Source organism: Trachemys scripta, chromosome 5, assembly GCF_013100865.1.
Source record: "Trachemys scripta elegans isolate TJP31775 chromosome 5, CAS_Tse_1.0, whole genome shotgun sequence".
NCBI classification, from domain to species: domain Eukaryota; kingdom Metazoa; phylum Chordata; order Testudines; family Emydidae; genus Trachemys; species Trachemys scripta.
The window spans coordinates 21,999,538-22,143,716 of record NC_048302.1 but is presented as its reverse complement, the minus strand read 5'-3'; the positions used below and the strand labels follow the sequence as shown (position 1 = coordinate 22,143,716).

The following is a 144,179-nucleotide window of genomic DNA, read 5'->3' as shown; positions in this document are numbered from 1 at the left end:
CCGTGCCCACACCCCTATCAGAGAGATGAGGGAGAGGACTTAGGAGGGGCCAGAAGGGATGCACTTTCTTATCCGCCATGCCAATCAGGAAGGAAAGATAACACACAGGGCCGGCTCCAGGCACCAGCCGACCAAGCACGTGCTTGGGGTGGCACCTTGGGCCGGGGTAGCGCTCAGGTTTTTATTAATTTATTTATTGGGCGGGGGCTGGCACAGCGCGGCGCTGTGGGGGGGCTGGCGCAGCGCGGCGCTGGGGGGGCAGGGGCTGGCGCTCGGAGGAGGGGCGGGGGTTGGCGCGGTGCTCGGAGGGGGCGTGGCGTTCTGGGGGGCGAGGACACAGGCGGCATGGTAGTGTGGGGGCGGGGATTTCGGTGGCACTGGGGGGGGTACGGCAGCGCGGCGTGGCGCTCGCGGGGGGGGGGGGGGGGGGCCCCCTTCTTTTTTTTGTGGGGCGGCAAAAAAGTTAGAGCCGGCCCTGATAACACAACTCCTGACCACTTCTGTAATGAGGAAACCCCACATTAAAGTACTGCCAGGGAGGTGGGGCAAACCATTGGGACACAGAGTGGTCCTGGAGACATGGGCCTTTGTGCATGTATCCCCATGGATCCTTTGGGATACATACAGATCACCAGGTATTTGTAGAGATGGGGGCTGACCCACAACCTGTTCTGTGACAGTCAAACTCCATGCCTCCTATATGGGGACAAACGACTGAGAGGAGACCCTCACAGATGATATTTCCTCCCTGTTAGCTCCATCCCACAGGGTTTTACATGCGAAGGGGCAAGCAGCCATTTTCAACGGTTGACAAAACTCTTCTACATGTGGCAAAGCCTCATAGCGTACAGCACAGTACTGTAAGTGATGGGCCAGGGAAATGGAGTTACCCCTAATCTGTATTTAAAGTCACAGCGCTCTGGGAAGCTATGACAACAGTCTCCCCAGACAGAATCAGCACCAGCTGAGCTGCTCTAAGAAAATGAACAGCAATGTCAAAAATAGTCTTAGCCTATCTAAAGATGAGTGAAAGCTAAGTCTGCACCTATTAAGCATGAAGTTTGAACCATTAAAGTACAGAGGAAATAATGATTGTGTTGTCAAACAATCCATAATTCTTTAAATGGTAAAGCACTGGGTACAAGCGCCGTACTGTAATAGAGCCTGAACCGAAACTCTATGATCTGCAAAACTGTGCTGGGAATCATGTAAGAACAGGCTTTCTACAAGATATTGTCAACACTCATGGATTTGTGGTGACAATGTGATTTTGGCCCCTGCTGCAGAAGCTGTTGCTAGAGGACCCAACTAAGATCACATTACAAATATGTATAAAATTACACAAATGTGTACAAAGTGCTGCCTGGTGGTGCAGAGTTTTCAGCTTCTCCCCAGACCTCAAAATGCCAATTCATTCTGTGCCTTCCCAGCCGCACATCAACTAATTTTGTTCCTCCATAGCCCTCATCTGCTGCATGCCTATGTTACTTCTACCTCCTGAGCCATAGGTCACTTCTGCCTCCTTCCCCACCCTGCCTCATACCTGCCCCTCTCCCCCACAACTGCATCCCTCTGCAGTTTAAAATTTCTTCATTCCCACCACCTCAGACCTAGTGGGAGAGCAGCTTCCGGGGTTTTTTCTCTCCTTTTCCAGAAGGGGCAGCTCCAGCAGAAAGTCTCTTCTTCCCGTTCCTACACTTTGTATTTCAGGAATAGAGAGGAGAAGAAGTGGGAAAGGAGATGAAAGCTAGCTCAAGTAACAATAGCAGTGAAACTGTAGAAGTACAGGTGGCTGACACTCAAGTTTGTACCCAGGGTCCTGGGCAGGTAAGGGCAGAGAAAAAGCCCCTTCTGTTAACTTTGTTAGAGGTAGTGGATGGAAGTATGAGTCATTCTAAGGCTGGGCCTAAGCCACAAAACTCAGATTTCAAACTCGTTCTCTCACCCTCTTTCAAAAACCCCAAACGATGTTGAGGTTTTTGGAGCCAGGGTCTTCATTCAAACTATTCTAGAAATGGGGGCCAAACTGTGAAATTCAGAACCAGATTCCAAACCTCAAGTTTTGGGGGATGTTTGATTCTGTGATTTTGGTTTGGTCTCGTCTCTTGTCTATATACTGTGCTACTTCTTAGCATTCCTGCTGGCAATCATCCTGCTGTAGGTGACATAGATGGAAATCAGACTTCCAGTTCTCCCAGAGTGACATAATATGTTAATATGAATGTATAGGAAATATGAGCTGATGTAGCCTGGATTGGAATTAGACTATAAAGTGACCAAATGATAAGGTGGATTGGGTCTTTAGAAGGATTTGCATAATGTGATGGTAGTGTTTCAGGGCAGCTGGATATATTTAATGCATGCTGACTAATGCTGAATGCTGAGTAATGTTAATGGCTGATGGGGGGATTGTAAAGTGTTCAGGCTAAGTGTGTCTTCCTGAGCATTTCCTAATACTTTCTTTCTAATACCTTCATGATCATTATGTTGCTGAGACATTTGATATGGTGTGTTAAATCCTAAACCCAAAATTTGTGTATTATCCTCTGACCGTCGCCATAGTTCTTTTGTCAGAAAACACAGAACTGCTTTTGCATGCTTTCAGATTTCTCTAGTCTCCAAGAATCAGATTGGTCTATTCAATTGTGAATATTTGTACAGTAGCTAGAGATACCAACAGATATTGCCTAGAAATGGCAAAGATGTTCCACTGAACCTCATTTAGTGATGGTGGAATCTCACAACATTTGAAAGTTCCAGCTGGCTAAATATGCAAATATGTGAATACTTATCAAAACTCTGAACCTTTTAGGTCTAGAAGTTATGCTGGAAATGTCATGAGAATAGGCTCATGCACAGGCTTATTTGTTCTTCACAGTTCTAGTCAGATTGGAAATATAATAAGAAAAACCTCCGTGCACTAGAAAGGAACCAGATTTGCCCACTTGGGGACTGACACCCTCTACCCACAGAACAGGTAGTACATGTTCAGCATCCCTCCCCCGCCCCCACCAGTGTCCTTCTGAAGTGCTGCAAAACTGAATAAGAGAGACATAATTCACCTTTAGGCAATTCAGTTTCAATGCCTTTTAAACTGCTCAGCCTAACCAACTTGGGCGTCATTGGGAACAAGATGGTAATAAAAAAATGTATGTCCTATAGACCACCAAATAGTTATCACAGTAATGACTTTCTGTCCCTTTACTGACCAGGGTCACATCTGAGCTAGTGATCTAGCAATGAAAAGCCCTGCCCACTATGAATCTCCTGAGCTATGCAGTTCTCCATCAGTTAAACTTTAATCAAGTTAATATTAAATGTCATAATTGTATTGCATACTCTCACTCATCTCCTCCTCAAATATAAACAAACTCATTAGTAGAAATTAGATATAGTAATAAAAAAATAACAGAGACAAAAATAGGAAAATCAAAATTTTCAAGAGGGAACTATACAACCTTGGGAACAATCTAATGAGTTTTGTAGAAGTAGAGAAAATAAAGATAATTAAATAATGTGCAGACATGATACCGCTATTAATAGCTCCTCTTTAAGAAGATGCTGTGTTCAAGAGCTATAGTAATCTATCAACTTTAACATCTAATGTATGTGGCTGGTGGGAACACTGTTTTTTATGTCTCTACCAGCAAAAACAAAAATGCCAATGGGTTGCAGTTTAAGTTCTGATAAGCACCCAAGAGATAAGATGCAATATGTTCTGAATCTTTTGAATTTGCAAAACTGGTCTGAAAACCTTATACAGTTTGTGGTAACTCCTATTTTCACCTATTGAAGCACCGGGGATGGGAGGGCAGAAGCCCGCCCACATCTAAATGCCCATCCCCACAGCCTAAGGGGAGGAACCACCAGACCCAGGTGTTGAATGATTACAACGGACAACAAATGAAAAAACAGGGACAGGATTGGGGGTCACACTCAGGGATCCAGAGGGGGACACTGAGCAGAGAACCCTGGACAGCATCCGCTGCTCCTTGAAAGCGTCCAGGGAGCCAGTGGACACAGTCCGAAGGAAGGCTGTCTGGAGACATGATCTTGAGGGAGGATCGGAGGCAGGTCCTGCAGTCCAGTTTCCTTCACTTCCTGGTATGGTGGATGGCCCCCTTGGCAAGCTTCAGGGACGAGGTTGACGAGGAGGTCTCGCCGCTTAGTGGGGCCATGGATAGGGTGAGTGTAAATCAGGAAGTGAGGGGAAAGTGCAGTCAGAACCAGAGGGGGAGGTGGTCCTGGAGGAGCCAGAAGAAGGGCTGAAACCTGGTGCACTCGATGGAAATGTGCGCCAGGGTGTCTCTTTCGTGGCAGAAGGAGCAGGCGTCGGGTGAGGTCATAAACCACGCCAGGTACACACCTGAAAGAGCCACCAGCTGATATCCATGGTGGGCTGTGGGACCAGGGTGAAATATGGACTAGCCCACTGGAGTTCTCACCATCCTTGGGAGGCATGAGGTCCCACCACTTGTGTCGGGGCAGGACATGAAGGGTGTGGAGCATGAACACATACGGCTGTTTTCTGGGCACATTTCAGAAATGGACTTCCTGTACATCTCACAGCTGGCTCAGATAGTTCATGGGGAGCAGCCAGAGAGGCTCACAGGGCAGAGGCCAAATAGTAAGGTCTGTAGGGCCAGGAGTGAAGGGCTTGTGGGGAGGACTCACTTGAGGAAAGGTGTGGGAAGCAGGGGGTAAAGCTGCCCTCATCTCCTGGAGCACATGATGTGGGACATGAGGGGCAGATAGCCTTCTGTGCCAGCTGAGCACCAAGGGGTCCACCCAGTCCCTCCAATCACAGTCCAGGACTAGGGGCAGCAGGTTTGTATAATTTTTGGTGGTGCCCAGAATGGGTCCAAGTTCCACCCCCCAAACCTGCTTTGTAAGCCAATATATAGTTTTTAAAATAATGTAAAAATGAACTGGAAACAGTAGACATTTAACACTTTCCCTATATTGCACAATGTGTGGGGGATGAGGGCTCTGGCTGGGGGTGCAGGCTCTGGGGTGGGGCTGGGAATGAGGAGTTGGGGGGTACAGGCAGGCTGCCCCAGGGCTGGAGCCAGAGAGGACGACTCCGCAGTCCCCCAGCCCTCTCCCCCCCGGCAGCACACTCACCCGGCACCATTACTGCACATGCTCCTAGGGACTGGGCCCCTCTCAGGTCCAGGAAACCCCCTCACCTCCCCTGTGATGGGTGCTGGGGGCAGAGAGGGGGCTGCCATCACACGTGGCCTCCTCGCCTGCTGCAGCCTGCTCACCATAGCCTCATGGGGGATGGGGCTGCCCCTTGCCCAGTGTGGGGCAGGACTGGTGGCTGCTGGCAGGGGGATGCAGATCACGTGGTCGGACACTCACTGAAGTCCCAGCAGCTGCTCAGGTGAGGTCCAGACTCCGTCTCCCGGAAGCCCCTCGGCGTTGCCTCCTGGTGGATGCAGGGGAGGGGAGGGCTGCCAATCATGTGTGTGCCTCCTCCCCCCCCCACTGCAGGTTCAGCAGCCACCTCAGCCTGCCACCTGCGCCAGGCTGCCTGTGTTGTAGGCAGCAGCGGCCAGCGGTGACGGCGAGGGAGCGCAGCGCAGAGCAGTCGCCTGCTTGAGGCAGGGACGCTCTGGGGCCGGGGAAGGCGCACAGCGGTGGCAGGTGGGGGCTGAGAGACGCTCCCTGGGAGGCACACGGGGGCAGCAGGCAAGGCCAGGGGAGAGACCCAGCTCCAAAAATTGGTGCAGCCAGGCCTCCGGTCCCTGAATATTCCTGGAGCCTGGGCACCACGGGCCCATACAACTCGCCGTTCCTGTCCAGGATGTCTCCGATCCTGGTTGTAGCAGCGAGGATCAACCTCTGAGTGCACCAAGGGGAACTCTGCCACCTACATACAAAGATGGAGGTTGTGTAGCAGAGGCTCTGCGAGGAGATCCTCTCACTCAGTGGCCGCCGTGGAAGCTAGTCTTGGTGATGAGGTCCAGGTCCTGAGGAGGTCCTGGTAGAAGACCAGCAGCTCAAAGAAGTCTCAGGGAGACATTTTAGGTGGAGTTAAGAGCTTCAGGTCATATTGGAGCCCTTGGAGACGGCAGAGGCAAGCATCTGCCAGCATGCTCCATGCCTGACTACCTGCACTGTAAAGGAGTCTCTGCAGGGCCTGGACGCAGAAGACATGGACCTGACTGTGCGAGGCAGAGCAGGCCTGTCCCCCTCCTCCAAGGGGAGGCTCAGGACGCCTGCAGAGACCCAGTTCAGCCCTGACCTGACAAACTCCAGGATTTTCCTCTGGAGATGGGCCAGGTACCTGGAGGTAGGCTCAGGGTGTTAGTCCAGTGCCAAAGCATGGACAGGGCCTACTGCTTGAACACCAGCCTATCTAAGCAATCACAGTTAGAAAAGCCAGATATTTTCCATTCTGGAGAAATCTGTGTGTCACAGCAGACAAGCTTTTTGCAGGCAGTTTGTGGCAGCGTGTTGCATTCCAGGGGTAAACTCAAACGGTGCAATTCAACTGAATAGAAAGTTTGACAGTAAACGGAAAAAAAAAATCAGGCATAAGGAATTTACTACATTGCTTTCCAAATCTGCTGTGACAAGGGGTTCATCAGGGCTGCCTGCTCCCTGGCCAGCCCTATACCATTGCCAATGAGAACCTTCCTCTGTCTCCTCCACAAAAGGATGATAGGGTTGGGGTTCCAAAAGCCAGATTTGCAGGTGGGCCAGTTGGCATACTCTGACAACGTGCTCTTCCTGGTCCAGGCTTGCCTATTCGGTGGCCTCTTCTGCCCACATCAACTGGATCAAGAGCTCTGGCCTGATGGGCTTTACAGGTGGCAGGTGACCTTCCTCCCACCTGCGCTCAAGGCCATCCAGTGAAGCATGGGTCCACTGCTCTATCTGGGCATCTACCTTTCTGCCTCTGATCCATCCCCACTAGAGAATCGGTTAGATCAAGAGGCCAGGGTGGCTGACCTGTTACGGAGGTGGATGAGGCTGCTCCAGTGCCTTTCCCTGAAATGGAAAAAGTTTGTCTGCTGTGACACACAGATTTCTCCAGAATGGAAAATATCTGGCTTTGCTAACTGTGATTGCCTAGATAGGCTTATAGCTGTGTAAACTGAGCCTTATTTAATTAAACCTTTCCTACAGATGCATTTGATTAGGCAGACAAGTGGCTCATCTCATGGAGCAATTCTCTGTTCAGTGTGCAGGTCTCCAGCTCTTTTGTAATTCTTTCTCCAGCCCACACTACAACGCTCAGAACTCCCACGTATAGGGATATTAAATGAATGTTGCCATCACACCCAGTCACTGTGAGCTGTAGCACGTGTGAATAATTCAGCCCACTGGCTCTGTGACTTGAAAAGCAAATGATTATCCATATTCCTGCTTACACTATCGCTGTTCACCACTAGGTTTTATTTTCCAGTCTGCACCCTTCGCATTTTTTAAATTGGGACTTCAAGGGTCCTTTATAGTGCAGACTCCCCAAGCTCCACATGTTAGCTGCTGTGCTGGGAAATCCATTCCTTCCCCTGGATTGCTTAGTGGACAGGCAGAAAGTAGGAGCTGGCATCTCCACTCCCGCAGAGCCCTGTTTGGTTAGAGGGTTGGCAGGAAACTTCACCCCTGACTTCCTGTGGCCAGTTCCCCACCCAAGGAAGATGAAGAGGGAACGCACAGGTACATGCTGTTTCTGCCATGATGCAGGAAGCCCAGCTCTCAAGACTGGGAGACAGCCCTGGGGGAGGCTTGAGTGCATGGCCACTAGGAAGCTGCGTTGCACCATGTGCAAGAGTCAGCCACTGCCTGAAGGGCCTGACTGGCTATCAAGCACACAGCTGGGACATGGGCTGTCAGGCCTAATGGTCAGAGCAATAGAGATTACAGCGGAGCTGAGATGGAGTCAAGGATCTGGGCCATGGGACACCCAGGGGCATAGTCAAGAGCAGAGCTGAGATAGAGCCAGGGATCAGAAGCCAAATGCCAGAGCCAATGGGTGAGCCAGAGACTTGGTCAGGAAGCAGAGCCAGGAATTTTAAGGAGGGAGAAGTGGAAGGGTTGAAGTAGGCACAAGAGCAGGTGGGGCCGGAGCAGTCACAGGAAGCGGGACCATGCACAGCTGCAGGTAGGGAGCATGTTAAACAGCCAGCAAGGGATGGTGGCTGCTGCTGAGTTTATCAGAAGTTAGTTCCACCTCTCCATCAAACAGTCAGGGCAGTCATTTGGGCAGCCCCTGTTAGGGTCAGCTGTGTCTTTGATACGTTTTGTTATCCTTCCTTTAACTGTCCTGTTTCATGGTTCTGTCCTTGCTGAAAAAGGCGCTGAGGTAGATGTTTGCATTGGAGTGAGTTCTGGGTGAATTCCTGCCTAGCTTAAGGCTCTAGGAGGGTTCCCCATCATAAGGCAAGGGCTGGGAGTTTGGAACTAGCTACCAGAGAGGGGACAGTCTGGTTTGTAGGGCATGTAAATACTAAAAGAGAATCAGGCTTCAGCTTATTTGCTGCAACAGATAAACAGGTATTAGGAAAGAAGGTTGCTTTTTTTCTTGCTCGTGCACTCTTTCTGTGGGCCAGATTTTGACACCATTACTCACATTGAATATGATCTTACTCTGGGAGTAGTACCCTTGAAAGCAATGAAATGTGACAAAGCCAGACAGGATAGATATATCAGCCCTAGAATGGTGAAGGCCCTATTCCATATGAACTGAAACGAAGTTACCACAAGTTAACTAGAGACACCCGAGTCCAATTAAGGGCTGCTGGTGACTTTTGAAAACTCCTGTTTTGGGTGTGTGCCTGAGAGAGAGTGAGGGAGAGGAAAAACAAGCTGTAGTAGGTTAACAGCAGTAGGGAGAAATGTTTCCTCTCAGGTAGAAAGCGGTCATGCCTCCCTATAGGGCAGGTAACCAAGTTAACTGCTGTTTAGGGAAGAAGTGGTAACCAAGAGTTGTTGCAGACAGGCAACACACTGGAGAGGGAGCAGGAGTATACTTAAGAGTATTCTTGGGCCTTCCCTGACGCCCACCTTGTAAATATTGAAAACTAAACCAGAGTGAAGAATAAAAGCCCCTTGGACTAGGATTGATTCCCTCCAGGCCTCCCACCACCAGCAGGAGAAATGCTGAGGCTGACCAGGCAAAGGAGGTGCCTTGCCACAGAAACTACTAATGGAATAAGATACTATTCAATATGAGTAAGGCTGTGACAACCCAGCCTCTGTTTATTTTTACGAAGAGTGTAATTCAATATATATTCATGTGCATCTGCCAGGTCATATACTGTAAGCAATAGGAGGTTCCGTCACCGTTCACATTCTAAGAAATTCAATTAAGTTTTGGTGTCTTATGTGATATCAGTTGGTGCCTAGAAGACAGAGCCAATTCCCCCACTGCAGGATGGAAGTGTCTTACTGACATCCCATTTGGCACAAATGGTCACTATTGGCAGCAGTCTCTGCAAGAGGCATGGGCTTGAGTGGTCACGGAGGCTGCATTACACATTAGCTATGAGTGGGCCTGTCAGAATATATTTGAGGCCTCTTAGTGAGGCCAGGTCCATTGCTGCAGCCTGTGGTACAGTACCTATCCTGTGCAGAACATTGTCAGATAGAAAGCTAGGAAACCACCATGTTACTCCGTGGCCAGATTAAAATCTCTCAGCGCTCGGAACAGTTTGATTCTTTGAGCATTCCTCGATGGACAGGATCAGTTTCTAGCAAGCAGTCAGACATGTCTCTACTGGCCTATAGGGATCTCAGAAATGTAAGAATGTAAGACAACTGGAATATGACAATCTTCTTCTAAATCCAGGCAAGACCAGCTTGATAGCTCCACACTTCCACAGCAGCACATACTGCAGTTAGATTTTTAAGAACCCTACAGTGTCCTGCTGGCATTCTCAGTACAGAGGTAGAGACCACTCCATTTCCCATAGAAGTTAAGATACTTCCATGGGCTTCATTGGCAGTTCATCATGTCAACTGTCATGGGAGAATTTGTGCAGTGATGTATTTTGCCGACAGAGAACCTTGGGGCTTGTCTGCATGGGGAAACTGACTGGAACAGCTATTGTGGTATAGATCCCTATGTGGACACTTTGGAATAAAACTCACTTACCTCCAGAATAATCAGTGTGCTTTGGAAGCAGAGTAATTTTTCTGGAACAAAATATATTTAATTCCAGAATGGAATCTACATAGGAAGCTATTCCAAAATAGCGTATTCCCTTATAATTATGCCAGTCTTGTTTCTCCAGGTAGATAAGTCCTTAATTTCTATTGTTGTCAAGTTGGCACCTTAAACAGTAGTAAATTTATGCACTTGATACTAATACATTCAGGAATTCAGTTCTGTCAGTAAGAAATGTGACCACAACTGCCTTCTGCCCTTTGTTTTATGACTAAAAGGAAATTCAGGATGTGGTAGAAGCTTATCTTTACCAGGATGGGTGTGTTAGAACCCCATCCTGTGCCAGGGTACTTGTTTTTCTATCATCGCTTATTGTTCATTTATAATTCACCTCAGATGGAAAGGGGTCACGTGAAGTCTCGATTAAGCAGCAACGTTTTTAAAAACAATACTATTTAAAGTGGCTTGGTTAGCAGATGGTTCCCTTTTCGGTAGGCATGGTCTGAACAACTGGCTACAGATGTCAGAGTGAGCATCACCCTAAACAACCTTATCTCAGTAAAGAGAGGAAGGGTCGGCAACAGGACAAAGAATCTTGGAACATCTTTGGAGAGTCATTAATGGCATAACTTTGAGAAGCGATTAAGGTGACAGGCACTGCAGGGACTGAGCACTTTTGCACATGGGCCTTTATAATTAAGATCCAGATTTTGACATCCTTATCCACGTTCCATAATATCTTACACCATGAGTGGTCCCACCTTCGACCCTATTTGCCTCTTTACCATCCCATCTCCTTCTTCGTCTCTAAGATCATTAATGCACCATCTACCATCACCATTTGGCGTTCCTTTCCTTCTGTTCATTTCCTAGATTTTTTCCAATCTGGCTTTAATCCCTTGCATTCCACTTAAACGGCTCTCCCCAAAGTCTCTCATGACTTCTTCCTAGCCAAAGCTCAGAACCAATCTCTAGTCTCATCCTCCTTGGCCTGTCAGCCTTCTTTGATATCAGTCATGCTCTCTTTGAAATCTTGTCCTCCCTTGGCTTCCATGAGTCTGTCCTCTCCTAGTGCACCTTCCTCTCCAAGCTTTCCTTCAGAGTTTCATCAGGAGAATCCTCCTCAGCCCCCCTCCAGCTTTCTGTAGGAATCTCTCATGGCTCCATTCTTGGCTTCCACTTCTCCCTCTTTACCTTGTCCCTGGGTGATCTCATTCACAAACATTACTTCAGCTATTAGCTTTATGTTGGTCATTTGCAGATTTACCTTTCCACTGTAGTAGACCTCTCCCGTCCAAACTAAAATCTCAGGTCTCTCTTTCCGACATCACCTCGTGGATGGTATCACCAGTCACCGGGAGGTCTTTATGACCCAAAAAGAAACCTTAACCTTCCCTCCAAACTCTCCCCACCATCCTTTTTTCAATGACTGTGGACAACCATCTTTTCCCTGTCACTCAGGCCCATAACCCGCATGTCATCTTTGACTCTGCCCTCTCTGAAGGCTTACACCTCTAAATGTAGAAATCATGCCAATTTTCCTAAACAGCATAAGATCCAGCCTTCCCTTTCCATTGATACAGCTAAAATGCTCCTCCAAGCCCTTTTTCCATGTCACAACCACTGCAACATCCTCCTTTTGGGCCTGGAGGAATTCAATCTTGCCTGAGTTATGTCTGTTCAAAAGACTACTGCAATAATCATTTTTCTGGCTTGTTGCTTTGATCATATAATCCCTGTCTTTGCAACCCACCGATAGTTCTCACTTCTCTACCACAACAAACATAAATCTATTGGTCTTCACTTTTAAGGAACTGCATAGCCTATTCCTACACTACCTCTCCTACACAAACAAGATACCAAATTAGGCTTCTGTTTGGTCAGTAAGGCCAGTGTAACCCTTCTGCCCATCTAAGTTGGCAGCAACAAGGGCCGGGTTCTGTATCTAGGGGTTCTGTTTCAATAACAGAATGCAAAACCGGCTCGAGCCCCCACCCAATGACCTGGGACAATTACATACCACCCCCTGGGTGCCTCTAAGAGGCAATACTTCCCCTCTCGCAAGCACGGAGTTTGAGTGTAGCAGAAAATGTTTAATAACATGAGGTAAACGACATCAGCATTAAATTGGAAAACCACCACAAACAGGATTCATAACACAAACCATGAGCAAAAAAACCCACCCCAGCAAATTGGGCTGTGTCCTTTCCCTTTGTTCTTGAATCCAGCAACCCAAAAATCACCCAGAGTTCCCAAAGTCCAACACCCCAAAGTCCCTTGGGTCCAGCAACCACCCAAAAGTCCAACAAACCCCAAAGTCTCTGTCCCTGCTCAGTGCAGCCCCAGAGTAAAAGGAGGGCAAACAGGGTGTTAAAGGGCACCTTACGTGATCCAAGGCCGGCCGGCCGTCTCTCCGTGGCCTTCACCACGAGCCAGTCCACTTCCAGCCATCCCACGAACTGCTCCGCTCTACAAGCTGCGCCACTCCAGCCGTCCCTGCAAACAGCTCCGCTCGCCATTCCTTGGGGCGCTCCAACCGGCCCTGCAAAGCTCCGCACTGCTCACTGCCGCTCCAGTCATCCCCACAAATTGCTCCACCAGCTGCTTAGCAATATAGTTTCAGGCTCCCCCACTAGTTAACACAGCACTCAGTGATCTCAGCTCTTAATAACTTTAGCTCTTTTGTTATTTCAGCTCTTAGCAATTTCAGCTCATAGTAGGGGAGCCCCACTGCTGGTGCATCATTGTCCCTAAGTGAATTCAGCTCAGCAGCCTATAACTAGACTCCTAACAGAATCAAAGTTAGCTCTGACATTCAACAGTGGAGAGAGGAGATGGTGCAATTGGTATGTCAAGCCCTCAGATGGAGCCCATACTATCAGGTACAAATACCTGTCCCCATCCTCTCTCAATTCACTGGCAATTCACTGGATTTTGTAACCCATGCCCCTTGTCAAGCAAGTGCTACTTAGGTAATGATGAAGGACTCACTCAGTCCTTCTGTCATACAACAGTTCCACTGGCCTTGATTCACAGAATGAGGGTAACAAAACTTTATTCTTCCTGCCCCAATAACAGAGAAACTGGGGATCCCACACCAGCCAAAGTAACCACTTTGGGTTGCTGTTGTTTCATGCCACGCGGGTGGGTGTGCCTATGCAAACAAGATCAGCCCCTGGAGTTCTTTTCCACACTCGCCATAATTCACACCAGATGTCAGGGTAGAGCTCATCCTGACTCTGCTTACATCAGCTTCAATTATCTAGTTGTCAATATTTCCAACAAGCACCTTTGTGCTTTCTTCAGTGTCACCCCATGCATCAGAGGAGCTACTCAAAACAACTGCTAAGCTGCCTTATTGTCCTCCTCCAAATCTCTCCTTAAAATTTTACTTTGCTGTGATGCCAACAAGAAAAGTTACAATTCTTAGGTACCTGGTATGCTGTGGTCGCTTCTCACACTGCTGACCGGTATCGTCGCCTTGTTACCTGGTGCTTCTCTGTTTTTTGTATCCACTTTTTGCCTTTTCATCTTATCCTGGGATTATAAACTTGAGACACATATTTTGGTTCTCTATTTGTACAGCACCTGGCACAATAGGGCTCTGATCCTTGACTGTGGGCCCTAGATTCTAAAACAATACAAATAATAAAAGGTATCAAAATCTGGCCCTAAGGAATTAGTCACATATTGAATTGCAAAGAAATACTATACTTTCTAAAAAACTTTGCCAAGGAACCTGGTGACTGCATCTCTAATGCCAGTCAAGAGCTAAGGCTGCATCCATCACATATTCAGAGTTCACAACTTGTTTACTTCTTACTATTGGTCTTTTAAACCCCAACGTTTGGGCTAAGCAAAGTTAGTGCAAATTAATTTTTAGAGGAGAGGGGATTGGCTGGAATATCAACAAAGGATGTTAATGTGTAAAAATACTGTGCTATTCAGGATTCTGCTTCAGGAACCAAAGGTCACAGACAAAAGGCATTCAGCTATAGTTTTACAATGTTAGGTTTAGAAATATTTAACCTCCAATGTTTTTTTAAATTCATAAAAGCTGTAAAACATTTTTAAAAAAAAAAACAAGAGGCTGTGTGTGTAGACAATAGTGCTAAGTTGTGAAATTTTGACAAAATATCAGGGGGTAGCCGTGTTAGTCTGTATCTATAAAAACAACAAAGANTTAAATCTGTGATAGAATGACCAGGAAGATTGAAGTGTTCACTTACTGGCTTGTGTATGCTGCCATTCCTGATGAAAATGACGACAGCGCTAAGACAACGTTATAAAGGGATTCTTTGCCACCATGACCATCTACTTATTGTTTATGAACCACTTCCCAGAAGGTCATACTGAGATCCAGAACCATTTCACACATCAGGGTTGCTAATTAAGGCCAATCTGATTATCAAGCCTGTTCATCCACAAAAACAAGAGAGCCTGATGGATTAAAATTCATTTGCAAATTCAACACCATTAATCTGGGCTTGAATAGGGATTGGGAGTGGCTGGCTCACTACAGAAGCAGCTTTTCCTCTCCTGGAATTGACACCTCCTCATCTATTATTGGGAGTGGACTACATCCACCCTGATTGAATTGGCCTTGTCAACACTGGTTCGCCACTTGTGAAGTAACTCCCTGCTCTCCATGTGTCTGTATATAATGCCTGCATCTGTAGCTTTCACTCTATGCATCCGAAGAAGTGAGGTTTTTACTCACGAAAGCTTATGCCCAAATAAATCTGTTAGTCTTTAAGGTGCCACCAGACTCTTTGTTGTTTTGACAAAATAGTTTGTGATTTATTTTCAAAAAATAGTTTGGGGTTTTGATCAGCATGTAGAGCTGGCTGGAACTTTTTTTAAAATTTCAATGACAATTTTTGGCAAAAATTGTTATCATTTTTCATCCCAATCCAGTGCTCAGTTTTACGTGCAACACAGATGTGTCCATTTAGTAATACAGTAAAATGGATTTCAGAGACACTTAAAAGTTGCAGCTGAGTAACTGCGATTCATGAAGACCCAAATATAAACTCCAAAGTTTGGGTATGTACATGAAGCAGATTGTTATATCACAACTCAGCAGACTGTAATACCATAATGGTCACTCCTCAGGCCAATCAGACAGTGCTTCTACAGTTTCTTTTCCATAGCGTATATTATCATCAAGGTTTACATGATAGCTGGTAACTCTAAATAGCCTGTAAGCAGTTTATTATTATCCTTCTCTATTAAATCCATTAAACCACACTAACCTTTGCAAACAGCTCCTTTGATCACATTCCAGGAAGTGATAAGCTTAGTTTTGGCAAATTATTGAAGTTATCAGACAACAAACTCAAACAAACTGGTTTTCCCTGATTGTGTGGGTTTAAGTCCAATTCTTGATATTTTGTGTGTGTGGCTTAAAGTCTCATTTTGTTCTTAAAAAAAAAAAAAATGACGACAGGGCTAAGACAACGTTATAAAGGGATTCTTTGCCACCATGACCATCTACTTATTGCTTATGAACCACTTCCCAGAAGGTCATACTGAGATCCAGAACCATTTCACACATCAGGGTTGCTAATTAAGGCCAATCTGATTATCAAGCCTGTTCATCCACAAAAACAAGAGAGCCTGATGGATTAAAAATGCGAAATAAGTGGCTGTGTCAAGTATTCTATTTTAAAAAAGGGTGGGAGAAAAATTGGTGAATTTAGTACTATACTCTAGTTTCTACTGAATCTGTGCAGCAGCAGCAACAATCCCAGCTTCCCCGCTTTGCCTCATTACTGTTTCTCAGCCTTGACACGGAGGAACAACCATTGTGTATGTGAGAGGGTTAGTAATTCTCCTTGCCCATATAGCACCAGATTGTGCATCGCTTACTCCCATGGGTAAGCAGCTACAGACTTCAATATAACTGCTCACCCATGAGAGTAAGTGAAGCACAATCTGACCCTTAAAAGATTTGTTTTTAAGGTGCAGTCTCCAGGAAAATTGTACCTGGATTTGCTCTTTAACTCTAAATATTCATATCATGGTGCAGAACAAATAGTCAAACAGCTAAAATTTGTGGAACTAATTATCCTACAGGCCTCAAATGGCAGCCTCTTAGAAAAATCTTGGCCAATGCAATTGCTATTCTTCACATGCTGGTAGATATTAGCCTCCATACTACATCAAGCAGTCTCAAAATATGTGCTGTTAACATCCATCATCTTCTACCATTATCAAAGCATCACAAGAGAGACAAAGAGCCTTTCTGCACCCTCAGCAGATTTACAAACTGTGAAGTTTTAGATTTCTTTTCAGCAGCTCTTCTTGATAGGAAGAGACAGAAAATACTGAAGAAGCAACAGAGTTCTCCGTGCAGCTTTTAATAACAATTCCTTTGGAGGAGGAGGAGGTGGTGGAGACAAATGGAAAAAGTCTACAACCTCTACTAGATCAGCTGCATGTCAAAATCTGTAATCCACATGAGTCACTCAGATGGAATTCATTTCTGTTGTAACAAAGAGGCAATTATTGATTTCCCATGCTGAAATTTTATTCTCAATTGCTGTTTCATTACATCACAGCCCTGTACTGCCTTATGCTGAAGGTCATGTCCCAGGATGCCACCTGCAGTTCATTGTTAGCATTGTAACTTCATTTATTTTTGCTAATGTGAGCCACACCATTCCAGGAAATATAATGAGGGATGGGGGCGAAAAAAATCAGGTTGTAGATGGATTAGGAAACTAATATAGTGCTGTATCACCAGACAAGATATGGAGCCCTTTCCAATGCTAGGTTACCAGTCTGAATCCAACCCAATTTGTTGATGGCTGAAAGTTGTTGCCATTGAGAAAAGGTGGAGCATTCTCCACTCTCTCCTCTGTAACAATGCACCTTTCTCTGGCTCTTTTGCTCCCCTTTGGGTGGAGGGCTCATTGCAACTCCCCCTGCCCCCCCACACACACACATACACACACACTCAGAGGACCTACTACTTCCATTGCGGTACTGAGCCTCTGCCTTTCCCATGCTAATCTCTGAATGTTGGTTTCAAAGTCCAGTTGGCTGCATATTGGGCCCTAAGCCCAGTGGCAGTCAAACCTCCTGAGCTCTAGCAAACTCTGGGGGCTTCCCAAATGAGATACTCCTGAGACTGCTTTGTGCACCCAAGTGTATAAAACTTGAGCACAGCTGCTGGGAATCCAAGACAAGCAGCTCGATCCTGTAGTTAACTTTTAAAGGGAAAGGAAGAGATGAAAGAGAAATACTGGAGGACTGTTGTGCTGGGGTTAAGGGAAGGACAGGAGTCTATGAGCATAGGAGTTGGCCACAGGGTGGAGTGTTGGGAGGAGGATGGAGGAGATAAATGACCTGTGTAGGGTCACAAAGGGGTCATAAGAAGGTAACAGTCCAGTGGCAGAGTGGGGAAGGAGCGGACTAGAGGCCTCAAAGGAGAAAAAGGAATTTAAAGACTGGAGATCTTGCATTGTTGGCTATTGCTATGCTAACTTTCTTAGTCTGCTGGGAAGGAGAAAGCACCAATTTTGCCTTTCCCCTCTCTGCAGGTAACAGTACCAGGCTCTCTCTTTGCACCTTATCACGTCCTCTTTGAAAGTGGAAAAGATATGCTCTGGGTGAAGTTCAAATGTGTATTCACAACATGTTAGCAAATTGGAGTTCCATTTGCATGGAATTAAATCTGCTTTAAAATTACATTAAGGAGCCAGAGAGCTCCTGTTTCAAAGGGCCATGTGAACACTGTGTAATGGAAACTTGGTGACAGTCAGGAGCTGCTGCAAGAAATACTAATTCAGTAATGGGAAATAAATTCGTCTGATATATTCAGTGCGGAGTTAAATGTGGATTGTTAATAATGTTTAAGCAGAGCCCGTCTGCTTTTTCTATCTCAGCAGATGCTGTTTTCCATCTGAGCCACAGACTGTGCATGACAGAATGCTAGCACCTTCTAATAAACAGGAATTTAAAAAGCAAGAGTACACCCCTCAATGTGTGTGTGTGTTTTCAATCGGACTGAGTAGGAGTCCAGGGTAACCCTTGATGTATAAAGAAGATGCATCAAACAGCTGCATTAAAAGTTGTTATTACTGGCCGCTGCCCTGATCCCCTTGAAGCCAGAATTTGTGGGACTAGATTTTCAAACCAGCTCAGCTCCTCTTTAGGGACCAAACTAGGATGTCTGACACGGTACTGAACTGTCCCACAGAAAATGCTCAGACAAAAGATTATAGCTATAAAGGCACTGCTAGCTATTTGCATTTCTAATGTTGTCAGGAACTCATGCAGCCTGTGCAGAGCTTGTAATTAAACAGCATAGCTTACCTTGGTTGATTGCTGCCCACGCTGGCTCTGTAAAAGAGGTCACCCTGACTGGCACTTGTTTTGTCTACACCAGAAATGCTACCGTGACACAACTTCAGCTGTGACACCATAGTGTAGACACTAGCATAGTGATGGAAGAGGCTCTCCAAGAGGCAGGAGCTAGGTCAATGGAAGAATTCCTCCATTGACCTAGTACTGTCTACACTGGGGCTTAGGTCGGCTTAATTATGTCATAGTGATGGAGCGAGATTGATCTAACTTTTTAGCATAGACCAGCCTGCAGCATCTGCTCAGTGCTATGGTTGCCTTGCTCTTTACCCACCAGGTGCTGTGTTGTAGTGTAGGAATAATGCCTGATGCTGCTTCAGCTGAATCTGGGTCTGTTGTAAGTGTTCTTCTTCCAGGACATGTGTCCATCATCACGGTATCTACAGAACTTATTACATTCCTCAGACTTCACAGAGCTCTGTAACTACCTTGCACTTTACAACAGGTTTAATGTGACCAATAGAGCCCAGACTCCTGCTCTCCAACACTTAAGTGGAGGCATGAAATGGTACAATCCAGTGAACAAACTGATGCGTTTATCACTGATGGACTTCTCAGAACAGGCAGGCTTTAAGAAGTGATCTGAAGGATGAGCTAACTGGGAATCTATCAAGTTTATTTAAGTAGGCAGGAAATTTGGGGTAGGAGAAGCAGCAGCGGCAATGAGCAGAGAGAGAGACTGATGAGTAAATCGAGATCAAATGCAACATCTTGTTCCCAGCGAGGTCCTGATTTGTTTAGGAGCCAGTCAATCCAACTGTATTTAAATAAGGTATAAGGGCAATCTACTGAATCAGTGGTTAGATAAGCTTAGAACCTATGTAACCTGACTCACTCCCCCTCCACTTCTCAGCCACCATTGTACGTGGCCTTCCTCTGAATGCCAAATGATGGTAGAAAACAAGATATAAAGCATGAGCATAAGAACAGCCATACTGGGTCAGACCAAAGGTCCATCTAGCCCAGTATCCTGTCTTCCGACAATGGCCAAAAATGGTGATGGTGCAGAGCTTCAGCAGGAGCATTTTAAAAGAAAGGTTATTTTAAAAAAATAACCCATTCAGTAACTGAGTTTGTAGGGTAAATGGTTGCATGGTATACCACTTAATATGTTTCTTGTTGATGTGCATAGATTTTTAAAACACCTAAGAACATAAGAATGGCCATACTGGATCAGACCAAAGGTCCATCCACCCCAGTATCCTGTCTACCAACAGTGGCCAATGCCAGGTGCCCCAGAAGGAGTGAACCTAACAGGTAATGATCAAGTGATCTCTCTCCTGCTGTCCATCTCCACCCTCTGACAAACAGAGGCTAGGGACACCATTCCTTACCCATCCTGGCTAATAGCCATTAATGGACTTAACCTCCATGAATGTATCTAGTTCTCTGTTATAGTCCTGGCCTTCACAACCTCCTCAGGCAAGGAATTCCACAAGTTGACTGTGCGCTGTGTGAAGAACTTCCTTTTATTTGTTTTAAACCTGCTGCCCATTAATTTCATTTGGTAGCCCCTAGTTCTTATATTATGAGAACAAGTAAATAACCTACATCATGAGTGCTTGGCAGGTTGCCAAGGGATGCTATTACAAAGGTAGCACTTTCAGTACCAGATTGTAGAGAAGGAGTGTCCCACGTTGTTCAAGAGCAACCCCTGGGGACAATTAACTATCAGCAAGGAGAGGTTCCAAAAGAGTTTATTCTGGCTGAGATCAAGCATGAGATATTGCAGCTTACTGATTTAGAAAGGGATAAAAAAGTTTCAATTGGGAATTATAGTGAAAGAGTCTTAGCAGTGCCCTCTCTACTGGAACTGTTCAGAAAAATTCCAACAAAACCATTTTCTGTCAGAAAATGTATTTCCTTTGAGATGCTTCAACAAAAGCATGTCTATTTCACCAAAATTTTATGGTGGAGAAAAGCCCTTCGCCCAAAAGTTCTGACAACTTTGAAATGTCTGTTTCCACATTTTCAGAATGAAATGTTTCAATTTTTCATTTTGAGAGGACTTTTCTTTTTTCATTTTGTATAATGTAATAATAAAAACCAAAAGATTTAGATAAATATGAAACCTTTCAGAATTTTCCTTCTGAGAACTTCAAAAAATCCAGGTTTCATTATGAGTCCAAATTAAGCCAAATTTCAAGCTCCTTTGTGAATCAGAATTGTCATCCTTTCATCAGCTCTATACTGTACCATTCAGTGTTTAATAGAATTTCATCTGGTGAGTCCCTTATCAGGAGTGACGGTTATTGCGGCATGGTGTATTTCCAGTTATTGTATTAGTCCCCACTCCTGAGAACACTGATGCATGTGTTTCACTTTATGCCCAAGAGTAATCACATTGACTTCACTTCAAGTGAAGCACATGTATAAATGATTGCAGGACTGGGGCCTTCTTTGTTTTCTTTCATTAAATACAATCATACTCATGCACAACCCAGGAGAAACAAATTTCTGGCTCCAATTGCAACTGCAATGTTGCATTAACATCTTTTGTGCATTTATTTTTCTCACACTTAGCTTTGTGTGTTTGGGGTTTTTTTTTTTATGAAAAAAAAAAAAAAAAGAAGCGGAAAGAGCTAAGTTGTGAGGAAGAAATGGTGCCTAAAGTAATGTAGACTTCCACTTTTCACATACTCAACTAAACATGCGTGTACTTATTTGAATGTGCAATATAAAATTCAAACATGTTGCATCTGGTTTCCCCAGACATCCTTCCTCCTGATTCTTCCATCGTAAATGTACAGTACATTGTTCATTCAAAACCAGTAGGAAAGTGGTCACTTTTAATAGTGTTATCTTTGCTAAATAGATACTTACCTCAGTATAGGCCTGTCACAGGGCACATCACTCACTGTCAGACTGGCACCTCCTCCTGGTCAATCTGGGGATTAGCTCAAGGCCAACACTCCCTGTCCACAGCTTGCAGACTATCACTCCATCTCTGTATCTGCCTGCCACCTTAGGAACCGCAGAGTCCTCTTTGCGACTCAAGCCTCCGGCTGTATCACCATCCATGTTTCCCCCCTTCCAGGAGTTAGTGTCTCAGTCCAATAAACATGCCCCTTCTCCAGTGGCAAGTGTGTGTGTGCGGGGGGTGGGGTGGGAAACTGGGGCTCACCCACTACTTCAGGTCCCAGCCCAGGGATCCTGTGAATAGCAGCCTCCTGCTGCACCTCTAGTTCCTCTCACTGCTGCTGCGATCCCCAGGGCCACTTCCCCATGGCCCCAGCACCTTCTTCACCCTTGCCTCAGGGTACTCAGCGGCTTATTCCCTGGCAGCAACTGACCTGTCTCTGGTGCTAGCTTTCTTTCAGCAGGCTAGGGACACAGTACTCACTCCATGGGCTCCCCACAGGAACTGACGGTTTCTGACCTGCAGCTCCTTTTATGTGAGCCCTCTGGGCCCTGATTGGCTGCTGTGTGCGGTCTCCCTCCAATTGGCTGCCTCCTGTGCAGCCACCCTAGGCTGCTTGGAGGATGCGTCTCCATTGTTCCTTTCTGGGAGAGGGTGTGGCAGACCCAGGAGGCCTCTATTAACCCCTTCTTCTCTGGTGTGGGGTGAACATCCTATCACAAGGCCTGGTCCAAAGCTCATTGAAATTGTTGGGAGTCTTCCATCAACTTCAATGACTTTAAGATCAGGCTCTGTTTGCATTATTACCTATCCTTACCTAAAGTCATTAAAGGGAATATAGCATGTTTCACTGAGTTATCAAAGGCAGCAGGCAAATTTGTAAGAGTGACCAGTGTAGCATAGGACTAATCACTGCTGCTGCAGTAGCATTTATAACTCACATATGCCAATGTTTGGGCAAACAGCAAGATTAGATTGCTTGTTTCCAATGTGCACTTATGCTATTTAAGACCACTCCCATTGTAACCTCCCCCCTTCATTGTCTGCAATACAAAGCAAGAAAGCATTTATGGTAAAGCAATACTATAACTTGGACCAACAATTGGAAATACAGTTGGATATTTGCTCTAGGCTTCATAGTATAATGCACTGTGGAACAACGTGGCACTATATCATGGTAGAACTAGTGAGCAAAGATACAATTGCAGTTCATAATTCTTGCTAGAATAAGACACAAAACTCTTTACAGTCCAGTGTTCTGAACTTTAAAAAAAAAGAGGCATTGTAGCAAAAGTAAATTACTGAAGCACTACAGAGTGCCAGAATCAATTTTATACTATGGTACTTACAGTAGGTTGCATCAACAAAACTTACTCTAAAAAAATCATATAGAGTCTTGGCCTTTCTGTGATAGTGTGCCCAAGATAAGCACTTTGATGCCTCACTTGTGGCTTCATTATTTAATGCCCGTTTCTCCAGAAGGACATCTTGTGGTGCTACTAAAGCTGGCCAGCTGTTTCATTAGAAAATATGACACATGCAAGTGCCTATATCACAAATAGGGAAATTGAGTTTACAGAACATGTTCTTGGTGCTAAGTCAGGGCCAGATCTTCAGCTGGTGTAAGTTCAGGATCTGGCCATTATTTTTTCATATGATCCTTAATGATTCCTTGTCCCACATTCAGCTTGAAGTGAATTGTGGAAGAGGTATTAAAATATTATTAGGTTTCAGAGTAGCAGCCGTGTTAGTCTGTATCCGCAAAAAGAAGAACAGGAGTACTTGTGGCACCTTAGAGACTAATAAATTTGTTAGTCTTTAAGGTGCCACAAGTACTCCTGTTCTTTTTTTTTAAAATATTATTGTAGCTTTCCCCAAAAAATATTTGTCATTTGCATGACACCCACAATCTTGTAGATGCCTTAAGACATAGACGGACACGGGCTTGATCCTTATCTCCCTTACCACTGTAAACAAGGAGAAACTCTAGTTTATAAAACGGCACATTTTTGGGGGCAGTGTCTGGCTGTCACCTTGATATTTACGGCAGCTTATACAATGGGGCCACAGTCCTAAATAAGGACTTCAGCTGCTACCATAATACAATAAATAATAAATGAAGCAAATGATTAGGTTTGAAGAAGTAACTGGAGTCATTGATGGAAAAAGCCCTAATGTTACTGGTCTTTCTGCTCTGTAGCTATATTGTTTTGTTTCTTCTCAGTTATTCAAGTTAATGAGGTATCCAATGCAGTTGCCTGGAGTTTTAGCTAACAACATAATACCAATAACAAACATCTCCACAGCATAATAGCAATTTAAACTTAAGCATTACGAATAGAAACCAATTTTAGGTCACTGCATTTCAAAAAGGCACAACCCTGCATTTTCTGTGCACTCAAATCTTCCAAATGACTTCAGTGGGATTACAGGAGTGCACATAATGAAGGATCAGGCTTTAAGTGTAAGCAGTGATATATTTTTGTACGTGGCATGCTTTGCTATACTCTTTATGATGAGTTCTTACATTAAGGTCCTTGTAAGTACCAAAATCATGTTCACTCGCCATTTGAATTTGCTTTTTGCTTGTGTCACAACCCTCATTAACAAAACAAACAAGTGCTTGTTTTTTTAGATAAAAGTTAGAAGAAGTGAATTGTGTATCTGATTCTCATCTCAGTCACACCAGTATAAAGGGAGAATAACTGCAATGAAGTCAATGGAGTTAGATTGGTATAAAACCATTTTAACAGGAGGACCTGTTTCCCTGCTAAAAAAAATTCTCATGGAATGACAGACCTGTAGTGGCAAACAGTCCTCTGGTCCCTTGCTGTTTATAATGAGTGTCAGAATCAGAATTCTTATTATTGATGTCACAGAGAAGGGAAGATCTGATAATTGCAGTCAAACCCCCTGGTTGACATTCTAACAAGGTGCTTTTCCCCCCTTTAATCTTACCACAAGCCCTATTGATTTTGTCAGCAAGATCTAAAAGGCTGAGGTAAGAGAAGGCAATAAGCCTGAAGAGAAAAATGGTATGGTTACTGAGGCAGGAGCTTGAACAGTGAGATTACTTGCCAGTAATTGGAGCCCTTGTTGTAGTGTCATTCCAGAGCCAATTTGGAAGGCTGTCACCATGAATGTGAGCCATGGAATATTTCAAGGGTGTGGGGGGTTACCCATAGTATTTTCTAATATCCAAACGTACCCTGACAGTCTCTGGTGCCAGTATGTCTACACTGCAATTTAATACCCACAACTGGCCTGTGTCCGTTGAGTTGGACTCATGGGGCTGGGGCTACAGGGCTCTTTAATTGTAATGTAGATATTGGGGCTCAGGGAGGATCCTGGGCTCTGGGACCCTCCCCCCTTGTGGGACCCTACACTGCAATTAAACAGACCTGTAACCTGAGCCCCGCAAGCCTAAATCAGCTGACACAGACCATGGGTGTCTAACTGCAGTGTAGACATACCTATATCCATCTTCAGTTATGGTTTTTTCCATTTGCAAAAAGGTTGTGTAACCACCACTCTCACTTAGCTAGCAGTAGTAAAAGTTAGCATTAGTTGCGGTACTAATTTTAGTGCAGTTATGTGCCTGGATCCCTGGGAGGCTGGTTAAAAGAAATGTGCATCTCTGAGACCAGGAGTTATTGGTTTCTTTGAGAGTCAGTCAATCAAGTTGTACATTGGACTGACTGTAACAAAGTGAACCAGCCAAGCATCTTTATTAGAACAGATCAAAATTACATCTGTGCTCCAAACAGTTGTAAACATACTTCGAAAACAGTAATGCTTGACAATGTAATAGCCAGCCAGCCCTGGTGTGTGAAATTACAACATTAAAGAATTGAGAGATTAATTTCATGAACAATTTCTTCACTGAATTTCACCTTTTTTGTGTTGATGATGTGGCCATGTACAGTCTGATTTTTCTCATGTGCATTCATTTTTCAAAGCTATTCATCAAATAATTCTTGCCCTGTAGTTGGTTTGCAAGCATTTCATTGTGAGTATTCAGTATGCAAATGAGCTGATTTGAATGGATGCACAACGTATGACATGTTTCACTTCCTTAATTGCATGAATATAACTCTTATAACCATGTTTCCTTGGCAATCACTTGTAATTAAAAAAAATCAAACATTTATCTTCAGCAAATGTTCTGGAAGAATCTGCACTTAAATTCAGTGCTTGGATTAACATTCCTGCCACCAGTAAACTCAAAAGTGAGTTAAAAGGGCATGAACAGAGCCAAATGATTTTGTATTGCACAAATTAACATTTATATTTTATTAAAAAAAAAAATTCAAGGAAAACATTTTTGCTATATTCGCCCAGCTCTAGTTATTAGTCTGTCTCCACACAGCATAACTGGGGCCTTGTCCTCTGTTCTACTTTGCCTCAAGTAGATTGACAAATGAGAATCTCAGAAACCTTGAGGTTATGATTTTTTAAAGTCAGCCTTCCATGAGAGGATATGGATAGAACTTCATCAACAAACACCAATATAACATAGCTCAGCATGTTGTCTTGCTCTTTACATTTGGCAATTGCAAGCTCAGTTCACTTTGCCTTGTCCTCTGATTTAATTCCACATATTTTTTGTGCTTTCCTTAAGGAGTATAGTCCTTCAACTTTAGTTTTAAAAAAGGATGAAAAGTGTTAATGGATTTAAAAAAAAGACAAACCATGGAAACAGCAAAACATCTGTATCCAGTTCTGTATTGCTCCCCTCCTCCCTAGTGCACAGAATCTATGGATGCAAAAAGGCAGATAAGCCTAAGGAACCTATTTAGGTCCTGCTTCAATAACAAGAAAAATTATACTTTTATTTGTTGATGTCAGAACACTTAATGAGTGTTACCATCCCCGTTTCACAGGGGGAAAACAGTCAGAGGTGAGATGTCTTGTCCATGGTGACAGTGAGTAAATGGTATCAGAGGGGTAGCCGTGTTAGTCTGAATCTGTAAAAAGCAACAGAGGGTCCTGTGGCACCTTTGAGACTAACAGAAGTATTAAGTAGCCTTTGCTAGTGAGTAAATGGTAGATTCTGGAATTGTCCCGCTCCAGATTCAGCAAATAAGGTTGTACAACGCTGTTTGTCACCTACAGAAGCTATGATGGAGCAGAAGCTGAACTTACCAATTGTTTTTAAATGTCCGATAGCTGCCACCAGTCCCTTGACCTAAAGCCCACTAAGGAGTCAACCTTTCCAGGCCAGTCCTGCCTTGGGGGCAGTGCATGGGTATACCACTACGGCAAGGACTCAAGGAAGCACAATGCCACCCAGAGCTCTAGAAACTACGGCAGCTCTGCAACCCTTCCTAACAATGCAGCACGTACTCTCCTCTGTCCACCTCATTTTATTGGCCAAAGGTGAAGGGGATAGATCTATAAAGGAGCCTGTGCAGGCCTCCTACAGACTTGGGTTCAGGGCTGTCATTGTGCCCAGCCCATGCACAGGAGTGTGTCTGAGAGAGAGCTCATTGTGCCCTCTTCCCATTTTTGCACACCTGATCAGGGCCGGGAACAACCTTGCGGTAGGTCAGCATGTTCTCTGGAGGCTGAGCCTTTGCTAGTCAGTAGGAGAAAGCTGCCTCTGGAAATGCAGCAACGAAAGAGAAGCATCTCAGGTAACTTGCCTTAAACAATGCTAAACGTTTCCGCAATTAAGTAAATTTAAATCTGATGTAAGGCTGCAACACCTGCTTTTTGTTTACAGACACAGTAATTAGGAGCCTGGAGGCAAATTAGACAAAGAACAGTTTAAGAATTGCTTAACGGCACTGCAGGAGCTGGAGAGTGTGTTCTGGTCCCCTGCAAAACTCCATCCACAACAGCCTCCAGCAGGGTATCTAGTGATAACACACACACCTGGTGAAACTCCACCTTAGAAGCATTATGTATCATTGTTATTTATTTATCATTTGTATTCCAGCAGTGCCTAAACGCCCCATAGGGCTAGGCATTGCATAATCACAAAATCAAAGATGGTCCCTGCCTAAAGAGTTTACAATCTAAAAGATAAGACAACCAGCTAAAGACAGACAGACAAACAAACAAGTTGCCAAAAGTTAAGTACACTTTCTCCCTGCTTTCCACATATAACCCCCTCACCCTTCCTCCGCTCTGTTCAGCCAACCCCAAGTTTCCTTCCTGAGCTCTACCCATCTCCCATAGGGCAACGTTCAGCCTCACTCTGGTTTCATCAGCACTAACTTGCACTAGCTGGTTGATTAGGGTACAATGCTGTATCGAACGCCTTCCAAGAGCTGCCTTTTGCAAGTTAATCCTTTCATGGCTGTCACAAATAGGAACTTCAAGAGCAGCTAGAATATGAAATGGTGTGAAAATTTTTCAAAAGTAACTAAGGCTAGATCTACACTGCACTCAGGGGCTGTAAGTGGAGCACGTGGAGACATAGCTGAGCTAGCTTATTCTAGCTAGCCCAGATACTAATAGAGCAGTGAAGCCACAGCAGCACATTCTTCAGCATGGGCTAGCTGCCCAGGTAATTACCCAGAATTCTAGGCACACTTCTACTGCCCACGCTCAAGCCCAGACTGCCACGGATGCACTGCTATCCATACCCAAGCTAGCTATACTAAATCTAGGTTGAGTCCGTCTACATGTACTGCAATCACCTGACTGCAGTGTAGACATACCCTAAACGCCAACTGTGCTAGCCCAACATACCCACACTAACGATAGCAGTGCAGATGCCTTGGCATGGCCTTCAGCGTGAACTAGCAATGCATGTACATACCTGGGATCCTTGCTGTGCTTAGAGAGCCTGTGCTGCTGTGTCTGTTACTATTTTAGCTGTGCTGCAATCACACCTCGACCTGAAGGGTGACATACACCTAGAGATTTGGTACCCTAAGTCCCATTGAAAGTCATGCTCAAAAAGTCAAAGCCTCATGAAAGTCAAAGGCTACTCTGTTCACAAAGCCAGATCTACTCTGCAAACTTTTGCAGTCATCGCTGGCAGTCAGGGATGGGAAGAGAGGTGATCCCTGACCATCATAGCTGGGCACCGACTGTCGGTGCAGTTATATTGGCAAAACACTCCCAGTATAGACCTAGCCTAAATGGTTTTTGAGAATAGGACTGAGGCTTCTACGTCACTTTTGAAAATGTACATTGGATGCCCTTAAAATGCATTATTGTGTTAAATATTTGTGACCATTCCACATTCTAAGAAATACCACAATTACTGTCATTGCTGCAAACATCATACATAATGGTAGTTGATGCCCACTGGGTTGAACGTATCTGTTAACACACACATAAGTATGTCAGTACAGAAATGTTTAGGACCTAACCTACCTATAAAAATAGAGTGCTCTGAAAAGCACACAAAAATTTTATGGGGAAAGAGAAAAGAAGGACAATTAGGGAGACAGAAAACCTTTCCAAGAGGGTTTGTCCTCATGAAGATATTTAAAACTGTATCTGTTACTGGACACATACACACTAAGGCCTTGTCTACACTACGAGAGTAGTTCGATTTTACTTAAATCGAATATTTGGAATCGATATTGCAAAGTCGAACGTGTGTGTCCACACTAAGGACAGTAATTCGACTTTGTGAGTCCACACTAACGGGGAAAGCGTCGACATTGGAAGCGGTGCACTGAGGGCAGCTATCCCACAGTTCCCGGAGTCCCCGCCGCCCATTGGAATTCTGGGTGGAGCCGCAAATGCCTTCTGGGTAAAAAAAAAAGGGGCCAGGGTGCTTTTGGGTAACTGTCGTCATCCGTCCATCACTCCCGCCCTCCCTCCTTCCCTGAAAGCGCCGGCGGGAAATCATTTCGCGCACTTTTCAAGTCATTGACAGCGCGGACGCCACAGCACTGTGAGCATGGAGCCCACTGCAACCATCGCTGCAGTTGTGGCCGCTCTCAACGCCTCGCAGCTTATCATACAGGTTGCCCTGAGGCAGATGCAGAAAAGTCAGGCGAGGAGGCTACGTCAACGCGGTGATGACCTGAAGTCTGAGAGTAGCACAGACCTCTCAGAAAGCAGGGGACCCAGCGCCGAGGACATCACGGTGGCAATGGGTCATGTTGATGCTGTGAAACGGCGATTCTGGGCACGGGAAACAAGCACTGAGTGGTGGGACCACATAGTGCTGCAGGTCTGGGATGAATCACAGTGGCTGCGAAACTTCCGCATGCGGAAGGGAACTTTCCTTGAACTTTGTGAGTTGCTGTCCCCTGCCCTGAAGCGCAATGACACCCGGATGCGACCAGCCCTGACTGTCCAGAAGCGAGTGGCCATAGCCCTCTGGAAGCTTGCAACGCCTGACAGCTACCGGTCAGTCGCGAGCCAGTTTGGGGTGGGCAAATCTACCGTGGGGGTTGTTGTGATGCAAGTAGCCAAGGCAATCGTTGATGTACTGCTGCCAAAGGTAGTGACCCTGGGAAACTTGGAGGCGATCATAGATGGCTTCGCAGCGATGGGATTCCCAAACTGCGGTGGGGCCATAGATGGAACTCACATCCCTATCCTGGCACCGGACCACCAGGCCAGCCAGTACATTAACAGAAAGGGCTACTTTTCCATGGTGCTGCAAGCACTGGTGGACCACAGGGGACGTTTTACCAACATCAATGTCGGATGGCCGGGCAAGGTTCATGACGCTCGTGTTTTCAGGAACTCTGGTCTGTTTAGACGGCTGCAGCAAGGTATTTACTTCCCGGACCACAAAATAACTGTTGGGGATGTGGAGATGCCTATAGTGATCCTCGGGGACCCAGCCTACCCGCTAATGCCCTGGCTCATGAAGCCCTATACAGGTGCCCTGGACACTGAAAAAGAACTCTTCAACTACCGGCTGAGCAAGTGCAGAATGGTGGTGGAGTGTGCTTTTGGACGTCTCAAGGGGAGATGGAGAAGCTTGCTGACTCGCTGTGATCTCAGCGAAACCAATATCCCCATTGTTATAGCAGCTTGCTGTGTGCTCCACAATCTCTGTGAGAGCAAGGGGGAGACCTTTATGGCGGGGTGGGAGGTTGAGGAAATTAGCCTGGCTGCTGATTACTCACAGCCAGACAGCCGGGCGATTAGAAGAGACCAGCGGGAAGCGCTGTGCATCCGGGAGGCTTTGAAAGCAAAGTTCCTGAGTGAGCAGGGTAACCTGTGACTTTCTAATTTTGTGTACAGAGAAGCCTTCACCCCACTTCCAACACACGTTTCAAAATAAAAATAGTTCTACTTTGTTAAAGCACACCGTTTTCTTTAATACTGTTTTCGCGGGAATTTTTTAAAACTGGGACGCAGACTGTGGTGCGGAGCGGGTGTAGTGTAGTCGCGCGAATGCAGCTTCTAAACTCAAGGACTGACAGGCTCCGCTGCGGTGGGATGGTTCTTTCAACGGAGCCTGTCACCCCTCCTGATACGGACTGTGTGTATGGGGGGTCTATGTGAGTTTGTGGCAGGGGTGGGACGGTTACAGATCCCCTGCTGTGTGGCTCTGTGATCCTGCCTAAGGACCGCCGCTTAAGATCTCTAACTGCCCTCCCCTGACACAAAGTCACAGAGCAACCCACCCCCCACCACATAACATGAAAAGAACCTCCCAGACTAACCAGGGTAAGTAGTCACTGCATCACTGCACTATGTATGTGCCCTGCTGCTGTGCCTGCCCCCGACTATGTACCCTGCCAAAGGTGACTGTCCTGTCCAATTACCAACCCCCTTTCCCCCCCCTCCTCCAAAAGAACATGATGGAAACAGTAGTTAACAGAAACATATTTTTTATTATCAACTACACATGGGACTGGGAAGTGAAACTTGGACGGGGGCTTGTGTCAGGCGGGAAGGAAAGAACTTGTCAAACTTTGGGGAATGAGAGCCTTCTGCTGCTCGAGCTCTCTGCAGGGGTGGAGTGAGAGTTAGCAGGGACTCTGCCGCCTCTCCTTCTGTGCACTTTGGGTGAAGGGAGTATGGGACTTGGTGGCGGGGGAGGGCGGTTAGAGATGGACTGCAGCGGGGCTCTGTCCTCCTGCCTCCGTTCCTGCAGAACATCCACAAGGCGCCGGAGCGTGTCCGTTTGCTCCCTCAGTAGTCCAAGCAGGGTTTGAGTCGCCTGCTGGTCTTCCTGACGCCACCTCTCCTCCCGATCCATGTTGGCTTGGTGCATTTGGGACAAGTTCTCCCGCCACTGGGTCTGCTGTGCTGCCTGGGCTCGGGAGCAGGCTATAAGCTCTGAGAACATGTCCTCCCGTGTCCTCTTCTTCTTATGCCTAATCCTCCCTAGCCTCTGGGAGTGTGATGACAGGCTAGGTTGTGAGACAGTCGCAGATGGGGCTGTGGGAATGGGAAAAAGGGAGTGAATTCCTCAGAAAGATAAATGTAGTTGTGAACAAAGAACATAGTCTTTCTCTGTGAACAGGACCATGCACAGCACCTATCACATGCGCACTCAGCACAAGGTCGAATTCTCGGCCTTCGCATTCAGTGTCTGGGGTTTTGCAGAGCACTTTTGAGAACCCTGTCAGGACAACGGAATTGCTCTTGCACGCAGACATGGTAAGCCGTAGATTCGTGGCAGCTTAAAACTTTAATATTAGCAATGGCCTCATTTCACATTGAAATCAATGTCGGTCCCTGCTGCCAGCAATCCGGCAAGCAGGAAGTCTGCTCCTGTCCCACACCCTCGCGGCTGTCCCCGGGAACGATCCCTTTCGGCTGACCCTCTCCCGCCTCCACCGCGTGGCTGCAAACCAGCGGTTACAGTTCTGTAAAGGAACGGTAAAGCAGTCCCAACACTAACATTCCCCTACCTCATTCAAAGCAGGTCATCATGAGCGACATCACCCTCATGAGGATCTCTGAGAGCGACAGACAGAGAATGCTCCGGGAAAGCCTTCAAAGACCAGGGCCGTATGCCGCCATGCTGTGCCAAGCAATGATTCCAGAGTACTTGCTAGTCTCGTGGCGCGGCAACGTGTCCTACTACGGAGGACCCAATAAGGCCGCTCTCCCCAAGAACCTAATGCAGCGGATTTCAAATTACCTGCAGGAGAGCTTCCTTGAGATGTCCCAGGAGGATTTCTGCTCCATCCCCGGACATATAGACCGCATCTTACTGTAGCTGCAGTAGCAGGGACTAAACAGTAGAGCGGCTTGGGCAGGACAATCATGCAAAACCGGACAGTGCTAGATTTTTTTCAAATAGTTGCACTGCCCATGACTGAACCGTTAAGTTAATCAAACTAATCATGAGAAACCCATTTTTTAAATTGTTAATAATCATGTTCTGTTACAAATAAATGTTTAGATGTTTACAACACTTACTGGATGATCCTTCACCAGATTCTGTGTCCGGGGTAACGGCTGGGGAGGGTTGGTAGGGGATCTCTGTAAGGGTGATGAAGAGATCCTGGCTGTCGGGGAAATCAGCGTTGTGAGCGCTGTCGACTGCCTCGTCCTCCTCATCTCCTTCCTCATCTTCCCCGTCCGCTAACATGTCCGAGGATCCGGCCGTGGACACTATCCCATCCTCAGAGTCCACAGTCAGTGGTGGGGTAGTGGTGGCGGCCGCACCGAGGATGGAATGCAGTGCCTCGTAGAAACGGGATGTCTGGGGATGGGATCCGGAGCGTCCGTTTGCCTCTTTGGTCTTCTGGTAGCCTTGCCTCAGCTCCTTGATTTTCACGCGGCACTGCGTTACATCCCGGCTGTATCCTCTCTCTGCCATGTCTTTAGAGATCTTCTCATAGATCTTTGCATTCCGTCTTTTGGATCGCAGCTCGGAAAGCACGGACTCATCGCCCCACACAGCGATGAGATCCAAGACTTCCCGATCAGTCCATGCTGGGGCCCTCTTTCTATTCTGAGATTGCACTGCCATCAGTGCTGGAGAGCTCTGCATCGTTGCCAGTGCTGCTGAGCTCGCCACGATGTCCAGACAGGAAATGAGATTCAAACTGGCCAGACAGGAAAAGGAATTCCAATTCAAATTTTCCCGGGGCTTTTCCTGTGTGGCAGTTCAGAACATCCGAGCTCTTACTGCTGTCCAGAGCGTCAACAGAGTGGTGCACTGTGGGATAGCTCCTGGAGCTATTAGCGTCGATTTCCATCCACACCTAGCCTAATTCGACATGGCCATGTCGAATTTAGCGCTACTCCCCTCGTCGGGGAGGAGTACAGAAGTCGAATTAAAGAGACCTCTATGTCGAACTAAATACCTTCGCGGTGTGGACGGGTGCAGGGTTAATTCGATGTAACGGCGCTAACTTCGACATAAACGCCTAGTGTAGACCAGGCCTAACATATAGAACATTTCTGAATATCAGAGAATACTTCCAGACGCCATGAACTCTGCCCAACCATGTTTTCAAAAAGTTCCTGAAACTCTCCAGCTGGTGCACCCAACAATAAACCAAAATTATAAACATGTAGACACTAAAGAACTCAAATATAATGGGGGGAAAACAGGTGTCTGCAGGGAAGAAACCCATCTGTCCAAGAGATGCATTAATATATTGGAAAAGGAGCTCTTTCCATTTTGTGCACTGCAAGATTATCACCTATCTCACAGACTGTAACAGCCTGAGATTATCATCACATTTGATTTTGCTGGGTTTTCATGAGACTGAGAATGAAAAAGAAAATTAAAGGTTGTCGAATTTATCTTCATTTCTTTCACACCGAAGAACATCCAATTATTCAGATGAAATTTGATGCTTTTTGTGCAATACTTGGTCAGGGTGTTTTTAGGTGATAAATGAAAAGTTGAGCTTTTATTTATTTCAGTTTTGTTACATAGCCCCAATGCAATCTGAGTAGCAGATCTTCAAGATGCAAAAGTGCCTCGAAGAAATTGCCACATCTCCCCTGCCAGTTAAAATTGCCACTTAGTTAGGGAAGTGAGATACGATTTTATTCTGACCTCATTACATGGCATTTATAAATGGTTGTTCTTTACTCTTGCACCATAAACCAACAAAATGTATCCCCAGCAGTTCAACATAAATGTTTTGTCTTTTGAGTTAGGGTTGCTGCTTGCAAGTATTTGTCTAACATTGATTATCAGGATGACTTAAGGGTGGCTTCACTGGATGGTAGGTTAAATCTTACCAAATGCTAACATTTGCTGACCATCCATTTTGGTTTTTAAATATTTTAGGTGGTTTATCATTTCACTGTGTATGAATAAAAACAAGGTGGACAATACAGCATTGTATTCATATTTGCATTATGCAGTCCCCTTCAGTGCTACTGATATATAGTGTGTAAATGCAACCTGCCATATTCTCTCAAATATCCTTTTGTGATCTATTCATGTTGTGCAGAGAGTTGGTGGGGAGAGGGAAAATAGAGAAAGAAATGGAAAATAATAGAGAAAACACTCTGGTATAGAAAGGCTACTTTGCAGTGCTCTGGTTGAGCAAACATTCCTAAGTTGAGTTTAAGTGGCTGCTTGGGGATTACATGTGTAGGGGAATCTTTAAGTGGTACAGAGCCATATGCCTCCCCCAGGTAATGGACACGGAGTTAGTGCAATGTAGGGAGGGTGGGGGTCACCTGTCCTTTTTTCCCTGCCCTGACAGCCAGAGCTGTCCAGGCTCTTATCCAGGCTCTTGTCCAGGCTCTTATCTCCAATCTTGGACACTAACTTACTCCTTTGGCTTCCTAATACCCATGTTGACCCCACTCAAGTCCCCTTAGATACAGCTTCTGCGATGCAATTGTGCTGTGTAGTTCCCAGATCCTACCACCCCACGTACAACATTTGTGCAGCCAGGGAATCCTCCGTGGCTTTGGAGGAGGGCATGAGCTGTGATCTTTGCTTTGCTCAGAGAGACAACTGTCTCCTGGCCCGTTTCCTCATGGGCTCTCTAGACCCTGCTACAGCCTCCTCACAATATTCTAGAACACTTCACCTGGAACAATGCATTCCAGTGAAACTGAAACTGGGCAGTGAGGCAGGGAAAAGAATGGAAGAGAAGGGAGGGAGGAAGGAAATTGGGAGAAAGTAGAGAAATTGAGGGCAGGCAGAAGTATCAGAATAGTCCAACATTATTAATGAGGTCAGTGCTGCCAATCAACAACATTCTCTTTAGCAAAGATCTTAGGCAAATAATGGAAATGAGTAGATGCCATGCTCTTTTGCACATAAATCTCTTATGGATAAGACAGACCAAACAAACCAGGCATCAGTCTTACTCCCTTTCCCTCTTTCCAGAGAAATATACTGCACAGGTACTGGTTGTTTCTAGAATCTGGCATATAGATAGGTTCAAACATTAATGGAAAGGACAAAGTCAGCCTTTGTGTTTCCACTGAAGAATACATTTCTAAAGAACCTCCCTCAACATGATAGGAAACTGGGTCTGCTGATACCTATCTCGTTAATTACCTTCTGGTGATCTCTTCTGTGATTCCACCTGCTGCTTCTCCATCTGCTAGATTTTTTTAGATCAAAGAAGCCTTTTTGAATTATACAATGAATGTCAGGCTTGTTGCAAAAAGGCTTATGGCTGGTTTTAAGCAGTTTAAAAATGTTCATTATGAGTGTGTGATGGTTTCACCCCTTCTTTATATTGAAGTAACTAAATTAAATTTAAAAAAAAGTGAACCATCAAATACAGATTAAGAATATGACAAACACTATGCGAAGAAACAAACATGGAGCTATTTAAGGCTAAATCTTCTCTATTGCACTGATAATTCAGGAGTGACTGTTAAAAATAATGTACTTAGGCCTGATTCACAGCAGTATAAATGAGAGCACCATTCAATCTTTTAATATGCGACTCACATCTTGGGCATATATTTATTTTTATTTGTATTACAGTAGCATATAAAGCTCCACTTGAGATCAGAGCTCCATGGCTCTAGACATTTGACAAACAGACACAGAGTGAGATAGTCCTTGCCTCGGAGAACTTAGACTCTAATTAGACAAGATACACAAAGGAATTATTATCTCCATATTATAGATGGAAACTGAGGGCAGAGGACTGGCCCAAGTCACACAGGAGTCTGGCAGAGCCGGTGATCAAACCCAGATCACCTGGGTCCCAGTTCAATGCTTTAACCACAAGATGATACTTCATCTTACATTATATTTTAGATTTTCTTTTAGAGCGGAAGAAAAATAAAAGGACTGGATTATTGAAAATTTACCCTATGATATCCATTTTCTTAAGCAGCAACTCAGATTTGCCTTCTTTGGGGATGAAGCCATTCTCTTCGGGCACATAAAGCAGTACGCGCAAAAAGTTCCTTGCTGTGCTTTCCAGCTCTACATCTGAGTTGTGGGTACATCTGGGAACTACATTTATAGTGCTGAAAGGATTGATCTTCCCATGTTCTAGCAGCAGCAGGTTCCATGCTGATGGAAGAGGCAATGGTTTTGTCATGCTAAACTCAGTCAAAAATGGATGATAGCAAACACTGATCCTTAGCTGGTGTAAATGGGTGCAGGTCTACTGAAGTCCATGATATTGTGCTCAATGTACACCACCTGAAGAGCTGGCCCCGCCATCAGGGCTGGCTCTCTTTAAGGAGCCTGATGTACTGAACTTCTACCATCCACACCTTCCCTCTGCATTCTAAAGGGGGAGAATTTGGTTCTGATCCAAAGCCCGCTGAATTCAATGGAAAACCTCCCATTGACTTCTGTGAGCTTTGAATCGGGTCCCTGGAATATCCCCTCAGCAGTGGGCCAACTGGTCAATATAAAAGGGGCTGGAGCGATGACACATCCCGCACATTTTGACTTAACATTCTCTGAAGTCATAGGCTTCAGTCTCAGCCCTGCCAACACATTCCACTATTGACGAAGATACGACCTAGACAAATGGTATCTTAATCCTCCCCCCCCCCCTTCCCAACAGTTCCTCCCTTCCCAATATGGAGAGAAGACCAGGAAACTCTTAGAAATCCACTGGGACCTCACCATGTTGATTTGCTTTGCCTGGGAAGAGCTTAGATATCATGTTATGAGTGCTATAGAAGCCACTAAGACGAGGCTCGTTTCAAAGGTGGTTGAAGTCCACGGGAGTTTGACTGTAACTGGGCTTTGGATCAGGTCCCAAAGTAGCCAGATAACTTTGTGTGATGTATAAATATTTTATGGATACTTGTAGGCAAGACCAAGAAGTGCAGTTGTGGACAGTATCAAGAAGGGCTTCAGCAACTGAACAAATAGCGCTCAGCATATCTACCAAAGCCTTTGGAGGCAGTAGCCTCCACTTTTGATGCTCTGTATTCGAGAATTACTCTTTGATATTTGAGTCATTGGGCTCCATTCATCGCTGCTGTTAAGCCAGGGATGAATGTAACCCAAAGAGTTTTCCTACTAGTCAGGAAACATCTGGGTTTGCTATCAGGTTTGCCAGAGCGAAAGAGTCAGAACTATTATTACATTAACACTCAGGAAAATGCAATGTGGCGGTGAGTCAAGGACCAAAGAACCCCAGGAAAGCACATGCATGTCCCAGTGAGTAAAACAAGTACATCCTGAGGAGTGTTAATCATATGCACGTTATTTTTCCAGATACAGTACATTGCAATTTACCCTGACCTCATATTAATGTCTAGAGGGAATGTTACTGCTGAAGTCTCAGTATGTTATTTGTGGTGGTCATTTCTTGCATTTTTCCCTTTGGCAAATACAGTTTTCTCAAAACCATTGCATCAAAAGCATGTACAGCAAATCTTAATGACACCATGATTTACAGTAATAAAAACAATTAATGAGTCTAATTTGGAGTCATTAAAACATCAATTAAGGATGTCAAAATAGGAAAAAAAGCATCACACTGTTTTCCCTGGAAAAATGGAATACGGAGAGATTCATTATTGATCATTTAATCGGAGGATACAGTATTGCTTTCAGTTCCCTTGATACCCTGGAAACCAGACTCCTAAGTCAAGTCTACTCACTTTAAACTATACACTATTCACCAGCAGATATCACAAGCAAACAGTATCACAATTGCACTATTCTTTTTAAATATATATATATGGGGCAGACTGTTTTTAAGATCATGTTACTGTAATATTTGTTTAGATCTCGCTTTACCAGGGTCTAATTCAGTTCTGACATTTGCAGTCCACACATTTGTTTTCATTGCACTGCTGGAAATAAGACAAATTGGCATTTAGCACACCTGAAAAAGACGGTAAGGCAGCCCTAGAGGAAGCTAATTAAAATACAGCACAGTACTATATGACTGGATCACACTGTGTTGCCATAGCAACAGAGAGAACTTATGGGCCTTTCAGGCCATCTGAGGGCATGTTTTCAAGAGGTACATGAACCAAAGAGATCACCTATAGTATATTAAAAATGTTATTATACTATGAATGATTTGCTGATGTTATGTTAGAAAGAAAAGAATTAACTCTTAGAGGCACAGAGGTCTGGCCCGTCTCAGGGGTGAATTTATATAGCTCATATTTTTCACGAGCCTGTCCCATGGCTTGTTTGAGGAGTTGGGCTCACTCCCAGCAGCTGGGCATATCTTCCCTAAATAATTCACTTTGATTTCCTGACTCAGAAAAATTAAGGCTACCCCCATCTGAGGTGCAGGGAAGAGAAGACACTCAGAAATGTTAGAGATTTTCAAAGCTTCCTATGGAATTAGGCATCTGATCCCCCATAGGTAGCGTTGCCAATCTCAGCCCTAGTGCAACAGTTCTCAAATTGTTACCCACTGCTGGTCCATGGAGTGTTTGTTGTCGGCTTGGCTCCATGGTGCTGGATCTTCTCATTTGCTTCTGTCTGCCAAACCACATCATAATTATAAAACTTAAATTGAACATTCTCTGATATCAATTTTCCATTGATGCAATTGCTATAGTTGCCCTAGTGATGTTATGCAATGGCTAATGGGAAGGAAAAAGGACTTTCAATGGGAACGTAGGTGTCTAGTCTAAGATACTCTATTGTGATGCGGTTCATACTATGAAGATGTCTGGGAATCCCTGATCCAGTGGATAAACAAGAGATTTTATTAAACACTTTGATATGATTTAGGTCCTGAGCCAAAGCCCAGTGAAGACAATGGAGTAAACCCCATCCCTCAAATTGACATTAGTGAGCTGTAGACCAGGAGCTATATTATTACTTTTTCTGATTTTTAAATTCTGAGGTTTCAGTAAAGAACATTATTGTGGATGAAAAGTCATGAGCTGAAATGATTGAGAAAAATTTTAAATGCCATTTCAAAAAAAGTCCTCTATTCGAATTCTTTCTCATTTCAATCATTTATTTAGAAATGCAACACTGCTAAAAGAGATTTAGGAGTGAAAGCAGACAGGAAATTAAATGTGAGGTTGCAATGCAAAGTGAAAGCAAAATGCCAATGTGATTTATTTTTTTGACTGCAGACACATCACATCAAGTACACAATTCTAATAAGACCATGCCAGGAATTTACCTTCAATTTTGGGAATGCCAATACCAGAAAAATGATCAGTGTTGCCTGGCAGATAAGACACTGAGTCAGGACTCAAGAGACTTGGGTTCTATTTTTAAACTCTGCTACTGACCTACTCTGTGGCCTTGGGCAAGTCACATCACCTCTCTGTGATTCTGTCTCCTCATCTGCAAAATGGGGATAATGATATTTACCTGCATTAAGATCTACAGATGCAAAGCATTATATACCAGCAAGGTTTTATTGGAAAGAGAGGGTATGAGGAAAGGTAAAAATCCTACTTGTGACAATATGCAACATAAAAATGTAGATTAAAAAGTACTGTCACGCAGGTTAGAGGTAAAACTTGAATCCAAGAGAAAAGAGTATCCTGAATAAGAAGGGAAAGAGAAGTAAAATGTCTCTTTATATTTATATATCCCACTACAGAGAAGTGTACCCAGTCAGCACAGTGAATATAGACAGGTTTCAGAGTAGCAGCCGTGTTAGTCTGTATCCGCAAAAAGAAGAACAGGAGTACTTGTTCTTCTAAGTAATTGTGGTACTCTAAGGTGCCACAAGTACTCCTGTTCTTCTTTTAGTGAATACAGAGATACTTAGCTTTAACAAAGAACTAACATTCAGTGCTGTAAACCAGTAACCATACAATTGGGTCTATTTTTGGGAAAACAAATTATAGTCAAATTTTACCTGACACAAATATGGTGCAACCAATCCATCACTCAGCTGGTTTCTCCATATCTTGGTATTTTAACCACCTCTAGACAATGATTCTTCATAGGTTCTTACAATTTCCTGATAAACTGCTGCATTAAATTGTTGAAGGCCACTTTTGTTTCTTTATGACTGCAAATTTATTGTCACTATCAAAACATCTATTTTGTAAACTTTTATTTAATACACCACACCCACAAACATAGAGGGCCATATCTTCAGCTGGCGTATAATCCATCCTCCCATCTTTTATAGTGCTCCTAGTATAATTTTTTTTGCTGTAACTCCTTCACAATGAGATACTTATCCTGAATTATTTAATATATACTCTTAGAAAGGAAAGAATGTGCTGTAAATCACCACTAATATGAAAGTTCATTTTTTAGTGAATTACATTTTATTTGCTTCAGTTTAACACCATTATTTACAGACATATATTAATAAAACACATCACAAAACAATAAAAATGTTAAGTTAATATTTATAGGTGCATAGTTCATGCTCAATTACTTTATATATGTATATATAAACAATTCTCACAATAAGTTAACCCCGAGACAGAGTAATAATAAGAAACAAAAAAAATCCTTGAATCAGAAACAATACCAAGTTACTGACAATCTAGCAATAAAACATATACAGCTTTAGAAATAAGCAATAGACACTTAGGTGGTTTTACATTTTTTTTTTTTTTTACTTTTAAAACTTGAAGCCACAATATCCACAGCACGACAATGGCCCTGCCACCCAGTTGTTCATTTCAGTGGGAGGGAATCACTGGAATGAAAGCTGGGTGCAGACCCAGACACTCCAATCATTGCTGATGGAAGACTTCAAAATACACTGTAAAAACTGTAAAAATAAAAGAAAAGTTTACAACTGGGCACATTGGAACTCAGCACTTGTACAGGACAGGACGTCTTTGTTAGTAGATTTCAGAAGATAGAAAGAGGGAAGAGATTTTCATGCTTCAGGTTCATAATCTTGATACTCTTCCTATTGAGGAGAGCAAAAATCAAAATTGGTTAACACTTAGAAAAAGCCTCATTTTAGGCCCAATTCTATTCCCACTGGAGTCAATGGAAAAAAGGCGACTGATTTGATTTAGAACACAATCTGGCTATTTATCTTTATTTGGTTGGCATTACTTTAGCTTGTTTTCCAAATACCTGGTACTTAATTTACAAGAAAAAGGTGTTTACAGATAACCCTGAGGTTAACATGCCATTTGCCTTCCATATCAATGGCTAAAATCACTTACAGCTTTTGATATCTAGAGAATTCCCAAGAGAACTAATGAGCAAAGAGAAAATCACATTTCTGTATATAACATGCGCTTAAGCCACCTTTATGTATTGCTGTAATGTATTGAAGGAAAAGCTTCACTGATGATATGTTGCCACTGAAATGAGCAGCAATCTTAATCCTTAATCTAGGAAAGGATTTAGGCATGCACTTTACTTTAAATTCATTAATAGTCTCACTGAAATCAATGGGATAATTTGTATGCTTAAAAATTAAGTACATGAGTTTGTATTGGAAGGATCAGTACCTAGGACAAAAACTGCTTTAGAAGAAATAATGAGGAGTCCTTGTGGCACCTTAGAGACTAGCAAATTTATTTGGGCATAAGCTTTCGTGGGCTACAGCCCATTTCATCGGATGCATGAAGTGAAAAATACAGGAGCAGGTATAAATACACTTGGTAAAGCAACCTCCATCCTTTCATGTAAGGTCAGTCTAACAAGATAAATCAATTAACAGCAGGATACCAAGGGAAGAAAAATAACTTTTGAAGTGGTAAGAGAGTGACCCATTACAGACAGTTGACAAGAAGGTGTGAGTAACAATAGGGAGAAATTCGTATTGGGGAAATTAAGTTTAGGTTTTGTAATGACCCAACCACTCCCAGTCTTTATTCAGGCCTAATCTGATGGTATCCAGTTTGCAAATTAATTCCCGTTCTGCAGCTTCACGTTGGAGTCTGTTTTTGAAGCTTTTTGTTGAATTGCCACTTTTAGGTCTGTTATTGAGTGACCAGAGAGATTGAAGTGTTCTCCTACTGCTGCTTTAGAAGAGTTTACTGTGAAAATCTACATGACTGAAATGTCATGGCAGATAAGCAGGCTGTACGCTTCAAGTATTTTCACACTCAATAGTGAATTAACTATTTTCAGCCAGATCTTTCATATTCATTGGGACCTGATCCAACTCGTACTGAGCTAAATGGGAGACTTTCCACTGACTTCAGTGGGAATTGGATCAGGGTCTTAGTGGCAATTGCTACATTTGTGAACTTAAATTATTATTCTTTTATCAAGATATATCTAATTATAGTAATTGGGCATGACCTTTCGAGGGCCTGGGTACCTGAAATTCCTGTTGCACTGTGCAATCCAGTGGGAGTTGCAGGTACTCTCACTGACTCAGTAAATCACCTAAGCATATGCTTAATTATAAGCACATGAGTAGCCCCATTGATTCCAATTACTCAGGTGCTTAAAATTAATTATCTGTCTAAGTACTTTGCTGGATCAGGCCCTAGATGCTCCCAACCTTTCATGATCAAGCCCATGCATGGCAATTCTGTGAAACAGCCAGTCTGATTATTCACGGTGGTACCCCATGCATTGTAGTAATACTATATATCAGGGGTCGGCAACCTACGGCATGCGTGCCAAACACAGCACGCAAGTCGATTCTGAGTGGCACGCTGCTGCCCACTGAGAGGAGGAAGAGGAGGAGGGGCCGGAATGCACCACGTTGTGCGAAGAAAGGGGAGAAGGGGAAGCTTGGCTGCCGCAGGATCAAGCTTCTGCCTCCTGCCCCCACAGGAGAAAGCGGTGGGAGGGGGACTGAGTGGAGCGGGGGGCCAGGACCCTTTCTTCTCACAACGTGGTGCATTCCAGCCCCTCCTCCTCCCAGAGGAGCAGAGCCGAGCGCAGCGTGGTGGCTGCTCTGTAGAGCAGGCAGAGAGAGGTAGGGATGGGCCTGGGGAAAGGGGGTGGAACAGGTCATATCCCTGCCAGCCCCGTGCCATGAGCTGCTCAGGGCAGGGGGCTGGGAGCACCCCCCACGAGCCGAGCACCCCAGCCTTCTGCCCTGCACCTCCCCACCCCAACATACACCCATCCCTCTGCCCTGCACCCCCACAGCCCCAGCCCTCTGACCTGCACCCCTCACACCCTCCCCAGCCCTCTGCCCTGACCTCGAGTTGCCCCCAACACCCAGCCTTCTGCCCTGCATCTCCACACACACCCCAGCCCTCTGCCCTGAACCCCGCCCCACACCCAGCCTTGTGCCCTGCACCTCCACACACCCCAGCCCTCTGCCCTGATCTCGAGTCCCCCCCAACATCCAGCCCTCTGCCCTGAACCCCCCCCCCACCCAGCCCTTTTCCCTGCACCTCCACACACACCCCAGCCCTCTGCCCTGACCTCGAGTCCCCCCCACACCCAGCCCTCTGCCCTGAACCCCCCACCCAGCGGGCTGAGCAGGCTGGCAGCGTAAGATCAGCATTTTAATTTAATTTTAAATGAAGCGTCTTAAACATTTTGAAAACCTTGTTTACTTTACATACAACAATAGTTTAGTTATATAATATACACTTAGAGAGAGAGACCCCTTCTAAAAAAACGTTAAAATGTATTACCGGCACGCGAAACCTTAAATTAAAGTGAATAAATGAAGACTCGGCACACCACTTCTGAAAGGTTGCCAACCCCTGTTATATATAGTTAGACCAAAGTAATTCAGCATTAGTGGAAGGAAACTATGAGACAAAAGATTTTACTTTCTTGATTGCATGAGCCAAAGGAAGTAATAGTGATTTGCTGTGTATTATAAAATGTTATCCATAAAATTAGGAAACTATTGAAAGAAGATACTGTGATCATACTTTTTTTTTTTCTTGAACTCATACATTGACAAAGGTATAATTTCCTCCCATCTCTTACCAAATACAAGAAAAAGGGAATTTATTGTGGAGTATTCTGGAATGTGTCTGTGTGTGCGCGCACATGCATGTGTAAGTACAATTGTTCTCTCAAATATCATTACTGCACAGAAAATATTTAATAATGTAATACTGTGTTTTGAGAGAAGCTGGGTGGGGGAAATCAGAAATGCAAGAGGTGGTGCTGCATATGCACTGGGTTAGGGAGGTACTATTATGGGGGAAAGGAGGAGTTCTGGCTGCATTAAAAGGGTTTGGTTAGACTGGGTGGCCTTCCCTCTTTCTTTCAGGTACCACGCCGCGACAGTACTAAAAGCCACCCTTTGCCTTCCAATGAATGAGCAATTCCTGTTAATTACATTAGGAGCTGTTAGCATGCTTCCAAGGACAACATTTGGCTCTAAAGAATTATTATTTTCCAGGAATTACAGTTTCCTGCTGAAGGCAGCTAGCTACACAAAACAATGGGTTGGCACTCATCCTAATGATGGGCTCTATCACACAGAAATAGTACGGATTCACTTATTAATTGCATAACAGAGCACTTATGCACAGAGTCCTACAGCCAAGTGTGAATCTGATGCAGATCTCCTCTACTGGGTTTGATTGTGCCATTTTGGCTCAAATCAATGGGTGGTGTGGAGCCCCAGGCGGGTGTGCTGTCTTAGGGATACATTCTGACTCCTTGAGATCCTAGTCACAGAGGCTGCATGTTTGCTACTATACTGCAGCTTCATATACCCCTGCTCTGCCTCCTCTTTGCAACCTCTCAGCCACTGGACACCCATAGAGGGGAAGCACCCCTCTGTGCATCCATGTAAGTGTCATCATCATTACATTTCTGCACCTGGATCACTTCGGCATAAAGCCCCTGTGCTAAATGCTCAGATGTCCATTAGCCACATACATTCAGAGAGCACAGCAAAGGAAGATTTACCTCAGGAGGCATTTCATACGCCTCATTATCTGGGTCCACTGTATTATCCATCATTCCTTCCTGCGAGATTCCTTCTTCATTCTAATGTTTAAAACAGGAGAGAAAAGCAACAGCTGTCATAGGTTTCTTTACGATTCACCTTGAAAAATATGTCTATTTCAGTGTTGTTTTTCCCATTAAGGACAGAGTAGTTGGTTAGTGAAGGCAAAGGGCCATATCATCCCCTCTGCGGCTTGACAACAGGAGAACGAAAGCTGTGGCAATCCCAGAACAGTGAATCCCAGACAGTCAGAGACTAGGGAAGAAGAGCCAGTTCAGCATCACCCTTCCATGTTAGCATGCAGCTGTCCCTTTATGAATACTGTTCAGCTTGTGGGGGTATTTTGGCTAGGGGACATGGACAGTTGGTGGTGGAGCTCTAGGTGGCATCATCTCCAGGCAGCCCAATGGAGTGACCTCAGAAAATCCGCATGGGAATTAATGTCCTTGTCATAATTCATGTCTACAAATTCTGTGCCCTCTACCCAGGAGTGGTAGTAAATACGGAGCAGTCCAGGACCCAATGGCAGCACATCTTATTAAAGCGCCACAATGCCAAGTCAAAGGTGGCACTGACTATCCAAACATATGACCATGGCAGGCATAGGCACCTGACTCTGTGGGTGCTTCGGGGCTCAACTACTCATCGAAAAAAATATAGGGGGTGCTCGGCACCTGCAGGTCCGGATTAATCTTTTGTGGGCCCTGGTGCCTGGACCATGCCCCCGCTCCCCAGTCCACCCGCGCTCTGCCCCAAGGCCCCGCCCCCACTCAACCTCTTCTCCACGAGGCTCTGCCCATGCTCTGCCTCCTCCCCTGTGGCCCCGCCCATGCCCTAGCCCTACTTGGCATCTTCCCCCCAAAGCCTTGCCTGCCGCTAGCGTCGAGGGGAGTGGGTGGAGAGGAGTACCCACCAGCAAAGAGAAAAAAGTCAGCACCTGTGATAGCAGGTACCACAAGAAAACTGATGAATTCCCCTGTATTGCTGGAGGGTTACAACTTCACCCCCACCTTCCCCAATACTCCTCCACATGGATGTGTCCAGAAACCGCTCACCTCATGGGAATGATATCAGTGTCAACTTCTGGAGTTTCCCTAGGAAACTTTCCAGTACCATGGGGACTTGTCTAGCTCAAAATCAGCAAATAAATTAAGCTGTTTTGAGGATTACACTGGAAGGGTCCAATCCTGGAAACATTTATGCCTATGAGTAACTTTAGTCAATCGAGTAGTCCCATTGACTTCCATGTAACTATTTGTGGGAGTAAAACTATTCATGTGCTTAAACATTTGCAGGATTGGGCCACTCGAATGGGGGAGGTTTTAGGATAAAAATAAGGCAAATGATTATTCCAAAAAGATTATATTATAGACTGATGAACCAGTCCTATTTACATGAGCATCACTTAATAACAGTTCTAACATGTTCACAGTATGTGCAAACAAACAAACAATCTGGTCAGAGGGAAGACATATATCAAAATACACAGCATTGTGGTTTTTTTTTCAATTTTAGAACATGGCACAAAGTTAAGGATACTATGGGCCAGATACTAATACTCTTATGCATATTAAATAGAATCTGACTCCATGAGTAGTTCCATTAGAATTAGTAGCACATAAGAACAGCCATAGTGGGTCAGACCAAAGGTCTATCTAGCCCAGTATCCTGTCTTCTGACTGTGGCCAAAGCCAAGTGGTTCAGAGGGAATGAACAGAACAGGTAATCATCAAGTGATCCATCCCCTATGGCCCATTCCCAGTTTCTGGCAAACAGAGACTAGGGACACCATCCCTGCCCATCCTGGCTAATACCCATTGATGAACGTATCCACCATGAATGTATCAAGTTAGTTTTTGAACCCTGTTAGTCTTGGCCTCCACAACATCCTCCAGAAAAGAGTTCCACAGGTTGACTGTGTGTTGTCTGAAGAAATACTTCCTTTTGTTTCTTTTAAATCTACTGCCTGTTAATTTCATTTGGTGACCCCTAGTTTTTGTGTTATGAGAAGGGGTAAATAACACTTCCTTATTTATTTTCTCCAAGCTGAAAAGTCCCAGTCTTATTAATCTCTCCTCTTATAGGCCAACAGTGAGCTGCAACTCAATCTCAAAGGCATTGGATTCAAACCCTATAATTGAAAATATTATTATTTAGTATCTACAATAAATTAAAAGAGAGAGTGAATATTCTCAGGAATGAATATTCTGTATGGGCCAAATCCCATAGTTCTTGTTCAGGCAAAACTCTTATCTGTCTTCATTTGGAGTTTTGCCTGAGCAAGTTGGTCCTAAATTGAAAGATGCACAACTCTTGATACGAAGAACCAGATCTTAGCTAGTATAAAAATGACATAGTTCTGGTTAAATCAACACTGCTATGATGATTTACGCTTGTTGATAAACCTGAAATAGATATAAAATCAGTTTACATAGACATAGACTTTACATAGACTTTAAAGGAAATTGACAAAATATTTTCACTCAATTTCTAGACTTGCAGTATGGAGTTTAATGTAAAAATAAACCCCATGAACCAGTCTAAAAGGACAATTACTGATAGCCTATGATTTATATGACAGCCATGCTAAAGCGAATATATGTTGCAGATAAAATGTGGAAAACCAATTATATTTAAAACCAAAAAACACATCTTCCCAGGCTCATACAGATTAGAGACTAACAGGTCCTGAAATGCTGCCTTTGGAATGGAACTAATGTATAAAATGGGTAGCATTATACCCTGGTACCCTATCATCATGATTCATTTCTCAGTGTCTTTTGATGGTACCATGAGGGTGGCATGAATACTCTGAGATCTGGATTCTGAGAATTCCCCTCCCCATCCCACCCATATCCACATTTGTCACAGCTGCTTGGAACAGAGGCATAAAGGGAACTGATACTAGGCATAGGACTTGAAACTTCATTGTCATCAAAGATGAGTCTAACTGGGGCATGGTAACCCAAACACCAGTAGTGAACCCAATGGGGCGTGTTACCTGGGAATTCTTTAAAGTATAACATGAAAAATGCAACATTCTGGTGCACTTAAGAATGCAACACAGTAGTTTCAAATAATCTATTATTCAATTCATAATTAATTTTCTTCCTAGAATTATTTGAAATAAAGGAACACAGTGTCAAAGTGTTGTGGTGCTGCATGGGGTTTAGCAGCACATGCTTCTGTGATTTAAGGGAGTTACATATCTAAAACTCTATGCAACACTTCAAAATGACACATTTTACAATAGAATTCATAACACATTTCACTGTCATACAAACTTTAGCAGCAAGTATTCTTAAAACAAAACTCTGTGGGTCTTCTTTGTTCTCTTAACTTTAATTTCTCTTCCTCTTTACGCTGTATTCTGACATCACCAGCTACAAGCTCAATGGAACAGATCTCCTGCACTCAGCATGGAGCCTTGTGTTGCAAGAACAGCATGAGAAAGGCCCCCACTTTCATACCCTCTGTGTGTAAGTTGTTATTTTCATTATCATTAATCATGTTTACTACCATAGTGCCTAAAGACCAACCAGGAATGGGGCAATGTACAAACAGATTAGCAGACAGTCCGTTTCAAAGGCCTTACATTCTAAGGTTTTGTCTAAGCTCTCCTGATGACAAAAATCTTCCACCGCGCATGAGTGGCAGCAGCTTTGTTGGCAGGAGAGCGCTTTTCGTTGGTAAAACTTTTGTCATTCGGGGTGTGCATGTGCATTTTTTTTAACACCCCGAACGACAAAAGTTTTGCTGATGAAGTTCCTGTGTAGACAAAGTCTAAATAGACAAGACAGACACAGGATGGAGAAAAAGATAAAACACAGTGTGTGAACTCTGTCATGGCACCAAATGCATGTCAGTTCCCTGATAGCTAAACCCCTCACCAAATATATATCTATCTAAGAGGGAATAAGTTAAATGGAAAGAAAAGTGAAGGGAGAAGGAACACTGAAGGGAAAGGGGGTGGGCAGGACAGGGGAGAAGCGGGTAAGAAGAGCAGATATTAAGTGAAGCTGAGGTGAAGAGACTGTGAGGGTGGCAGAGTGGGAGGGTTGGAATAGTCAATCAACACAGGGCAGAGAAAGACCGCTCAAAATGTTGACAGTTCTCTGAATGTCCGAAGTTCCCTGCTTTGGTTGCTTCTGATCCTACCAGCTGGAGTCTCTGGCTTGTTTCTCCCCCCAAGGCCAAATGGCATAGGTGACAGAAAGCACTAACCTCATCCCAGCTTCCCTAGACTGTGTGTGTGTGGGAGGGTCTCTCTGCATAGTTCATTGTTCTCTCCTTCCAGTTACTAAGCAGCCATCTCCGTCAAATATGCCAAGAAGAAAAATTATGCCAGAGACAAATTGCCCATCCTGGATATAAAATATCCTATCTGAAGGTGTGTGCCCCCTTCAAGACTGTTGTGATCAGCCCCACTGCTCCTACGAGCTGTTTCCAGCACAACAGATTTAGGTCAATCCTGGGCACTTCTCAATATTCCACACAGGTCTCTAGCGGTGCCTGCTTTAACTGAAGAGAAACTTTCTAGTGCTTCGTCTGTGTTGCTCTCCGCAACTGCACCGTATAGGGACTCCAACTGATGTGTGCAACCATGCGTATTAGAGCCACTGCACCACAATCCTAGAAGCTGTTACCGGACATTTACGAACCATATTATTGGGATCTTTATTTAGCCTGGCATTTTCAAAAGTGACTAATGATTTTGGGTTCCCAACTGGACACCTGATTTTCAAAGCATTGCTCTAAAAATTGGGCCCCTTTCAGGTGTCAGACAGGGCACCCAAAGATTGAGGCCCCCCCAAAATCACTCATCGCTTTGAAAATGTAGACTCTAACTTGTAAACCTTTTTAAAAGATCTTTTAATTATTGTTGCTTTTCTGAGCAGGGCAATGCCCCAACCCACAGCTACCCTGAAGGCAGAGCTGCCACTGACTGCTCCACAGCAAGTGGCCTACGTTGAATCTGATTGAAGCAGCTCAAAGTGTGTTCTTGGGAGGAATAATTTAAAAAGTGTTATTTAACGCCTCATCCAGCACTTTAGTATTTAGGGCCTATATTTTCCAACTACTGCACTCTTTTATTCAGAGTCAGAAATTTCATTTCTGCCTTCCCTATCATTAAAGAACAGATTTTGCTAGTAATCCATCTGCCAAGCCAAATTGTGCCTGAAATTGTTCTTGAGGCTGCACAAGAAAGAAGGCGTGCAGGCTAAAGTTATCTGTAACAGGACCACAGAAAGCAACTTAAGTTGCCAACACCATTAATAAAGATGAAGTGAATGGTGTGCCAACAGAGTTTTACGAAGGGCTTCACAGCTCATGAGCAGCTTGTCTGCTAAGTAGCTTTATCACAGACCTGAAATGCCCATCTGGATTATGATGGACAGAATGCCTAAAAAGAGACCAAATTTCCTGCCAGTCCAGTGGGAAATTCTTTCAGAGGAAGGAAAATTCCTTTATAGCTCCAAGCCCAGGAAACCAACAGAGCTGGTGAAACAGAGCACAAAGTGGCATTCGGAATAACATTAATGCCTCATAGACCAGGGGTAGGCAACCTCTGGCACACCTGCCAAAGGCGGCACGCGAGCTGATTTTCAGTGGCACTCACACTGCACAGGTCCTGGCCACCAGTCTGGGGGACTCTGCATTTTAATTTAATTTTAAATGAAGCTTCTTAAACATTTCAAAAACCTTATGTAAAGTAAATATAACAATAGTTTAGTAAGTTATATACTATGGACATATAGAGAAACCTTCTAAAAACGTTAAAATGTATGACTGGCACGTGAAACCTTAAATCAGAGTGAATAAAAGAAGACTCAGCACACCACTTCTAAAAGGTTGCTGACCCCTGTCATAGACTTTAAGGCCAGAAGAGACCATCTAGTCTGCACATTGCAGGCCACGGAACCTCGCCCACCCAATTCTCTAATAGACACATAACCTCTAACTGGGTTACTGAAGTCTTCAAATCATGATGTAAAGACTCCAAGTTACTCTAGTTTAAACTTCACGTTCTTTTTCTTTTTCTTTTAAAGAAGCAAAAACATAGCCATGAAACCAAACAAATGAAAGAGCTGGCTGCCTGGGAAAGGTTTACACTGGTCTACAATTTTTGAGACGTCGTCTGCTTCAGAGATAAAATGTGCTATTTATTATGTATTTTGATGTGCTGAATTCAAATATGACAATTAAAACAACTGATTGGCTACTGTTTCTAAGATATTTAAGTTTTTACATTTTATGTCTATGTATATTGTGTAGATAGCAGAGTTTTAATCATAAATTGTAAACCTAGGTCTTTTCATGTGTTTATGGTTGCTTTACATGATAATATTTCACCTGTCCTATTTATGTAACACTTTAAAAATCAGCAAAAGGGTTATATAAATAAAATTTATTATGAAACAAAAGGCAAAAAACTATTATGTACATAGTTTAGTCCTATTCAATGTCTACTCGGCGCTTCTTGGCTTGTCTCTTGTATTCCCAACTGGAGGCACCATGCAGAAGTAACAATTGCTGGTATGATCTGTTGGCTCTCTCCAAATCATTGGCACTGCAAAAGGCATAGATTTCCTTTTCCTGTTCAACCACTGGCGAAGATTTGTTGCACAAGTGTTGCAGCATGTGTGTGGGGCCCACCTCTTGTCCTGATCTCCAATTTTGCAGCCAAAATAAAGGCGATAGGCTTTCTTAACTATAGTGGTTATACTGCGCTTTTGTGATGCAAAAGTCACTTCACCACAAACATAGCAGAAGTTATCTGCACTGTTCACACAAGTACGAGGCATCTCTGCTCACTTTGGCTAAACAGAAATGTGCCCCTTTGCAAAATCAAACACTGACAAATAAGAGAGCAGACACTGTATGATTTCTAGAGCTGATATAGGGCAATTTGTTCAGCAGAGTGATGTAAGCTTTGTTATGATTGCATCATCCATGACTTCTAGGAATAACATGATGCAATTCATATCATGTATGACGCAATACCAGCTTCAGATTGCATCATTCATTGTTTTGCCTAAAAAGCAAGTACTGTCCAAACCCAGTCATAGATTTATTCATAGATCCAGTCAAAGATGTATTTTAGTCATTTCTGGTTTAAATTGAGATCCCCTCCCTTTATAACTCACTTATCCTCCGCCATTCCCAAGTCAAGGGTCGTATATACTGACCCAATAGCATATCTTCAAAACTAGAGCCAATCAACAATTTTAAGCATCATTTTCATTCTTAGTGACCCAGAATTAATAAAGTTTGACTACATTTATTTCAGAAGCATTTTGGCTGTAGAGCACTGTTATCAGTGTTGTCCATTTGTAACCGCCATTTCAAAATGCCACATGTATCCATTTTGAGGTCAAGTTGAACAGAACTGGCATTTAGTTAAACTGCTAATGGTGCTCCCCAAGGTCACATTTCTAATTGGTTACATTGAAACACTGCTCTACAGGTTCCCACACTTATTTTTTAATGACAGCCTCGCTGCCCAAGCCATCTCTTCCCTCTGCAATTAAGACTTGAGAAGAGGAAACAATGTCCCTGAAAACATTACAATAATGGAGGTGTGTCCAGGATCATTATTTATTTAGTGTAATAATATAAATAAATGCACCAGCTTTACTTGGAGCGTAAAATCATTTCCCTACCTACCTGCATGAGGAAACTAATAATTTAACATCCCCATTCATTTATCAAAGGGAATTGCTTCTGATATTTCAGTTCTGTTATTAGAAACTTCCTCACGGAACATTTTCCAATAAAAATCAACTTCTATTTTGAAAACACACAGAAAGTTAAATCCTTAGGGAAATCTTTGCATCACAAGCCTTAAAAAGCTCACATATGTGGGTTCTTGAAGACAATCTATTTTTAATACAAAAGCTTGCTCTTTTGCACAGAAACGTTTTTTTAAAATGAGGGTATTTTACAGAAAAGTAAAGCTGTGATAAACATGCTGTTAAAGGCAGAGCATGAGGACTCAGTCTTGCCCCATAGCACCAGCTCTAAGTAACCAGAAATGCTAAACTTGGCTTTTCTACAAGGCTACAACGTTAACAACATTGGGTGAAATGGGCATTGCCTCCTTCAAGTATCTGTGATCTAAAACATGAGGTGGAGGCACAGAGTCCTAACCTAGGCATGAGGCAGAATGTAAAGTACCCACACAGACATTCCATGGCTACTGCTAAAGTTTCCAGATTGTAGTAGTGGCCAGGATGTGATTTTGCCACCCCCTTCCTCCTGCCTTGGTGGAATCTGTGGCTAGTGGATCTGCTCAGTTCAAAGACTCACAGACCATGCTCCAAACAGCCTGCCTACATGCCCCATTATACATCTTTGTGTATGGGGTTGCTACTGTGCATGGCTCTGCAGTGCAAAGGAAGATGCATAAAATTCCTTTTTGGGGTTCTCCGCTTCCTGGCCCTCTCACACAGCAGAACGGTGGTCGTTTCATTTAATGTTACCGCTACCATAATCATGCAGGTGAGTGGGCAAGGAGTCATAATTTCACCCTTTAACAATGTAATACGGTGTATTTACATATAATGGATTCCAACTACATTCTACATCCATTAATAGTTACAGGTGTATTTGACTACAGCCGAGAAAATCCAGGTAAAGGTTTCCCAAAAATCCTCAATGGCATTATCACTACAAAGTCCACCTTGTTTTCTGGGGATGGGCAAAATGTCTGGTTCCCCCTACATAACATTGTGGGGGGAGAAACCTGGCAAACATTGTGTGTGGAAGTTCCCAGTGACCAACATTTTCACAAAGTATTGGTCAAACTGGTAAAGTTAATCCAGTGTTTTCTTGGAGAAAAGAAAGGGATTTTATTTAGGCTTGGCTACCCATGGAAAATAGAAGGAGCAATCTGCTTGTCCTGTCACGTTTATTATAGCACCATGTGGGTAGCTGGTCAGCTTAATAAACACATTCAGACGTCTCAGTAGAAGACAACTGCACTGAATGCAAGTTATTTCAGTCAGAAATAGGTTACCTCATCTCTACTCATTGACAAAGGCAGCTTATAAAAGAAATAAGTTAAATTTGTAATATCAGTAAGTACAGCAGCTCCCTCAAAGTTACAACTCTTCCAATCCTGACACATTTTCCTGCCCATTAAGAATGATGAAAAAGTGCTGTGATCACATATATTCAGATGATTCTTAGGGCTGGCTTCTGTTTACAAGATAATAGTTGTATTCTGATGCTGAAGTGTTTATTAGCCAGGATGTATTTATTATTGAGGGAGCAAAGGGCAAACAAAGTCATTTTTATACTGACATATTTAATGCTTATGAGCCATTCATGAAAAATATCTAAGACATTTATGCTGACATTTTTTTGGAAGATTATTTTATTGTAAAAGTGCCTGGAGTCCCCTGTCAGAGCAGGGGTCCCATTGTACTAGGCACTGTCTGTATACATAAGAAAAAAAGACTGTCCCTGCCCCTAAAGGGCTTACAATCTAAATATAAAACGAGGGAAAACAGGTAAATCACAACAAACAGATGTTATTGTTACTTACATATATTGTTTCTGTTTGTTCTTTTGGTTCAGATTGAATAGAGTATCTGATTAGTATCTCCTATTTCCTCTACCCTTCACTGGACGGGTGTAGCTTTGATAATTGAATAGTCTTTTCCAGGCTAGATTCTGATCTCAGTTATAATAGCAGAAAGTCATGCATAATTCTGCTGAGCACAATGAACTGATTCTGGATTTATGCCCATGTGGTGTCTGTATGAGAGTCTTTTTACACCTCTTCTGTTGCTGCCCCATCCAGTTTGGAATAGGCCAAATGGCAAGTATTTTGAAAATATAAATGAGTCTTTCGACCGAGGATAACCCACTGCCCATGCCCTACTTCAAATTAAACAAGGCAAACACTGTGATACATCAGGCAGTAATAGTATTGAAAGTATCAAGCACTTTGCAGTAGTTAAGGATAGAAAAATGGTTTTCATTATAAACCCATTTTAGTTTTCAGAGATAAAGTAAAAGTATTCTCAAGAAGTTTACAGTATTATAGGTTTGTTTGCAAGTGCTGCTCCCTCATTCCTTGGTTATGAACAAGTATCTAGGTTTAAATGCCAGAATAAGTGATTAGATTCCCTCACCTCTGCTCTTTTGAGCACACATGACCCCCAGTACATAATGAGCCATCACATGGAAAATTCCAGTATTTCCAGATTCATTTTTGTCCCAAATCAGGATTAAGAGTTATAATAGCCAAATTTTTCACAGAATGGAAAGTTCCTAAAAATTTCAATTCAAATAATTTTGTTCCAACATTCCTTAAATCAAAATGTTTAATTTCATCTTGGTTCAGCGTTAATCTGAGTTCCCCCAAGATGCAGTGGTGCCTCATGGAAGTTGTAGTCTGGGTGCCCTCATGCCGCCATTCTGCTTTATAGATTGTGCTCCCCAGGCGGACTATATCTCCCATTATGTACTGTGTTAATGAGACTCCTATGATGCACTGTGTCAATTCAGCCAGAGGGGAGACTATAGTGCATCATGGGATATGTACTCGAATCGGGGATTCTGTTCCACAGAAAAGGGGGCACAAGGCAGCCAAACTACAACTATCATGGGGCCCCTCAGCAACTCAAGCAGACAGAGATTAATATTGAATTGACCCAGAATGAAACAAAACATTTCAACAACTCAAGTGTTTCAATTTGGGTCAACCCAACCCAAAATGGAAAATTTCAATAAAACTAAATTTTCTCAGGGAACATTTTGATTTTGCAGAAGCTGCATTTTCCATTAAAAAAAAATCAATGGAAAATTCCCAACTATAATACAAGATTTATCACACAGACAGGGAAATATTTGTGGGAGCTCTTTGTTAAAATACAGGCAGCACATCAATAGTAACTTACTCCTGCTAGGCTCCCCTTTATTCTAATAGTGACAGTAAAAGTATAAAAAGTTCTTCCTGCCCCTCCATTTGTAGGTACCTGATGCGATCAGCAGAGTCAAAGAGATCAACACAGACTTTCAATATCAAACTGTCAGAGCAAAAGGAGAGCCAAGACCCAGAGGTATCCAAGCTGGGATAACAGCATAATCAACATGGTGAGAAGATCAATTTAGCCACTGACAGGTCTTCCAAGGGAATTGTTACAGCTTGACCTTCACCAGCAAGAGCCTTCTGTTTATAAAGCCCATTTAAGATTAGCATTTAGATCTCCTTTTATAGAGTCTAAGAGGAACAAATGATGGCTCATAATTAGATTAGCTAGAACAATCCTTCTCCCATCTGTTATTAACCACAACAGTATCCCCAAATGGGACCATTAGGGCCAGATTCTACATATTGCATACAAAACGGCCTTTCAAGTCATGATACTGCAGGGAGAACTCCACGAAGAATGGGTGCTGCCTCAGGACATTCCACCCCTCCTTCCGCAGCTCCCAGGAGCATAAAGGGATGTACACATACCGTGTCCATAGGATAGTGCCGTATGTGTGCTCTCTTCTGTTTCTCTCTACATGGAGGAAAGGAAGGGGCCATAGCCCTGCATGTACCCTACCTGCAGATATCATGTTGACAAGTATGCTATAAGATATGCACCCCCCATATGCACTAGGAGGATGCAATCCTTGTACTCTCCTGGGTGCCAGATTGTGATTGTGCCTAGCCTTGATCAAGTAGCTCAAAGGGCAAGCCTCCTTGCACCCTGCACCATACAGAGTATGGCATCGAATGGCTGGGAAAACTAGGTTCCTACTAGCATAGTGTAGTGTCCTGTTTCTCTCTGCTCTAGCTGAAGTATCTAAATTACTGCCTTTAAGAAAGATAATTCAACTCTTTGGGGTGGGGTGGAGACATTTCTGTATTTCATTTACTGGGACCCCTCGTACAGCCCATAATAACTAAAATAGCCTGGCAGGTTGTCCCGATCTCAATGATAACCATCATTATCTATTATACAGCTCTTTTGTTTGTTTATTTTTAAAGAGCCATGTGTTCATCCATGGCTGTAACAGGTGGGTCTGTAAAAATGGGCACATAGTCATTGTGCCTGTAAACCCCCCATGGTGCATCATGGGATACGCCTCCCATCAGGGAGCCTTATCTATACAGAAGAAAGGGGGCATGGATAGAAACTGTGACTGTAGCTGCTGCGCCACAATGAAAAATATGTCCCAAAGTGTTTCCAACCCAACTAGATAAAAACTGTGAGGGGATGCAAGGAAAGGATGTGTTTGTTAGGCAGTGAGATATGTGCTTAAAAAATATAAATTAGACTAAGTATTCATACCCGTTCAATCATTTAAAACACAGGACAGATACATGGTTAAGGCCAGATATTTTCTGATGAAAGGAAAAGTACTAGCCTCGGAGGTGTGCTTATTGCCTCCAACATTTGAGAGACGAAAGAAAAAAAATTTTTTTTCTCTGATTTCATGGCATGAACCTCAATTAAAGCTAATCTACAACAGTTTAACTGAAATTGAGCAAGAGTAACCTTCCCCATTACCATGCAATACAAGAAATTATCATGGGCTTCTATCTAAAGAGTTTATAATATACAGTTGAAAAGTAGAGTGGAAGAGAGTGTGTAGTTCACACACACAGTACTAGAAAATTGAGGCTAATAACCACACTTCTTTCTCCTACAAGTCACATTTGCAGTTGACGTGATCAGTACTGACAAGCTGTCTAGAGCAATATAGTAGTTTCAGTTTTTAAGCTTTCACTGTTGCTGCTGCAGAGCCCTTTGGTATTTTACATGTTTACTCTGATATTCAGGGCTGGGGGTGGGGGACAAGAGTAACAGGATCAGATTACCCATCATTACAAGTCCAAAAGATTTCCTGCTGCAATTGACATTAGTACATCTAGTTTGAGATAATACATGAAACTCTGCTTGCTTTCAGTTCTTGCAACTTTAAAGATCATCCTCTGCGTTCATGCTAACTGCTGATCCTTCAGATAAGAGCACAAGATCCAAATCTTCAAAATCATGCAAGTAAATTGTGCGTGTTCCTTTCTGAATGCATGTTTGCCACAACTGGTTGCCCAAGAGGAGTAAATGCACAAGCAAAATGATTAGTTAGATGCTCACCTGGTTAAGTTATGTACATATGCAGTTTAGAAGATTGGGTCTGCCTAGGCATAGATCAAAGGAATGTGGGGTTACCTGAAACATGAGGCTAAGAATAAATGTGGTGTGTGCATGGAAGCGCGCACACACACAGAGAAAGCCACTTATGTGCTTAATCACCTGTAAATATAATCTGACTTTTAAACAGCTCATCTTCATTTCAGTTCAGTTGTGTTTTCTTCATGGACTACTATAATGGATGCCACTATAATGTAATAGTTTTTTGTGTTACATTTACCATGATTGCTCACAGACCAAAAAGGTTTACCAAGCAACTCATTTTAGCTCATTTAAGCCCTGTTCTATCAAAGCACTTAAGTGCACACTTAACTTTAAGCAAGGAATCACTCCCATTTAATTCAATGTATTTCCAGAGGCATAATACTCGAGTAACAGAGTGGTGAATCAAGCACTATAACTTTATATAGATGAACTGTTCTCTTTCTGATTGTTTTGTTTGCTTGCTTGCTGCTTTAGGAAATTGCCAAGGATTACTTTATCATCACCAATTGGTAAAAAAAAATAAAAGCAAAACCTTCACTTAATGAGTTAAATATATGCCCTTTGAAATATGAAGCAAACCCTCTTTCCACTGAAATACACAGGCTCAGCATTATCTATGTGTGTTTATACATGTTAAATTACCAACAAAAGGGCTGACCTATTGTCCTTTCTATGAAATAGCAACACTGAAAATTACAGGAATAAATTAAAAATCATATATAAAGAGATGAAATTCAAACAAAGTATATTCTTTAGTTCATAATAAGACCTATGAAGATGCAAGAACTTATGCAAATCATAGACAATCTGGTTTGATATTTTTTAATTAAAATGTGAGAAGAGAATGATTTTTCCTATATTTTAGCTGTGTATTTCTCCATAAATAGGACACCTATGGAATTAACATGATTTTTCTATGTGATGTCAATGATTAGCTCTGTGGAAAAGAAGGGGGGGGGGAAGAGTAACGTTCCTGCACTTCGTATTGTCAGGGAGATACCTTAATTGGTCCTCTGGAGTAAGTCCTGTGTAGACAGTAATGGTAGTTAACTTGTCCTAAATTAGCCTGTGTCACTACAATGACTCACAGCTCATTTAAAAAGTGGGAGGACTTTAGTCTTTGACATTACATCTCATACTGCTGCTGTCACAACTGCAAATATTAGATACTGTAAACCCATTTATCTTGCTGCTTTAAAATCATAAAAACTTTGATCATTAAACAGTTAGTTTAAATATTGAAAAGAAAGTCCTTTTTCTGATTGCTTAACCATTTTTAATCCCGGACACTAGTTCTGATGAATGAACTGGAGTATTAATATAAATAACATACAGATTTCTCCAACAAAAAATGACATTAGGGTTGAGAAATGACATTATTCATCACCTTTTCTGGAAAAAATAGAACTAAATTTAAATGCGAAAGAGTTAGGAGTTGTCTTGTAGCTTGTGAAGATCGTTGAGGCAGTGACTATGCCTCACAACGAATTTGTGCATCACATAGTACACCGTGAGTGCTAACCTAGTACAAGGAAGCTCTGCCCCTTTATTCCTGCCCAACACCTTGCAGGTAATGGCTAGAGAGCCACTCAACTCTCATTCATCACCACAACATTCACTTTGTAATGAATGGCCTCAATTCTGTGTAGGGAATGCTGAACACCCTGCCTCCCTGCAGCAAAGCATTTGAGGATCCGCTTAACTTTAACTACGTGCTAAGTGCATTGAGTTGAATGTGACTGTGCTTGAGCTGAAAATAAAGCACACGCTTAAGTGGTTTGATGCGTTGGGGCCAGAATGCTCAGCACCTTGCAGGATTGAGCACTATGGGTCTCATCCAAAGTCCAATAAAGGCAGTGGACAGACTCCTATTGACTTCACGGGGCCCCAGATCAGGCCCTATGTGCATTCTGAGAACATTATTTTCTTATAAGAGGATTCACATACAACCTCTCCATCAAAATAGTGAAGGGCGTTTTCAGGTGTTTAGCAGAGACTTGAATCTTCAGCTCACAGAGGTGATACTATTAAGGGGTTGGGGTCCTGATCTCAAAGTGTAGTAAGCATGGGCCATTTTCATAGATTAACAAGAGCTACAGGTACTCAACACCTCTCAGGACCTTAGTCCCTTAATAACTAAGGCCCCAGTCTTGCAAAAACAAACATGGATTTAATAGCGACCATTGTAGGGCTTAGAGTGGAATGAAAAACCTCAGAATATCAGGCTAATTTGGGGAAAGGTCTTTCAATCTTAATCTTTTTTTGAGCCAAATAGTGGACACCACTTGGAGGCTCAGAAAAGGCCATTTTACTCCAAAACTTTACTTTAAAAAATATTCACGTATGCATGAATAAATGCCCATGTAGCCATCTTTGTACGGTATGTCAGTCAGTTATTCCCAATAACATGAAACAAACAAACAACAAAAATCTTCCTGTATCATAGCCTTATTGAAATTTCCTGTGGAAAAGAGTAAATAATGAATGCAGTGTTTTAAAAATGACTTTATTCTTCAGGAACATAGTAAAAGTGTGAACTTAATCTCTCAGCACATTCTAAAACAAGGCACTATATGACTCACCAGTTTGAGAAAGGCACTGGGAAAGTTCTGTTTAGATGTTTGAAGTCACCCATTCGACTTTTCTCCCACACAAAGTGGATTTTGTCTGTCTGTCCATCTATATGGCCGGCTGGCTCCACACCCTCCAACCATCTTACAACAGTGGGGAATAAATGTACTGCAATAGAGGAATTTCCTTCTTTCTCTTATGAATAGGATGAGTCCTGTCAATGTGTAGAGCACCCTTAAAATAATGCTAATTCATTTTTTAAAAAACGTTGCTTGCAACTGTATGTGAGATAAGACGACTTTTAGGTTTAAATTAAAGAACAGGGGTCCCTTCCATCTAGCACGCGTGTACAGAAGGCTTCCATAATTTAATTGCAAGTGCTCTGGCAGAAATAGGGAGGAGGCCAACCAGCATTGACAGCACCATTCTGGCTCCCTGAAGGAATGTGTTGGGCTGGCACAGGAGTGTGGCCATGACTGACCGAGCAGCTTTCAGCACATGCTACAGGTTTAGTAACAGCCTCTCTTAGGCATGGCCTTCCCAGAATATCTGAAGCATTTGGCCAGCTCCTGCACTATTTTAGAAGAGGGCCTCTCCCTTCTGTTCCACCATGGCTGTGGCTCAGAGAGACCTTTGCCAGATGCTGGGAATCTGATAATGGTCCATACAAGTGAAGTATTAATCACATTACTGCAATTATTAGGACGACTCATTTTCATTTAACATAACCTACCTTCACAACAGGGTTCAGTCTTTAAATCCTGGAACTCAGGCCTTGCAGTTTAATTCCCATGCTGATTAACCTTTTCCCGTTTATTTCTGTACTTTACTTTATTGTTTCCAAGTAGAGAAATTACTTCCTTACGTTGGTTTGGCCTCATACTCTAGATTAAAATAGATTTCTCTCTCTCTCACACACACACACACGATGGCTAGATCCTCAGCTAGTATATTTTGACAAAGCCTCATTGACGTCTATGAAGTGACACCAATTTACACCAGTTGGTCCATTAAGTCATTTTCTGCCAAAACTTCAGACCCACTGTCAGTCATGACTGAGACCCAAGCATATCCACCACTGGGACTAATGGATTAACTTTCCCTTTTAGTGTTTTTGGCAATTTATTGTTTGAGATAAGAGATTAGACATAGGAGCTCTGGCACATGCCAGCTTGCAAGAATTAGATTGCTAGAGAATTGAAACATCAGAGATTAACATTTTTTTGGCATAAGTCATTTTTCTTCTTAAATATATTTGTTTTATTGGCATATAGGGCCAGCTCCTCACCGGGTGTAAATCTGTTTAGCTCCATTTACATCAGAGTACAGCAACTGTTGCATATTAACTAAGGTTTTAATTTGTTCTAAACCATTATAGTCCCTAATGCTAAGTTATTAACCCAGCCAATTCTTTTGAAAAGTAAATTGTACATTGTTATAGAATTCTAATTAAACACACAGGTGTTGCATTAACCAACTTGAAAGTAAGATAGTGATGTGGCTTTGGGGAAAGATTGGCCAACCATTCAATTGTTGGACACATTCGTTTCCCAAGCAGCTTCATTTTTACTAGGTACACAATACCCATAGTGCTGAGACTGTCCTGATTAGGCACATGTACTTCCCCATGTCATCATATTAGGTCAGAGCAGATCTTCTAGGCCCCGATTCTACATGATTTCACTTGCACCAGTGGAAAGTAGAAGTAGCTCCACTGAAGTCAATGGAGGTTTGCTGATGTAGAAATGAGAACGGAATCTGGCCCACATGTTTAGTCATCCATTGGCTAGTTTATAAAAGAGAAAGTCAAAGTAATAAAGGAAGGGATATAACCCCCCCAGGAACAGTAGTTACATAAAAACAAACAAAGCAAATGAACAATATGGTATAGACAGGAAGCCATGAAAACAACGATTAAATATTTCCTAAATACTACAACTCTGATTAACCACTGTACTACTCTAGTATTATCAAGGGTAACAACTGCATAAAGCAATAAAGTATAAAGTACTGTAGTGGTGAGACAGACCCTAGGAGAGGAACTAAACTCATTCCTTTAACCCCTCCAATATGTTAATTGCCAGACTGTGGTCGTTAATCACTTGCCAGGCTTTGCTCTGTGAAGAATTGGGGAAATATCTATTTTCTTCCTTCCTAGCATCATAGCTAATACACAAGTTATTTGGATGCCAGCTTTTTGGCATGTAAGGAATATTAGCCATTTGCATATTTTTAATGTCTTTATTGTTCCAGTATAACTGCATTTCATTGGCACAAAACTTATAAAAACATTTAAAACAATGGGGATATTAACATTTAAATAGTACTTTTGCAAGATATACCCCTATTGCAAAATATCTCTCTTTGGAATGGCTACAGAGTTTATACATGATCAGACCAGATGCTCAGCTGGTGAAAACAGCATCTGGCCCAAAGCATTGGAGTGTTTTTCTTGTGCCCACAAAACTTCACTCAGCAGAGATTTCTGCCCCTCCACCACCTCACCCTACTGTGTTTTTGTTTCCTGGATGCAGCTCGCTCAGGATGTTTAGAGCTTGAACTGAGTGTTTTTCACCATCTACCAATCTGACTTGCTGGTTGCCACCACCAAATATATTGTTATGACCTATGAGCAGTCAGGGAGGCTTAGGCTAGGTCTACACTACGCGCCTGAATCGGCGGGTAGAAATCGACCTCTCGGGGATTGATTTATCGTGTCCCGTTGGGACGTGACAATTGATCCCTGAATCGACGCTCTTACTCCACCAGCGCAGGTGGGAGTAAGCGCCGTCGACAGGAAGCCGCAGAGGTCGATTTTGCCGCCGTCCCTCCAGCGGGGTAAGTCGGCTGCGATACGTCGAATTCAGCTACGCTATTCACGTAGCTGAATTTGCGTATCTTAAATCGACCCCCCACTGTAGTATAGATGTAGCCTTAGACTTAAGCAGTGGGATATTTCCTTGTTGGGAGAATGTGACAGGCAGGCTAGAGGTGAAACCACGATTTGACATGCCTTGCTAGTGTGCCTTACTGTAAAGCAGAACAGGACATGAAAGGAATGGTCTGTCCCTTTAAAGGCCAGACAAATAGGACGTGGTGACCCTCAATCAGAACACAGGTAAAAATTTGGCTTCTTTCAGCCAAGTCCAAATCACAAGTCTAAGAGTGATTCACTTCAGCAGAGTGTCTTGAAGGAAAAGGAACACTGTCAAACTCAGCCCACAAAAAACCCTGATGCAGCGCTCCTGCTGTGTGCAGGTGTAAGGGGCTAATTCCCCCACGCCTGCATCTGAGTGCTGTTCTGCTGCAAAGCCCTGAACTCTGGGCAGGCAACTGCAACCTTTCTCTAGCCAAAGAGAAATGGTTCAATGCTTCCCCCGCCCGCCTGTGTACAGAGACATACATCCCTTCAGATGGACATGGGTAGGCACAGAATACTTCATTCCCATCTACATCTATTCACAGTACAGGCACTGGTGCATGGAGCTGTTAGATAGTGAAATCAGATGGGTGCATACAGCTGAATGGGGCAGCGCACAGCTCAAAGAACTCCCAACCCAGCTGTGGGACATGGAAGACAGAGGGTCCAGTCCCTCTTCTCAAGGGACTCTGTTTAGAGTGGAACAGTTTCAACAGGGGAGATTGAGAGTGAGTATTTTATAGTCCAGTGAGGGCACACACTCCTGAGAGGTATCAGAAACCGCTGCTCAAATCCTTTCACCCCCTTGCATCTCCTGGTATATGCATGTGGTAGTTAGGTCCTGACTGTTGAAGAACACATTCACTGTTGTGACCCACTGAACTTTAAATTTAACATTTGCAGTGGGCCATGGTGTCTTGGGACCACAGAGACTGATTAGGGCCAGAAGCTGACTGATCCCTGGGGAAAAGGAACAGGAACAGACATTTTCTTTTCAGGAGTGCTGCTTTCTTAGGTCCAGATCCATCAAAGCATGTGAGTAAGTGTGCAATCAGGTACCTGTGTTGTCTTAATGAAGTCAAAGACATCAAGAGGTCTATTCACACACATACAGTTACACATGTGATTAAGGGTTTTGCAGAACTGGGGCCTAAATAAAGAGAACAGAAAAGATATAAGGAAGATAAAAGAGATCTGAAGTTATGTGCCCATCCATTAAACGATCTTTAATGAGCTTATCAAAACACCCTGGCAAGGAATTATCCCCATGCGGAGCTGAGACTCAGAGGAATAAATCATTTACCTGAAGTCCCCCAGGAAGTCTGTAGCAGCACAACGATTTCAACCCAGGTCTTCTAAGTCCCAGGTTAACACCCAAACCACTAGTTCCAAACGTTTTCCCAATTGTTGATATACTTGGGGGAGGGACGGACAGGAAAGAGGGAGGGGAGTTGAAAACAGAAACAAAAAATGAGAGTGGGGAAGAGTGGAAGGGAAAAGTGTCTGATTTGGTTTGGAGGAAAGTGCTTCTTTCTCTCTTTCCTAAGAACTGATATTATACTGGCAGCACAAAATCCAAAACAACCGGGTTGATGAAATTAAAGCAAGATTGGGGGAAAGGTAATAATTCCATGGATAAACAAAACACATGAGATCAAGTGATCACTTCAAAAGAATATGACAAATCATGCATGTGTGACATCAGGGGATGGAAGTATTAGAGAGGGGGACACTGAGATCAGCAATTGAATTCAGCATTAAATTGCCCACTCCCTAGCATGTTTGAAAAGTAAGATCCTCCAAGTACAAAGATAATGAATTTTTATGGTACAAGACTGGTGTAAAAAGGTGGAGAATCAGGGCCTTCACAAATAAAGCTATCTTTCTGGAATGAACCTGGGTGCTACAACATACACTGTCCCCCAGCTAATACAGAGCATGGGGAGCTGTGATGTTCTTTGACAGCTGTTTCTTCAATTCAATTATCGAAGTACTTCCCTGTTTTCTGATGAATCCCTCATTTCTGGTCTTTTTTCAGGATTATATTTTGCACCAGCTACATAGGCCTATGAGTACCTCCTCCCTAACACACACACAGCACCAAAATATCTTCTAAATTGAAGGGAAGTACTGATTTCTGACTGTAATAGATACTGTTAGTGATGCAGGTTTCATATGAGTCAGACGTTAGTCATACGGAGTGCTTTTGCACTTCTTAAGATACTGGCAACAATTTATTGCAGAAGGAATCAATTGATTTCACATGGCAACATAGACTCTGAAATTTTGTCAAAGACATGAAAAGCTTACTTTTGGAGTGATAAAGACGTTATAACTTGGTGACAAGGAACTTGCTCCCAGGCTGAGGGTCAGATTGCGGCTGGAATCCTTGCTGTTATTCAGGAGGAGGATACAAGGAGCGCATGGACTCACACAAGTGTAAGGACTGTTCCTAGCTACCAGTGCTATAATTGCGAGGTGAAGAAGAGGCAGGCCCAGGTCAACAACATGCTGGTTGGTTTTGGTGGAGAGCACCTGTTACATCCAAATAACATGAGCAGCATTGGGTGAACTCGCCCTGAGTTCCTAGTAGATTCAGGATGCATGGTGCATACTTGAGACACAATGTCTTCTGGACTTCCATCAGGACAGTGCAGATGTGCGCCACCCTTAATGTAACTCAATGCCTGCCAGGCCCAAGTGAGTCTGGATGGATGCTGCTCTGTACTGTGCTGTGACAGTAATTGCTATAATGTGACCATGACATAAGCTCTGCTTCTAATAATTTGTTCATTTGTTTTAAAAAAAAAAAAAAGTGTGAACCTGCTGAATAGTACCAAATGCTGCAAGTTCGGCAGTTGAGACAAAACTTTCACTCCTGTTAATGAGATGCTGATGCAGGCTATACTTGGACTAGCAAGAAATAATATGTATCAGCTCTAGGGCTTTGCATTTCACCTTCCTTGTATGGCTGCCAGACACAATGGGCCTGATTCAAACACTCTACATCAAACATTAAACTTGGGGCTTGGGACCACATTTTTTAAAGTGTTCAGCATCCACAACTAGGGCCAGATTTTCAAAAGAGGTTAACTCTCAGCATGCTGAGCTGTTTTCAAAGATCTGGCCCACTGAGGTTGGTGCCTAAACAGGAGATGAGTGTTTTTGGAAAATCTGGGAGGTGATTTTACTTTTACTTTTGTCTATGCTATTGGTGAGCCCGATAGTGGAATTCTGTGTTCAGTTCTGGTGTCCACATTTTGAAGAGCAAATTGAAAGACTGGAGTGGGCACAGAGAAGACGCACAAAAGTGAGTCAAAGGCAGGATCAGATGCTATACAGTGAAATACTCAGAGTTCAGCTTATAAAAAACAAGATAAAGATGTGACTTGATTATAGGATACAAGTACCTTCCCAGGGAGAAAATACTGGATACTAAACAGCTCTTTAATCTAGCAGAAAAAGGTATAACAAGAACAAATGGATAGAAATTAGAGACAGATAAATAAGGCACTTTTTTTTTTTTAACAGCGAACGTGATTAAGCATTGGAACAATCTACCAAGGGAAATGGTGATTATCCACCTCTTGATGTCTTCAAAGAGAGACTTGATGCCTTTTTAGAAGATACGCCTTAGAAAACACAAATTATTGGGTTCAATACAGTAGTAATTAGATGAAAATCGACAGCCTGTATTATGCAGCAGGTCAGACAAGATATCTAATGGTCCCATCTGGCCTTAAAAAGAAAGTACAGGCCCAGAGAATACTGTGCGGTGCCTTGCAGGGTAGGAAATTTGAACTTTTCAACACATTATAAAATATGTTGATTTCAGCCAGAAACCAAAGAACTAGCTGAATTTTGTTCAAAACCCAAACCTGAATCTTAAGGGAAGCAAATCCCATATGAACTGTGTAGGTAGGTGAGCTTACCCCATCCCATCATCCAGACAAACATAGCTCAGTTTCCCATCTGCCAGTAGTGAGATTTGTCCCGCTGGCTAAACAAATGAAAGTTGCCCCCTATTTCCCTGGAAAAATCATGGAGCAGGTCCTCAAGGAATCAATTATGAAACATTTAGAGGAGAGGAAAGTAATCAGGAACAGTCAGCATGGATTCACCAAGGGGAAGTCGTGCCTGACTAACCTAATTGCCTTCTATGATGAGATAACTGGCTCTGTGGATGAGAGGAAAGCAGTGGATGTGTTATTCCTTGACTTTAGCAAAGGTTTTGATACGGTCTCCCACAGTATTCTTGCCGCCAAGTTAAAGAAGTATGGGCTGGATGAATGGACTATAAGGTGGATAGAAAGCTGGCTAGATCATCGGGCTCAACAGGTAGTGATCAATGGCTCCATGTCTAGTTGGCAGCCGGTTTCAAGCGGCGTGCCCCAAGGGTCGGTCCTGGGGCCGGTTTTGTTTAATAACTTTATTAATGATCTGGAGGATGGTGTGGACTGCACTCTCAGCAAGTTTGCAGATGACACTAAACTAGGAGGCGTGGTAGATACACTAGAGGGTAGGGATCGGATACAGAGGGACCTAGACAAATTAGAGGATTGGGCAGAAAAAAACCTGATGAGGTTCAACAAGGACAAGTGCAGAGTCCTGCACTTAGGACGGAAGAATCCCATGCACTGCTACAGACTAGAGACCAAATGGCTAGGTAGCAGTTCTGCAGAAAAGGACCTAGGGGTCACAGTGGACGAGAAGCTGGATATGAGTCAACAGTGTGCTCTTGTTGCCAAGAAGGCTAACGGCATTTTGCGCTGTATAAGTAGGGGCATTGCCCGCAGATAGAGGAACGTGATCGTTCCCCTCTATTCGACATTGATGAGGCCTCATCTGGATAATGTGTCCAGTTTTGGGCCCCGCACTACAAGAAGGATGTGGAAAAATTGGAAAGAGTCCAGAGGAGGGCAACAAAAATGATTAGGGGTCTGGAGCACATGACTTATGAGGAGAGGCTTAGGGAACTGGGATTGTTTAGTCTCCAGAAGAGAAGAATGAGGGGGGATTTGATAGCAGCCTTCAACTACCTGAAGGGGGGGGTTCCAAAGAGGATGGAGCTCGGCTGTTCTCAGTGGTGGCAGATGACAGAACAAGGAGCAATGGTCTCAAGTTGCAGTGGGGGAGGTCCAGGTTGGATATTAGGAAACACTATTTCACTAGGAGGGTGGTGAAGCACTGGAATGCGTTACCTAGGGAGGTGGTGGAGTCTCCTTCCTTGGAGGTTTTTAAGGCCCGGCTTGACAAAGCCCTGGGTGGGATGATTTAGTTGGGAATTGGTCCCGCTTTGAGCAGGGGCTTGGACTAGATGACCTCTTGAGGTCCCTTCCAACCCTGATATTCTATGATTCTATTTGTAGGGCAATGAAAAGCCAACAAAAAATTCTGCACAAATAGCTCCTCAGCCCATTTCCCCATCTCAGCTCTTTGGAGAGTCTTACTGAAGGGATCCTTCCGTGCTTCTAGCAACTGACCTCCTACATAGAGCCCACCCTTTCCTCTCAGTTGTCTCCACCGCTCGAGGGTCTTTGCAATCAATACAAACAGCTATGGGCCTTCCTAGGGAAAGTGGGTTAATTCTTTCCCTGTCAGCCCAGGAATGGGGTGTGCTCACCCTATCAGATACCTCCTCCTTCAGAGCATGGATGTCAGTACACATGGTGAAAGTCTAGCTCCCTGCCAGCCCAGGGACACCCCATCAGAAGCTGGGAAAAGAAAAACAGTTTGCGCACACCCCCAGCACCCACAAACCAAAGCCACCCAGATTCACACAGGTCTGCTCCCATGCCATCAAATGCAGAATTGAATTGTATTGAATTTGGCCTTTAGACAGTGATTGTTAAAGGTCCTCAGATTTATATGGCTGGTAGGTGGTTGTTTTTTTGTAACCTCCCAAAAGGAAGATGACTGCGATCAACATAAAATGAAAACCACAGATACAGTAAAATGAGGAAGATGGAAGAAGCAGCAACAAGCTGAGTGAAAAGGTTGTTGTTGTTTTTTTATCATGCTGTACCATCTTGTAGTCACTTATTTTAAAAAAACATCAGTATCCTATAGTCTCATAGGAGGGTAACACTTATGAGACTCTGCCTCTTGTTTTATTAGCTTTCCTATCACATTGTACAAATTTGGTGCTTTTTTTTAGGGTTCCAAGAGACACCAAGGTGATACCGGGAAAAGGACCACATTGGTGTAGCAGCTTGCAGTTAGCAATGTTTTAACCAAAGGGTCAGATATTCCTGTTTCAAAAATGACTTTGAAATGCGATCTTCACTCCTTAGACTGAAAGGTGAAGTGCGTCTGCACTAGATCTGCAAGCTCCTTTCCTAGGGCTGCAATTCAAGAAAGCACTGAAGCATGTGCTTAAGTCCATCCTTCTTAAGCAAAATATTCAAGTGTATGCTTAAGTGTTCTCCCTGTACAGAGCTGCTTTTCTGAAACTGGACCTATACAGATGAAAAATTCTCATTTGTCCAGATTTCTAGAGCATAAAAAATAAAATAAAATCAGAAATGGAGGAGCTGGGAGGGAAATCAGTGCAGGAATTATCCAAAAGAAACATTGATTTCTGGTCTGGGAAAAGTATGGTAACATATGTGCACTGAGCGGCTTGTATTGTAGTTTAATCATACATTAAATGGTATTATATACCATGAAAACATAGATATCATTAAAAAAATATAATACTTGTATAACATTGGTCTAACAATATCCAATAAAGAGGCATGCTGTAGTCTAGACTGTGACAAACTCCTATGGCCGGACCATTTCCCTGGAGGGAATACACTTATTCAAGGCCTCCCCACCATCCTAAGGGATGGTGTAGCATGCACGCTCCCCCAGTATCCTAGAGAGCTCTGTAAGTCATTGGGTATTGAAGCTCCCTGAGAGATAGTGTAGCTGCACATTATCCCTTGTTTGGGGCTGTTCATAAGTCTTTAGGGTTTTCTCCCTCCAGTCATCAAGATCCAGCTTCTCTGGGCTAGTCAATACCCTGAACTCCATCATCTTTCTCTCAAGATGTAATTCTGGTCCTTTGCCCTTTTGGGGCTGGACATTTTGTTCCCCTTTGGCAAGTAGAATCTGGATCTGCCCGGTGTCATCTTCAACTCTCACTGTCACACAGCATCTCTATAATGTAAGCTTTCCTTCACCCATTTTGTCAACCTGTCTTAACCTACCCAACATAGGCTTAAACTGGTCCTCACCCCCAAGTCAGGCCATGGATCTCAGAAAGTCTAGACTCAGTTTTGAGATCATTGTACCAATACCCTCTACTCCCCTCTTCCGATCCTGCTAAACTAATTCAAACAAACTTTTCAAAGTTTGTTGAAGATATCACTTTACATTCAAAAACATGTAAGATTCAAGGGTTTCCTCCACCTGTATATTCCCAATGCTTTGCTTTCTCTTTTCTGCATTAGGAGCCTGATCCAATGCCCGCTCACATAAGTTTTTTGTTAATGTATCTGCATACCATAAACATCCTGAAAAATCTCAGTGCACAGCAACCTAAAACCTTTGGGCAAGGATACTTATCAATGAAAGTAGATCATCGTGGGGCCCGATCCTGCAAACACTTACACACACATTTATACCTTACACACTCAGAGATCACTTCTGAAATAAATGGGATTACTGAGGCATAAAGTTAAGCAGATGCACAAGTCACCTTGGGCAAGTCACCTGCTCTGAAGTTTCCCCATCTGTATACCGGGCATAACAAGACTTTACAAAATGCTATCAGGTCAACACACCAAAGGCCTTATAATTGCTAAATATTAAAAACCCATTTTCTGTCAACTTTTTGGGTAATTTTCCCTGGCACTTTTGTTTCTGCAGCATTGCACAGGAGTTTCAAATGTAGTACTGTGGATTGGATTTTGGCCTTTCCTGTAAAGAAAATGCTGCTAGATATTTTAAATATCCCACTCAGCAGTGGCTGCATTTATCCATGTAAAGCAATTCCTGTGGCATGAGGCAAAGCTAAGCTGGCATCAGTGCTATCCTTTGCTCTAGGAATCTGATACTGGAAATGATGGCATTAAAAACAAACATAACAGATGTTAAAAGAAAATGTATAGGTATCAAGAGAACACATCTTTAGGAATCCTGCTGCGTACAATGAATGTGAAAGGAATAAACTGACAAAAGCTATAGTTACTATTCCAACTTCTACACTGTAATGAAAGGAAATGTCTTGGTAATAGCAGGTGTGTCATTGCGTTTGATTGCGCAGTTCCTCTTTAAATTTCTGCTGGGAAATATTTATGCAAACTGAATGGGAAAACAAGAGAACTCTGGCTATTTATAAACAAACAAAAGGGAAGGGAAACCGAAAACTAAAAGAAAGTTAGACTTTTGCAACACATCCCCAGTATTCTAGCCATACTGCCATCACTCGTGTGTGTAGTCCTTGCACTCTATTTTCAGTTACTTTCTAATATTATTAAGTGCCAACAATGCTCATTGTGTGCTTCACAGATATACAAATAATGTGGGAAGCAACATATTGGTGCACTGTCTTCAGTGAATCACTTTAATAGAAAGAGACCACAAGGCACTTAACACAAGGGGGTTAATTCTTATCCTGCATTAGTTAAAACTTCACAGATTTTAATCACTCCTGGTTTACACTGGTGTAAGTGAGATCGGAATTAAGCCCCGTGTATTAGAAATAAGCCCAGTGATGTTCCAGCATTTGATGTCATTTTTATTACTTACTATGTATATTATGATAACACACAGAGGCCCCAACTGAAAATGGAATTCCATTATGCACTGCACATACATGTAGTAAGAGAAAGCCTCTGCCCCAAAGACCTTAAAATCTATATATGTGCAAGACAGAAAGGTAGTATATTGATACTACTCATTCTACAAATTGGGAACCAGGCCATATAAAGATTAAATGACTCGCTCAGGGCCACACAAGAAGCTTGTGGTAAAGCCAGGAATTGAACCCAGATCTGTCAAGTCAGTCAACTGCCTTAACCCTAAGACCATGCTTTCTACTACTGGAGGAGTGACTCTCTCTGGCTGAGGCTGCAGCTACCGTGTTAGACGGGGACAGGCTTTTCGGTCTGTGTTTGTACAGTGCCTAGCACAACAGGGGTCTCCTAAGTGCTACTGCAATATAAATAACAATAGTAATGTTGTCTGCAAATTGATCAACAGTAATAAGTCATCAGGACCAGATGGTATTCACCAAAGAGTTCTGAAGGAACTCAAATGTGAAATTGCAGAACTACTAACTGTGGCACGTACACTATCACTTAAATCAGCCTCTGTACCAGAAGACTGGAGGGTAGCTAAATGTAAAATCTGTTTTTAAAAAAGGCTTCCGAGGTGATCCTGGCAATTTACATTCCAGTAAGCCTAACTTCAGTACCAGGCAAATTGGCTGAAACTATAGTAAAGAACAAAATTATCAGACACGTAAATGAAGACCATATGTTGGGGAACAGTGAGCATGTCTTATGTAAAGGGAAATTATGCCTTATCAGTCTACTAGAATTCTTTGAGCGTGTCAAGAAGCATGTGGACAAAGATGATCCAGTTGATATAGTGTACTTGGACTTTCAGAAAGCCTTTGACAAGATCTTTTACCAAAGGCTCTTAAGCAAAGTAAGCAGTCATGGGATAAGAGGGAAGGTCCTCTCGTGGATCAGTAACTGGTTAAAAGATAGAAACAAAAGCGTAGGAATAAATGGTCAGTTTTCACAGTGGAGAGAGGTTAATAGTGGCATCTCCCAAGGATCTGTACTGGGACCAGGCTTACAGAAGGATCTCACAAAACTGGGTGATAAGGCAACAAAATGGAAGATGAAATTCGGTGTTGATAAATGCAAAGTAATGCACATTGGAAAACATAATCCCAACTATACATACAAAATGATGGGGTCTAAATTAGCTGTTACCATTCAAGAAAGAGATCTTGGAGTCATTGTGGATAGTTCTCTGAAAATATCCACTCAATGTGCAGTGGCAGTCAAAAAAGTTAACAGAATGTTAGGAACCATTAGGAAAGGGATAGATAAAAAGACAGAAAATATCATAATGCCACTATATACCTTGTACAGAGAAGGGCAACAAAAATTATTAAGGGTATGGAACAGCTTCCACATGAGGAGACATTAAAAAAATTGGGATTGTTCAGTTAAGGAAAGAGGTGACAGGGGGTCGGGGGATATGATAGAGGTCTATAAATCATGAATGGTGTGGAGAAAGTGAAAGTGTTATTTATTCCTTCACATGAACCAGGGAGCACCAATGAAATTAATAGGCAGCAGGTTTAAAACAAACATACAGAAGTACTTCTTGACACACCACACAGTCAACCTGTGAAACTCGTTGCCAGGGGATTTTGTGAAGGCCAAAAGTATAACTGGATTCAAACAAGAATTAGATACATTCATGGAGGATAGGTCCATCAATGGCTATTAGCCAAGATGCGCAGGGATGCAACCCCATGCTCTGGATGTCCCTGAACATCTGACTGCCAGAAGCAGGGACTCGATGACAATGGATGGATCTGTTGATAAGTGTCCTGTTTTGTTCATTCCCTTTGAAGCATCTGGCACTGGCTACTGTCAGAAGACAGGATACTGGCTAGATGGATCATTGTTCTGACCCAATATAGCCGTTCTTATATTCTGTGTAATTTAGGAAACGGCCAGTGACACATTTGGCTGCATTTGTTACTCAGATACAATATTGAGATAGCTAAGAAGTGCCATGAGTATAGTGTGGCTTTGGGAATCCTGACAGATAGTTCTGGAAAGCTTTATTTTCACTCTTCTCAAGCCCTAGCGATCTGTGTTAGATGCTCCCTGAAATTTATCTCCTCCACTCCCTTCATTCCTTATACTCTTATCCAAGAATTTCACTACCACACTTCTTCCACAACCAAATTTTATCTTGGTGGTAGAACATATTGGAAACCTTTGACAGATCGCACCACCTTCCCACCTCTTCTTTGCTTTTTATGTCTCTGAATAGAGTGTACTTGTTTAATTGTCATTCCATTTGTGAGAATCTCATCAACTCATTAAAACCCCAGTTCATTTATGTTTTCCTGTGCTGAATATCACTTCAAGTTCTTCTCTCTTTCACAGACTCCTTCCATAGTCTTTACTTTCTGTTTCAGGAAAACTCAAACTGTAACTTTACTATGTCATGTTGTTTGGAGTAGGTGAAATCAACACCTCATCCAATTTCCAAACTAGTTTAAAACGTGTCCTATACTTTTGCTTAAGAAGAATCTGTTCTTTGAGTCTCTTCTCATTATTGAAGGCATTCCAATGATCCATGAATACAAGACCCTCTTCTCTATAACATCAGCTTGTCTCTAGTATCAGTCATCCCCTATTTTCACACACTCTTGGTATTGGAAGGATCTAGGAAAATTCATGTACATCGAGCCAGCCTTCCCAGCTTCCTGAACTCATCTTTGATTTAACTGAATTGTCCTGTTCTCTGTCTCACAATTGCAACAATTAGTGGAAATTCCTCAGCACTCATTTAAGATATACTACACCCCCCTTGTCACATCATCACTTTTGGCATCCAGGGAGGAAGCGTACAATCCTGGGTCCTGTTTGTCCTGGTTCTTCACTATGGAGTTACCAATCAGGAATGTTGCTGCCTATTTCTTTATGGAGGCTCCTTTTTATTACTTGATTCTTGGTCATTAATCAGGCTACTGTTCATTTTTGTCTGGTTCTCAGTTTACTTATTCCTAAAAGGAAGACTATCTGTTGTCGACAAGGTTGCAATGCTTCATTGCTGTCTCCCCTCTTCTCTTTTTGTTACGCTCCCTAGTTGGTAAATTTTTCTAACTTCATTCTGTCACCTCCATAACTATCCCTTGCATGGACTCCGCTTGCACTGTCTCTGATGGCTTCTTGGTTCAGGAGGTGGTTTGGCTTCCATGGTTTCTCAATGTGACTTCAATCATTCTTTCAACTCTTCCATCTTCTCTTGCTTGAAGGAAGCCAGATTGTGCTTCACACACACACAGCCGTCCTGCTTTTTGTTCAGGAAGAGAAACAGAACATACGTAGGGCAGATATTTTCCACCAAATCTGTTTTTCCATCAGAAAATTGGGTTTTTGACTGAATTATTTTTTTTGCATGAAAAGCGTCTGCTTGCCATATAAAATTTTGACTTGCAAAGCCAAACACACCTGAACATCAAAACATTTCTATTCAGAATGGCAACTGCAGTAACTCATGGGAGCTGTAGTTTGGTCACCTCATGTCCCATTCTCTTCTATGGGCAAGGCTCCCCAGCTGAACTGTCTCTCACATGATGCACCACAATGGATGTGCAAAAGGTGCATCATGGAAGATGCAGTCTGGCCATGGATCCTGGCACACAGAGGTGAATTTAGGCACCAAACCTCTGATAAAGCACCATAGAAGCATTTCTGACTCAACATTTTGGGCTGAAACAATTTTTGGTTTTGATTTTTTTTTTTTAACCAAAAGTCTACATTTTTGTCAGGGAAAACACGTACTTTCCAATCACCTCTACACACATAGATCTGCACTGGATCCTTTGGTGACCATTCTGTATCCCACTGATGTTTTTACCTCTAAGAATCTCTTCACCTCTGATGGAACTCATATACATCCAGGCACTTCTGCATCTCACATCTCCTTCTGAACTCCCCAGTTTGCTGCTTCTCTGTCTGTTTGCTCTTTGCATCATTTCTTTAGTCACAGGCCTTTATGGCAGTCTCAACTCTTTCCCCCACCCTTTTTAGTTATCAAGAGTGGGTAACAACCTCTGCTGTTCACTCAACCCCCACACAGACCTTCCAAACACAGGAACACAGTCCTTAAAGCACACAGCCCAACAATTACTTATCTTTAGTCACTCACTGCTCTTTTGAGTACAGTAGCTGTAGTTATTGCTGCAATCCCTGTGAAAGGCTGCTGTTATCTTACCCCTTCCTTTTTTTGTTTTTAAAAAGAGAATCGCAGGAGTATTTCTTGGATTCTGTGCCATTTGGATTTTTAACATGGATGGTTCTCTTTATTCTACTACCTACACCCCCAGTATATACGAGTGTGACATCCCTCACCCCATGTCAGAATACTACCATCAAAGAAAGTTATTCAGCTGTGAGACAATGCTTCAGTAGGTAACTGTTTGCTGACTCCAAGGTTTGTTCAGATAACGATAGTATTCTGTTGATGAAATGTCTATCCCATATTTCACTGGTTTAATGTATTGTCAATCAATATTCCACTGGGGGTATATTTCTTTAGGATGCTTACAGATGACTCCATCTCAGCTGCATATTGTAGGTGAATTAATCTCTCCTAGAGACAGTTCCATTTCTGAATTTGCCTCCGGATTCTTGTGCACGTTACTCCAAAGTCAGCACCCCTTATAGATAACAAACAGATATAAGATATGACTAAGCAACCACAGTGATAAAGCTAGATACTTTGTCACTTTAACACATGTATATATAGCCAGCATGATGTTTATAGTGGAACAGGAGTTAATTTGAAGATGTAAAATTCAGTAACTTCTTAGCAAAGTGACAAAAATTAACACACCAACATAGAGTGCAATATGTGCTGGAGTGCTTCCCAAGTAAAAGTCCCCCCTTCTGTTTTGGGTAGATGTAGTCATTTTAGAAAACCCTATGTTTGAAGTCCTCTCTTTCCTGGTCTCTGTCAAAAATACTTTAGTATGGTTCTGTTTTGAAACTGGGAGCTACTTGTATATTTCTAGCAAATGCTCATGGGAATGAAAGCTGTGCTATTATTTAATTTCCTCCCTTAGAAGGCGCAACAATTTAAAGGCTAACATGGTTCATGGAACAATATGTCCTACAAATGAAATACCAAGGGGCACAGTTTCCAACAACAAACTGCATAATGTAGTATTTAGAGAGATTCAGACTATGTTTTGCATGAATCTTTCATTGTACTGTACAATACTATTCAAGCGGTAGAGAATCCCCTGTATTAGAGAGGCTCCTACACACTCTGTGCTAACAAAGGAGCCATTTATGAGAGCTTTATTTCAAGCTTTTTATTCCCTTTCTACTTTTATAGAGGTGGGAGTAAATAATGTTGTTTATCTATGGTATGCAATTCCATGGAAGCTGAGTTTTTTTACACTAGCTCTAGGAATTCTTAGACACGTTGAACAAGATTTTCATGAGTAGCTAGTGATTCTGGATTTATCAATCTGTGGGTGTCCATTTGAGACACTTTAAAGGGGCCTGATTTTCAGAGTGTGGTTGGATGAGTGCTCAGTACTTACTGAAAATTAAGCCCTTTTAAGGTATTTCATATTGGGCCCCCATTAACTGAGGAGCCCCAAATCATTGGTCATTTTTGAAAATCATGGCCATTGCCTTTAATTACTACTTTAAATTCAATACTTGAATTATGTTTTCCCAAAATATTTTATTTAAGTTGTTGCTGTACATAAAAAGTTATAGCCAATAACAAAGGGTTACCATGTGTGTCACTCAGTAGAAACTGAAACACAATAGGATAAGCAGTAATGTAAGTTTCCCTTTTCTGAAAAGGTTCAGAACTAATGTCCTTTTAGCTTTAAAAATCCTTTCCTTTAGTGCTAGCCAACCAGGGATCTGTTCCAATGACTCATAATGTACAATTGTCCTTTATAACTAACACCCACTGATATTCATTTAATCACGTGCTAGGAGGTGCTTTTACAATGTTGAATTGAAATATTACTCTCCTTCCTCAAACAGGGCCTCATGAGTAAGAAGAAAGCCCCGTGAAAACTGTAAACTTCCCTTTACTGAGCTACAAGAAGGGAATAGAATAACTCACACTGGAGGTCCACTTGCCCCCTCAAAAGGCTTAAAGCTGGGGGTAAAGGTAAGAAGCCTGAGAAAACTCAGCAGTAAGCCACATGGGTTTATAAGAACAAATCTTTTTTGATCAGACTGCTTTTTTTGGACAGAATTAGTGGATTATGGGCAGGAGTTAATGGATTTGGATATTAATGAAGCATCCAATGCTGTGCCTCACAAAATCTTAACTGAAAAGATCATTCAAATTGGCTTACATAAAAACAAGGTCATGTGGATTAAAAATTTGCTAAAAGACTGCAAAGAAAGGGTAATAATAAATGACAGTGTTTCCAGCTAAGGGGAGGTGCCTAGTGGCTCACTGCGGGGACTGGGTTTATTTAATGTCTTCATTAATGATCTGTAAGAGGAGTAAGCAGCATGTTAATAAAATTCACTGGTGTTAATAAATTGGGAGAAACTGTGATCACCAGTGAGAACACAGAAACAGAGACCTATAGCCAGAGCCCTTCTGCAATTCCACAGTTGCAGAATTTGTTCTAAAATCCACCCTTTGCTGCAAGCTGTGTGCTCCAGAATTTAAGTTTTTTTGTAACATCATTATGGTTGGGGAAAAAAAATATCTTTGAAAATGTGAACCAGATGCAGCTGATATAATAATCTCAGCCGGAGTTTGAAGACTGCCTGAAATGACACCTCTGAGAGATGTAAACTCTCCCATTCACTTCTCTGGGTTAAGTCTGAAATCCAGAGATGACAATTTAAATGTCAGCATAGTTATCTGTTTCACCAGGAATCTCTAATGCGCTTATCCCACAATCCCAAACTTCCTCCCACTCCTCTGCAGGTGCCAAAAGCCCCGGCTTCTTCCATCCCAGCTGCCAAAAAACTCCAGGTTCGACTACCACAATACAGTAACTTGTCATATATACAAACTTCTTCAGTACACTGATAATATGGGATAGCATAAAATTCACTAACAAACACATAACACAGCAGTTACACTCCTAATTGTATTGCACATTTCAATATTTAATTATTTGAAAACCTGCATTTTAAATGAAGCTTCTGCAGAATTTCCAGTCTGTTGCACCAGATTGCCAAAGAATCCAGGAAATATGACAACCGAATTTAGGTCCAGTTTGCCTTAGATTATGTGGGCCTTTATTTGAAGGGATTAAAAACATGGACATAAAATAATTAAAGGAGGTTTATCTTGGAAAAATGACAACTAACACTAATTCCAATCTCACAGTCTTGGAGTAAAGGAGAGATACCTGTAGAGCAGGGATGCTGAAAAACACCTATGGTAAGGGCTTAAAAAATACTGTAGGAAATATTCAAGAACATTGATGCAAATAAAATTATGTATTCACTGCAATTGCATTCAGAACCCCTTTTGTTTACTTTCTATTACCATTCATATGAAAGTGTGATGCAAATAATCATGCAATAATTTATTTGTCAGAGTATTTGCACAGCCATTTCACACATGGGTTTGGATGTCCTCCAATCAAGGAGCTTGAATATTACTATGTGACTTAGGTGACCAATCACATTGCACAAATAGCAAATTACCCCTAACAAGAACTCCAAGCAATTGTCATGGTGAACAAGCTGCCATGGTATAAATCATTCACCAAATAATTTTTTATAATAAGCAAATTCTTAGAAGACAAAGTTGTTCAGAGAGATTTTGCAGCCACAAAAAGCAGCTAAACTTCTCTCCCTTTTGCCTGAGTCTTTAAACATGAGACTAGGGTGACCAGACAGCAAATGTGAAAAATCGGGACAGAGGGTGGGGGGGGGTAATAGGAACCTATACAAGAAAGAGATCAAAAAATCGGGACTGTCCCTATTAAATCAGGACATCCGGTCATCCTACATGAGACTGAGCAATACATGAGAAAGGTACTATAGGGGGAAATCCTCACTGAGGGTATGGCTGCACTGCAGCTGGGGGCATTATTTCCAGCTTGGGTACACTCTAGTTCTGATCAAGCCAGTATGCTAAAATAGGAGGGTAGCTGCAGCTCCATGAGCAGCGGCACAGGCTAACCACCCAGGAATATTCCCAAGGGGTCAAATGGAATTGTACTCAAAACAACTAGTTTGTGCCACCACCTGTGTAGCCACGGCTTCTCAGCTATTTGTGGCATGCTAGCTCTCTTGCTGGAAATTATATCCCCAGACATAGCCTAAAATGAAGAAGGACAGAATGATCCTTTCCCCCATTTCTAACTTCTGAGATTCCTATTCAGGTTCTGGTCCAATAATGGCAATGGAAATACAAAAAATTATTGTCCAAGTTCATTTATTATTATATACAAAGGTTTCTTCCAGGTTTGCTCTGTTGTGAAAGGTCTCCTTTGAACAATGCAAACCCTCCAGAACGGTGAACCATATAAAGCTCTGAAAAATGCAAAGACTAAAAGGGATTGAAAGAGGCTTATATATGGGTTATTTTGATCACACTTGCCTCATCTTGTCCCTTGTGTCAGATGTACATTTGTAAGCAGAGAAACACCCCCTCAAAATATTGTTTTCTGAGCTGGGTGGAGTTTTTGGTTGTCATAGCAACTACCACTGTTGCTGAACATCAAAGGTACCCAGTAAAGGAATGAGAAGATCTGATCTAAGCTAGCAGACCTCAGGAAAAAGGGTGAGGGGAGAAGAGTTCGAAGGTCTTCTTCATACAAAGCAAGTTGTTATAAATAGCTGATGGTCATGGGATGGAGAATAAAGGGGAAAAAGCAAACAGAGCTTTGAATGAGACTATTTTACCACTCTGTGTGATAAATATGTACTTTCATATTTCAAGATAGCATAAATTCACAAAAATGGACGCATTTCCTCTGTAAGATGAATTGATGCCTAGATCTCCACAGTGAGTATAGATGTGTGTGTATGTGTGAATAGTCGGAGGATACACACTAGAACTGGACAAATAATCTAATAATATGATACATTCTTTCAATAATACTATTTTTTTTCAACTAATATTTTATGTAATTTTTTTTCCTCGTAAGGAAGAGTTAGGGCTGTGGCCTATATCAGCCCACAGCATGGGCTGTGCTCACCTGGGGCAGCAACAACTGAGAGGTTAAGCAGGTGCCTGGGCTGGGATTTTAAAGACCCACAAGTTCAGTTGCGGGTTGTCTGCCCTGCAAGGCAAATTCCATTGAATAACACTGAGTTCCTGTAAAAGGGGCATTCCCTTGTTGCAGGTCAAAGGCACTAATTTCCTAGCAGGGATTAATTCAGTATGTGGCCTGAAATATTTGTATGTTTCCATTGCAATTTCTTTCTCCTCCCTCTGTGTTTGCACTGGTGTTCACCTCCCTGGATCCTCTGAGTGAGAGAAGCAAGGATTTCCTGCTCTCCATGCCTAATCTGTGCCCCAGTCCTTCCAGGGAGAGGTGGAGATGGAAGCAAGGTTTTCTCTGGCCTGTCATCCCACCTCAACCCCAAATATGATCACAGTATGCTCCACACCACACTGGCCAAAAAACACCAGCAGTAGGTATACAGAGGAGATCAATTTGGCCAAACTGAGACTACTGATGGTCTATTTATGTATTCCTTTATAGATGTTTTGGGATGAGAATGGGAAATTAATGAAGCAATGCAAATTATACCCGCTGAAGATCTAGTGCTCTAAGTTCAGCAAAGCTGATATTGAAGTCAGAGGAAATACTTCAGCAGGAGACAGAAACGGCTCAAAATGTAGAAGAAAGTTTCTCAAAAAATGTGGTAATAACAACATGGTGGATTCTCTGGAACTTGAAGTCTTTAAATCCTGATGTAAGGACTTCAGTTACTCAGCCAGAGATCAGGGGTCTATTACAGGAGTTGATGGGTGAGGTCCTGTGGCTTGCTATGTGCAGGTCAGACTAGATGATTCTGATGGTCTCTTCTGACCTTAAAATCTATGAGTTTATGAGAGCAATAGTTTGGTCATAAAATAATTAAAAGTCATGATGAATAATTTTCAGCTAATATTGTAACTCTAGGCTAACTTTATACTTTAAAGAAGCAGTACTAACTAGACTGATTTTCCAGACTATGTAAATCAATTGCACATATATTTTTGAAAGGGTTGTTAAAAAAGTGATACATGACCTTACAAAGAGCGCCTTTTTCCACTTAAATGAAAAACAACTTAAATAGTATTGCTTTAAAAAAAAAGTTACAAAAGATTTCCCTTCTTCTGATGTCTAATGAACTTTGTCTTTGAAATGCATGAGATAGATAACACTCGAAATATTATTCACCTTACTTAAAACTGAAGAAGATCAGTCATTTTGGGCTTAACACAGACGGAACTTCTGAATTAAAATTTTGCAAGTTCTCCACAGCTTTATTATAGAAAGGGACAGAGAACCTTTTTCTGATCTATACACTGGTGAAAAATCAGAAATTATGCACTGAGGTCAGTATCTTGGAGTTTTCTTTTTACATCTCAATATCAAAAATAAATTATGTAAAATAATGCTAAATTAACAGGGCCACTCGCAGAGAGTGAAAGTGACAGAATCATCGTGGGTACTATTCAGCGTAAGTAAAGGTAACAGAATTTGACCTATGTGAATAGTCAGCTGGCATAATGGAATCCCCAGTATTCTGAAGTGCATTATTAATAGTGTTGTCTTGTACAGTTCTGAATGGCCTGGGTGACTACTAGTTTTTCCTCCATGTGGACCTGCCACTCTTTGCCCACTCTCACTTCCCAGAAATAGCAATGTCTACCTACTAACTGTTTCTTTTTGCTGCACTAGATCAAAGCCCCATGCATTCTGCAGTGAAGTTCCTGGGGTCTCCAGCACTCTAGTGTAACAGACTGCAAATTCTTTGGAAGCCTCATTAAATTAAAATTTTAAAATTAAAATCTGAAGGTTCTTAGAATAATTGGGAACTCCAATTTGGAAACCTGGGTGTCTGAAACCATCCAAACCCTATCTTTGGATGTTCAGATCAACACTGAGGCACATAAGTGATCAATTTGTACACTTCATTTGTATCCAGACATCCAGATATGGGAGGCTGTTCATGCTCCCACGTTTGAAATCAGCATTGTCTACAAAATCTGTACCTTGTATTCCTACGTCTGTCCAATAGTGACTTGAAACCCAAGCTTTCTGCCCTGCATTGCAGATGGACTGGAAACACCTGCTGTTACCCTCTGAAGTAGTAGTGCATGTTTTTCAGAGTCTATAATAGAGCTGTGACGATGAAAGTCAATTTAATTGTTGTAGCTCATTTAGGTGTGAGACTAAATTCAGGCTAGATTTCTGCAACTTGTTGGTATATCCTTTGATTGTATTCTCAATTTCTGAATAACTTTGTATTTTTTCTGTCTTCCTGAGACTACTCTCTGTGGGCTAGTGTGTGTCTTCAGACACAGCCCGGATCATGGGGACATGCATAAGGTATCCCACCCTGACATCACGGAGCAATGGGAGATCCGGGGTGAGACCAACCATTTGTAATGTAGCAGGGTCCAGGCTCTTTTACCATTTTCTTTTTTATTTCAAAATATTTGGGAAGGCACGGGGAGTGGCCCTTAATGCTCATGAAAAGTTTGACAGCACTCAAGAGCCAGTGTCTTCTTTTTATCCACCAAAAAGGAACAGCATTGGCGGCGACAAGCTCCCCTACAGTGCCCTGTCAATGTCACCGTAATCTGACAGGTAGGGGGTTGATTATTCTCTTTATCCAGTCATGCAAGCTGCCAAGCACTTCATCTCCCATGGGCCTGGCTCTGCTCCCACTGACGTCAATGGTAAAACTCCAGTTGGGAGCAAGCCTGGGAGCACTGCCTTGAAATGGAGTTTGAAGGTGCTCAGAACCTCACGGAGGATTCTCGGCCCTTTCTAGGGTCGAGCCCCAGCTTTTAAAAAAGCAAGAATCATGTTCATATGGAAGGTCTATCCATAGGGTATCAGACTGGCCAAATCTGAACATGCTCTGCAGAGCTCAGCGGAGCCAAAGTCAGGCTGGATGAACTTTTTTTTGGTAATGTGTCTGCTATCTTTAAAATGCCTGCCTATATCCTAGGTCTATAACAAATGAGGTATAGAGAACATATTGTCAAGAGACAGTTTGCGCAGAACAATGCTGCTAATGTATTTCATCTTGCTGGAAATAAGCTCATGTGTGAAATGTTTTATCAAGTAGAGTCCAGGTATTAAGCCATTACTCAAATCCTGAGGCCACAAATGGAATTAGTATGCACTGCAAGGCATGACAGAAAATATTCTCCTTGTGAAATTTGGAAGGTTTATGACACTGAAGAAAACCTTTATATATTTCTCACTGAAAACTTAAAAGCAACTGAAAGGTAGATGGAGTGTGTGACAGACTGACAATATCCTGTAATATACTGAACAAACCTTACGGAATTAAGCTAAAAGTGTTATTAAAGTAAGGTAAATCTTACTGAATTAGGATTAACATCTTTGGGGTTAAAATGTATTTTTATAATACATTGTATTAAAAATGCAACTGTGTATGTGTTGCTGTGGCATTGTATATACATTCTCAAATAGGGAGAGGGGATGCTAATGTACTTCCTCCATTATCAACCCTCTGAAGTCACCCCCTGGAGAGAAATACACACACACACACACACACACTCTATTTCAAACTGGATAAAATCTTGGGATTTATCCTGCCTCAGGGTCTTCTTCCTGCTCTAGCAAATAGACAGGACCTCTGGTCAACAGATGGCCCCCATCTTTAAGGGAGTATTGGAAGAACTTGTCCTACTGGGGCTTCATAAGACTGGGTGCTTGTTCTGAGCTGAAGTTCTGATGAACTTGTAACCACAAGGAGGCCGTTAGGGTGGGGTATTAAAAAGACTGCACCTGCCAGAGCCCATGAGAGAGTTGGGATGCACTCTGATAAGCTTATTAGCATGTGTGTGGGTTCTTTTATTGTTTTTAATGTTTTCTCTGTAATGCTTTTACCTTAAGAATAAAACATGCTTGCTTAGAAAGAGCTGGGTGGTGAGTTATATCTGTAATAATTACACTATTATCTGACTCTGAAGAGAAATTAAGTCAGTGTTTTAGGGCAACCTGTCTGTGCTGGGAATCGCACAGTGAAGGCCTGGAACTGTCCAGCCTGGAAAGTTATCCCAGTCAGAATGGGGGTGGGTGGGAGGGAGATTCCACCCAAGAAAAGCAACCGCTGGAAACCTGAGAGTGTCTGCCCTTGCTGGACCAATGAAGGGAAATACAGGTGCAGTTGCCCTGAACTGTGACAGACTGCATATATTTGATTACCATGGATGAAATCCTGCAAAGCTTCCCTCCTTTGACAGCAATCCCTCCTGAGAATTTGGCCCCATACTTGATAATTACCAATGATAGTCTAGTCTGATTTTCAAAAATGCTGAGCACCTGCAGCCCCCATTGACTTCATCTGGAGATTTGGATGCTCAGCAATTGTGAAAATCAGACCCGATTTATCTTTAAGCCAGGGCTTCCTTCCTCACAACCTATCATCTCTGCTTAGTGCTACAACACTGATGTTCTAATACAAGACTCTGACTTCAGAGTTATTTTCATAACAATGGACTGATGTCATAAGCGCACAAGTATTACCTCACTGCAGGTTCCAACAGGAGGAGGCACTGGCCTGGGAGAAAAAAAACCCTTTACAGAAAGAGAAGTTGATGGAGAGAAAGGACAGTCTGAAAGAGAATGAGGAAAGTAGGAGAGAGCATTGCCTAAGAAGAGAAAGATGAGTTTTAAAGGGGTGGAAGGGGGGGGGGGGGGAGAAGAGATAGAATGTATTTAAAAAAAATTGGCATGGGACCCAAATCTCACTCGGTCCCCTATGATCATCTCCTGGCTCCTTCCATACTCCCCCACCCAGTGTAGTGGGTGTTCTTTAAGTGCAATGAGGATCTAGCACATTATAAAAGACTAGGGAATCAAAGGCTGAAAAATACATGAGTGATTCAGTGGAGAAAAAAAGCGAGAAGGAGGAAAACCAAAAGCAACACAGATGTAGTAAGTTACCATTATTATTTAGTAAAAAGATCAAAAGCCTTCAGGTAGAAAACAAGCTGGTCTTCCAGCAAGGAAAATACAGTTCAGTCATATTGATGATGTGCAAGACCTTGAACACCTTTACTGACCATACGACATACAATATAACTGGATATTACACATAAAACAATGTTTCAAGGAAGTACATGCCAAGACTACAGAATATCTGAAGAATCATACTACTGGAACTTAGGCGATAGCGACTGGGAAGCACTGCTGTGCAGTACTAGCCTGAATGTTGTTTTATGTATTCACAGCCAAAGAAACTAACAGTTCTTCACTGATAAGAACATCCTATTCTCTACTTCATATTTCTCAGTCCCTAGTATCACAGTTACACCAGCACTGCCAATCAGGAAGTGTAATGAAATGCCAAATTAGGTTTCTGGACAAGCACCAAATTATCTCAGATGCTTATTTCCCCCCCCCCCCCCAATCTTGGAAAACAAAATTATCTTAATCGATTTTATATTTAAGTACTCTTAAAGGGAAGAGTGATAGCCCTGAGTAGAAACAGCCCTCATGAAAGACAGGTAAGTGGGATTCTCTGCTCAGCATTTCCAGCCCTGATCTACAACATACTTTCCATTCCTGAGCGCTCATTAAAATATTTTGGCATGTGCTGCTGTAATTGGAAGAAAAACATCCACTTTAGATAAAGCTGAGAACATTAAATTCATAGCACCTGTCACCTAAAATGGGTTATGTCCCAGATCCAGAGTTAACTACCCCTCTGCCACTTCCTTGGTCTAATTACCCCCTCCTCTGATTTTAGCTCCTGGAAAAGCTCAGACATCCTCCCCTGCCATGGAGCTCAAATACAATTCCTACCGCCCAAAGGCACATAACACACATATCTATATATCTATGAAAGTTTATGAATATTCCTTGGGCCCATAGTGTCTGGCAAATCTCAGTATAGTAGTCTTTTGAAGTTTCTACACTTCCAAGGTCTCACATCTGGCACAGGTTACTAAACTGAAATGCCAGTGACACCCAACTAATAGCACCCTATAACCTTCAGTGACTTGTCCTATGCTCCCTGACACAAACATGCCATCACTTCCTCCGGAGCTTCACCATCACCCAGAGATGCAGGATAGAGCAAAGACATAAGAGTGCCTGGCAGGAATACCAGTACTCATGCATGCTCAGAATAGTTAGCACTTACACAGCCACGCAATACATCCCAACACCACAGGAAGCAGCTGTTGAGTTTCACCTACAATAGCATCATTAACTTTAACATCTGTCTGGCAAGTACAATTCTTGACTGTAATAAAGCATTTCATGTTTACAGGAATAAGATGAAAGGAGTAATGCAAAATTAAGTGTTAACATTTTCCTCCCACTGAGCTGATATAATCTATGGTAGTATAAATCAGCCAATAACTTGTTTTTTGACACTGGATTATTCCCGTTTTTTGAACGGGGATATATGTACATCATCTTATTATAGCTTTCAATTTGTGTGTGTGTGTGGGGGGGGAATTTGGATTTTCAGGCTAAAGCCCATGAGTCTACCAAAAAAAAAAAAAAAAATCTAACCCAGATACTTTAAGTCATTGACATGTTAATTGGAAAGCTGCTTCCATATGCCTGTTGGAGCTCATTCAGTCTCTCCAGAAACAAAGGCCACCATGAGCTATACTATGACACCAGAACAACATGCCATTGCACCTACCCATCACAGGACAAGTCTCTTGAGAGATTCCTTGATGTATTCAACACAATTGCCACATATCAACATTGAGAAGCATCTGGAGAAGCTCTGACATGCCTTAAGGCCATATTCTCACAGGGTGCTCTCTCAGAACCTCTGATGGCTTGTCTAGGTCAGGGATTTTTTTCCATCCATGTAGCTACACTGATACAGCTACACGCTGAAGGCATGCATTGTTATATATGCTACGCTGGTGTGACTTATTCCAGTCTGAAAACAGGAGTTTGCACCAGTGTAACAAAAATCCCTAATGTAGACAAGCTCTTAGGGCAGAGGTGGGCAAACTTTTTGATCTAAGGGCCACATCGGGTTTCTGATATTGTATGGAGGGGCGGTTTTGGGAGGCTGTGCCTCCCCAAACAGCCAGGCGTGGCCCGGCCCCCACCCCCTATCTACCCCTGCTGCTTCTCGCCCCCGCCCCTAACAGCCTCCCCAGGACTCCTGCCCCATTCACCCCCCCTGCTCTCTGTCCCCTGACTGCCCCCAGACCCTCCACCCCTAACTGCCCACCGCCACCCCATCCAACCACCCCTCTCCTTCCTGATTGCCCCCCCCGGGACTCCTGCCCCTTCCAACCACCCCTTCTCTGTCCCCTGACCATCCCCTTAACCCCTGCCCCTGACTTCCCCCTGCCCCCATTCAACTCCTCCTCTCATTCCTGACTGCCTCTCCCCCTCTCCAGGAATCTTGCCCCATCCACCCTCCCTACTCCCTGTCCTCTGACCCCTGCCGCCCCATCCAAACCCTCCTCTCCTTCCTGATTGCTCACCTGGGACCTCTGCCCCATCCAACTACCCCTTCTCCCTGTCCCCTGGCTGCCCCTGGAACCCCTGCCCCCCCCATCCAACCCCTCCTCTCATTCCATACTGCCCACCCAGGACCCCTGCCCCATCCAACCACCGCTTCTCCCTCTCCCCTGACTGCCTCCAGAACCCTCCACCCTTGACTGCCCCCTGCCGGCCCATCCAACTCCTCCTCTCCTTCCTGACTGCCCCCGGGGACCCCTGCCTCCATTCAATCCTCCTGTTCCCCGCCCTTTGACAGCCCCAACTCCTATCCACACCCCTGCCCCTGACCACAACCCCCGAACTCCCCTGCCCTCTATCCAACCCCCCCCCCCACTGCTCCCTGCCTCCTTACTGTGCTGCCTGGAACACCGGTGGCTGGCGGCGCTACAGCCGCGCCACCCATCTGGAGCCAGCCATGCCACCGCGCAGCACAGAGCACCGGCTCAGGCCAGGCTCTGCAGCTGTGCTGACCCAGGAGCTCGCAGCCCGGACGCCCAGAGCATTGCGCCGGCGGCGGAGCAAGCGAGCTGAAGCTGTGGGGAAGGGGGAGCCAGCTGAGGCTGCGGGGGAGGGGGAACACCAAGGGAGGGGCCTCCCAGGCCAGGAGCTCAGGGACCGGGCAGGAGGGTCCCGTGGGAGTAGTTTGCCCACTTCTGTCTTAGGGCCAAGTTTTCAAAGGTATTTAGGCACCTGGAGTCACAGATAGGCGCTTAGTGGAATTTTCCCAGGTACCCTTCAAATTAATGGGAGACGGGAACCTAACTTGCCAAGGCACTTTTCAAAAGTCTCACTAGGCTCCTATTTGCATACCTAAGGCTTGTCTACACTTGAAATGCTACAGCGGCACAACTCTATAGCTGCTGCTGTGGTGCATCAGCGTAGACACTACGTGTGCCCGTTGGAGAGGTTCTTCCATAGGTAATCCACCTCCCTGAGAGGCGGTAACTAGGTCGGCAGAAGAATTCTTCTGTTGACCTAACGTTATCTACACTGGGAGTTAGGTCAACCTAACTAGGCCACTCAGGGGTGTAGATTTTTCACCCCTTGAGCAACATAGTTAAACTGACTTAATTTTCTAGTGTTGACCAGGCTGAAGGTACCTATATATTTTTTAAAAGCTGGCCTTTAGCATTGGCATGGTTGACAAGAGTAGTTAGCTTTTGGTGCTAGATATTAGCAAAGAGTATATGCTGCCCATATGTTGAATACCTTATATCATGTCCTACAATATGAAAAGTGACAAAAAGGCAATCGGGATCCCAGGACACAACAGCATCCATACAAAATGTTTGTAAATGTTTATGCCATACGATCACGCCATAATGAGGGACAAAACACATTTGCCAGTTGTTTCCAGTTTCGAGAATTATTTCTAATAATTATTCAATAGTGATCAGTGGTAAAACTTTCCTTTATCCTATTTGTTCTCAAAGGTTAATTACTGGGTTTTCTTCTTTCTTGTTGCACAACTTTATCAGTTGATTGTCTATATAGAAATCATTTTGCAAACTAGTGAATTGCAGCTTCTCTGGGGTGAAATACAGCAACTCAAAGTCATGCAGCAATACCACAACAGTTCTAGCAGCAGCTCAGTTCATCCTATCTTCAGTATGATGAATATGAAGATAATTCACATGAATCACTAATTATCACTTTTCATAACACATTAACCAGATATTATTGTGTCTATCCTCATTTTATATCTATAGGTATATAGGAGATCTAGGGCTGATTTTCAAAAATGACCTCCAAGTTGTGGGTTCTCTAGGGAAAGATATCTAATCCCAAAACAATTCAATCAGGGTAGCCAGCTGGTTTAAACAATCTATTTAAAGATTTTGACTGAAGAAATACAGCTGGGGTGGACTATTAGAATTACATTCTGTTTTGTGATTACCAAATGTGATGCTTTCACTGTATCAGTCTATACTTAATCACCATATTCTTCTGCCTCTACCAGTCTCCCCTGCAAAAGATATTTAGAGCCAAATCCTTCATTACTTTGAGTAGCACCTTACTCCACAGGTAATCCCATTGAACTCAGTGAGACTGCTTATGGAGTAAAGTACTATTAAAGTACTATAGTAGTATAGTGGGAGAATAGTGGGAGATTCTGGCACTTAATATTATGAACATAATAAACAATTAACCTTATCTGATGCTACTGGATAAAGCTGATTGCTAGTTGCATATAATTGGGTAGGCATGTTTTTAGTAAACACTGTATTCCCAAGCATTCTGGTTTCTAGACTCTTTTAGCTTAGGTTCCTGCTAAGATAAGTTCCAAATTTCAACAGTGTTAGTTATTGATACCAAAAGTGAGAGAAAAGACTATCTGAAAAGCTCCCATGCAGTGTCTGACTGTGACAGAAAGAACTCCCATGCAGATATAAAATGTCTTTCTGGGGCTGATTGTCTGAGTTTCTCAAGCCTGTCTTCACAAGCTGTGTCACATAAAGAATGACATTCTGGCAGGGTTCCCCTCTTGCTTTTAACAAAAGCAAGCACAACATCCAGTGATTGCATACAAACAACAAATAGAGCTCATAGGAGGTTTTATGCTGCATTTCAAAGTGTCCAAAGATCAAACCATCACCAATTTCTCCCTTCTCCCCCAAAACGCTCCTTAAGCTATATAATTAAATAAATCTCAACCATCATGCTTTGAATTGTATTTGATGGCTTCACAGTAAGAAGGAAGAGATAGCAGATGAGAAACTGTAATTCAACAACTGTTGATATATTATATAGAGAAACTCGAAATTCAGCCATGACTTTAGTATCAGTGTCAAAAATGACTCGTCTAGGCAGGAAACAGTTCACAGCAGAACACAAGTTGTAAATTACAGAAAACTTAGTTCTGTTCAGAATGCTGTACTGTACAAAATGCTATCAGGGTTCTCTGTGTTTATTGTCTCTCAATGGCTGTTGGATCAAATATGTTCAGTTTACAGGTAAAATAATGGGTTTTAATAACTGCCAGCCCTGAAAACTCAACCTGGACTCTGAAAGCCAACCTGGGATCTTTCCTTCCCACACATCACCATTAATAAAAGATGCTAGAGGCCAAACTATGCCTTAAATTACTCCTATGCAGCCACACCATCTTCAAACAATGCACTCACAACTTTGCAAACCCCATTAGTCTTCAATTGATTTGCACATATGAAACCGAAAGTATCATCTGAAGTTTCAATGTAATCAAGGATCCAATTTGGCTTGCACTTAATAGTTCCTGATTCATGAGAAGGAAAGAATCCAGCTCAACTCTCAGATTCAGTCTGCAGCACTCGCAGTTATTAACAGGGTTTAATACAGGGTTTAATATAGTTCTGCTTGTTTGGCTTAGCCTAAATTCACCATCACTTTTTGTGAATGAACATAGTGGCAACATCAGACCTACAAGTTCTCTGAAGTGCACCAGCTGGCATTGTGAGCTATGGAGCATAGTCTCGAATCCCCTGGAGCCCTGGATTTTGCAGACATAAGCCTATCCCAGCAATGGACCCCTGGAAGGAGGAGTTTGAGCTGTACACAGACCTGGCCATGCAGGAGGATGACAACAGTCATGTTACCTTCTTGGGGAAGAAGGCAAAGAGGCCTGCAGCACTCTGAAGCTCACCACTGCCACAAACCTCACATCAGTCCTAGGAGCCCTGCAGACTAGTGCTCCCCAAAGCAGAATGAAACTGGAGTGACACAGGTTTTTCAATAGTGCCCATTTACTGAGATGCATTTACCATGGGAGGCAGCATGAGCAGGCAAAGAAGAAGTACCTCGCACTAAGACAGCATTGCAAGGACTGTGGCAAGTTGAACCACTTTAGCAGTTTGTGCAAGAGCAAAGGACGATCTCAGAAAGATTCAGTCGACTTGTATAAGAGGGAGATGGCACAATGGACATCCGTAATGACATCATGACTCTCTCCTTGAGTCCAAGAGCATTTCAGGTTCAGGAAAGCAGTAATGGGCAATACCAACTTGGATGCATAACTGTGTACAATTCTGGTCACTCGTGCAAGAAAGATTAATTTAAACGTAAACAGGTGCTGACAAGAGCCACTAGGATGATCAGGAAAATGAAGTTCCTGTCTTATGAGAGGAAACTGGAAGAGCTTGGCTTGTTTTAGTCTAGCAAAAAGGCGGCTGAGAGGGGATATGATTGCACTCTATAAATACATTAGGGGGGTAAATACCTGGAAGAGTGAAGAGCTATTTAAGCTAAAGGACAATGTTGGCACAATAACAAATGGTTATAAACTGGCCATGAACAGATTCAGTCTGGAAATTAGAAGGTTTCTAACCATAGGAGGGGTGAGGTTCTAGAACAGCCTTACAACAGGAGTTGTGGGGGGAAAGCAACTTAATTAGTTGAGAGAGAGCTGGTCAAGTTTATGAGTGCGATTGTATGACAGGGTTGCTGCATGACAGCAATTGTATGACAGAGTGATGGTAGGGGGCTCAACAGCCCTAGGTCTCATTTATGGTTTATCTTATTTTCCTAAAAGCTCATGCTCATGGTTCAGCTGGCCATTGGCTGGGGTCAGGAAGGATTTCCTCCCTGCTCCCCACTAATGTATTCTGAATCGGTTTGTTTGTTTTTATTGCCTTCCTGTGAAGCATCAGGAGTGGCTATGGCTGGAGATGGGACACTGGATGGGAAGAGCCCAGGCTCTGAGGTGGTTCTCTGCATGTTCTCTCTCCCAGGTGCTTGGCTGACTGGCTCTTGCTCATGTGCTCAGGGTCTAACTGGTTGCCATATGTGGGATTAGGAAGGAATTTATCCCAGGGCACTGACTTTCCAATGTGCCGGGGGTGGGGGGGGGGTGCTCGACCCCCAGCTCTGCCCCAGGCCCCACCCCACCTCCTCTTGCCCCATTCCGCACCTTCCCCAAGGCCTCACCCTGCCCCATTCCACCCCTCCCCCAAGCATGCTGTGTCCTCGCTCCTCCCCCCAAGAGCCTTCTGCGCACTGCGAAACAGCTGATTGTGGTTGGGAGGCGCGGGGAGGCACTGATCGGCGGGGCCCGCCGGTGGGCAGGAGGTGCTGGGGGAGGGAGAGGTTCTGATGGGTGGTTGCTGATGGGTGCTCAGCACCCACCATTTTTTCCCCATGGGTGCTCCATCCCCAGAGCACTCACGGAGTCAGCACCTGTGATTTTTTCCCCCAGGTCAGATTGGCAGTGACCTTGGGTTTATTTTTGTTTGCCTTCCACCGCAGCACATGTGTGGGGGTCACTTGCCAGGATTATCCAGTATATCTCACTTAATCATTTCCCTGCCACTGCGGGAGCCCCAGCCACTAGTCTTAAACTCTATGACTGTTATTGATGGGACACCAATGGAAACAGGGGATGCTGGAGAGTTAAGCTAGAAGCAACGCAGCCAAGTGGACAGAGCAGTCCACAGGGTTTAATAAAATTTGACTTGTTCAGCTTATGCTGCATCCAGCGTCACGCTCTGTGAACGAAACAGAGAAGAACTGCAATTAAAAAGAGTGCACTTAAAAAAGTGTCTTTCTAGGAAAATGTCAAATTCTCCTTTCCAAATTATGTATATAAAAAAGGAGAGGAACAAAATAAAGAGATACAAACCTAAAAGATACAAAAACAAATGACACTCTAAAGTATCAAGTTGGGGTTTCCATGGGGATGGTATTTGGGCCAAAGATCTCTCCTTCACACTGTGCTTAAGCTTACAGGTAGTACGTTGTTTGGAATTCAGCATGATCCCCTGTGACTGGTGGCCAACACTTATTCTTCTCATATTAAGAGGCAGATTATGTTCTGCTTGCCTGGCCATGCAAAATGCCTTAGGGCCTTGGGGGTGTTTTAGGTCTCTTTATTACCCCGTGCTGGCTAGCCCAATCATGAGTAGCTGCACAGTGTGGGGAGCAGCCTCTGCAGAGCACACAAGGCCCAACGGGGTGGCATATCTGTACTCTATGTGAACAATGTGTGCTGCACCGAGTAGAGACTCAGTGGCGATTACCCTGGGAGGAAGACTGTGGCTCTCATGTACGATCAGGGTAGACTTAACTCAGGATCAAGCTCTAGTTAGAGAAAATATTATAGTTTGAAAATAACCAAAATGTTGAATATTTAAATAAACGTATTTGCAACAAGTGATTCCCAACCTTCCTCGACACCTAAAATGCCTTGTCCCTTCAACATCCATATTACTCCATTCAAATGATGTTTACTCATGCACCCTAGCTGTCCAGGGATATAACCGTTATTTTTTCCAAATCAGTAGATAAATAAGTCACTTTCCCATGAGTTGGCAAGTACAAATCAGGATCGTCAGGGACATGCCAGCCTTGTGTAAACTAACAACTCCTTGTGCGGACATGATTGTTCACACACAGCTCCAGGTCTGTCCAAGACAAGTCCCTTCAGACAAACCCAAGTCTCATTTGAATCTGAGTCCCCAAAACAGCCACTCAAAGCCTTTCTGTGCTGGATAAAACCTCCTAAAATAACGCATATAAAATGCTGATGTCCATTTCTAAACCATTAGGAGTGAGGTTTTCAAAAGTAATCAAATTCTGCTCCCATTGAAGTCAATCGGAGTTCTACTGTAGACTTCAGTGGGAGCAAAGTTAGGTCAGTGCAGAGCTTTTTTCAAAATCCCATGTGAAATGTAAGTTCTTCCTCACCATGGCATTAATGGCTGTTCCCTGACCGGACCAGAGACATCAGGATGAAACACATGTATTGGGGGAGCTGCTAGCCTTCCAGTATCTACCCATAGCCCTCCCTCCACCATTCTGTGGAAAGGATATGGAAATGGGGGCAAGGGGAGATGCTAGGACTAAGGACAGAGAAAAACGATATGAGCCCTGTAATCAAAGCTTTCTACAGCAGCATCACACGCTTGTATTTTCCAAAAATTCCCTTCCCCTGCCCCAATTGTAAATGGAGATTTTGGCAGCACTTCATCCCACTGAACAGACTACAAAAAATATGGCTGGCAGAGATGATAACCATTCCCTGCCAAGCCAGGTCTAGACAGCAATCCTGAGCACAGCTGAACGGACCATGCCTGTTCAACATAATTCATCAACATTATAAAAAACAAAAACTAAAGCCCCTCCCCAAAATAATTGTTAAGAGAAAAACTAGTCAAGGAATTCAGCATTAACATAGCACAAACAACTTTACCTGCAGTTATCCTTCCTCACCCTCCACATGTAGACTAGAAGAGCCCTCTTAATCTTATCCCCCTACATATCCAGTGAGGATTATTGATCCCCTACTGCCCTCGTTCACATTCTAGATGCTAACCTGCAAATCACCAAACACTGGACACAAACCTGACCCACCTTTAAAAGCCCACTGAAGTCTTTGGTTCGTTCCAGTTACCTTGCCTGTGCTTGGATCACTCATCAGTCTTGGGAACTATAGTTAAGCTAGGTGCAAAGAACACAGCAAATGGTATATCTGCAAAGCTATTTATGTTTCCTCATCTGAGGTATTGTCAAGGAGTTTACCATTCAATATGAATGCCTAACCAACAAAAACAGATCACTTTTCATTTTCACTCTCGTTCCATTTTATTCCCATTGCTGCTCTAGAAACATTTGTGTCTCATATTTCTGAGCCTATGCGGCAGCAGAAATTTATAAATTCCACCTGATCGTAATATAAAGCATGCATCTGAAATGAAGCTCTGAGAAAAATCTGCCAAGGGAACTCCAGAAATTTAAAAACCTTGTCTCATAGATGTATGCTGTGTAGGAGGGGGAAAGAAACATTGCTAAAAATGTCTCCTCTCTTGCCAATGCTCAGCCCATACCTGTCTAAAAACATACACTAGTTAGTAAATGCTACATAAATCAATAGGAAGAGCAATACCTCCACTGTACCAGTTTAGATACAGAGTCATTACTTTATCTGTTTCGATACATTTCCTCTCATTCTCCCTGCTATCAAAAAAGCCTCTTTCTGCGCTTGTAATAAACCAGTTAATATACTAACTTCAGAAGGCAGCTGGAATGATCAATTGTTACATTTATATTCACAAATGAACCCATGTGACTTTTTTGCAATATAGTGAAGTTGCATAATTGCTGTGTAATCACCATTTGAAGAATTCAGCTCTGATGTGACTGGCTGGCAGGATGAAACAAATGGCCAGGACTAGAAACTAAACTCCTTTTAGCAGTCTTTCCCCAGTTCCTGTTGGTCTGATGTCCCTGTCACAGACACCAGCATAACAATTGGCAGCTGGCTGTCAGATTTAACAGAAAGACCAAAAAGCGTAATGTGCACAGAATCTAAACTACCTTCTCACCCTGTAAATTGGTATTCCCAATCAGGTTTGAGAGGCTTACTGATGGGGTGACGTGGGGATACTAGACAGACACTGGCCATACTGTAGCTAAATATAGAGCCCTCTGGTCTCCAGAGTTGTCAATCCAGCACCTTTCACATGCACTAAACTCACTTAAGATAAATTTTTAAACATGTGGGGAAAAATCCTCTTTCCTCATTATAAGGAGCATAGTGGAAGCCACTCATATTTACATCCCTTCTTTAGTGACTTCCCCCTTGACCTGTTAGAATAACTCTCTCAAGGGATGGAAATTACTTCAGCCTCTATGCTTGTTAATCTCTGACCCTTCCTTCTATACACTGTACGCCCATCTGAGCTCTTCTAATTATGTCTTGATGGTCTTGTAAAATGAAATACTGTCAACAGCGAAATCAGAAGTGACCAAACCACTAAAACTAATACTACTAGGAGGGTAACGCTGTTTAAAAAGAGACAGATTTATTCTGCATCAATTACACAAATCACAAATTCAATAAGACTTGGGTTAAACAAGTATCTAACAAAAGAATTAATGTTTAAATGATTTACGCATGCATTAAATCCTGTAATGAATTATAGGATTTAATCCCACTGTATAATCAGTATCATTTTAAATTATCGTAATATATGTTGAATTATGACACTAAATTGGTATTTATGCATAAACATTACATACACACTCTCTATAGTATATACACTGTATATGTGAACTACATAGACAGCAAATTAATTTGCTATCTGTAAAACCATGCTATATTATTTCTGTACCTAAGAAGTTTGAACTGCAGTCAATGTGCTACAAGTTAAGCATTTCCCTTAAGTGCCTAGCTGAACTGCAGCCTTAATCGTTAACAATTTATAATGTTTCAGCATTGTCCATTATAAATACTTCATTATAGATGTGATCAGAATGCTGGCAGCATCCACTCTCACCACAGCCAGTTATACTTTCACATGGGTGCCAGCCCTCTGCCCCAAGGTACACGTGAAATTAAGAAAACGTCTAATTCTTTAGACTTCTTCCTAATGGCCATATCTTAACCTAGCTCTGCCCTTTTTTCCCTGTGTGTATTTTCTACTTTCAGTTGTAAAAGCACAGATTTCTTTAGCAACATCAAATTATCATTTGGATTGTTGATGATTCTCCCTTTGATTATTTCCCCCTTCCCTCCAAGGGCCGACGATCCTTGCACTGCTAAAATACTCATCTAATCTACTCATTAGGAAGAAGTTATTTTTTCACAAATTATACTTACTTTGCCATGGGGAATGATTTCTACCTCATTTTATAACTATATAATCACACGGGCCAAGATTGTTACCCATCTCATACACCCACCCAGGGGAATTAGTGTGCGTACAATGTCCCCTTACTCACCTGCACGGGCCACCTCCATTACAGATCACAGTTTAGAGAAGAAAGCAGCTTCTGCAGGTCCAGTACTCCCCATCATGGGCAGGTGGAAGGACTGAGCAGGGAATGGGTGGATCCTTGGTCTCTGCCCTACCCTCTCAACACAGTGGACAACACAGCTGTGCTGCTGTAAAGGAGCCCTTTAGCTGATAAAGATTACTTCGCTCCTGAAGCAAAGGAAGGGGAGGATTAGAGACCAAATTCACTCTGAGTCAATCTCTGATCTGCTCCTGGTGGCAGCCCAACTTTGAGCTGCTTCTTAGGGCTAGGGTTAATCCACCATTTTAGCACATTGATATTACAATATCTAAGGCTGTGGAAGGGGTTCTACATTAGCTATGTCTGCTACATCAGCTCATTTTGGGCTCAGTCCTGACTATTCCAGCCCTGTTCCAGCAAAGCACTTGAGCAGTTCTCTAAGTTAACCAGCTCCTTACGCATTTGGATCAGAGTCGGAGTGCTCAGTCACTTTCAGGATCAAGGCCTAAAGAAAACAGCATTGCTGGCTTGGTTTCATTTGGAGTTTCTTACAGATATCCATTTTCAGTGAACTAATGACCCATTTCGATAATTGCATCCAACTGCTCAAAAGGTAACATTTTAGATTAGAGAGCCAAAAATATAAAAAGGTTTCAGATGTCTGTTCTCAGATGGCAAAATTTGATGTGTTTCATAGAATATCAGGGTTGGAAGGGACCTGAGGAGGTCATCTAGTCCAACCCCCTGCTCAAAGCAGGACCAATCCCCAATTAAATCATCCCAGCCAGGGCTTTGTCAAGCCTGACCTTAAAAACCTCTAAGGAAGGAGATTCCACCACCTCCCTAGGTAACCCATTCCAGTTTGTGATGTAGTCCACTTACTTTTCTCTCAATAATTGTGATCCCGGGACATATTCTGGGAGCTTTTGACACAAACATTTTGTAAGAAATATTGGAGGGAGGGAAACCTCAACCTACCAGGTACCCTGCCACAAACCAGTTTACTCTCTCTTGTTTAGGTGTCAATTAAAGGCCCAGATATAATACAGCTGAAAGCACTGGAGACAGTTTGCACAGATAGTTCAATGGTAGCCTTTTATACAGATGACAGGGCACCAGAATTGCTTTGCTCTTCACCTGGATACCGCTGGCTTTTTATAACACAACTGTAATCATGAGAAATGTGTGCTTCTTATTTATGAATACAAAGATTTATTTAGATCTCTCATGAGATCTCTTTAATGATTGAAATAGGCATGTTTTATAACAAACTCTGTTTGTTTGAAGAGTTGTTATACAAATCCCTAAATAAACAAACTTCATTGTTGTCAAATCTATCCTAATAAATCAACTGTTAAAGTTCTCATTTTCCCCTGTTTAAATTTGTAGTGAATTTAATTCTCAGGAATGACGTTTGACTGATATATCTGAAAGCATGAATAATTCTGTTCATCCACACAACTACTTCCGCTTGATTCAATCACGAACTAGAGAAGCCATGGGTATGAGTGATAAAATAATGTATTCTCAGTATTCTCTCTTTGTCCACTCAACCCATGGCCTCTGCTTAGATGGTCTCTAACTTTATGTTGCCATCATCACAGTGGAGCTGGAACAATTTGTACAGTTGGGGTGCTGAGAGCCATTGAACCAAACCCTAAACCCTGTTTATGATGGAAACTACTTCAAGCCAGGGGGTGCTGCAGCACCTCCCACACCCTTAGTTCCAGCACCTATCACCATGGTATCTAGGACCCCAATTCTCCATTTCATATCTATTCAGCAAACCACATCACAGTGAGGGGGGTGGATGAGAGGAGGGATAGCTCAGTGGTTTGAGCATTGGCCTGCTAAACCCAAGATTGTGAGTTCAATCCTTGAGGAAGCCATTTAGGGATCTGGGGCAAAAATCTGTCTGGCGATTGGTCCTACTTTGAGCAGGGGGTTAGACTAGATGATCTCCTGAGGTCCCTTCCAACTCTGATATTCTATGAAGTACTTTGCTGAATGGGGATGGATGGACTCAAGCACATGTTTCATTGCTTCTTTGAAATGGGGCCTCATTGCCCAGCAAAACTTTCATCACTTGCCAACAAAAAGTACCAGCTAGGATACTGTTTTTTATTATGTGGATACATATATACTAGGATCTGGACAATGAGCAACAACTAACTTTACACATCTTCAGAAGGGTAACAACTTTCAGTCATTACCAACCTGCATCCCATGTAAACTGCTGTCCTAGCAAGTGATGTGTGAATCAGGGTTAAATGTCAAATCTTAAGGGCACTTACTGTAATACACATTTTTGGTCCTATGAGGTCAGCAAGATAGGCAAAGAGGCTCTGACACAATATGTAAGAGGCAGGAAACTAAGGATGTTGCTATTGTAACTGATGACGTTTGCAGGCTTGTAAACCTACCCCCAGCACTCAGGACAGACAATACTAGTAAGTTTGCACAACCCCTGTAAGTTATAAACATTATTTCCAATCGGAGGTCATTCAAGAATCCTTTGTGCAACAGTGGGAAGGGATAGCAATAGTCGGCATGAATATGAATTATCCCTGAATGAACTTGAACTCATACACCCTCTTAGCAAGCAGCATCCCCCTTCATATTTAATATAGGCTTTGCTACTGTATTTAGATCTAGAAAAATACATTTGTGTGAGCTTTGCATGAGATCCCACACACAGGCACAGACAGATACACAGGAAGGAGTGGGACACTGAAAAAAGAACTGGTGCCACATTAACTGAAAAGGTTTATATAACACACACTAAGTATGACTAGAATTAGAGGAGACAAATGTATCAGCCTCTAGTGTGCTGGGAGGAAATTAAGTTAACTGGAAAGGATATTAAAGATTAAATGTACAGGAGTGAGGAGGAGAGGCCAGAGGAAAGAATGAGTGAGCGGAAAAAAAAAATGCAAAATAAAGAGTATGGAAACTAAAAAATTAAAATACACTTCTACCCCCATATACCGCTGTCCTCGGGAGCCAAAAAAATCTTACCACGTTATAGGTGAAACCGCATTATATCGAACTTGCTTTGATCCACCCGAGTGTGCAGCCCTGCCCCCCCGGAGCGCTGCTTTACCGCGTTATATCTAAATTCATGTTATATCGGGTTGCGTTATATAGGGGTAGAGGTGTAAATCAATGGATCAAATGATAGTCAAACTCCAGAAAGGAGAGTACTGGGGGAAGGGGCTGATGTAAGAAGCTAGAAACGGAGAGAATTAGACCAGAAGAAAAATAGTGATATCCACCTATTCAATATAAGGCATCTATATGGCCTCCCATTACCAGAGCATCTGAGCACCTCACAATCTTCAATGTGTTTATCCTTACAACATCTCTTTGAGATGGGCAGTGCTTATATCCCCATTTTACAGATGGGGAATCAAAGCAGAGAGACTAAGTGACTTGCCCAAGGGCACATAGAAATAATGTGGCTGAGCCAGGACTCTCAAGTCCCAGGCTACCTCCTTGGACCAACCTTCCTTTCTGTACTCTCCAGTCTTATACTTAAATTGTAAGATCTTTAAGGAAGCGCTGACTTTTTGTTACATGTTTGTACAGCACCTAAAACAATGCAGCTGGGACTCCTAAAATAGAGAAAACAGAATGAAGCCACTCAAGAGCCATTCCACCTACTTCCACTACAGGCTGCTATAATACTTTATGATCGGTGGTATCCAAGGCAGTAAATAGATCTAAAAACATCAGCATGTTATTCAGTATCATCAATCAGCAGGAGATGAACCAGTATAATCTATGCCATCACCATGCCAGACTCAGGTCCATTCCAAGATTAACAAAGTCCAAGGCATATGGTTACTGTGGGAGTTATCTTGCCAAACCTTACTAATGACTATAAACAGCTATGGAAGATTATATTGGGGTCAATAACCAAATAGAATGTCCACATCAAGACATGGCTTTCTGGACAGAGGCTAATCATGAGCCTTAAAACTATTGGTATCCTGCCTTCCCTAAGGAAAGCGCTAACAATCTCCTCCATGAAGGAACCAGGCCTTTCCCACTGTCCATCATCCAGGAAGGCTAAGGACAGATTGTGCCACAACCCCCCCCCCCCCCCCCCCACACACACACACCACTTCTGAACCTCCCTGAGCAACACCAGCTGAAATGCAAGCAGAGAAGACCTAGCATTTGCAGGTACCTTGGTAAAACATCGTTGCCAGCAATATAGTATGTAGGGTGGGGATGGCCATCTAAAAGCAAAGAACTTCATTTGCATTTTAACCATCCTATTAAGTCACTTCTCAAAAGAAACTTGAATGGTATTTCTCATGTTTTCCTTCCAATGGGATTAGAAGTCAGGATGTTTTTTTCCTGCTATCTCTGCTACCAGGAGACAGTAAATTACGTTTTGTCTTTTGAAACAATTCTAACTACCAACAAGATATCAAGTGTGGTGTTTGGTAACTGAATAGAATACTAAAATGCCCCTGCTTCCTCCTTTTTTGAAGACTATGGACAACACCACCATCCTACCTGTCATTCAGGCCAGTAACCTGGGCGTCATCTTCAACTTGGACCTCTCTCTAGGCCCTCACATCCTATAATTGAACCTTGCTGACTTTTTCTGCATAACCTCTCTAGGATATGGTCTTTCTTATTTATCCGAACAGCTAAAACTCATGTCCAGACTCTCATCATCTCAATTACTGCTACATCCTTCTCTCTGGCCTTAACAAATGCCATCTTGCCCCACCCATATCCACTCAGAGTATAACTGCAAAGATCACCCCAGTGCCTGATTTTCTGACCACATCACAACTCTCTTGTCATCTCTCGACCGGCTCCCCCTTCTCTATTGCATCAAACATAAGCTACTTGGTTTTGCTTTCAAGGCCCTTTACAATCTATTTCCTTCATGTCTATTATCTCTCATTCAGTACTGAAAGGTTGATTCCTGCCTTTGACTGGCCCATGATGCTAGCCTTGATTGCTCACTTGTTAAACAAGTACCATTCTGCTTTCTCCCATGCTGCTCCATAAAGCCACTTCACTGTTCTCCTTCAAACTCTCTTTGCCATGACTCCTACAAATCCTACCAAGCTGACCAATATTGTTCCCTTGCACTCCCCCATCTGTCTGTATCCATCTGTTGTTATTTAGATTGTAAGTAACAACAGGCAAAGAATGTCTTTTGTTCTGTGTTTGGTCAGTGCTTACCACAGTGGGTTGCTGGTCCATGACAAGAACTCCTAAGCCACAATGATGATACTTGGGCTTAACTCTTCTATGCTTGGCTCTTTGTGTCAGGTGCGCATGTCCTCACCAGGAGCACTTGTATGGACTGTACTGTCAGTGTGGGGCACTGTGTGACAGCCCCTGAAAGCTAGTAACAGTTGATATAAGCAATGCAGAGTGTACCCTAACAATGTGTTGACCTAACTACATCAACCTTGACTCTACACCACTCGTGGAGGTGGAGTTATTAAGTTGGCACAGCGGGGCAAGTCACATCAGCCGGAGTGAAATTTAAGTATAGGCACTTCCATAGCGAGGTCGATGTAAGTTGCCTTGCATGGACTTAACTATGTAGTGTAGACCAGACCTAACTGCTCCCATTTTACTCAGTGGGTGTTTCATCACTGGCTTCATTACAAGCAGAGTTAGGCCAATTTCGAGCACCTGAGAAAAATTCCATCTCATATTTTCTACTTATATTTAGGAGATATCGAATTACCACTGAAATCAACGGGCATCACTCCATTGACCTCAATGGGCTTTGGAACAGGGCATAAATGAGTAATTTATATTCTATATAGTGTTGAGGAGAACTACAGTAGAGCCTCAGAGTTATGAACCTCAGGAATAGAGGTTGTTCATAACTCTGAAATGTTTGTTCCATAATGTTTTGTTCAGTGTTTTTTCTTTCAAAAATGTACAGCTGAACATTAACTTAATACAGCCTTGAAAGTTTACCATGCAGAAGAAAAATGCTGCTTTCCCTTTGTTTTATGTAACACCGTACTGTACTGTATTTGCTTTTATTTTTTGGGGGGGCGGTTCTCTGCCGCTGCCTGATTGTGTACTTCCGGTTCCAAATGAGGTGTGTGGTTGACTGGTCAGTTCGTAACAATGTGTTTGTAACTCTGGGGTTCTACTGTAGTGCTAATATATACACAGGGATTTTGTTTGGGTTTTTTAAAATTCGACATTTCAAATTTTGAGGCAGTTTCCCCGAGATAATAACTTTATTGTAGGTCAAATTTTGAGCCTAAACTACTTGACATCATCAGCAGACGTGAATGCATGGAAGAGTTTGCTGATCAGTTTTTGGCATTTTCTATCCATTTTAAATGAGATTAAAATCATCCTGTGTACCTACTTATTGTTTTTTCCAGCTACAGGAGTGCTAATTAGTACATTTGAAGGAATACCCAAAAGCCCTAGTTCACATTATGGGATGATGGCATCTTTAAAGATGATGCATCACCCAATTTTTTAAAATGTGTGTTTATCAGAAAGGAGAAAGAAAAAGAAAAACAAACATTCCATCAATGAAAAATTAAGCCCAAGCCATTTAAGGGATGTTGATACCTAATGTCCATTAGAATTGGAATTCAGCCCAAGCGTACAAATAATAAGTGCATGGAACTTACTATGGTGCCCGTTGGCTTAATTCAAGTTAAAGTTATTCCTGTCTCATCAACATTAAAAGGAACATTCCACACATAAGACTCTATTGTGGTACTTTAGCCACAACCTCTTATTGGGCACAATGCCTCCCAGAGCTCCCCTGCACATAGGGGGAACAAAGATCCATGTGTAGAGTCATTTGGTCAAGGTGACCCCAAAAAGAGATGTAGGGACTGGTTAAAGTCAGCAGGTATATGGAAAAAGTTGGTTGACCATGAGAAGTAACAAAAACAGGCAGCTGAATTACAGTAGCTTTTATGCTGTGTTCTTCAGCTGGTCTAATCGTCCCCCTTCACTGAACAGCCATGTGGAACAATGATTAAAGTCTTCTGAAGAATCCAGAAAACGACGGCCATATTATATCAGGAGGAAAAAAGGAAAGGGAACTCGCAAAATTCCTACAGTTTTTATGCTTTTGTATTCATTTTCATGTGCAATATATACTAATAAGGGCTTTTAGTTTAATAACGTTTCCTGTAGGAAAGAATTATTTAACATTGAAGTCAACAAAATCCTCACATAACAGGTTTTTTCCCCAGTGAAAGCATGGTAATTACACTGATGAGCTATATCACCCAGCCCCACATACTGTATTTATAGACTCACAAGCACAATTCCGCCTGCCACTTCAGAGTCACTGTTGAAAGTGGAAAGCTTTTTTTTGTTCTACAGTGGGATTTACAAGCGATCAGATATAAAAAACTAAAGACCTCCAGGAGAAGGCATGCAAGTCTATTTAATTACACAATAAGCTTTTCAGGGCAGGGACCATGTCTAAACATATGTTTATACTGCGCCTAGCGCGAGTCTTGATCTTGAATAGGGCCTTTGGATACAATCACAACATAAATAATCATCACTACTTTTACTAGAGATAAAATGCACCTGAGATTTGTTTATGAGCTGTAACATCAGCCGAGTTAAAAACCACAACTTTAGTGTGTTCTCTCCATGGTACTCCTTCTTTAACTCCCCTTGATGCTAATGGGAGCTACATGCGGTGTGTACTGAAGCAAACAGACACCCAAGGGATTTATTGGATGGCTTTCTCTACACAGGGAAAGCATATTTTCTTACTGTGAATATAATTATCTTATTTTCTCCATTTTTCTCCTTGATCATTATGAGATTAAGAGTTATTACCAAACATGACTCATACAGCACACAGATGGGGGAACCAAACAAAAGTTGAAGCCAAACATAGAACTCAGTAACTCAGCATCTTGATTTCTCATTCTCACTTTACATGAGTAATATGTGTTATAGATGATATACACGTGGATGGCAATAGGCAATGATTATAAGCAACCTACTGACCTTTTTGACTGTATAACTGTCAATAGGAATTGTTTAACCATTTATTAAAACATTTTCTAATAATTTTCTAACCCTTTAAAATTATTTATGAACTTAATATAAAGTGTGACACTTCTTGCTTTGCTGTCCACAAGTAAATTCCTTCCAAATCATAAAACCCATAAGCAGCACTGAAACTGCCAATAAACAAATCAGCCCTGTCAACCATAGTTTGATTTGTCACTAAACCACTTCCCAGTCAAGGTTTGCCTGGGTATATAGCGTTAGAATTTGGGCTGCAGTTCATGGTAACAGAAGCCTTCCGGTCTGGTCTCCAGTTAGAGCACTAACAGTACTTCTCATGTTCCCAGACCATGTAGAATGATACACAGCCAGTTTTTAACTTCTTAGAAGGAACGGAAGTATTATTAATTATTAATATTAGCACCTTCAGATGGATGTAGCCCACACAGAAAGCATTTCCCCAGGCATCTGACCAGAGTTTCTATACCACAAGTAGTCTTGCAGCTACATATGAACACACATACATTCCGTTAGGCCTATGATCCCTCTCCCTAACAAGGAATTTGAAAGGCACAACTAAACTGCTGTTCACTCATGAGAATAATGCCAGCGATAACTTAACTAGTGAAATGGTTAATCAGTGATATAATCCTTCACAAGTGCTACTGTAAATCTTGAGGGAATCAAGTCCAAACAGTTCAAATAAGAGGGACTTGGTAATGCAGAGATATTTCATTTCTATCCTGCTTTATACTTCAAGATCACCAAAAACAAAAACCCTTCCTAACCTCAGAGAGCAGTCACATGAAACAGATATTAGTGTCTATTGGTTTTAGTCCTGCAGTCAGGTATTTATAGATAGCTGATCACATCAGTCTCATGGGCCCTGATCCTGCAATTGAAAATGTGTGGGCATAGTGCCGTGCTCACATGGGGTCCCTCTGAGCCTATATCAGTTTGCTCACATGCTGTCATCTGCAGAATCTGTGCCTAAGCGCTTAGGCAACATGAACTGGGAGACACAATTTATCACAAAGTTGGAAGCAAACTCAGAAGGTGACACCACACTAGCAAACATCCTGGATTCAAGTGTGCAAAGGAACCCCAGCTCATTACCCTCTTTCTGTCCAATTCCAATTAATATGGTTTAATTTCTAACTTTACAAAATGAGTAATGTTGTGAAAGCAATATGCAAGCTCGGACGTTGCACACAGGGATATTAGATCATTTGTTTTGTAACATCCCTGATTATCAGTCATCCATGAGGAGAGAAGCTTGGGACACAAAGGCACAGACTTCTAACAATTGAGCTAAAGGAGTTAGTTTACTAGTAAGAGTAGAAAGTTCTTACTCGCTATGGACTGAGCACCAAACAGGGGTTATAACCCACTTAACTGGCACAGGACGTATATATATAAGTAGCATGTGTGTATATATATATATATATATACACACACACACACACACACACATGCTACTTAAAGTTACATCCAAATGTCCAATGTATACCCCAATTTCATATGCTCAGACACGTGCTATTTGAAAAATATTCAATTTTCGCTGATATGTTCCATTCTTGTCCTCAGCCCAAATGTAAATTTACCTGTCAAATTTGAGCAAAATCCATTCACTCATTTTTGTATTATACACAGGAGAAGCCCCCACCCTACATTGCTATAAAAATATTTTAAACAGCTGAACTTTGTAACTTGCTATGTTCTAGATGGTTGCTCCTCTTCTGCGAAAACAATAAGGCAGAAATTCTCAAAGCTGCCTAAGAGATTTGAATGCTAATGGGGTGAGTGGTCAAAGAGGCCCAGAGGGCTTTGACAACCTCAGCCTAAATAAATAGGAATGGATAAATAATGACAATGTAAGAAATAGAAAAATTGGTTCTCTCATTCAAAGTACAAAATCTCAACTACACTTAGAATTTATTATGCTATTTATAGGATTGTGGAATAATATAAATATACACTACAGATGTTCTTTGGTTCTATGGATGGGATTTTATTCTGTTATTGCTAATGAGTTTCATAGCTATATAAGTTTTTAACTATACAAAGTAGGATTAGACAGTAAAATCAGTACAGAATAGTGCTTTTATTAAAAAAATACAAGGAAGAAATATAACTGTAGATTAATGTAATGTTAAAGTTATAATTTTAAAAGTCAGGAATCACAAACATTAGGAGTGGCTAAGAGTGAAACGGTAATCATATGTGGTCATAAAATTGATGCCTACGACACTGCATAGAATGCTTCCAAGTTCCAAGAGCTACCCAACAGCAAAGAATGCAATTCTTTCTGTAAAGCCACTGAAGAGATACAACAAAACTTAGCAGAAAATAAGGGCGTGGGCTCTATAACTTTTCACTCATCTCATTCCCCTGATAGTTCATTAGGTATTTAATTTTCTAAATGCTACAAAATAGCTTGTAGAAAGCACCTGGGACACATTTTGGCAGCATTTTCTTTACATTTGAATTTAAAAGGATGAAAAATAAAACATGAAAATTGCTTGAAAAAACTAACAAAACCACTAATGTGATGTTTTGAGACCAACCTACTCCTATGCAACAAATGCCCACTCGCAGTGTAATTCTTCTTTTTCTAAAACAATAAAAAGACTCATTAAAGTGCATTTCTGTCCGTCTTAAAGCAGATAGTAAGGATATAGAAGAGCTACTGGAAAGAATTCAGTTTTAACAGCTTATCTTTCTGTTAAATGGGAAAAAAATTACACAGCAATTTATTCAGTCTAAGTGCAGCGTAACGCCCTACATTTAAAATCCATTCTTTTGCAAATACTTTTTTCTTTACATTCTCCTATTTTTCTATCACTTTAAAAATATTTGTGCATAATACATAACATGAGTTGTTTTACTTCTGTCTTTTGGTTGTTTTTGTCCCAAGAGATCAATATACACAATGATAGTCATTAAGAAGTCATCATCTACCGACAGTTACCATGCTTTGATATCTGAGACCATACTTTTTCTCTGGTGTAAGTACAGAAATATAATGACAGTGTATCAGATACCAAAATATGGGAATTGGTGGTATAGGACAACTGATAATGGCAGCCTCTGGGCTGAAACAAAAATAACTGCAATTATTTTTACACAACACGCTAGAAAAGAATCTGACCTGCAGAGGTCAGAGAAGTTCAGAGGCAACTTTGAGTTCATCTTATTATAGGTACGGAGGTAGCAGTCTGCTGCAAAATTTAGATTTGGATCAAAACTTTCTTAGCGTTTGAGTATGCCAATGTAATTAACGGGTGAACGTATGTTACACTGCTCCTTCTGTGCCCAATCCACAGAGGATATGAGTTTGCCCTTGAACTCAAGCTGTAGTAGCTTATGCAATGGTTCTTAAACTTTTGTACTAGTGACCCCTTTCACATAGCAAGCCTCTGAGTGCGACCCCCCCTTATAAATTAAAAAGCACTTTTTTATATATTTAACACCATTATAAATGCTGGAGGCAAAGCAGGGTTTGGGGTGGAGGCTGACAGCTCGCAACCCCCCATGTAATAGCCTCGCAACCCCCTCAGGGGTCCCAACCCCCAGTTTGAGACCCCCTGAGCTTATGCTTTTAGCTCTGGAGGTCACTTGTTCAATCCCCAAAATGGCAGCCATGACATACAGTTCCAGCATTCTAATTGGACCCATCAGAAGGCATTCAGGACCATCCTTAATGTACATTTTAATGTTTTGTAGGCTGAGATTTTCAAAGAAACCAGAAAGGAGCTACCAGCTCAACTCCCATTGAAGCTCCTAACTTCCTCAAGCCCTTTGCTTCTTCATTTCTCATTCATGTAGCAGTGTCAACCTCATTACATAAATACCCCTCACCAGATCAAGAGACAGACGTACACACCTGCAGCCAGCTACCACCACCACCCAGGTCCTTTACATTGGTGGATTCACAGAGGCCCCATTGATTTGGTCACTTCCTCACCTTCAAAAATAAAAATCTGGTAACTAACACAAACCTGTTTGGCCAACTGATCCTTCTTGACTAAGCCAGTGGCTGCAGCAATATTGCCTGCTCCTTCCACTGTCTTCTGCGCTACTGCCGTCACTCCCGTCACCACAGCTCCCCCGACATTAGACACTTGTTCTTTGGTTTTCTCAGCCACTGTAGAAAAGCAAGAGATTAAGAATATATTACAGTACTGGGAGATAAAGGTTAGTAAGGGAATGAGAGGATAAAGTGGCTTATTAATACAGAAGCCGACGGTGCAGTATCAATGGATAGACAGTGAGACCATTACAATTTCTGTACATCCCAAGTGAATCATAAGCAATGAAACATCATCATTTGATCATACAAATAGTGGTAGCACAACTAGAATTAAGGATCTATTTCTGGCACAACTGTTGTTGCTTGGTAAGGCTTTACTGACCACATTCATTCATTCATTTAGTTATCAGGTTGTACTGTGTGGGACAGAGGTTATTAGCAGAAGGCCCTTTATTATGCCCATCTACATTTCATAACATTTACGTTCAATGCAACGCAAAAACCACATTTTGATAGTTCACAGAACACACTGACTGTATGTTACTGCTAATCACAAACAATTCAGCAAACTAGTCAAATTCCAGTTATTAATTTCTCAGGATTTAAAAAAAAATATTTTCTTAATAAACAGGAGTCATTGTTTCTCAGCCTGTGAGTAACATTCTGAAGACCTCGTTCTCAGACAAAGGTTTATATGTATCTTTACTCCAATGTGGGGTTTTAAGCCCATGTCACACAAAAAATAAATACAAACCAAACCAAACCTATCAGAGCAAACTGAACTAGTGGCCAGACCCATGGCTCTAGGGAGACGGCAATACAATTACTCTACATACACATCAATAGTTCTCCATTATGCCTGGTGGAATCTTACAGTGATCTTTCTGGTCATTCACTCCCAAAGGTTCTCCCACACCAGCAGCTTTCACTGTAGTGAAGTCAATCTAGAAAGCAGGATTAGGATCATATGACTCCATGATTTAAAGATACAGATCCAGATTTTCAAAAGAGCTCATCTCCCACTTAGTCACCTAAACAAGGGTCAAAAGTGATCAGCATCTAATGCGGCGGCTTCTCTTGGAAAATCTATGACAGTTTATTTCGGTGTCCAAATGGTCTCTAAGCTCTTCTGAAAATCTGGCCCACAAGATGTATTCACACCCACAATTTTACTAGTAAAATAACAGAAATCAGATCTAGCTGTACCCAAGTGGTGCACAAACTCACTGCTCTTCTTTTGGAAATGTTCATTTCTTTCCAGCAATTAGATTCCTTCAATTTCTTATAGAAAGAATTTCAGCTTCCTGTATCAAATGGCTCATTCTACAGATTACTATAAGCGATTATACAACATCAACAGACAATAGCTGGGGGGAAAACAAACAAACAAATGTCCCCATTAGAAAATTTTATTAACAAGTTAGGTAATAAAAGACAGCTTGCAGGAAGTATATGCAAATGAAGCAGACTGTGAAGAACTTCAAAAAGATCGCACAAAACTAAGTGATTGGGCAACAAAATGGCAAATGAAATTTAATGTGGATAAATGTAAAATAATGCACACTGGAAAAAATAACCCCAACTATACATACAATATGATGGGGGCTAGTTTAGCTACAACTAATCAGGAAAGCAATCTTGGAGTCATCGTGGATAGCTCTCTGAAGACGTCCACGCAGTGTGCAGCGGCAATCAAAAAAGCAAACAGGATGTTAGGAATCATTAAAAAAGAGAATAAAACAGAGAATATCTTATTGCCCTTATATAAATCCATGGTATACCCACATCTTAAATACTGCATACAGATGTGGTCTCCTTATCTCAAAAAAGATATATTGGCATTAGAAAAGGTTCAGAGAAGGGCAACTAAAATGATTAGGGGGTTGGAACGGGTCCCATAAGAGGAGAGATTAAAGAGGCTAGGACTTTTCAGCTTGGAAAAGAGGAGACTAAGGGGGGATATGATAGAGGTATGTAAAATCATGAGTTGTGTAGAGAAAGTGAATAAGGAAAAGTTATTTACTTGTTCCCATAATATAAGAACTAGGGGCCACCAAATGAAATTAATGGGCAGCAGATTTTAAACAAATAAAAGGAAGTTCTTCACACAGCGCACAGTCAATTTGTGGAACTCCTTGCCTGAGGAGGTTGTGAAGGCTAGGACTATAATAGGGTTTAAAAGAGAACTGGATAAATTCATGGAGGTTAGGTCCATTAATGGCTATTAGCCAAGATGGGTAAGGAATGGTGTCCCTAGCCTCTGTTTGTCAAAGGGTGGAGATGGATGGCAGGAGAGAGATCACTTGATCATTACCTGTTAGGTTCACTTCCTCTGGGACACCTGGCATTGGTCACTGTCGATAGACAGGATACTGGGCTGTATGGACCTTTGGTCTGACCCAGTATGGCCATTCTTATGTTCTTAACTCTTTGTCATACCCACTGACAGTGGAAGTAAAAATAGAAGGGGGAAGCTGAACTTCAGACTGTTACTATTTTCTGATGGTTATTATTTGTATTGCAGTAGTAGCTAGGAGCCCCAGCCATGAATCAGGACCACAATGTTGTACATGTAGCCTTGGGGGGGAAAAGGCAGAGAGGAGGCAGCCAGAGACTCCAGCCAAAGCAGGGACCTGTGCATGCCCAGAGAACTTTCTACAGTTCTGAGTGTACTTTCTCTGCCCTGAACTAATTAGCTGTTTGCTCTCCAGATTATTTAGAATGGGTTAAAGAATTGTCAAAAGCAGAGCTGGTTAAAAATGGTGAGTATGTTTGGAAAATGTTTCATTTAAAAAGAATCACAAAAATTTTGAAGTTTTCCATTTTTGAATAAAGAAATTAAAAACTGAACAAATTTTAAAGGCTTTTGTTATTTATCCCCCTCTTCCCCCTTTTTCTCCTTCCAGTGGCAAAATGGGGGTGGGGGAGAGGCAGGAAAGGTGAAAAAAGTGGGTGAGGACCACAATCCAAAACCAACTAAACAAAACCTCAATAAACAGATTTGATTTTTCAGTTGTGTTGATTTTTATCCAACAGTCTAATGTTTTTCATTAGCATTTTTATAAAAACAAGCACTTTTTGAAAAAAACGTTTTTAAAAACTTCGACCACTTCTAGTCAAAAACAGGAGCACTGATGAAGACAAGAGGCGAAATTCTCAGCTGTTGTTGACTAACATAGCTCCATTGTTTTCAATAGAACTATTAGCATAGCTGCATTGACTTCAATCAAATTATGCAGATTTACACTATTTAAAGATCTGCCCAGTTAATTCTGTATCACTGACAAAACAAGGAAAAATACCCTGAAGTTTGGGGCCCCACAGATGTACTAATGCAGTTGTGATATACAATGGCGCGTACACAATGCCATTATTAAAACCACATTTCTTAGGTTACATTGAGGTGACAACAGTTGATATATAGCAAGGGTGATTACCTACTGACTATAGTTACAAATGTTACAGTGTATAGAGAAAGCCTTCTCTCTGGGCGTATGTTTTCTTTTCCTGAAAAGGGATGCATTTCTCTTCAGGAAAGGTTTAGTACATGCATGCAAACAAGGAAAAGGGACAACAAATCTGACTGCTGTCACTGGGTTTAGTAATATAATCATAAAATATATAATAAAGATGGGTTTCAGAGTAGCAGCCGTGTTAGTCTGTATCCGCAAAAAGAACAGGAGTACTTGTGGCACCTTAGAGACTAACAAATTTATTTGAGCATAAGCTTTTGTGGGCTACATCCCACTTCTTCGGATGCATATAATGGACACATATTGAGGAGATATATATATACACACACATAATAAAGATGGGAACCAGAAGAGTAGCTACAGAGTTCACTATAGAGTATCAAGGTTAACCTGACAGAAGACACACAATAGGTGCCATTAAAGAGATTTACTGTTTACTGTGGAACAATATAAACAGCTTGTTGTTACAATCTACAGGAGAAATTGTTGCATTAGGTCCATATTTAATAGCACCTAGTGTATGTAAAGAAACAGAAAGACAAACCAACAGAAATGCACAGCATAATTGCATCCTGCTGGCTTAGAGGGAGAAGAATAAAACACATTGCAAAAGAAAATGATAACGCTGAGCATTGAACCTGATGTGCGCCTGCCTCCGTGCACACAATTGAAGGCTTGAGAATACCCCATCTGCCAGTTTCTCTCTTACTACCTCAGACGCCATTGCCAAATCATTAGTCTGGGCTGGGATACAGAACTCGACAATCATAAGAGGCTGCTGAATAGCTTTCCTGGGGAAAGCTGCTTTCTCCAGAGACAAATGTTCATTTGAAGTGCTTCCATCTCAAAACAATAAGCAGAGCTGATTTCTGCAGAACGTGAGTAAAGCATGCCATCCAAAGCGTGTTCACTCCCAGAAATACAAGGTTAGTATTATACTGGGTTTGCCAAGAATAGCTTTTAGCTAATATTCAGGTGTAAAAATTTCAAAAGCATGTATGTGAGCCTTAAGCCCAATTTTAAAAGTCACTTAGTGCAGATTTACAAATGTGCCTGAAGATGCTGCTAAGTATCAAGTGGGATTTTCAAAAGCACCTAAGCAGGTTAGGTGTCTCCCACTGAGTCACAGAGGCCCATCCTTTGGCATGAGACCAGGTGCTAGAGGTGCTGAGACAATGATCTCTCAGATCTCTTCGTATAAGTGCAGCAAACTGCAGTTGTGGAGAAGATGTCAAAGTGCACACCCTCTCCTCTGCTAAAAGCAGAGAAAGACTGAGCGAATATTTCCTCTTGTCTGCTTGTAAGGAGTATTGATATGATTACAGGGAACTGGTCATCCTTTAAGTTGATGGGCTCATATTGTCTATCCCAAGCCCTCACAATTTCTGGAGCCCACGTTGCTTATTGAAAGAAATGGGCAATACAGAAGTCAATTTTCCCTCAAAAACCAAGATTCCTGCTCAGGCACCAGTTAAATGGACTACAAGGCAGTTCTATGCACCACCACTAGGTGCATCAAAGAGTTCTCTCTTATTACCCTGGAACTCCTCAGGGACCCTAACTCTAAGGAAGAACCATCCAAACCACACAAGTTTCCGTTTTACTATCTATACTAAATAACAAAAATTTATTTGATTTGTTTATAAACATAAACAAATCAAATTAGAATGAAGTGGATTAATATCAAATTAATCTAATCAGGTTGATCAAACCATATCCTATGTAAAACTCTATGTAGTAATTTAGACTCTATGTAGCAGTCTTGTTAAGCTATCAGCCCCCACAGTAATACAGCAACAGCACACTTAGACAGCGAGGGTCCATAGTGCCAAATATCCATGGCCACATTGTACAGCTTTATTCTACACGTCTAAAAGCCCCACGGGGTTATTGCAGATCTGGTGCAGCCAAATTAACCATGGACAATCACATGGCTGCTGCCAGTCCATGGCTGAGCAAAGTCCCCTCAAGTTGATCTCCAAGGCAGGCAATCTGACTAAAAAGTGCAACCAGTGGTGACTGATTATAACGTCAGTCCTCTCCAGGCCATTTCTCAATAATACATCCCTATTACTGATAAAAATCAAACCATCTTATGCCCAGTAGTCGCTGCTGACAATGTATATGAAATGCCTCAAGCCTTCTGATGGTAATCAAGATATTCGCTGTATCAGCTATTTGGCTGGAACCTGAGAGCCAGAATTACTCCATGGTGAAGCTAATGTGGAGAGTACACTCTGAAGCCACTTAAGGCAGCCTGCCTGAATTATTGGCTAAGTAATAGTCAATCTCTTCCCCTCTGGTTCCAACACAGGGTTACATGAAACATTCCAATGCAATTCAAGGTGACACAACTCATCACATTTAATATTTCAATCACACATTTAGATGAAAATAGCATGATTTATCAGGATTAATTTCCATGGACTGGTCTACAAGACACTTTATTAGCATATATTATACAATCATTAGCTATAATGAAATCCACATCTGAATTCACCCACTATCTTTGCTTTCCAGACCAATTGTTCAGATACCAAAGGTTCATTTCTTAAACCCAATTTCCCCGGTTTGTACTGGAGGGAGCAAGTTCTCTAGACACTTACTCCATATGAAACTATACTGCTTCACTTTAGAACCTGTGTTCTCCAGCTTTTGTAGCAAGTTTGCTCTATTCACTGTAATTGTACAAAGTTACTACCCATTTCATATTTTTAATTTACATTCAACAACCCAAGTCCATTACTGGAGCTTAACTGCACAGAATTAAACAAAAATATTATGGAATTACTATCAGTAACCCTAAGCCTTGTCCATTCAGCTTGGTGTCAGCCATTTCCTGAGCTGAATGAGGCCTATCATTAGTCAGTTATGATGTTCTAGTCTGGTTTGCCTAAAATTCATAATGATCCTTTTATGGTCAATTTTTTTCACTGAAGAAGCATTTAGCGGAACTGATGCCCTTATGTTTTGCATCATTGTCCATGTTCTTTGTCTTACAAACAAAATTTAACATTTCCTCCCCCCCCCCCAACCTCTCAAACGTGTAATGCATCCAGCTGGAATCCCCTTTCTCATGAATATCAGAGATAGACTGGTACTCACAGGATTCATAATGAATCATTTCTACTTTCTTCATGACAGGCGGCTTTAATCCCTACTAGGCTGCTGCACAAAAAGATTCTAATGTTGCCACAAATTCCATAGGTTCACAAAATGTCCTTGGACTTTTCAAGTTCAAATCCAGTTGGTCATCATCACCACCACTTATTTCTCTGGATGCCCATGCTGGTTGTCTGGATACGCCACACATCAGACACACAAGTCACCACAGATCCTCTGCTAGTTCAAGTGGAGTTTCCTTTTCTTCCTCCTGTTAACCCTTAACTGAGCTCTGGCCAGCTTAGATTGATGTCAGGCTGCAAACCTTATATCAAGGACTTGTACCAACTCAGAATGCCTCAGTATGTGTCCGAAGGCTAAATTTTGCAGCACTGTCAGAGCTGGTTGCTTAGCTGTAGTTTTCATTTAGCTGCTAAAACACCCTCCTTGCTTATTCCTCAACCATTCATTTGGCATATGATGTTAAACAGGGCTAAATAAGCCTCCCAACACGTTTTTCTTCAAAAATGTAGACTTTGTATAGTTGAGCGTCAATCAACTGCTATTTATCTCCTCTAGGCTTCTCTGTGGGGCGGTGGGCAATAGAAAAAGACTTTGTCTTATCCCAAACGTCTTTCTTTTCTAATTCCTTATCTGAGGCCTGGTCTACACTGCTTGGGGGCGGGGGGGATCGATCTAAGATACGCAACTTCAGCTACGAGAATAGCTGAAGTCGATGTATCTTAGGTCGATTTACCTGGCCATGAGGACTGCAGCAAGTCGACCGCTGCCGCTCCCCCATCAACTCCGCTTCCGCTTCTCGCCAACGTGGAGTTCTGGAGACGATGGCAGAGCCATCGGGGATCGATTTTATCACGTCTCCACTAGACACGATCCCCATAGATTGATCACTACCCGCCGATCTGGCGGATAGTGTAGACGTACCCTTAGAATTACTTACTACAGTGCAGGATCGACGGCTGCTGCTCCCCCGTTGACTTTGCTTCCGCCTCTCGCCGAGTTGGAGTTCAGCAGTCGACGGGAGAGCGATTGGGGATCGATTTATCATGTCTACACTACACGCGATAAATCGATCCCTGATAGATCGCTACCCGCCGATCGGGCGGGTAGTTTAGACGTACCCGCGCCGTGGTGGAGTTCCGGAGTCGACGGCAGAGCTATCGGGGATTGATTTATCCGCGTCTACACTAGACCCGATAAATCAATTCCCGATAGATCGATCACTATCAGCCGATCCGGTGGCTAGTGTAGACATACCCTGAGCTATTAACTTTCACAGTGGTCTTCAGAACCTCTGAAATTCTTGCTCGGGTATTTTCTCGAGCCTTTAAGTGAATGTTTATGCTGCAACTGGAAGCATGCCTACAAGCATGCATAGACAGACATGCCCTAGATCTGCTTGAGATAGCATGCTAAGAATAGTAGTGTTGATTTCATGGCACAGGCTAGCCACCCAAGTACCAGCCCTCTGTACCCCTGGGTCCATAGTCAGGTGGCTAGCTCATGACACCACCCATGCCACATCATCCTCACTGCTATTTTTAGACCTAGTGTGTGTCTATCTGCCAGGATTGGGAGGCATGCACCCAGCTGCAGTGTAAATATGCCCCATGTCAATCATTCCAAAGAAGATAAATTGCATGGAATTCAGTGTACTATGTAGATTTTTCAAACAGCTTACAAGCTTAAGTCCTAAGTGCTCTGTGTGGATATCAGAGAGTTTCACTGACTTTGCATCTGACTGATTATTGCACCATATTGCTTACTGATTTTTGCCTTACCACAGCTGTTATTGTTCAAATCAATTCAATGCACAGATTCACTGACTTTTAAACTGTACAGCTAATAAGCCCATGTGCATGCCCCATGAAGCCTATTTTTCAAATTGTAAAGTGCTAATGTTGTTGAAATAGACTGTACATGTGCAAAGTACAATTTTCAAATCTTCATAACTGTGACAAATTCAAACCAAATTTCATGACGATTTTTAAAGGCACTTCTCCCAAAAGGGCAATTTTCCTGCCAGTTTTTAGCTTCCTATTCCTGCCTACTTCAGTGCCAGGCCTGATTTTTCTTAAAAATAAAATCACAATCATTTTAATAATGTGAGAAATGTTATTTTCCCCTCTCCTTATTCTCAAAAAATGGCTGAACTATTTTTGCTCAAAATTTCTAGGGGAAAAAAAATCATCCCCAAGAAGAGGCCAATTTTGGTAAATTTCAGGCCAAAAAGTGACAGTTTTGTAAAGTTCTGAGCAGTTGAAAACAGAGCAATAAAATGTAAATGCTTAGACACCTTTACCTACAGCTACTAGCTAGAGCTAGAGCTCCAGTTTCAGATAGATTAAATGGATTAGACAAACACAAGTTCACCTGCTGTATACAAATTCAGACAGGTATAGCTCTACAGACATATGAAAAAAATTGGGAAAATATCACTTCCACTCTTCATTATGGACCCAATCCAAAGCCCCATGAAATCTGTGGGACTCTTTCCATTGATTTTCATAGGCTTTGGATCAGGCCCTATGAGTTCAATTCTACTGTGTCCCTTCATATATTGAAATGGTGCAAAGAGAACCATCCTCCAGTTCCATATCCTCTAGTGCCATGGAAGAGTTTCAAACCCTGTGACTCATTCAGGTTTGAGAACAGTACGAGAATAAGAGTTCATGGCTAGGATCAAAAAGCAGAGGTGCCACCTGTGATACAGACCCTAGATGTATTCTCCTTTGGGGCCTTGGTAGATCTGCACAAGGTGAAAGCATACATCACAGCAGCTCCAGCATTGCCTAAACACTCCACCACTCATTGACTGCTGACTTTGATCTCTACTGTATGCTTCAAATGCTCCCTACTTTCCTACAGCCTTTCCTTCCCACTCTGCACAATCCCTAATTGTGACCTCCTGACCACCAGCTTCTGCATCCTCTGCTCCCACCATTGGTTGTGTTGGTCCCAGTTCCTAATCCCCAGGTAGCATCAGCACTCTCATCCCAGCCCCCAGGCCAACCGTCACCCACTTTACAACACCCTCATCCCCCAAATCATCCGGTAGCATGAGTCTCAGTCCTCCTGACAGATACACAAGCATCCCACTCCACCCCATATCCCCCAAATACATTTCCTTTCACCCTCTCCCACATTCGACACCTGGTGCCCTTCCTTGCCCACGGCTCAAGGAGAAAGAGACTTGCCCAAACAAGGCTGTTAATCTCTATAGTGGAGGCTGTGCAAAAATGAAGAACCCATGTAACAGATTATAACAAATCAGCCATCCGATTTAGATAAAAAGACAGTTGAAATAATGTACTTGTGTGCTTACCTGTTGTGACACCATGAACAACTCCATCCCTAGTCCTGGAACCTAAACAAAGCAAAAATCATTTTGTTATGAGCATTGGAAATACCAGTTAGCAAATACTGCTACAAGTGAGTGGGTCATGGGAAAGCAGTAAATATAGCACAGCTAGATTTTAATAAATCGTCATAGTGTCTCGTAAAATGCTTACAATTAATTCAAATCGGGTTTGATATAAGCAATGGCATAAGGACTGAAGATCGCCTGGAGAACCACCAATGAAGGGTGAAGATAAGTGGCCATGTTTTGAGTTGTGGAGTGGGGGAAGCATCTATGTTAGGTGTTCTAGTAAACAGCTCGTTAAGTAAGCACCCAATCCTGCAAAGACTTTTGCACATGAATAACCTCACTCATGTGAGCAGTTTCACTAATGTTGCACATGCATAAAATTACTCATGTGTGTAAGGCTGTGTAGCCTCAGGACCCAGGTTAGCATATGTGACTTACAACCCAATCCTGCAGTCTTTACTCTGGTGTTAATCAGGGGGAACTGCAAAGAGTGAGGGCTGGAAAATGATATAAAAGGGCCTAGTGGTAATAGAAACATGGTCATGAAATTCATTTTGGAAAAATGCAAGCTAATATTTCTGTAGGAAGTAATCTGAAACAAATGGTTTAACGAGAGTGGAATCTGGAAGGCATTTATGCTGAGAGACACCTAGAGATAACAGTGAGCAGTAATAGATATAATACAGGACATGAGTATATAGTGTGATGTGGTAGCCAAACCAATTTTGGGATGCATATGCAAATGTATCCTGGCTCTGTAGGGAAAAATCCTGCATTGGAAAGGAAAGGGGCTCTGTTTCGTTGGAGTCAATGGTAAAACTGCCATTCACATCAGTGGGAGCAGAAATAAACCAAACAGGGAGTGCTTTTGAAAATCCCACCCTCAATGTCTTTTTCCATGCCAGACTTCTAGTTCTCTGATTCGATAACTTAGCTACATGTGAAGGGGATGAGCCCATCTCTGGCCTACCATGCCTAGCAATTTACAGTGCAGAGAACGAGTATGTGATACATACAATGGAAGCCAAAGTAATAGCTTTATAATGTCATTGGACTAGGTCTTCGAGGGACAGTATTGAGATCTAAATTTTAAAAAGCATTTAGTTTCTTTATTATGCACACTATTATATAAGAAAACATTTTTCCAAGGAGTTAGTATTTAGAGACTTCTAGCTATGTTATTTTATTAATCTGGATAATTTTTATGTGTCACACACAGAGTATACACACATTATTTTATGTACAGGGCTTTTCAACAGTGTGCATGTACACTGTTTCTTTAAATCTGTAGTAGGAAGCCAAACAAGAGGATCTGGGGAAAATTCTAGGCAGAAGCTCTACAGTGAAGCAGCGAAAAGGTAGCATTAGGTTTAACATTGTTTTCCTTATTCTAATAAAGTTTCTTGTTTAGTGTCAGAAGAAAGAGATGGTCAATGATTCTTTAGCGTTGTCACATTAGGGAACCACACTAATATAAATGTAAATATTGTGGAACAGCACACAGTTTCCATCAGCATTATGTTTCATACTTTACTGGTGCCAGTTTGTTAAACCTAAATCCTGGGGTTTATTATCTGTACTATCAGATTTATGAACTTTTACATCATTGAAAGTGTCTTATTATTAAAGAGTAAGAGCAGAATAAGAATCCCGTGAGAGAGAGAGAATGAATGGTTTCTTTGTGTCAGGTGAAATGACTTCACTCTCTAGCCCAGAAAATGAAGATGCCAGACTTGCCCGAGGTACTTTGGAGAAGATTGTCTCTCTATCTGAAAATTAAGTAAATAGCTAATGAACAGAACAAAGGGTGAAGAAATGGTGTCCTTTCCTCTTTATATTCATTCTTCAATTTGTGCAAGGAAAAACACAAGATTATTTTTCTCCATTCCAGATGGTATCATTGCAAGGTTTCTGAGCTATCTGATTAAAAACAAGCGGAAGAAGTCCTTTCAGTGTGTAAGGATTCATCTTAGGTCATCAGGGCTTGATCCTGCATGTCATAGGTGCCCCGGCCTCAATCCAGCAAAGCACATTTCACTTTAAACATACGAGCAATTCCACTGACTTGTAGAAAGGGCCGACAAAGCACTTCATTGACTTCAATAGGACAATTCATGTGCTTACAATTGAGCACATGCTTAAGAGCTTTGCTGGATTGGAGCCAGAGCACTCACCCCCTTGCTGGATTGACTCCCTAGCTACTATGGGCTAAATCCTTCAAGTGACACACTGTACATAAGTACATAAGAGCCTGATAATGATGTTTAACTGTTCAACTGGGGTGAGGAGAGATGAGGTAAAGCAGCAAAAAATCCTCACAGAGGAATTCTCCACCGCAGATATCTCCAGAAAGGAATATACCGTATATCTTGATTCTTACCTCACTTACACTAGCGTTACACAGATATAATTCCACTAACTTCAGTGAAGTTAGTCCTGATTTACACTACTACAACGGAGATAAAGAATCAGGTCTATGGAGAGTGGGAAGTGGGCCCATTGCCCCCATGAGAGTTTGGCCAGTGGATCCATCCAAAGTACAGATTCTGATAAGCAAATTCATACTTGGCAGTAGATAGTATCCAGCTATCTATGCAGTTTTCCTGGCTTCACACTTCATGTTCATACCTGACTTGTGCTGTGTTGTAGCACAGCTTCCCTTTTACTTAGGCTTTGCTCAGTGTCAGAATACGGTCCTGTAAGGACAACGGCTGAATTCTGTGGGACAAATTCTGGCTGGAGAGGCCCAGGGGCTCACCTAAGTAAAGTTGCAGCCAGTAGTGGGAGCATATGACGGAAAGTGGCTGTCTTTATTCTGGCCACTCCTCATGCCCTGTCTGACAGGAGCTGTGAAAGGGTGATAAAGGGCATGAACTAGCAGTCAAGAAACATGGTCTGCATGTACACTCTGATTCAGCAATGGCCTCTCTGCACAGATTACACAATTCAGGCAGAATAGTGGCACACATACACGCTACTTTTCCTGTATACACTTTTCATGTGACCACACAGGAGGACAGGGGGTGGACATTACTTCTGTTTTCAGGCACAAGCCAGAATATGGACCACTGGATGAAAAGTCAAGAAATAATAGCTACCACCCTTCCTTCCCATTTCAATAGTATTTGTCAGCACTATTAAACTTAAGTAGCTATTTTCTGTGTTGGCTATGAGGCCCAATCCGGCAAGGCGTTAATTTCTGAACACTTTTTTACTTGTTCCGAGTATTCTCAGCACGCCACTGAATTGGAGCCTCATTCAAATATAGGGCTGGCTAAGGCTCCAGGGTTTTGGCCGCCCCAAGCAGCCAAAAAAAAACAAAACCAAAACAAAAAAGCCGCGATCTGGATCGCGATCTGCGGCGGGAGGTCCTTCGCTCCAAGCAGGAGTGAGGGACCGTCCGCCGAATTGCCGCCGAACAGCTGGACGTGCCGCCCCTCTCAGAAGTGGCTGCCCCAAGCACCTGCTTGGTAAGCTGGTACCTGGAGCCAGCCCTGCTTGCTGCAGTGGTGTATGCACCACTTTAAGCAACAGCTGGTTGGGGATGGGGAAGCATGACCCCACGGGAGAGAGGACATATTATTGCTTCTGCTTCTGAGTGTTCCTATAGGGAACTGTTTCCACAAGGACTTTAGCAGGAATTAGACTCCTCATTATTCCAACAGACAGAATTGGAATATCTTTGCTATCTCACTAGCTTTTCTACTGCCAAAGAAAAACAACATATGTCTTGAGAGAAGGCTGCAGCAGAGGCATTTCTATGATCTAAACAATACGGGGAAGGTACAGTTTTGTAGCCGTGCACCTGCTGTAGGTCAGATCAAATCTACACAAATATGAACACCAGAGCTTGGGTACAGTGGAGAGTAAAACCTGACCAGGAGAGGATCCATTCCCAGATACCTGATACTGAGCTAGCCAGGCCAAATGTAAATTAAAGCTGCGGGGTTGGGGGGCATGTTGTCCTACACCAAGATCACTCACAAGCAGAGAAACCAGAGCAACAAAGCTTCACTCTGCCACACGCCATCTCTGGACAAACCCCATCCCTTTCCCTGGCGACAGTGAGAGCTTGAAGCCAAGACTAACAGACTGTACTCCCTGATTCAGAGCATCAAAGCTATACTCGGAGTCAGATTAAAATACTCTTACTTGCATTGAGTAGTACCACACTCCTCACACAGTCTCACTGAAATCAGAATCTAGCCCTTACTCACTTAAATGAAATTTGCATAAAGATAAACATGGTTAAGTAATCCATATTTAGCTTCCTAAACTCAGACATGCAAAGCACCCATAACTTCTAATGAAGACAGTGGGACTCAAGTTTAAACAATCTGGCCTGAGTGACTTGCATAGGCCACGCAGCAAGTCAGTGGCAGAGCAGAAACCAGAATCCAGGTTTGGTTGCTGAATCCCAATCCCCTTCTCTTAGTAACCACTAATCAGCATAGTTCCTTTGTATGTTATACCTTAACTATGAAGGATCTGATGCTCAGCTGATGTGAATCAATGTAGCTCCATTGATTTCACTGGACCTATGCTGATGCACACAAGCTAAGACTCTGAACACAGAGGGTAAGAAAAAAGCTAACTCAGGGCCTAATTCAAAGCCCAACCGGGAGGGATTTTCCAATGACTGCAACGGACATTGGGTCAGGTGCTAAGAAAGGAGGAAAGAAACAATGGGAGAGTAGAACAGCATTCAGGATGAAGATAAGTAAAATAAAATCCAAACTTTCTCAAGTCTTTCATAGTCCTCTGACCCATAGATAGAAATGTTCCTTTGAGCCCTAGAAGATTAAGCCATTACAATGATTCCATTGCTTCCTAGACAATGGATATTTTCCCATGGGATTCTCTTACCATCTTTTTTTGCACTAGATATTTTTTTACTATGCTCTGAATAATAGGTAGCGGTAATTTGGACAGAAAAACTTTAGCTTCTCATTAAACCCTCCCCAAGAACTGATGGCAAAGAGTCATTGACTAGCTGACTACTGAAATTTAAAAATTACTATCGAGACCCTCTCAATTTTGGTCTCAATCGCATCTTTTCGGGAAGGTATCAACCAGTAGCATGACAGAACCCACTTGTAATGCACCCAGTTATAGCTGCAACTCCACATACAGCCATGTGGAATGAAAATCCTCAACTGCTTCAATGCATTTCACTCCATTATACATGAGTTCCACTGTACTAATCCTTTAGGAATTTAGCCATTCTCCTCCTCTTCCTCTGATCTGGCTGAGCAGGAGAAAAGAGAACTGCCCTGTGCTGGGTAGGTAAAAAGTGGAATACATGGCTACCCTTTTCACATCAGGGCATGAAGGAGAATCAGGCCAACCTAGATCAGTTGACATTTTTAACTACAACTCCAGCCAGGGAACTTCCAGAGGCAATACACACTAGCTATCATCATTCCTGGGCTGAAGGAGAGTGGATCTTTTGCCAGTAGCTCCTTACCTGTTACAGTGAAACTACATATATGTTTATGTTTCCTTTATGAAAGAAATCAGTTCAGTGTGGGATCACTCCTGCACTATTATTAGTTATTAGTATACAGACCCTAACCCCAACAATTCACAATCTAAGCATATTGAAGACCATGGGAATTTTGCCATTGATTTCACTGGAAGCAGGATTGGGTTTCAGCATTCCTAATATCACAGCAAATGGAAAAGGCATGAAGATTAACTCAGCATACACTTTATGAGCATACCTAATAAAAAGAAATCATGGAAGCGCTATCATGATCTACAAGGAAATAAATCATACACCACTGAAAACTAATAATAGACAATGAAATACTAAAAGATATTCTGATAATTGTGCAAAAATACCTACATACATTGAAACATATATTCATTTTAAATTTAGTTTGCAAAATTACTGCTTTCTGTGTTTACCTGGGAATGGAATTTGCTATGGCTTAACTGGAAAAGAATGTTCAAGATGGGCTAAAATGTGTAGTCTAATGTATCTGGAGCAGAAATAATTTGTTAAAAACTAATGCTAACCTGGAAGAGCATTGGGATTCGGGGTGGGGTGGAAGGGGGGGACAACAACAAAAGGAGTGTGTGGCAAACCCAATACTTCCATATCAAGGCAATTATTCCAGTTTCCAACCATCCTCTGAAATCTGTGCACATCTCCCTAGGAACACCCAGCATCTGTACCAGTATTTACCTATAAAACCATGAAAAAACAGAAAGGACACATACTGAAAAGAATATATTATTTCGTTCATATTTTTCCATCACCTAATTTAATTTAGGAGGAAACAGAGGCATATGTTTATTTTAACTAACCAACCATTTAATCATCATGTGTTTTACAGGCTCTTTCCTATGAATTTTTCATCACAGCCTTTGGACGACACAGTTCTCTAGCGCTAGGAACCTGCTAAGCAACGAGGATAAGCCTGTGGTTAAAGCATTGGATAGGAATTTGAAATGTGAATTCTATTCCCAGCTCTGCACAAACTCCCTGTGTGACATGGGCAAGTCACTTAATCTCTCCTTGTCTCAATTTTCCCATTTGTAAGAGCAGTATAATAATTCTCCTATCTCAAAGGGTTGCTATGGTCATTCTTTCACGACCCATGGAAGGAAGGTGCTGTGGGCCTACAATGTAACAAGTATCCATTAAGGAAACTCAGTCAAGGGAGGTAAGGGAATGAGATGCTTGTACACAGAATGATGAATATCAGGAATCTTTATTTAAAATCTTGAAAAACAACTGATTATATTCCCTTCCAACTATTGAATCCTTTTTGCTTTATACAGCGAGGAAGGATAGGGTTGGATAAATTGCCAAATTAACTGACTTTTTCTTAAAAATAAAACTCTTTAAAATCTATATATTCGGTAGCATTCTGGTTATAAAGCCATCTGTCACTCTGTCTTTGTATATTGTTCATTACTGTACCAGCCTATGTGCCCTTAAACTGTTAGGGCTCTTGGACAGTGAGCCAGTTATTTTTCTGGCACGTGTCTCCTATAGTACAGTGCCATGTATGGCACAGATCTATGGTATGGTACTAGGGTTTTAGCACCATGCTAAAATAATGGGTGGCTATCAACAATGCAATGACACACCAATGGATTTAGCAAGAATTATTTCCATCTTTACAGAGGTTTTACTTCCAGACTTAGGACTCAATTCTGATCTCATTTCCATTGCTGTAGCTTTATTATTGAGTTACTCTATACTTATAGCAAGGTAACTCTGGATCCTTGTCCTTTCACTGATCATTCAGTTCAGCAAACAGAAGCAAACAGGTTAATAGCAATTTGTTTTCTATTGCCCACCTACCTACATAGAGAACGCCCTCTTTCGTCTTTCCTGCTGCTTCTGCCACACCCTGTTTGGTTTTTTCTGCTGCTGCCACAACTCCCTCTTTAGCCTTGGAAAGCCCTTTCATGAATACATCCATGGCTAAAGATTTTCTTTACACAGACAGCACTAGGGGGAAAAAATAAGAAACATTTTGAATACAAAAATATTTTTCAGAAGGAAAGACTGTTCAAACTCTGACTGGAACCTTATTTATAAAAAGATTTTATCTGTCAATCATCCATACACACATATTATCTATCTACAGACATACATATCTGTATCTGTCCAGAGAAGTATTCAATATTTCATGCAGAATAAAAGTGGTTCAACAAGTGGATACAACAATAAGTGCAATTCTCCAAACAGCCTTCATATTTTCAGTTTTCTCACATTCTACTACACAAACAAGTTTAACAGTGTTGCAGACACAAATCAGGTTTATGCAGTACTCTCACAAACCAAGTAGGACAAGCTTAGCCTTTAAAAAAAAAGGCTATATAAATTAAGAGGTGTCAATTTACTGTAGATAATAATCCATTTCTGACAGGGAGGTGCACTGGTTGACATAACAGGTCTTTTCTAGATTCTTTGATTCTTGACTGAGACACAATTCCCACTGAAGTGAATGGGAGTTTTGTTCCAAGGACTGCGGGATTTAGGTCTTTGATTAGATGATATTCCACATCTCCGCACTCAGAGGCACCAGTGTGGTTAAAAACACACCATCAACATAAAAACTAAACAAAACAAACAAAAAAAATCACGTCTCTCTGAAAATTGTTTACCTACTATTATTACAAGTAACCCCTATTATAATTATATTATATCCCTATATTCATAGGGGTCCCTTCTAGACTTAAAATCTATGAACTGAAAGAGATTAAAGAAAAAAAACATTATTTTCCCTATATGCTTGCTTAGTGCATCTGACAGCATTTTGCCATAGTCAGTTTCTCTTCCCACCCTGTGTAATCAGTTTCCCCTGTTATTTGTGTGGGGCTTTCTGGTGGCGGAAGGGGTAAAAGAGTCATTTATAATAATTTTGAAAAGGAAAATGTGATTGTAAAGCCACAAACATTGGCAGGTGGTTTCAGGGACAGGTGTGGGACCAGGAACTTCATTAAAGACCTTAAAAAAAAAACTAGCATTATCCCTTTAACAAATTAACTCTTGATCATTTATTTCTCCACCCACATACAGAATAAGAGTCTATTGATGCCTGTACCTCCTTTTTTCTTGCGATGCTGAGTAGGAGGACTGGGTATCTAAAGAAACATCTGCAGCCACCACTACCAACTTGTGATCATTTAAATGCGAAAATAAAAAATAGGAGCGAGATTTGTGTCTCATTAACACACACTGCAAAATCTGTCACCCTTCCCACAGAAAGAGAACAGCTTTCACATTGCTGTAAATAGGAATCTCAGTTTAAATGCATGAGATCTCTCTCTCTGCCTGTCAGACAATCTCTCTGGGAGCTACTAGGGTGAGGCAAGATCTAACCAGACTTGACACTCACCCTTACCCGCAGGGGAAACCTCCAATTCCGTTTTGTAAGACCCGCCCTTCCCCAGAAGGATGCAGCTACCTGGACACTGTGTCCTAGCGGAAATTACCCCGAGCAGAGAGAGGAGGGATGAGCCATCTCTGTGCACGGGTGCAGTGACCGTTCAGACGACAATGCCTTCAGTCCCTTATCCCCCTGTCCCCCGAGAGTTGCACTAGTTGGACACCGTAATTGCCTCCCTGGCGAAGAAGCTTGAGGCGGGATTAAGCGGATGGGTAAAAATGAACTTTGTGGAACACATGCTGGGTGTGGGAAAGGAGGGAGGCTCCTGCTGGGATCCACGGCAAAGCCTCGCCTTGGGGCAGCGCCGCCCTCGAGAGAACCCACAAGCAAGTGAGGAGGGGGACACCTGGCTCCCACCCAGCACTGCCCACCCTACTACACACTCACACCCCCCCGGACAGGCACATACGGACCCAGCCGCCCAGAGAGACAGGGCAGGGCGCCAAGATCATACAGGCCCATATAGCCCGGGTCACACAGAGACAGGGCAGGGCACCATGACAATATAGGCGCATATAGCCCGGGTCACACATAGGGCAGGGCGCCAGGATCATACAGGCACATATAGCCCGGGTCACACAGAGACAGGGCAGGGTGCCACGACCATAAGGCACATATAGCCCCACCATCCTGTCTCTCTAGCAGACTGGGTCTATAGGGGTCCCTCTTCCCACTCAGAAAAAAAAAATCACACTCCGCAGGGATAGGCACGTACAGATCCACCCAACACACGAGCAGCCCCACACCCATGCTTCAAGGAGAGGCTTTTTCCACTTCGCCCAAACTACATCTCTCCTCCCCCCAAAAAAGGTTCCCCAGCCCCGTTCACCTCGGGGACAAACCCTGGAGCATCCGAGCGCTCCCACCCCGCGCGCTCCATCCGTCCGGGAGGGGAAGCAGCACCGCCTTGGCCAGGCTACTTACCGCCGGCCGGGGTCTTCAATCCGCAAACGTGTTAGAACTGGCACCAAAGGGAGGCGAGGGGTGCACAGCAGAGAGTCCCCGGGGGAGCTGCTCCTCTCTTCAGTACATCCCCGACAAAGCAGGCGGAGAGAGAGTCCAGCATCTAACGCACCCAGGTCCCAGCTCCACAGGCAGAGAGTGAGGAGGAGAAGGGGAGGAGGAGAGCGGGGGAGGGATGCTCATCCACTTTCAGCGTGCAAAGCAAGCCCCTCTCCCTCCTTCCCCACCCTCTCGGGCTGATTTGCCAGAGGGAGGAGAGAGCCAGCCCCACACTCCCATCCTTGGGGGCACACACTGCTCCCGGAGGCACGAAACCTTCTCCAGATCCACTCCCGCATTCAGTAGTCCCCTGCCCACCACCCCCTCCTTAGCCTGAAATGGGGCGAGCGTGGGGAGAAGAGAGGGACAGCGCAATGGCTTCAGCACCCGCACGCCTCCTGACTGCTAATGGGATTGGCAGTGGAGAGTTTCGTCCATACAGCTATTTTTAGCCCGAGTTTGCCTACTCCCGGGAGCGGCTGGCTCCTTGCTGCCATGTAGACATACCCCCAGAGACTGGGTGAAAATAATATTTCACAGTGCTCTCACTGTTGTGGACGGCAGGGACCCCGGTATGGTGTAGGCAATCATTAGCTTCTCCATCCCCCTTTGATTCATTATCAAAAATGAAGCTGGATACATAACAGATGCCTGCTCTCTCATATCTATAAACTCTTTACAAAGGTGATAACGAACTGACTCTGGCAGACTCTGGATGAATGACAGCTGAGAGAGCAGGCAGGGTTTCGAAGAAATTTCAGCACGATGGACCATATATTTACTCTTAGCCAGCTCCTAGAAAGAGCGAGGGAATACAAACTCCCGCCGTGCATTGCTTTCGTCGACTATGAAAAGGCCTTCGATAGCATCTAGTTCAATGCAATATTAAAGGCGCTCGCAGAGTAGGGAATTAACACGCAGTACATCAGTTTGTTGAAGCAAGCGAATACTGGATGTACAACAGACATTACTCTCCTTGAAACTCCTCTCCGCATCCCAGTCGAGAAAGGTGTAAAGCAAAGAGATACGATTTCACTGAAACTATTTACCACCTGCCTCGAAATGGTTATGAACAAGATCAATTGGAGGAGTGGTGTTAACATAAATGGAGAACGGTTATCTCATCTCAGATTCACGGACGACATCGTACTAATTGCCAAAAGCACCAACCAACTGCAGAGCATGCTATGAAGACTCAATAAGAAAAGCAGTCAGGTTGGTCTGAAAATGAACCGCTGCAAAATGAAATACATGTGATCAGATGTCTTACGAAAAACCCAAATAACGGTAACAGGAGAAGAAATTGAAGAAGTGGAACAGTACATATATTTGGGCCAAGAAGTTAATATGCACCGAGACATGAATGGAGAACTCTCGCGAAGGATTCGGGCAGGATGTGCATTTAATTCCATCAAGGACATCCTCAAAGGAAAAATCAACTAGACCACACGTACAAATATCTTCAATTCAGCAGTTCTGCCAGCCATGCTGTATGGCAGTGAAATGTGGGCACTGATGAAGAGAAGAACAGAGTCTGTCGGTAGCTGAAAGGGCAATGGAACGAGCTATGTTGGGAATTTCCCTTCTGGATCGTATCCCAAATGAAATGATTAGAGAACGCAGTAGTGTGAAAGATATTGTCATGGAAAGCAGATATAATAAGATACGATGGGCGGGCCACATAGCACGGCTCACGGACAATAGGTGGACCACAATCATTACCGAGAGGTACCCGCGAGAACAGAAAAGACCACTTGGTCGGCCTCCAAGAAGATGGGAAGATGACACTGTTAAACATTTCAGACAAACGTGGAGAAGAAAGGCAAGAATGCAAGAAGAATGCTGGAAATGTTGTGATCGGCGCAGTCTTAACGACAGCTGAAGACCAATCGATCCAGGTGACATAACAAATCCATGGTGGTGGGTGCATATCTATTTAAGTTCACACACATTAAGATCATGCAAGATACCCAAGGGATAAAAGGGAAAGGTGGATCCTACTGATCTTTACCTCTAAGCCCCCAAATTGACCATGAAAAGAGAATAGCAATAAAATTTTCCAAAGTGCCTAAGGACCAGACTTTCAAATGCATTTTACCATCTACAGATGCAGATAGACCACAAAAGTTTCTAGAGTTGGAAGTTAGGTGACTAGTGAGATTTTGGAAACTGCCTATCTGCATTTTTAAGCACCTAAATGCCTTTGAAAAACTGTCCCTAAGTTACTTAGGAGCCTAAGTCCCATTGACTTTCTATGGGAGTTAAACTTCCAAGTGCCTAATTCACTTTTGAAAATAGGACATAGGCAGGTTTAAAACAAACAAAGGGAAGTATTTCTTCACACAGCACACAGTCAACCTGTGGAACTCTTTGCCAGAGGATGTTGTGAAGGCCAAGACTATAACAGGGTTCAGCAAAGGAACTATACAATTTCATGGAGGATAGCATACTGGGTTAGATGGACCTTTGGGCTGACCCAGTATGGCAGTTCTTATGTAAGTCACGTAAGCATTTTTTTTTTAGTTGAAGTTTACTTGTTCCTACTGAACTCACTCTTCCCCCCACCCCAAAAAAGATTTACACACCAAAACATGAATGTTGCAAAAACCTAGATCTGGCACCTTAGTTGTACTAGAGTCTTTCAATTTTTGGCCATCATAGTATACCACCACCCCCCCCCCAATCATATGGCATGAATAGAAAATAAGACAACTCTCCTTCCTCACTAAAAAAAAATCCAGGGCTTGATGCACTAGACATTTTTTGGGGGGGGGGGGGGCTGTGAAGTAGAAATAATCAGACTTGTTCTCTAATTTGATAATACAATTTGGTGTCACAGGAGGCCAAAAGTCAGCAGGATCCCCCAAGCACCAGCTTTTCTTTTATTTTTATTGCATCACCTAGACTGGAGCAAGGGGGAGGGAGATAATAGAGTGAAGGAGGAGAAGAGGCAGAGTGCTAGACTTCAGGGAGCGTCACACTTCCCCTTCCATCCAACACAGGAACCAAATGCTCAGCGCGGAGATGTCTTCCGTCCCCGAAACTACAACAGGGTTTCTTCCCCTCACAACCATGCTGGCACATCCTAGATCATGAGTGAACTTCTAATACCTCTGTACAGCTTGATAAACTTTCATTTGGTTCATCCTCCTACTGGCTTCAAATCTGCCAGTTGTTCAGAAACCTGGTTTATTGCTCCCTCTAAGAGGAGGCTGACTGAGAATACAAATCTCTTCCTTTAGGTAACCCTGCCCTTAAGACGAGGTTTTTCCTCCCCTCTTCCTCCTAACAATAATTGCATTACATAAAGGTGTTCTGTCTCACTCACCAGTGCTGTACAATTATACTTGAAAGGGAGGGTTTCTTGTGCGGGATACTAGACCCTCCCTCCTGCTGCTAGGGAGAGAGGATCATAGCTGTAATTTATTTGTCACACGTTGGAGGGGACATGTCAACATGTAAGGATTTCTGTTGTTTTATTGCAAGAGTGGGATAGCAGGATTCCTGGTGAGCAGATTCTAGCTTCTTTTATATCATTTAAGCCTAGAGAAAAGCCTAAGGAATTAAAACAAGCAGTTTTATTTCCTATTCATTGCTGTATATAAGAGAAAGTATATCCAGTGGAATGAAAACATAATCTTATAGGGTTGTATTGCTTATATGTCCCAGTTCTTTCTGGACAATTTGAAAAGTGTCAGCAGTGACACTGAATTTTAAAAAAAACACCCTCAGTAAATCTTTGAAATCAACAGGATGTAGGCACCTATCTGCATATTTATGTGCCTAAATGAAAGTGAATGGTATTTAGGTTCCTAAATCCCCTTTGAAAGGATTCCACCAATGAGCATAAGCATTGTAAAAGATTAATTTCCCAGCACCCAGGATTTATTTGCCCAGTGCAATCCTTCATCTAAGACCCAGATTAAAGTGGTTTCGAGAAATATTAACATGCTGTTAAATTGTGTTACATGACTCTGTTGTACTATGGCAATGACACACTGCTATGAGCATTATATAAACCTTTATATCTACACACACCACACCAAGGTACTTTTATACATATAAGCCACACCAAGGATTGCTTTTTACATAGAAGAAATCAGCACTATGAAGGAATTTGTTATATTTTAGTATGTTATTAGGCCTTCACCTCTGTAGCTGTGAGAGCACTTTCTCTTACTACGAAAGAGAATTAATGAAGATCTAGAGATAACCTGCTAGGTTCCAGATCAATGGAGAATGGACAGGTTACAGAGACTGCACAGCAAGCCGGGTTCACTGTCCTGGGAAACAGACAGACAATGACAGAGAATTGAAAGACAAGGAAAATAAGAGGCTGCTTGTGTTATTCCTATTAAACAAAATACAGTGGGATTAGCATCCGATTTTGATGCCTGTTTTAACTCTCCCTTGAATTTCAACTATTCAGACACCGGAGATTTAAGAGCTGTTTTTTTCAATTGTTCCAAAAATTATTTTTTACCAGCATCATACAATTGATTCTATGTAAGTCTATCCTTGTTCCCATGCCAAGACCCAGAGATTTTAATGGGGATTCAGGCTGGCAGAGGGGCCTGTCCACACACAGTACATTATTGGGGCAGGCCCCAATGGAGAATTTGACTAAATGAATTATTTCTAACTCTCTAAAGAGATGCACGTTTGTTGTAAAAGGTATTTGTCATCCCCATGCACTCTCTTGTGGAGAGGTATGGCACAGCAGGTGCACTACGACAATTTTCTCAGTTGGTTCACCAGTAAGTTCACCAAACAGTACCTCCCTTCCAAGGGGCTGATTTATTAACAGAAAGTTCAAAAGAAACCCAAGAAAGACCTTCACCCAGGCTTCTCAGCAGGGAAGCAGACTCCATCTAAGTCTATCGGTCCCATTTCTAGACCCTTTACCTACAAGGTATTCTTGATCTTAATTTGTTTCAATAGAGCCAGTGGATTCCTGCCAACTGCAGCTCTTCTCCCAGCAACACACAGCTCCTCATAGCCTGAACATCCTGCAAGTATCTGCGAGGGCCCACTCAATTCCTTTCCCTGGAAGCACTATTTTTCACCTGAGTTCTGGTAACCTTTATCAGGTTCAGGTGCTTGTTAGTCATTAGCTGCCTACCAGCCACCTGGGCAATTAGTTACTTACAGGTGGGCTTGTCCTCCTTAACAAACCCTGTCACAGATAAACTGGCCCTGACTTCCCTTAAGTCAGCCACTCTGTGACAATTGTATTAATTTTCAAGAACAATTCTAATAATGTAACTTAAGCTATGTTTTTTCTTCCGGGACCATATATTTCAGTATAATAATCAAACAGACACTGAACAGTAGCTAACAGACACCTAAATTTTCTGAGAAAGAACAGCAGATGAACAGGTTGGAAAGTCTGGTGCCCTTGACTGGATGCTGTTACCACCTCTGCAAAGGGTCGCATTCCCCAGACATCACTCTTCAGTTTTTGACCCTCAAAAAATGACCTTAACAGCAACCGCCCCCCCCCCCCCCCCCCCCACAATCTCCCTCTCTCAGTGCAGGAGATCCTAAATACAAGCAAGTTTTATTGGTAAACTTTTGAAACACAGAACAAAATAAGACATAATTGGATATACTTGCATCCAGCAGGACACTACAAGCACCAATAGATGCACACCTTCACTCTTGACCCTGTTACTCATTAATTGTCCCCCGAATTCAGTTGGTTCCCGGGTCCAATGGTCTCTCCCACAAGGCTAGGGGAGGGGCCTTTAGATGTGGGCAGGCTTGTGCCTGCTCACCTCTCAGGATTTCCAATAAGACCAATAGAATGCACAAGACTTGCTTTATGGAGTATGGAAATATTACCTACTGCAAGGTGTGACCCTCACAGCACAGCAATGCAAGCGGCTTGCTGGTATCTGGTAGCCAGTTTCAGCTGGCTTGACCAGTTGATTGTATCCCAATTCATTAATTTCATAAACTGTATCTGATAAGTGTCATGTAAGGTATCACTGGAAAACTAATAACGTACTCATCGTTAATATTTTTCCATGGTGTATGTATTGTAAATGGCCAAGGGACCATGCAGCTATGGAGGAAACATGGAATTAAAATGTATTTACCAGACAAGTCTGGAGAGTGGGTAAACAGGTTTCTCCAAGACAAAGGACAAGTCAATGCCTCCAGGTATCATCAGAGCTGATTAACAATCACATGGCCATCATTTGCATCTGAGAGGGCAGGAACAGATCAGTTTGCATTTTAGCAAATGGCAGTGGTGGAAGAAACCGTCATAGAACTTCCTTCTCTACCAGACTCCATGTCTTCTTTCTCACAGCTTGAATGAACTTCATTTTGGAGGGTAGCCTTCAGAAGAATCTATTTCAAAGGTTCAAAGGACTATGAAAGAGAAGAGCAAAGAACCCAAGTTATCTTTCACCCAAGAAGACACAGAAACTGAGCATGTTGTGTTTGGGTAGATAGAACTCCTGACCAGAGAGGTGGTCAGCTATAGCGCTGGAAGAAAGTGTAGTAAGAATCTTATCTGATACAGAGATAATAGCTTGTTAAAGTTTTAGCATTAGAAAGCATATTTTAACGTTTGTTTGTTTGTAATCCTTTCTAACTTTATTTCTTCTACTTCATAGTATATTCTTTTGTTAACAAACTCGTTTTACTTTTAATATAAACCAGCCCTCGGCTATGTTTGAATTGCAGTAGTTAATTCCAGTTAAAGTGATAAGCTATGCATTCTGTCTCTTCAGAGGAACAAAGGAACCATATTATTCCTCTGACTAATCCAGTGTTAAGGGCTGGATATTGCAGAACACACAGTTTTAGGAAAATTCAGGACTGGCGTTTGTTTGTGTCACCTTTCTAGGTGAACCCAAGCTGCTGGATACCAGAGTGTTTCTGGGGTGTAACAAGCAGATGGCTGAAATCAAATTTGCTGCATTAGAGCTGCTTAACATACAGACATTCAGTGCGTCTGTTTCTGCTGGCTGTTGGTGTCCAGGCTGTAAGCCACAATAGCAGAGCATGTAAGACACCATGGTTACAGGGCAGGTAGAGACAACTCCTCGCTGGGCTGGATTGTACCCCAGAACATGACACAGGGCTAAGCAGTTTAGGTCCAGCAGCCTAAAAAGATGTCTCTTGCTGCCAAATCAGTCTGTATCCCAATGAGGAAGTCTACCCCTTTCCCACTGTTGGTCATCACTTTAAAACATTTTCATTGTCTTTTCTAAACACCCATCCCTTAATAACCAAGATGATAAGTCATCCGTTATCACCTTCCCAAAAGCAGCTCAATCTGACTCATTTTACCATCATCTGTATGAACACTTGGCGGTCTTCTCTGTAACTTCTTCCAACATTGTACACATAAGGCCAAATTATTGTAGTGTGTAGAGCTACCCTGATCTACTCCATTTCGAACAGTTGGGCCACCTTGTTTACATTGGCCTCATTAACACTACAAAAGTGATTTCCACTCCTCCTTATCAACTGTTGAGAATTTCCTACTTCCAACTTAAATTGAATTGGCTCGTTAGCACTGACCCCCCACTTGGTAAGGCAACTCCCATCTTTTCATATGCTGTGTATTTATACCTCCCTACTGTATGTTCCACTCCATGCATTTGGTGAAGTGGGTTTTAGCCCATAAAAGCTTATGTCCAAATAAATTTGTTAGTTGCCACAAGGACTCCTCATTGTTTTTGCTGATACAGACTAACACGGCTACCACTCTGAAACCTGCAGGAAGACATGCAGTATTTTGTTTACGAATAAAGGCAGGGTGATTAAGATAAGAAAGGGCTGGGGATTAAATTAAGGATATGGAAGTTTAGCCCATAAAAGTGGAATCCCTCCTTGGAGGGAGGAGGAGGAGGAGGAGGAGTTGTTTTAGAGCGAACACAGGGGACTCAGAAAAAATACAGCAAAGCACTGAGCCAAGGTTATGTTCAGAAAAGGGGGAGGTTTGGGGGCGTAGGTGAAAAGAAGGGATCAAACCCAGTGAAGGGCTAGCAGTGTATAGAGAAGGTCCCACTCTACCTGTGATACTTATGCGGCCCCATCACCATGGTTTCTGAGGCTGCGCCTCACAATGTCTAACCAATTTCTGCTCCCAGTCCCTCTGGGAGGTGGAGCAGTGCTGTTATCTCCATTGTACAGATGGGGCACTGAGGAACAAACAGATTAAAGGCCAGATTTTCAAAGGTATTTAGGCACCTAGGGAGATTTTCAAACACACTTGGAAGGTTAGGTGCTCTGTAAACCCCACTAGATATCTAGCTGCATCTTTGGGTGCCTAAAAACCTTTGAAATTCTGTCCTTAAAGCACTGGCCTTGGGTCAGACAGAAAGTCCATGGGGGAAGTAGAACCCAGGTCTTTCTGGGCTAGCTCCTTATCCAGCAGACCAGCCTCTCTCTCTCTGCTGCATGCTGCAAAAAAAAAAAGAGGACTCTGATAGATGGGAGCAAAACCAAGGCGGCCAGATCTCTGAGACTCCAGCAAACAGTCCTAGGATGGATGTCATGGCTGACAGCATGAAAAGCAGCACAGAGGTTAGGAAGAATGGAGAATGAGAGTCAGATGAGAGGCGATCACTTAACTCCCAATGTGTGGCAGGTTCTGTCCCATGCTGACTTGTACAGCAATGCTGTGCAATTTTACATTTTAACTGAAAACCATTTTGTTCAGTCATTTTTTGTTCTGAGTTTGAGAAAAGGAAGGAATGAGAAACTGTTGTATGAGTATCAGATGTGTTTATGCCTCAAATTCATAGGGTTTCTGTTGTATTCAGGCCAATTTCAGAACAAAGAACAGAAACTGCATCCACAGAGTCCATATAAAGTCAACAATTATTGTCATAATTTGCATTATTCACTGGGCACCATCTGTGTGCTCAGCACTGTTCAAAATATGCCAGAAAATCCAGTCCCTGATCCAATGCATACAGGATGTGTAACTCTGGATAAGATGGCTCAGTAGTTAAGTATGAAGTGTATAGTTATTTACCACACATGTTATCACATGCTCACTGTGATGTTTAATCTATGAGTGGAGGCACTTATGGCAATAGAAATTTTACTTGATTAAGGACTAGAAGATTTGACCCTCCAACTTTCGTTCTAGAGGAAGAGCTGCCAGGGCTCCCGTGCCTGTTTTTTTTCCTTTCCTGCCTGCAGTGGCCCTGATATACCTCAGAAGTCTCCGTTTTTTTCTCAACATTAAACTATAAACTGTTCTTGGTGTTTGGTTTTAAATATTCTGCTGTGAGAACTGCAGCTCAGTCACTGTAGTGGTGTGTTTAAAAGCCTTCTGGAAAGTAACTAGCCTTTAAACAGAAGTAAAAGCAGTGTTGCCAACTCTCATGATTTTGTCATAAGTCTCATGATAATTGTTTTCCTTAAAGCCCCAGCTCCTGGAGTCAGGTGGATATGTGATGATTTCAGCCTTCATTCTTAAAGAAAAATGAAGTTTCTAGTCCTCGTGGCTGTAGAGACAGCTTCAAAATGTGACCCCAGTGCACCCTAAAGTCTCAAAAAGCAGACGGCAAATAAAAAGAACCCCAAGTCTGGTATTTTTACATAATCTCATTATTTTAAAGCCAATTTCATGATTTTTCTTGAGCCTGATTCATGATTCTTGAACATGTGGGATTGGCAATACTGTGGAATTGACTTGAAAGTCTATTATTTATAGTGAGATAACACCTCTAGAGCCCCAGGCAGCTGCAGAATAAACTCATGGTGCCTTACCCTAGTACAGGGGTTTCCAAACTTGGTTCGTGGCTTGTTCAGGGTAAGCCCCTGGCAGGCCGCGAGACACTTTGTTTACCTGAGGTCCTCATAGCTCCCAGTGGCCATGGTTCACCATTCTCGGCCAACGGGAGCTGCAGGAAGTGGTGCGGGCTGGGTCACCATTTCTCGCAGCTCCCATTGGCCGTGAACGGCGAACCACGGCCATTGGGAGCTGCAAGCGGCCGTACCTGCAGACCCTCAGGTAAACAAAGCATCTTGCAGCCCGCCAGGGGCTTACCCTGAACAAGCTGTGAACCAAGTTTGGGAACCCCTGCCCTAGTAAGATGTTTCCAAAGTTAAATGATCTATTCCAAGCTTGATGAACTGCAAAAAAGTGATAGAAAGTAATCTAGATTTTTCTACAGTTGTTTCAATTGTTGTATTCAAGAATTAGTAACAAAGAATATACATTAAAATTTTAAACCTAACCAGTGTCCCTTAGCTGACTTGACATAAGATGTGAGAACATGTTAGTATAGAGCTGAGTCAGTCTAATATTTATTAAATCTCTTTTTTTATATAGGAATTCAATACAGTGCCCTATCAGCTAATTTCTAAGTTATTATCTGAAAAAAAAAAAAACCCTAGAGTTTTCAGGTGCCTAAGTAGCCCTTGGAATCATGGTTAAAGTTGCCCACCCCAAAATCTGAAATGGCACCACTACGTTTTTGTATTGTCCTTTTCTAGGAAGTAGACATCAGGATCCACCTCCAATCTTCTTCCTGTGCATATTTTATGACAATCCTGCTATTGAATTAACTCAAAGTATGGATTAAGTAATCATCACAATAACCTGGTCAAGATGCAACATTCCTAAATTACTAGTTATTACAGGCAATTCCTAACCTATCGTAGTAACACCTACACCATTCCCTAACCTGTAGTATAGAGGTGTATGTCTGGGAGAATGGGAGCTATGATTCTACTGCATTCAACTGATCCCTTGCTGCCACAACAGGCTCTTGGATCTGTGGGCAGCTGGCATAAATTGAAACAGTCCTGAGGGTATTCGGATTTATACTAGGAACCAGTCTGGTCCCCAGCTGGTCCAAGGATTTGTAAAGTACCATCCGAAGAAGTGGGCTGTAGTCCACGAAAGCTTATGCTCCAATACTTCTGTTAATCTTAAAGGTGCCCCAGGACCCTCTGTTGCTTTTTAAAGTGAATGGATTTATTACAGATTTACAGTGATGTGCATGCGAGCAGAATTTGGCAATAAGTAAGGACATAGGGTAGGATCCACAAAAGTAGTTAGGTGCCAGCATCCCAGTTTTAGCTCCACTGCAATCCACAAAACTCCATCCGTACGTTGTAGGTGCCTAAACTCACTTAGTGTCTACTTTTTAAGGTTAAAATTCATGGGGGCAGAGCTCAGCACCGCCCCGGTCAGCATCTCCCAGTGGCTGGCATAGGAAGCTTTGAACCTAGCATGCTAGTTTTTGTAGATCACACTCTTGGGTGCTTATCTCTCCCTACTCATCAAACAGGGAGCCTAACCACTTCATGGACCTCAGTGATATATCTTGGATTTTCTAGGTGCTGTGCCACTCAGTGTTGTAATGCCTAAATCCTTCCATGGATCCCACCCTTGCTGTGACATACTCAGATATACTTGTTCCTTAAATTCTCTTAGGAAGGTGTAGAAGTCTACAGCTGCAACTCAGAAAAGCTGGGTCTCTTTTCCTTCCTGTGTTTACCAAGGGACTGCATGATATCCTGGTATTAAGCAATACAATATAGTAGAATAAAAGCAGGCATCTATCACCAAAAGGGCAGGGAGGAAAGAGAGCAACTAACCGTGAAAATAAAAATTAAGAAGTCCAGGACAGATGGAAAAGAGCCAGTTTTAAACAATGACAGAACAGAGGAAAATAGATGGAGTCGGAAAAACCTATTAAATATAGCAAGCCAAATTCAGACATGTAAGTGGATGGAGCTTCAATTGAACGTATGGAATTACACCAGTGATGGAATTGGCCCTACATCTCTAATGGTTAGTCACGTTAAGCAATATTTTCTACAACAGCTGGTTTTAGATTGTCCCCGTAGTACTATTAATGTAACAATAGGTTCTCGCCTGCAGCTTCTCTTGACTGGAGAAAGGGTAACAGCAAACAGATTACTCTCTGATCACATTTTAAACAAATCTTTATTTAATGGTGCTGTTTACTTTGCATGAGCATCTATTGCAAGAATCAATCAATGAAACCATAATGAAAACTCAATCAATCTTGTGCTATAGGATAATTTATGGGTTTAGTTGCTAGCAATCAACTAAATCTGCCTTAATCACTCTGAAAAAGAACAATTTGCCAGTGACAAATGTTGTAGAATAAACCAGTGAATTGAATTCAGTGTGTTCACTGAAATTTTTTTAAAAAGACATCTCTGGCACATACAGAGACACTGAAAACACATTTACTTTGACACCATTTCTAAAGTTAAAAGCTTTCCACTGTAGCTGCAAGGAGTGCCTTAAGCTTTCAATTTTACCATACGGTTCTTGTGATGCATCACACAGAGATACAGTACCTTTGCAAACCTGAAAAGCTGCTGTATGAAAGGAAGCCATCTTAGGCTACAGCAATGATAAAAAAAATTACTAGAAATGGGCAAGCTAGCTCCAGTGACCAATTAGTACTACTGGAGGCTTTTTTACTATTTACAAAAAAAAAATCTACAATCATGATTTTCATGACCTTGTTAATTGTGTGAAATTTGACAAGGGTTTTATGCAAACATAATTCAGCCTTTGGATTCCTCATGACTCACCCAATGTTCGCTGTGAGGATTGTTTTAAACACTCGTGTTCACAATTCAAAGTTTGCATAGTTTTAGTTGGACAAGATATGCTTCTATTCCATTTTCACCCTTGCATGCGTGTGGAGCTCTGTTGTCTTCACTGGGACTCTATGCAGACATAAGTGGCTGTCAGGCAGACAATTACATGGATTAGAGACTCAGATTCTTAACTTTAAGCGGTGTCTGGTGAAGTTAATGAAACTATTCATATGTTTAAAATGAAGCAGTTCACAAGTGGCTTGCTGGATTGGGGACTAATGTGCCAACCCTAATGATGCGTGCACATGCTTAACTTTATACACTGTAAGAGTAGGTCTACACTGGCAGAGTTTTTTCACCAAGAGCTTTGTCACGGATAAAAAAAGGCACTTAAAGAAAACCGCTGTTGTGTGGCCACATTGTCTTCCACTAGCAGCATAGTGTGTTAACACTTGTAGCGCTTGCATTGCCAATAAGAGCAGTGCAGTTTGGGTAGCTATTCCACATTGCAGCTCTCCCCCTTCTGCCGCTAGGTCTTGTGGGAAGGCGGAGGGA

The 144,179-nt window shown here is 42.5% G+C and overlaps 1 protein-coding gene across 1 annotated transcript; it reads right to left on the bottom strand.

The window, feature by feature from the left end:
* Positions 1–40,849: 40,849 nt before the first annotated feature.
* SNCA (synuclein alpha) lies at positions 40,850–131,415 on the bottom strand. The gene is made up of 6 exons (XM_034772887.1): positions 130,980–131,415; positions 128,462–128,611; positions 121,099–121,140; positions 111,146–111,291; positions 45,364–45,444; positions 40,850–41,467 (listed from the first exon to the last, which is right to left on the bottom strand). Exons 2-6 carry the CDS (start codon positions 128,580–128,582, stop codon positions 41,435–41,437), a joined length of 423 nt encoding a protein of 140 aa, XP_034628778.1. The 5' UTR covers positions 128,583–128,611; positions 130,980–131,415; the 3' UTR covers positions 40,850–41,434.
* Between the last annotated feature and the right edge of the window lie 12,764 nt (positions 131,416–144,179).

What these genes read in the sequence shown, in the direction of transcription:
- SNCA (XM_034772887.1), bottom strand. Translation starts at nt 128,582, where the DNA reads ATGGATGTATTCATGAAAGGGCTTTCCAAGGCTAAAGAGGGAGTTGTG. An exon ending in AGAGGGCGTTCTCTATGTAG is followed by an intron (nt 121,141 to 128,461) that starts GTAGGTGGGCAA and finishes TGCTTTGTTTAG; the next exon opens with GTTCCAGGACTAGGGATGGA. An exon ending in TGTTCATGGTGTCACAACAG is followed by an intron (nt 111,292 to 121,098) that starts GTAAGCACACAA and finishes GCTTTTCTACAG; the next exon opens with TGGCTGAGAAAACCAAAGAA.